Source organism: Mustela putorius, unplaced genomic scaffold (assembly GCF_011764305.1).
Source record: "Mustela putorius furo isolate JIRA1106 unplaced genomic scaffold, ASM1176430v1.1 tig00003846_pilon_pilon_pilon, whole genome shotgun sequence".
NCBI classification, from domain to species: Eukaryota; Metazoa; Chordata; class Mammalia; order Carnivora; family Mustelidae; genus Mustela; species Mustela putorius.
In genome coordinates this window covers 7,172,014-7,282,775 of record NW_025421999.1, presented here as the reverse complement: position 1 = coordinate 7,282,775, position 110,762 = coordinate 7,172,014, and the positions used below count along the sequence as shown (strand labels likewise).

The window sequence follows — 110,762 nt, the reverse complement described above, 5'->3', positions numbered from 1 at the left end:
AGTCCTCAAAGGAAGTAAACATCCACAAGGCGAGGTAATTATAATTACCTACAGCCCATGTCTGTAATATGTTTACAAGAAAGACGACTACAAACTTAATGTTCACATCATGCATGTGGGGAAATAAGCATCTCCAGCTAGCAGTCACATCTGGAACACACACAGTTAAGTAGGGACTGCACAAAAGGGAGAATAATGGGGTCCGAGGATTTGTTCCCAGAAATAAAAGGTCTCAACTGTGAGTGAGGAAATGCCAAGAACCAGTGTAAGACCTGGTGAATCAGACCCCTGGGAAGTCAAAAGGAAGAGACAAAGTGCACACAATCAGACTCTTAGGAATGTGCAGCATCTTGGCAGAGGGAGCTAGCTATCCCTTAGTTTATAAGGGGAGAAAAGGGAAGATAATCGCTCTATAAATTAGGACCCAGCAACTGCACTCCTGGGTGTTAATATAACCTGTACCTAGTGTTCACAGGAGTCAAAGACTGGAAACAACCTAAATGACCAGTGAATGGCTAAGTGAGTACATTTATACCATGAAATATAATCAGCAGTATAATGGAATCAACTGACTATATGCAGATGGATTTCAAAGAAATCACATCAAATGAAAAAGGCAGTTCTCAAAAGGTCACATAATCTGATTCCGTTTATATAACAGTATTGAAATTAGTGGTTGCCAGGATTAGGGATGGTGGTAAGGAGGAAAAGTAGTGGATGGATGTGACCATAAAGGGCTAGCAGTAGGGATTTACACAATTTGGTGGAACAGTTCTATGTCTTGATTGTAGCCTCAGTTGTAAAAAAAAAACAAAACAAAACACACACATACTGACAAAATTACATAGAACACATACACAAGTGAGGGCATTTAGAAGTAAAATCTGAGTAAGATTTATGGGCTATACTAATTACCTGATTTTCAACTTGGAGGCAGAAGTTTATCTCTGGGACCACTCTATTTCCCCACTCCCAAACTTCCTATGAATCTATAATGATTACAAAACAATACAATTTTTTAAAAAGCATCATAAAATATCAGAAGACAGACCCTACCCATAAAAGGCTTTATTACTGAAAGATACTCATTTCACAAAAACTCCTTCATAGACCTTGTTCTTGAACAAACAAAATCCTTCACCTCCCATTTGATACTTGGTATTGCAGGTAACACAAAACACACACACACACCACCAGAAAATACTGAAAGTCACTCTAGTGAAAAGGAAAAAATTTCAGATGAAGATACTCAAAACAGAAAAAAACATTCTTTAACACAATATACTAATGAATTAAATGTAAGTAACTATCAAAACTAAATCAAATTAAAAATTAAAAAACTCAGAACTGGACAAACTACATGCAAATGTGAAATGCCTGCTGATTGAAATCAGGGGAAATAATGGAAGAAAAAGACAAACATCTCAAGTGAAGACCAAAGGTATCTGAGGAAGAAAACAATAGAGACATGGAAGACAGAAATTCAAAGAGCCAAGGAAATGAAACGGAAAGAGGTAAAAAATCAGAGAAGTGATAAAAAATTAGGCAAAGAAGATCAAATTACATAAAGTTAATCAGAGTCACTGAAAAGATGAAACAGTGGTTCCCAAAGTGGGGTATGGCAAATCTGGAATGAGAGAGACTCTAAGATGACTGGCCTGTTCAAAAAAAAAGTCAATGAATGGTGGGATTAAAAAAAAAATGGGAGAATTCTTCTAGATTTTTAAAAACTAAGGCCGAAAATCAAATACAATATATGGTTGATTGGATCCTGGTTTTTAAAATTGGTAAGACATTCCTGGGACATTTGAGAAAATACAAATATGGCTGGTATCAGAATATGGTTTTAAAGAATTACTGTTAACTTTTTGTTGTGCTAATGGGTTTTTGTTTGTTTAGAAGGATGTCATTCTGAGACTGCATGCTTAAATACTTAGGGATGAAGTATATTGTCTACAATTTCAAAAGTTTAGAAATATACACACACACACACAAAACAGTAAAATATAGCTGAAGATTAGCAATTGGAGATGGGTATATAGAGTCCAGGACTTTCATTTTCCTTTTTGTTCGAAAAATATGCATGACAACACAAACAGCCCACACCCTCACGGTTCACTGTTAACTTTACAATATCCAACTCCCTTGGGGGAATACCTACCTATGCATGCATTCTTGATTTATCTAAGTGATTCTATAGGATTCAAGATAATCCTTTTTATAAAACAGTTCTGCAGCCTCAAGTAATATGGTCCTGCCTATGTAAAACATCTTCATTTCTATTTCACACTTGAGTTCTATGTTCCTTTCACCACATTAGGGAAGAGAACCTGGGTTTGTCAAGTAACAAAATCAATCTTTCACTTGTAAGACCATGTCACATTTAAAAAAAAAAAAACACAAAACACTCCATTTTCTGTCCTCTCCTGACTTAAAGTTTTTTCCTTAACACAGGTTGGTTCCAAGATCCACCATTTAATTACTTTATACCAAGAACCCTCAACATCCTAACCTCATTTTCACTGCACCTTCTCTGCAAGATCTCAACTTTGCATCAGTCCAATTTGGCAATGCACACCCCCCAATGAAGCCTCTGACACAAAGCTTTTTTTCTTGATCTCCCATTCTGATGTGATCCATCCTCCTCAGAAATCTATACCACTTTGTATTGCTAGTGCCTAAATGTGCAATAATCTCTGCCTCTGAGCCAGGGAGAAGTCTCTACCAATTTTTTGGTAATTATTTCTTTTGCCTTATTGTCTGTGAAGAAACTTAGAATTTTGCTCATTTACTTTGTTAATGGTCACATTAAAGGAACCGAGAAAACAGCCATAGAACAGTTACAGTTCACATATTATCTTTGTAATTTCATGAAAAGGCAATGTTTCTTAGATACTTCGTTGGCTTTCTTCTCTGAAAAATTCTCAATTCTTGTCACTGAAACCTGTAAGCAACTGAGCAGCTTCTGTCTGTATCTAAAATGGAAAAATATGTGTTATAAATAAAGAGTACGGCACAGATACCAACTTGCAAAACCTAATAAGTTCATAAAGCAGACTGTGGTTTCTAAGTGTTCCCACCAGGAGATAGCTCATTATGAGAATAAAACTGAACAGGAACTGGGTGAGACTCTTAAGAGAATTCGTCCACATTAATACACATCACGTGCCTTTTATTGTAGAAATCTTATTTGATCTGTCACGTATGTCAAACAGGAATAAGGCAGCAACTAATTTATAATCTCTATGAGAGAAAACAATATATAGAAGTTGACAGAAATGCTAATGAATTCAAAACGAACAGTTTTTAACAAGATACATTTAGACCAAAATTATATTTTTAAAGAAGTTCTTAATTTACCTTTACTTAATAGTCCCTCAGCAGAAACCTATCTGCCTTTATTTATTTATTTTATTTATTTATTTTATTTTTTTATTTTTTTTTTAAGATTTTATTTATTTATTTGACAGAGAGATCACAGGTAGGTAGAGAGGCTGGCAGAGAGAGAGAGAGAGAGAGAGAGAAGCAGGCTCCCCGCCAAGCAGAAAGCCCGATGCGGGACTCGATCCCAGGACCCTGAGATCATGACCTGAGCCGAAGGCAGCGGCTTAACCCACTGAGCCACCCAGGCGCCCCATGCCTTTATTTATTTATTTTAAAGATTTTATTTATTTGACAGAGATCACAAAGGCAGAGAGGCAGGCCCAATGTGGGGCTCGATCCCAGGACCCTGAGATCATGACCTGAGCAGAAGGCAGAGGCTTTAACCCACTGAGCCACCCAGGTGCCCCTGCCTTAATTTATTGGAGATACTTTACCTGTTTATCCTCCTCTGTGTGTGCCGGATAGTCCTTGGCTTTCATTAGCCAGAAGGCAGCAAGCTTTTTATTGTGTAACTTCAAATACGTCTTTCCTAAAAGTAGCAAGTTTTTGCTGTAGAAATTTGGATCCACTATACATAAGAAAGAAAAATTTATCTCAGATGAATAGAGTTGTTAATTTCTTAAGTCTAAATTCCAATAATATATTTGTGTGGTCATACAAGATTAGGCTAACTAGAATTCTCTTGTTCAACTATTCCAATCTCAAATATTAGTTAAGTACCATTTATTCAATGTCTCTTAATGTGCTAGGCATTCTATTACATTTCTCATTTTTATACAATTTTATAAAGTAGATACTGAGAAACTGAAGTACCTGACAGAATGTATCTTCTATAAACAGACAGGGGTTTTCTTTTAATGTCTTTTATCACCTGCTGCATCCTAATTACCTAGGACATAACATGGACCCAATACATACTTGCTGTATGAGGAAATGAAATCATGACATATATGCAGTTGACCCTTGAACAATGCAGTTTTGAATTATGCACGTCCAAATATATGCAGGGTTTTTTTCCCCATAAATACAGTAAAGTGCTGCAACTGTATTTTCTCTTACTTTTAACATTCAATTTTCTCTAGCTTACTATACTAGAATACAGTCTATAATACATGGAACATACAAAATACATTTTAAACAACTGTTAAAGTTCTGGTCAATGGTAGAATATTTAAGGAGTTAGCTTTGAGGGGAGCCAAAAGTTAGTTATATGCAGATTTTCAACTACGCAGGCGGCCATGTACCACTTACCCATTGTTTAAGGGTCAGGTGTATATACATACATTTGATTAATATTTACTAAATGTGGGTTATACTTAAATACAGATTTAACAAAGACTCTGTTCTTTTGAAATCCATCATGAAGAGGAGAGACAAAAGAGGATTAAAATGTAACAGAAAAATGAAAGAGATGCTTTGACAGATGTAAACATTTTAAAGTGCTATGAGAAACCAATGAGAAACTAACTCTCTAAGAAGTTACATCTGGGCTGCCTGGGCAGCTGAACAGGATTTTAACAGAAAAACAGAACATTCTTGGCCCAGGGAAAGCTGAACAAAAAGCCTATGAAAGCATGGGACAGTCTCACTAACTTCATTAATTCTTTATACAAATTCCTCTTATCAACTGGGACCTGCTATATTTAATGCATACTTTCCCCTGGATATAATTTATAGTTAACTCCATTTGCTCCTTAACCCAAAATTGTTTTACTTCTTTAATCTGAACGTATTTATGAGGTGTTGTGTAGGTTTCCTTAGGGTTCATCCATTCATCTGTTTAATATTGTCATTCAGCAAATTTAATAGCATTATACTAAGCACTGAGGAAAACTGAGCAAAACAACAAAGTCCGCATCATCCCCATATTTAGTCTTCGACATGTAAACAATACGACGCACATACTCATACTGCGGTGTGATAAGGGCTATGATGGGAGAAGTAACAGATACTTAAGAGCCTAGGAGGAGCTTCTGAACCAGATATGGTCCATAAAAAAAGACCACCTGGAAGAACTGACCTACAGTGTTAAAACCTCAAGGATGACTGGAGTTACTGACCATGTTTTTCTTAACACCCCAAACCCTTAATTCACTAAGGCTCTATTTCTACTTTGCAGTTATGCTTTTAAATCCCTTTGAGGACATTTTATTCCCAGATTCATATTCATGATATAAAAACTACGATCATAAGAGGTTATCAGCAAAAGGCAGTAACCGAACAATATATTACTAACATGGTTTAACATTCAGATACCACTCTTCAGAAGAAATTAAGAAAATAAATGCTTTGCTATCCTAAAAGCATCTGAACAAGTCCATATGAGTAGGCTCTCTAATATACAGGCTTTAATTTTCTTCTAGTTTTACAGAAATAGAATTGCAGTGGTTTTTCTGGTGTATTTGGTAACATATGCTTATGTCCTTTACTCTTCTAGTTTGTGCTACTAATATTAAAAAGGATGAACTTAGGATGGCTGATGTCAGTTTTGTACACTGGCCATTTCTTCAAAGCCACAGTGACATGAAACTCCATAAAAGACGACAATATTTGCAACGAAGCAAAAACTGGCTTGGTTTAAAAACAAGATTTCTCATCTAAATGCTCTTTAAAGAGAAAGGGTAAATCTTAGAAAAAAAAAATTAAACTTTTTGTAATGTGACAGATATTAACTAGACTTTATTTTATAATTTACAACATGTGCAATTATTGAATCCTTACGCTGTACACCTGAAACTAATGTTAATTGTCAATTAAACCTCAAAAAAATTTTTTAACTAAACATTTAAATAAATTAATGATTTTAAATGGCTGTATAATCTTGAATAACACAGTTAACTTGTCAGAGCCTCCTCTCAGAAAGCTGAATCATAATAAAGGACCATTTCAGAACTGTAGTTCTAAACTCAGTAGCAATCTATTTCTTACTCTGGTGATCTTTATAAAATAAAGACTAAAAACTGATAATATTTAGTGCAAAGAGAAGTATATTAGATTAAGTAACATTTTTGTCTTAAAAATGCCTATTATAAAGCACTCATACAATTTTAACTATATTAGTAGATGAAATAGAAAAATGTTACCTTGCTCTGCCCTGTGAAAGTAGCCTAATGCCTGTTAAAAACATGAAGAGTCCAAACATAATGAAAACAGAATCAATATATAAAAAAACATTTCTTCAAAAGTCAGGAAGTAAATTAAAACATATTAAAATAAAGGTCAACTTATCAACAGTGAAAGTTAACACAGCAAAACTGAACGTTTTTAAATCATCAGAGCACAGATTACAGGAGATGGACAACTTCTAGTAATAACTTGATTGCTGTTTAGAACTTGAACCAAACCAGCATCAAGTGAAGAGAAGAAAGAACATTACCATATGCAACTCAGCTATTTTGATCCTTCTTAAGTCTTAACAGTCACTACCTGTAAAAACTTAGTAAAATCAAAAGCTAAATTTACTCAGTGATACATAGGTTGTACCAATAAACTTTTAAAAGTCTTTATTATTGAAATTCAAACATAAAATGTTATTGAGTCTGAAACTTCCCTTTTTTGTCCCATTTAAGCTGTTTTATAAATTATGATTTCCTAGAAACATAACTGTTTTATTATAGTAGAGCCAACTGTATCTTTTTTCCTTAGAATACATTATCTTTAATAATACATATTCCCAGCTGTGTTCTGATTATTCAGTTAATATTTTTTAAATTTTTTTATTTATTAAGGATTTTATTTATTTATTTGACAGACATCACAAGTAGGCAGAGAGAGAGGGGAGGAAGCAGGCTCCCTGCTGAGCAGACAGCCCAATGTGGCATCCCAGAACCCTGGGATCATGACCCGAGCCAAAGGCAGAGGCTTTAACCCACTGAGCCACCCCAGCGCCCATCAACTAAATATTTTAATATCAAATTCTACACCATAGCCTGCCAGAAGAAAAAATAGCTCCTTGTCATGATACAAGTACTAGGAAAGATCTTTCGTGGCCTTATTTCCTTACTCTGAACATTTTAGTGGTGTAAGTTAGTGTTTTCCCAGAAATCCCTTTCAAATTTTATTTTCAACAAGAAAAACAAAAGGCCTTAAAAATATGAGTGTAGGGACGCCTGGGTGGCTCAGTTGGTTAAGCAGCTGCCTTCGGCTCAGGTCATGATCCCAGCGTCCTGGGATCGAGTCCCACATCGGGCTCCTTGCTCGACAGGGAGTCTGCTTCTCCCTCTGTCTCTGCCTGCCATTCTGTCTGCCTGTGCTTGCTCTCCCCATCTCTCTCTCTGATAAATAAAAAAAAAAAAAAAAATATGAGTGTATATATCAGTGACACTGATGAGAATAAACTAAACGCCTTTGTACCCCCCCCCCAAAAAATTAGCGTATAAGCCTTGCAACCCTGCTTTCTAAAAAAGTTATAAATTACTCTTCCTTTATCTATACAAATACACGATTTCCTAGGTAAATTACTGTTCATGTGTAAAACATATCTAAAACTCGTGCTGAGTAACAGCTGCTGAATTTATTCTATTTTATGACTTTTATATGGTGTAGATTTCAAATAGAAAACAATAGTAGATTTTTGCATGAGCTATTACAGCTGACATTATACCAGAATCATTAGCCACTCACCTAAATTAAAAAAAAAAACACTCACCAGTCATAGATTATAAGTATTAAGCCTTTGTGATAAGATTGCTGCACTGGATGGTTAGAAACATGCTCAAAGGCCTCACGGCTCAGAGCTGCAGATCTGGACACTGTAGAATGGCACTGTAGTTAAGAAATCAGTACTAACTTAACAAAGGACAGCACACTACCTCCTCATAGGTGGAACTAGGAGGAGTTGCGAACAGCACTTTAGCAATTCTTCTCTGATACCACGGCATTTCAGCAAATGTATAACACCTACAGAGAAAAAACAGACATCTCAGTTGCATCTTTTTTCCTCTTACAGAAAAACTAAGCATCTTAACAGATATAAAAGATAGTTTCTTCTGTTGGTATGTTTAAACAATTTGCACTTTACATAACATCCATTAGGTTAATATTCCCAGTGAATTACCCAGAGACTGATTTATATTGATCCATCAATTAGGATGTGTTCGTGATTAAATGTAAGTAAGCAACAGTACTAGTAATGAAAACATAGTATTTGTCGTTCATCACTAAGTGCTGACTCTGTTCTAGGTGCTCGGTGATTATCTCTCATTTACTCTTAGGATCATTACCCCTATTTTTTTAGATAAGAAAAACTAACTCAGAGTAGTTAAAACAAAAACAAAAACAAAAACTAAACATGGTATGTATAAATAACAATGGCAAGAACCAATTTAAGTCTGCCTACTGAAAAGAGTGAGGCAAATGATTAACATCCAAAGATCTTGGCAACTTTCTGATACAGGTAGGGAAAAAAGTACTGCATCTTTGACTAAGGGTCCGAACTCCTAAGGGAACAACTGTATCTCATTCATGGTTCCTCCCTAGAACTGTCTAGCCATTATCATTAGTTAGTTTAATATTGCCCTTTGTCCTGAAGGATATTTAACTCCTTTTTAAGAATCCTTTTAAGAATCAGATACAGGGGGCCGCTGGGTGGCTCAGTGGGTTAAGCCTCTGCCTTTGGCTCAGGTCATGATCTCAGGGTCCTGGAATCAAGCTCTGCACCTGGCTCTCTGCTCAGCAGGGAACCTGCTTCCTCCTCTATCTCTCTGTCTGCCTCTCTGCCTACTTATGATCCTTCTCTTCCTGTCAAATAAATAAATAAAATCTTAAAAAAAAAAAAAAAAGAATCAGATACGGGAGGGCGCCTGGGTGGCTCAGTGGGTTAAGCCTCTGCCTTCAGCTCAGGTCATGATCCCAGGGTCCTGGGATCGAGCCCCGCATCAGGCTCTCCACTTAGCAGGGAGCCTGCTTCCTCCTCTCTCTCTCTGCCTGCCTCTCTGCCTACTTGTGATCTGTCTGTCAAATAAATAAATAAAATCTTAAAAAAAAAAATCAGATACAGGGCTGTCTACACCATTTATTTATAAGACAATAAAATACTCAGGTCTGTGAACTACACCCAAAGAAAACAGCGGCAAACCTGTCTCAAGTTTGCTGCTCATACCAGCAAAATAATGCTGTACACTAGACAAATGGAAAGATACTGAAAGTCAGATTATTTTATTCCTCAGATGAATCAGACTGTATTTGACAGACCTTGAAGATGCGAAGACCCTCTTCGGGCATCGAACTGTGTTGCTATATAGTTAGATCAATCCAATTTCATTTAGCCTTGTAAGTAAAAACAGTCTCTCCTAACAAAAGGAATTTCAAAGTCTAGCAAAAATTTTAATGCCTTTTTCATTTTAACATATATTTCTAAATGAGTTACAATGGTTAACATGATCACAATCAAACTTAGTGATACATCACAACTACTAGTTAATGAACTGAACTAGTTAATGAACATTATTACTACTAGTAATAATGAACCGAACACTCATGAATGCCAAATACTTTTAAATACTTTACAGCTTGGTATTATATACTACAAAATAAGATCATAGTAACTACCACTGAAATATTTATTTAAAGAAATGTTCTTACCAAATACCCATAAGGTGAATTGAGGTAGCATCTTTTGGGTTCAGTTCAATTGCTTTCTAACAAGAAATGAGAAAGTCAATCATATTTGTTTTCTAAACACAAATGAGTATTATGTTTGCTGAAAAAGTCATGATAAAAAAATTTTTTTGGCAACCCTACATTTTGATTCTTCTATGATAATACCAATTTTTTCCCCTCTTCATTCAATGTGATTAAATTCATTTCAATACACCGTTAGTGACTTGTATTAAAGGTAACTCTTACAAAGCTCAGCAACTAACAGGATTTATCAGTATGAGAAAAAACATGAAATTTTTAAATGAATCCGATTTTGAAAACCAATCTATAGTTCTCAATGTTTCTTCTAGATTAGAGGAAAAATAATTTAATTTTGCAAGTTCTGCATGAATACTGGACTAAATGGTATTCTTAAAGGAGAATAAAGTACTTAATACTTTTACAAAGTTTCTTCCTTTATGTACGTTTTGTTCAACTTCATCTATACTCAACAAAGGAAAAATAAATACTACTTATTTACAGAATTTATTAGTAAAATATATACAATGTAATACACTGATAGTCTTCCTAATTTCAGTTTACTATATGAAAGTCCTATGTGAATTAATGTGAAGCATAAACTATGGAACAAGTTTAAAGCAACTGTTTCTCCTTTTATCCACTATTTTGTTGAAAGTCTTTGAGAAACATGTCAGATTAATGTAAATCCTATTAAAAATAAGAGATTCTTGGGGCGCCTGGGTGGCTCAGTGGGTTGAACCGCTGCCTTCGGCTCAGGTCATGATCTCAGCGTCCTGGGATCAAGTCCTGCATCGGGCTCTCTGCTCGGCAGGGAGCCTGCTTCCCTCTCTCTCTCTCTCTGCTTGCCTCTCCATCTACTTGTGATTTCTTTCTGTCAAATAAATAAATAAAATCTTTAAAAAAAAAAAAATAAGAGATCCTTCTAAAAAAAAAAAAAAAACTGAGACCTCCTATCTTGTGTTTTTCTGTAAACCCATGTTTTCATTTCAGTCAGTAATGTGTGAGATACACCATTTTGAAGTATTTGTATTGGTTACCAGTAGGGTCTCTGAAGCCAGACTACCAGGGTTCAGATCACAGCTCCAAGTTTTCACCTTGGCAAGTTCTCTCTTCTTGCCATGCCGGAGTTTGCTGTTTTATAGAACTGATAGAGTAATATACCTACATTATAGAGTTGTGCTAAATATTAAATGAGCAACTAACAGGAGGTACTTAACGTAGTAATATCTTCTATAACCAGCATAAATTTACTTTTAAAAAGTACCACTTAATTTATTACTGATGCTAATGAATGGTATCAGTAGTAGAGGTAATAGCTAGAATAAGGCTAATAACCAGGTATGACTTAGCAGAAATCTTGCTTCATTAATATGAATAAAGAATCAGCACTGACTTTATTTTACTTTTCCATTAAACAGTGATATGACTCATAGCAAAATATGTCTTAAAATATACACAACTCATACACTAAGAAACCTTTCCTAATCAGAGTTCCACTAGAAAATTAAACCCTACAAAAAATTGTATGAATAACTGTTTTCTCCAATCTACCAAGAATGGTATAGAGCTAGTCCCATTCTAGATGCAAGGAAGAGAAGTTAATTCAGAACATGCAGTGGATGCCTGGGGGAATTTAATTTTTTTATGGGATGGGTTGAGAAGGACTACTCTCAAGCAAACACTTTCTTTTTTAATTCTTGCCATTAGTTTGTTTTCAAAACAATCCAAAGATAGGGGCACCTAGCTGGCTCAGAGGACCATGCTTGAGCCCCATGTTGGATGTAGAGATTACTTAAAATCTTAAAAAAACAACAAAAATAACCTAAAAATAATAATTCCTTATGGTTTTAAATATAATAATGGAATTAGGAATAATAGTATAAATGATCTTTTTAGTATGTAAATACTAAATACTATCATTTTAAAAATATACTTAATCGGACACCTGGGTGGCTCAGTTGGTTGGACGACTGCCTTCGGCTCAGGTCATGATCCCGGAGTCCTGGGATCGAGTCCCACATCGGTCTCCCAGCTCCATGGGGAGTCTGCTTCTCCCTCTGACCTTCTCCTCGCTCATGCTCTCTCTCACTGTCTCTCTCTCTCAAATAAATAAATAAAATCTTTAAAAAAAATAAAATAAAATAAAAATATACTTAATACATATTTGAGATCTGCAAAACAGATTTTTTTTTTAAGATTTTATTCTTTATTGACAGAGGGAGAAGCAGACTCCCCACTGAGCAGAGAGCCCAATGTGGATTTCAATCCCGGGACCCTAGCTCATGAACTGAGCTGAAGGCAGATGCTTAACCAACTGAGCCACCCAGGGGCCCCAAAATACTGGTTTTTAAAGAAACAATCTATAGTCTCTGTTTCCACTAATATATTTTTGGCAATTTTTTCATGATTTATATTGGAAGATATTTGTCATATATTCTACACACTATGGCACAATAACTCATGTGATTTATTTAATGCCACTGAGCAAATTATGACATTTCACAGAATCTAAGATACCATGAAAATTACTACATATCATTTTTTATCTATCACTAAAAAGAAAAAAGCACTGCCTATTAAAAGATACCACTGATTATAATGCACTGTGATTTCAAAGGTCTTACAATGTGAAAAAGTTGCATATTATTAAACTGAAATATATGTATGTATATGCATACACACATGTACACATATGTCTGTGTATACATACTACTGATGCCAGAATAAAAGCTAGATCTCCTGACTCCCAGTCTAATGTTCTTTTCTGTTACCCACTGTGTAAAACAGGAACTGAGACTATTACCATAAAATTCAGAAAAGCTATTAGCTTATCTGCGGTTCTTCCTATTAATGTTTCCATCATATTCTCTTCCTTTGTATATTTTAATTTATAGAAAATTTATTTTTATAATTTCAAAACCGAGTACTTAATTCTTTTGGCTTGGAACATCATAATTTAAGGGGAAAACTATTATGGCTGTACTTTGTTGTTATACACATTTATGATAATTTCAGCTTTTAATCTTTTTATATTTCTTTTCAGCGTAACAGTATTCATTGTTTTTGCACCACACCCAGTGTTCCATGCAATATGTGCCCTCCCTAATACCCACCACCTGGTTCCCCCAACCTCCCAGCCCCACCCCCCCGCCCCTTCAAAACCCTCAGGTTGTTTTTCAGAGTCCACAGTCTCTCATGGCTCATCTCCCCCTCCAATTTCCCTCAACTCCCGTCTACTCTCCATCTCCCCATGTCCTCCATGTCATTTGTTATGCTCCACAAATTAGTGAAACCTTATAATAATTGACTCTCTCTGCTTGACTTAGTTCACTCAGCATCATCTCTTCCAGTCCCATCCATGTCGCTATAAAAGTTGGGTATTCATCCTTTCTGATGGAGGCAAAATACTCCACAGTGTTCAGGGATCACATCTTCCTTATCCATTCGTCCATTGAAGGGCATCTTGGTTCTTTCCACAGTTTGGTGACCATGGATATTGCTGCTATAAACACTGGGGTACAAATGGCCCTTCTTTTCACTATATCTGTATCTTTGGGGTAAATACCCAGTAGTGCAATTGCAGGGTCATAGGGAAGCTCTATTTTTAATTTCTTGAGGAATCTCTACACTGTTCTCCAAAATGGCTGCACCAATGTGCATTCCCACCAAGAGTGTAAGAAGGTTCCCCTTTCTCCACATCCTCTCCAACACGTTGTTTCCTGTCTTGCTAATTTTGGCTGTTCTAACTGGTGTAAGGTGGTATCTCAATGTGGTTTTAATCTGAATCTGCCTATGACAGGAGCCACCTTTGATGGCTAGTGATGATGAACATTTTTTCATGTGTCTGATAGCCATTTGTATGTCCTCATTGGAAAAATGTCTGTTCATATCTTCTGCCCATTTTTTTATATGATTATCTGTTTTGCGTGTGTTGAACTTGAGGAGTTCTTTATAGATCCTGGATATCAACCTTTTGTCTGTACTGTCATTTGCAAATATCTTCTCCCATTCCATGGGTTGCCTCTTTGTTTTGTTGACTGTTTCCTTTGCTGTGCAGAAGCTTTTAATCTTGATGAAGTCCCAAAAGTTCATCTTCGCTTTTATTTCATTTGCCTTTGGAGACATATCTTGAAAGAAGTTGCTGTGGCTGGTATCGAAGAGGTTACTGCCTATGTTCTCCTCTAGGATTCTGATGGATTCCTGTCTCAAGTTGAGGTCTTTTATCCATTTTGAGTTTATCTTTGTGTATGGTGTAAGAGAATGGTCGAGTTTCAGTCTTCCGCATATAGCTGTCCAGTTTTCCCAGCACCATTTATTGAAGAGACTTTTTTCCACTGTATATTTTTTCCTGTTTTGTCGAAGATTATTTGACCACAGAGTTGAGAGTCCATATCTGGGCTCTCTACTCTGTTCCACTGGGCTATGTGTCCGTTTTTATGCCAATACCATGCTGTCCTGGAGATCACAGCTTTGTGGTAAAGCTTGAAATCAGGTAACGTGATGCCACCAGTTTTGTTTTTGTTTTTCAACATTTCCTTAGCGATTTGGGGTCTCTCCTGATTCCATGCAAATTTTAGGATTATTTGCTCCAGCTCCTTGAAAAATACCAGTGGAATTTTGATTGGAATGGCATTAAAAGTACAGATTGCTCTAGGCAGTATAGACATTTTAACAATGTTTATTCTTGGGGCGCCTGGGTGGCTCAGTGGGTTAAAGCCTCTGCCTTCAGCTCAGGTCATGATCCCAGGGTCCTGGGATCAAGCCCCGCATCGGGCTCTCTGCTTGTCAGGGAGCCTGCTTCCCCTCCTCTCTCTCTGCCTGCCTCTCTGCCTACTTGTGATCTCTGTCTGTTAAATAAATAAAAATAAAAAAAATTTTAAAAAAAAAACAATGTTTATTCTTCCAATCCAAGAGCATGGAATGGTCTTCCATCTTTTTGTGTCTTCTTCAATTTCTTTCATGAGTGTTCTGTAGTTCCTTGAGTACTCCCAGGCATCTTATGGTTCTTGGTGCTACAGTAAATGGAATCGATTCTCTAATTTCCCTTTCTGTATTTTCATTGTTAGTGTATTAGAAAACACTGATTTCTGTACATTGACTTTGTATCCTGCCACGTTACTGAATTGCTGTATGAGTTCTAATAGTTTGGGGGTCAAGTCTTTTGGGTTTTCCATATAAAGAATCATGTCATCTGTGAAGAGAGAGAGTTTGACTTCTTCATTGCTAATTTGGATACCTTTTATTCTCTTTGTTGTCTGATTGCTGTTGCTAGGACTTCTAATACTATGTTGAACAAGAGTGGTGAGAGTGGGCATCCTTGTCGTGTTCCTGATCTCAACGGGAAGGCTGCAAGCTTTTTCCCATTGAGGATGATATTTGCTGTGGGTCTTTTATAGATAGGTTTTATGAAGTTCAGGAATGTACCCTCTATTCCTATACTTGGAAGCGTTTTAATCAGGAACGGATGCTGGATTTTGTCAAATGCTTTTTCTGCATCAATTGAGAGGACCATGTGTTTCTTCTCTCTTTTCTTACTGATTTGTTCTATCACATTGATTGATTTGCAAATGTTGAACCATCCTTATAACCCAGGGATGAATCCTACCTGGTCATGGTGGATAATCTTTTTAATGTGCTGTTGGATCCTGTTTGCTAGGATCTTGTGGAGAATCTTTGTATCCATATTCATCAGTGATATTGGTCTGAAATTCTCCTTTTTGGTAGGGCCTTTGCCTGGTTTGGGGATCAGGGTAATGCTGGCTTCATAAAAAGAGTCTGGAAGTTTTCCTTCTGCTTCAATTTTCTGAAACAGCTTCAGGAGAATAGGTGTTATTTCTTCTTTGAAAATTTGACAGAATTCCCCCAGGGAATCCGTCAGGTCCTGGGTTCTTGTTTTTTTGGGAGGTTTTTGATCACTGCTTCAATCCTGTTACTAGATATCGGTCTATTCAGGTGGTCAATTTCTTCCTGGTTCAATTTTGGGAGTTTATAGTTTTCCAGGAATGCATCCATTTCATCTAGGTTGCTTAGCTTATTGGCATATAACTGTTGATAATAACTTCTGATGATTGTTTCTACTTCCTTGGTGTTAGTTGTGATCTCTCCCTTTTCATTCATAATTTTACTAATTTGGGCTTTCTCTCTTTTCTTTTGGATTAGCGTGGCCAATGGTTTATCGATCTTATTAATTCTTTCAAAAAAACAGCTTCTAGTTTCATTGATACGTTCTACTGTATCTCTGGTTTCTATCTCATCGATCTCTGCTCTAATCTTGATGATTTCCCTTCTTATGTGTGGAGTTGGTTTGATTTGTTGTTGATTCTCCAGTTCTTTAAGGTGTAGAGACAGCTGGTGTATTCTGGACTTTTCAATTTTTTTGACAGAGGCTTGGATGGCTATGTACTTCCCCCTTAGAACTGCCTTTGCTGTATCCCATAGGTTTTGGACCAAAGTGTCTTCATTCTCATTGGTTTCCATGAATTGTTTCAGTTCTTCTTTGATCACCTGGTTTGATTCAAGCATTCTTAAGCAAGGTGGTCTCTAGCTTCCCGCTGTTTGAGTTCCTTCTGCACTTTTCCTTGTGATTGAGCTCCAGTTTCAAAGCACTGTGATCTGAGAATATGCAGGGAATAATGTCAGTCTTTTGGTATCAGTTGAGTCCTGATTTGTGACCCAGTATGTGGTCTGTTCTGAAGAAGGTTCCAGATACACTTGAGAAGAATGAGTATTCTGTTGTTTTAGGGTGGAATGTTCTGTATATATCTGTGAGGTCCATCTGCTAATGTGTCATTCAAGGCCCTTGTTTCTTTACTGATTTTCTGCTTCAATGATCTATTACTGAGAGAGGCGTGTTAAGATCTCCTACTATTAATGTATTCATATCAGTATGACTCTTTATCTTGATTAATAGTTTTCTTATGTAATTGGCTGCTCCCATATTGGGGGCACAGATATTTACAATTGTTAGATCATCTTGGTGGATAGTCCCTTTAAGAATTATGTAATGTCCTTCTATATCTCTGACTATAGTCTTTAGTTTAAAATCTAATTTATCTGATATGAGAATCACTACCCCGGCCTTCTTTTGAGGCCCATTGGCATGAAAGATGCTTCTCCATCCCTTCACTTTCAGTCTGGGTGTATCTTTAGGTTCAAAATGGGTCTCTTGTAGACAACATATGGATGGGTCCTGTCGTTTTATCCATCTGCAACCCTGTGTTGTTTTATGGGTGCATTTAGGCCATTCACATTGAGAGTGATTATTGATAGATACGTTTTTATTGACATCGTGTTACCTTTGAAGTCTTTCTTTCTATAGACTGTCTCTATATTTCTGTTCAATTATATTTTTAGGATTTTTTCTCTTTTATAGAACCCCCCCTTAATATTTCCTGCAGTGTCGGCTTGGTGGTTGCATTGTCTTTTAAGCCTTGCCGGTCTTGGACATTCTTTATCTCTCCATCCATTTTGAATGTCAGTCTTGCTGGATAAAGTATTCTTGGCTGCATGCTCTTCTCATTTAGTGCCTTGAATATATCTTGCCAGCCCTTTCTGGCTTGCCAGGTCTCTGTGGACAGGTCTGATGTTATTCTGATGGGCTTTCCTCTGTATGTAAGGAGCTTCTTTGTCCTAGCCGCTTTCAAGAGGGTCTGCCTACAATTATAATTCTTCATTCTTACTATTAGATATCTCGAGGACTTTCAAGAATCTATAATCTTGGGGGAAAACCGTTCTGCCTCTAGTACATGAACACTGGTTCCATTCGTGAGATTGGGAAAATTTTCATGGACAACTTGTTCCACTAGATCTTCTAGACTTCTTTCTTTCTCCTCCCCTTAAGGGATTCCAGTAATTCTGACGTTGGAACGTTTCATGGCATCATTTATTTCCCTGATTCTGTTTTTGTGGCTTCTAAGCTGTTTCAGGCTTCCTCCTGATCCTTTCTATCTGTTTGTCCTCCAGATCACTAATTCTATCTTCTGTCTCAGTTACCCTAGCTTTTAGAGAATTTAGATTAGATTGGAACTCATTGAGAGCATTTTGAACATCATCCCTGGTGGTTTTCAGTTCTGCCCTAATCAATTTTGTTTGGTCATCCATGGCTTTCTCCAACCTAGCTAATGCCTGGACAATTGTTAGCCTGAATTCCCTTTCCGATATATTGTCTATGTTGATAGCCATTAGCTCTGTTGTAGAAGGCCCATCCTCTGTATTTTTCTTCTGTTGGGAATTCCTCCTCCTAGTCATTTTGGTGAGAGATGACTGATAGGATGTAGCTGGATGTATCGACAGTGGTGCAGTCAAGGCGCACCCTGGAATGCTTTTGAGCAATCAGGATTCCCCACCCAAATGAGAGAAAAAGGAAAAGAAAAAGAAAAAAAAGACAGTGAGACAGGAAAAAAAGGGAAGATAAGAGAGAAGGCTCAGCCCAAATGGGCCCCAAGGTAAGATTTATGAAGTATACAAACAAAAACAAACAAAAAGACTGATAAAAGTATATGACAAGAGAAAAAAGTATATATATATAAAAGCAAAAAAAGGAAGAACCTCGTCAAAAAGATCCCCAAGTATAAGATTTATATACTATCAGGAGAAACACAAATACACAGAAACACTGGCGGAAGAAAAAGATGGGAGAGTGGTTATAAATTCTCAGTGTGGGCGAGGAAGGTTATTTTGATTCTTCCTAGATGTATCTTGATATCTTTGTTAAAGGACTGAACTTTCCTTAGCTAAAGGGGGATTAAGAATTTGTATATGTATAGGGGTAGCACTGATTGGGGAAAGGGGATTACCTTGAAGTTTAACTCTATATGAATATTAGAAAATAAAAATAAAAAAAGAATAGACTAAACTAAAAAAAAAAAAAAAAATGGAACATTTCACGAATTTGTGTGTCATCCTTGTGCAGGAGCCATCCTATCCTCTATATCATTCCAATTTTAGTATATGTGCTCCCAAGCGAGCACTCTTCCTTTGTATTTTTGAAGTGGTCTAATATATCAAAAGAGAAATAAATAAGCTGAATTTTTAGTGGCAGTTTTTCCAGAGTTTTTGTTTAGTTTTGTTTAGGACAATGAGGTAGTGTATATGGCACATCATGAAATACACAAACTCCTGGAGAATATGTGACATCTAAGGATGAACTTACTATAAAGAAGTAACTTCAGGGGAAATATTAAAACATAAAATAGGGGCGTCTGGGTGGCTCAGTGGTTTAAAGCCTCTGCTTTTGGCTCAGGTCATGATCTCAGTGTCCTGGGATCAAGCCCCACAACGGGCTCTCTGCTCAGCGGGGAGCCTGCTTCCTCCTCTCTCTCTGCCTACTTGTGATCTCTTAAAAAAAAACAAAAAACGTAAAATACACAGAGATAATTATCGTAAACAGTACTACTACTATTGGGAGTGGTTTGTCAGTTGGGTTTGATTTTATACCAGACCACACCTTGGGGTATTCACGACCTCATATAGTTCCCTCCCATATAATCTGGTCTTGGCCACATGACTTGTTTAGGTTCACAGGATATTACCAAGTGTGATGCAAAACAGAAGCTTGATAAAAGTTTGCACATTGGAATTTTATCTTGGAATGCTCATTCTTGGAAGCCAGCTACCATGCTGTAACGAAGCTGAGGCTAGACTACTAAATAATGCAATGGAAAATGGAGAGAGAGAACCCATGATATAAGAGACCATCTCGTACATTCTGTCCAGCTGAAGACTGAGGTGAAGGCAGCCGTCTGAATGACCTCAGCTACACCAAACAGACCAGAAGTACCACTAAAGAGTTAACACACAAAATATTGAGAAATAAGCTGTCACTGCATTAGACCTCTAAGTTTTAGGTGGTTTGCTATTCAGCAATAGATAAGTAAAACAATTTTATTTAAAAAGCTAATTACTTTTAAAATTCATCAGTACCTCAAAATGCTCCTTGATAATGTAGGCATTTGCAATTTTAGCCTTGATGCCTTCATAATCTCCAACATCACTAATACAGATTGCATACCACTAAAAAAAGAAGAAAAAAACATGTAAGAATAATATAAGAATATAATATAATAATATTAGATAAAATAAATTCTGATGCTACTATAAAAGCTAGGTCTCCTGATAATAAAAAATAAAATAAAATAGATAAAATTATAAGAATATAATCTACTAATATTCCATTCAATACAAGGTAAAACTGAATAGTTATTCCTCAGTAGTCATTCTCATTAAGCAAAAACTTACAACCTTGAGATCAAGGTTGGGAATATATTAGGCTGTAAAAAAGTCTCAAGTTTTAAAAGATAGAAACCAGAGTATGTTCTCTGACCACAGTGAAACGAAAATATTTTAATAAAAGAAGGAAATCTGTATAATTCACAATTATGTGGAAATTTAAAAATTCCTACGATAGCTTAGTTGGTTAAGTGTCCTACCCTTGGTTTCGGCTCAGGTCATGATAACCGGGTCCTGAGACCAGATGAAGCCCTGCGTCCGGCTCTGTGCTCAACAGGGAGTCTGCTAGAGAGTCTCTCTCTCCCTCACCCTTTGCCCCTTCCCTATCTCTCTCACTCGCTCTCTAATAAACAAATCTTAAAAAAAAAAAAAAAAAACCCACATTCCTAAATAACCAATGAGTCAAATAAGTCACAAAAAAATTTTTTAAATCCCTTGAAAAGAACACAAAAAAATACGACATAACAAAACTTAAAGGATTCAGCAAAGTTGTATTCAGAAGGAAACTTATGGCTATAAGCTACCTTAAAGAAAGTTATCAGTCAATAACTTCACCTTAAGAAACTAGGAAAAGGGGCCACCTGGGTGGCTCAGTGGGTTAAGCCTCTGCCTTCAGCTCAGGTCATGATCTCAGGGTCCTGGGGATCAAGCCCTGCATCAGGCTCTCTGCTCAGTGGGGAGCCTGCTTTCCCCTCTCTTTCTGCCTGCTTCTCTGCCTACTTGTGATCTCTCTGTCAGATAAATAAAATCTTAAAAAAAAAAAAAAAACTCAGAAAAGAGCAAACTAACCCAAAGTAAGCAGAAAGAATGGAATAATAAAGATAGAGTGGAAATAAATAAAATATGGGGAAAATGGGGAAAGGAGCAAAACCAAATTAATTCTCCAAAAGGATCAACAAAATTTACAAGCCTTTAGCTAAACATAAAAAGAAAAAAGAAAAATTAATAAAATGAGGACTCAAAGAATACATCTATTATTACTAACCTCAGTAATAAATCTAGGGATAAAAAAGATTAAAAGGGAGTAGTAGCAACAACTGTACGGGAACACATTAAGTGATCCACTAAACATGAAAAAATTCCTAGAAACAAGATACAATCCAACTGACTTAGAATAAACAAAAAATCTGACAAATAATAAGTACTACTACAGAGTTAGTAATCAAACGAATTTCCAACAAAGCAAACACCAGGATCAAATGGCTTCACTAACAAATTCTACCAAACATTTAAAGAAAATTAACACCAAGCTCCTCTAAACTCTTCCAAAAAATAGGAAATCAATGAACATTTCTTAAGTATTCTCTGACACCAGTGCTACTGAAACCAAAACCATCACAATAAAAGAAAACAGAGTTGCAAAAACTCTCAATAAAATACTAATAAATTGAACTCAGCAGAACATTAAAAAAATCACTCACCACAATGAAGTGGGATTTATCCCTGGAATGCAAGAATAATTCAACATACACAAACCAATCAATGTGATCCATCACAATAATAGAAAAAAAAATCTTATGATCATTTTGATACAGAAAAAACATTAAGACAAAACTTGACATCCATACATGGTAGGAACTCCCAGTAAGTTGAATTAGAAACAGAAGGAACATATCTAAACAAAATAAAGACCTGAAATTATGAAACTCCTGGAAGAAGACAGGAATAAAGCCTCTTGACATGGGTCTTGGTAATGATTTTTTGGATATGTCATCTAAAGCACAGGCAACCAAATAAAAAACAAGTGGGACTACATCAAGCTAAAAAGCTTCAGTAAGGGAAAAGAAACCATCAACAAAATGAAAAGGCCTATCTAATGGGAGAAAATATTTGCAAACAATATATCTAATACAGGTTTAATACCTGAATTATAATTCATACAATTACATACAATTCAATACCAAAAAACCAACAATTTAAAAATGGGCAGAGAAATGTCCTAATAGACATTTCCCCAAAAAAGATATTAGAAAGGCCAACAGAAGATACACAACATCAATAGTCATTAAGGAAATGCAAATTAAAATAGCAATGAGGTATCACCTCACCCCTATTAGAATGTCCACCATCAAGAGATAAATGCTGGCGTGGATGTGGATAAAGGGGAACCCTTATGCACTGTTCGGATTCTAAACTGGGATACTCAATCCTCAAAAATTAAAAATACAATTACCATATGATCTAGCAATTCTACTTGGAATTTATAAAAAACAAAAAATGAAAACACCTACTTGAAAAAATATCTGCATCTCTATGTTCATAGCTCGTTTGCAACAGCTAAAATGGAAACAACTTAAGTTCAGATCAACAAAATGGATAAATTAGTTGTGCTGTATGTATACACACACATACACACACAATGAAATATTATTCAACCATAAAAAGTAAGGAAATCCTGCCATTTGCAACAACATGGAGGGACTCTGAAGGCATTATACTAAGTGAAATAAAAATACTGTATGATCTCATTTACATGTAGAATCTTAAAAAAAAAAAATCGTAAGACTTGTGGTTACCAGAGGTAGAGAGCTGGGGGAGGAGGAATTGGAGGAAGGTGGTCAAGAGGTACAAACTTCCAGTTATAAGATAAATACAGTTGAACAACACAAATTTAAACCATGCAAGAGCCACTTATACACAGATTTCTTGTGAGAAATATAGTAATGTAAATCTATGGTCCTTTTCATTTCTTTTGGAGTAGTCTCTTTTTTGTAACTTTATTGTAAGAATACAGTATGTAAGACATACAAAATATGTACTGATTATTTGTTATAAAAGCTTCCAGTCAACAGGTTATTATAGTTGTGTTTTTGGGGAGTCAAAAGTTCTCTGTGGATTTTCAACTGCACAGGAATCAGCGCCCTTCTCCCCATGTTGTTCAAGGGTGAATGGTATTATGGATGTAATGTACAATGTGAAAACTACAGCTATGCTGAAATATGATATAATAGGAAAGTTCATAAGAGAATAAACCCTAAGAGTTCTCATCATAAGGGAAAAAAATTTTTCTTTCTTTCCTTTTTATCACATCTATATTAGAAGATAGGCATCAGCTGAGCCTACTGTAGTAATCATTTCACAATATGTGCAAAACAAACCATCATGCTCTATGCCTTAAACTTACAATAATGTATGCCTATTCTTTCCCAATAAAATCAGAGGGAAAAAAAAAGAACTGAAGAGTAGTATCTCTTATGATGCAGAATTCAACAAAATAATGGCAAGTTGAATTCAGCAGCAAATGAAAAGGATTACACAACATGACCACATGGGATTTATCCCAAAATACAAGGGTGGATTACCATATGAAAATTAATTAATGCAAGATACCACATTAATAGAATGAAGGGGGGAAAAACCAACATGATCATCTCAGCAAACACAGAAAAAAGCATCTGACAAAAATCCAACACCCTTTCATGATAAAAACACTCAACAACTACGAATAAAAGGGAACTTTCTCAATGGATAAAGAGCATTTATGGAAAACCCACAGCTAACATCATAGCAAATGGTGAAAGCCTAATAGCTACCCTCCTATAATCAGGGACAAGACAAAGATATTCACTCTTGTCACTTCTACTCAACACTGTACTGAAGTTCTAGCCAGGGAAATTCAGCAAGGTAAAGAAATATCAGGTGTCCAGGTTGGAAAAGAAAAAAACTATGGATAATTTATAAACATGTTGATAATATAGAAAAAAACTAAATCTACATAACAACCAATAGAACCAATAAAGGAGTTAAGCAAAGCTATAGGACATAAAATTAATATACATTAATATACAAGTATTAGTTATACTTCTATATGCTAGCAATAAATAATCTGAAAATGAAATCAAGAATTCCAATAGCATCAAAAAGAATACTTAAAGAATAAATTTAAATCCAAAGACATACAAGACTTGAAGACTGAAAATTACAAAACAGTGTTGAAAGAAGAAAAAGATCTAAATAAATGAACAGATTCAAATGAACAGATTTATTTAGATCTTTAAATAAAAGGTCTAAATAAATGTCTTCACACAATGCTGTTAGGATGGCAATACTCCTCAAACTAACCTACAGATTCAATAAAATCCCTATCAAAAACCCAACTGGCTTCTCTGCAGAAATTTACAAGCTGATCCTAAAATACGTATGGAAACTGAAGGAACTCAGAATGGCCAAAACAATCTTGAAAAAGAAGAGCTAGAAGACTCACAGTTCCTTATTTCAAAACTTACCACAAAGCTATAGTAATCAAGACACTGTGATACTGGCACAAAGACAAACAGGTCTATACTCAGACAAATGAAATTGAATTGAGAATTCAAAAATAAACAATACATTTATATTCAACTGATTTTTTCTTTTTTTTTTTTTTTTAAGATTTTATTTATTTGACAGAGAGAGACACAGCGAGAGAGGGAACAGAAGCAGTGGGAGAGGGAAAACAGGCTTCCTGCCAAGCAGGGAACCCGATGTGGGGCTCAATCCCAGGATCCTGGAATCACGACCTGAGCCGAAGGCAGATGCTTAGCAACTGAGCCACCCAGGTGCCCCTGTTCAACTGATTTTCATCAAAGATGAAAATGGAGAAGGAACAGTCTTTTCAACAAATGGAGCTAGGACAACTATATATTTATATGCAAAAAAATGAATTTGAACTCCTATCTCAACCATGTATAAAAGCTAACTCTTTTAAGGATCAAAGATCTTAATGTAAGAGCTAAAAAAATACAGAACTCAGAAACAGACATAGATGAAAATCTGTGTTTTTTAGATATGACACCAAAAGCACAAGCAATCAAAGAAAACTAAACTGAACTTCCTCAAAATTAAAAAGAACTTGTGCAACAAAACTTATCATCAAGAAAGTAAAAAGACAATCCATGGAATGGCAGAAAATATGTGCAAATCGTGTATCTAACTAGAGACTAAATGTCAGAAAATATTCTTAAAACTCAACAAAAGACAAACTTAGTTGAAAAAAACCTAATTGAAAAAAAAAACCAAAGAATTTGAATAGACATTTCTTCAAAGAAGATATACCAATGTCCAATAAGCACATGAAAAGATGCTCAATATAATTACTCATTAGGAAAACACAAATCAAAACCATACACTTCCCACCCACTAGTTTTAACTTTTTTTAATGGATCATTACAAGTGTGACCAAGAATGTGGAGAAACTGGAACCCTCACACATTGTTAGTGGCAATGTAAAATGATATAGGTCCTTTGAAGAACAATTTGACAGTTCTTCTGAAAGAATTACATAGGGGCACCTGGGTGGCTCAGTTGGTTAAGCATCTGAGCTGAGCGCCTTTAGTTCAGGTCGTGATCTCAAGGTCGTGCAACTGAGCCCTGCATCAAGCTCCCTGTGCATTCAGCAGGGAGTCTGCTCACTTCTCTCTCTTTCTGCCCCCTAAAATAAATAAATCTTAAAAAAAAAAAAATAGAATTACATATGACCCAGCAAATCCATTCCTAGACACATACTCAAAAGAACTGAAAACAGGGGGACGCCTGGGTGGCTCAGTGGGTTAAAGCCTCTGCCTTCGGCTCAGGTCATGATCCCAGAGTCCTGGGATCAAGCCCCACATCGGGCTCTCTGCTCAGTGGGGAGCCTGCTTCCTCCTCTTTCTCTCTCTCTGCCTGCCTCTCAGCCTACTTGTGATCTCTGTCTGTCAAATAAATAAATAAAATCTTAAAAAAAAAAAAACTGAAAACAGGTATTTAAAAAAATACTTATACATGGATGTATATTCATACTATAAACAATAGCCAAAAGTGTGGAAATAACCCAAATGTCCATCAACTAATCAATGGGTTAACAGAATATGGTATATCCATACAAAGGAATGTTATTCTTCCATAAAAAAGAATGAAATATTGATGCATGCTATAATGTGGATGGACCTCAAAAACATGGTAAGTGAAAGATGTCTAAACACAAACGATCCCATACTGTATGATGCCATTTCTATGAAATATCCTGAGTAGGTAAAGCCATAGACACAACAAGCAGATTAGTGATTGTCAGGGTAATAAGAGGGAACAGAGAGTGACTATTTAATTGGACTTACTGGGTTTCCTTCTGGGGTGATAAAAATGTTCTGGAACTAGAGGTAATGGTTGTACAACACTATAAATGTATTAAATGTCACTGTATTGTGCACTTATAAAATGGGTGATTTTATGCTATGTGAATTTGCCTCCATAAGAAAAAAAGTAAAAGCAAATGCTCACACAAAAACTTGTATACAAGTTATACACAATTGTATGTAACAGCCAAAAAGTGGAAATACCCCAAATGTTCACCAACTGATGGATAAACAAAACTGGTATATCCATACGATGGAATATGCAGTACTGTCACATGCTCAATATGGATGAACCCTGACAATATTATGCAAAGGGAAGGAAGTCAGACCATACATGCCACCTATTGTAATTCCATTTATATGAAATGTCTAGAATAGGAAAATTCATTGGGACATAAAGGAGATTAGTGCTTACCAGGGAATAGGTGCAGGGGAGAATTGGCAGAAGGTACAGGGTTTGTTTTGGGGATAACAGAAATATGGAATTAATTAGTGCTGATGGTTGCACAACACAGGGAAAATGTGAAAAAACCATTTAAGTATATGCATTACAATGATGAATTTTTTTTTTTTTAAAGATTTTATTTATTTATTTGACAGAGAAAGATCACAAGTAGGCAGAGAGGCAGAGAGAGAGAGAGGGAAGCAGGCTCCCTGCTGAGCAGAGAGCCCGATGCGGGACTCGATCCCAGGACCCTGAGATCATGACCTGAGCCGAAGGCAGCGGCCCAACCCACTGAGCCACCCAGGCGCCCCACAATGATGAATTTTATATAATGTGAAGTACATAAGTAAAACTAAAAGCAAGACTTCATCACCTGTTTACACGGACATGTTAAAGACAGTTAAAAGTAAAAGGACAGAGAAGGATATAACACGCTAACAATAAGCAAAAGAAAACAAGAGTTGCTATGTTAGTATCAAAGTGGAAGATAAAACTAAGTATTTCAAAAAATAAGGGGGATCATTTTACAGTAATAAAGAGATTAATGCATCAGGAAAATATAATAATCCTAAATGTTTATATTCCCAATAGAAACTTTAAATTGCATGCTGCAAAAATTAATAAAACTGCAAACAAACAGGGGCACCTGGGTGGTTCACTGAGTCAGGCCTCTGCCTTCAGCTCAGTTCATGATCTCAGGGTCCTGGGATCCAGCCCTGCATCCTGCTCTCTGCTCAGCAGGGAGCCTGCTTCCCCCTCTCTGTCTGCCTCTCTGCCTACCTGTGATCTCTCTGTCAAAGAAATAAATAAAAATCAAAAAAAAAAAAACTGCAAATTAAACAGACAAACTTACAATTATACTTGGACATTTCAATGTGTCTCTAAATAATTTACAGAACAAGTAGATAGAAAATCATAAAGGTTACAAAAGGATACAAATGGTACAAAAGAACAACACCATTAACGAAACTGACCTGAATGAGATTTATAAAATACTCCCAACAATAGCTGAATAAACATTCCTTTCATGTGTACAAAGAACACTTAACAAGATGGACCATATTCTGGGCCATAAAACAAATCTCAACAAATTTAAGGAATCCATATCTATTTTATTTTTAATAAAAACCAGTATTAGTGGGGTGTTGAGGGAGACTGGCCCCTAAAGGGAGCATTTGGAAATGGGTGGAGATGAAATTTGCTTGTCACAATGACTTGGTAGTTATACTGAGGACAGTCCAACATCATAAAGTGATGTCCTAATAACAAAATACCAATAATGTCCCATGTGTCTCCAGAGTGCCAATTGAAAAGCATCATTCTAAGTCAGTTAGGAAATTCAAGAACTAGCAGAGTTACATGTGAAAGTTATACCAGCTCTTAGCTGTCCAACTGCTCTATTCTCACCTCTACATAAAAATATAATGTACTATATAATGTAATAAAATAGCGTGCATTTTATTTAAAACCAAACAAGCACTGATAAAAATATGTATCACTGCAGCTGTGATTCCACATCAAAGCTTGACAGTAAGAACTGGGCACTGAATTCATTCTTCACATGTGCTGGGCCTGGCAGAGGATGCCCACCTCCACCAGAGCCCCAGAGGAAGAATGAAACCCCTGGTGGAGAGGGCTCAGGTGACAGGCACCCTGCCTGTCTTGGAGCTTGGGAGGGGAAGGGGCCACGTGTGCAGCTCTGGTTTGTCTGCCTGAACTCCCCCTGGGCCACTGGAGTGAGCGGTTCCTGAGTGGCAGTGAGTGGAGGAAGAAGGGTGGAGAACTGTCTAGAGCGGTGCAGACAAGAGTCCCCCTCCTTCCTCCTTCAGTGTCTCTGAAATCCCCACAGGGGATCTGATGGCCACTGCAGGGTCCTACTTGCAGCCACAAACCTATGAAGCAGTCACCTTTTGCTCTGGCTAAAGGGAAATCAAGGTTCCGAGAGGGACAACTCTCCTCTTGACACACTGTATATTTGTATATAAAATATACAAAATATATAATGTAAGGAAATATATAATGTAAGGAAAATGAGTAAACATTTGTCAAATCCTTATAGTACTAGGAATAAAGACATAGGCAATTCATGAAACAACTAACACTTTCATTTAAAAATAAGCATTCACAAAAGTAATTTATCAACACACTAATGAAGATATAATAAATGTTCAAGAATACAAAGAAAAAAAACTAGATCCTTTTGAAAAAATGTTATAAAGATAAATTTCTTTAAAATAGACAGATTTTCTTTCTTCTGTAAATTAGGAATAATAAGTAAGTATAGACCAATGTACCTACCTCTCACATGGTAATAGTTGCATTACTTTAAGCCCCTCACCTTATGAGCTGCAAAACTGGATTCATTTTTTTCTAGTGCTCTTTTTGCATACTCTAGGGCTTCATAAATCAGGAGTTTTTTCTCCTCTTCTGAGGTTCCACTAAGCTGAGCTATATCACGTGATGCCCGTGCCAATCGCCACAGTAACTCTGCATCTTCACTAATTTGAAATAAATATAAAATAACCATTTTAGCTCATATTTAAAAACTGTTAGAAATCACATCACTAATGAATACATGTAACGGTCTTTCAGGTCAGTGAAGATATAAGCAGTATCAAAAGCCATTATTCATAATGTTGTATTTTCACATAAAAACTTTATTTGCTAAAATTTCCTACAAAATATCCAGTATTATACATAAATATTAACTCTCCTATATCATCTAAAATACTAACTTCCTGGGGCACCTGAGTGGCTCAGTCAGTTAAACATCTGCCTTCAGCTCAGATCATAATCCCAGGGTCCTGGGATGCAGGCTCCCTGCTTCTCCCTCTTCTGCTGATGCTCCCCAACCCCTGCTTATGCTCTCTCACTCTCTCTCAAATGAATAAATAAAATCTCTAAATAAATAAATAAAATATTAACTTCCTTAGAATGAATTCTTTAAATATTTGCACTACAAAATCATCATATAACTTAAGGCTTGAGACACTGCAGACAACTCACTAACTGGCTCAGATAGTACCATAAAATCCACAAACTTTGGAGAGCAGGTCATGTTCTACAAAACAAAACTGCTATATCCCTAGCCCCAAATATAGTAACTGGCACATAATAGGTGTATGGTAATTATGTGTTAATAAATAAATGATTGAATATAACAGAATCTCAAAATAAATCTTATATTTGAATGTGTCATTCATGCCATGATGCATGGAAGTATTTGAAGGGCACTAGACTCCTTGAAGAATTTCCATAGGAATATACTTATATAAGAAATGGTTAATAAATAAAATAGTAATCACAATTAAGAGTTAGAAATATTTTTTAAAACATTAAAACTCCTTTTTATCCTTTTTATTAAATGTTTGCCTTTAAGCCCATTATATATTTAACAAAAAACGGTATTCACATAAAATTTTGAAACTAAAGGTAGCAATAGTGTATTTATAATTAAATAAAGATGGAGTAACTATCTTATAACTTACTTTTCAAGTAATTACTGAATTGTCTATAAAATGCCAAACATGACACTACAAGTAACTAAGGGGAAAATGGAGAAGAAAAAGTGGATCTATAGACATTTAAGAAGCAAAATTGATGGGTCATGAAGAGAGAACTGATCTTAAGAATCTAAGAAAGGTAGCTGAAAATGACAACATTTTTAGTTTAGGATTAGGTAGATTTGTGGCCTGGAAATGCCAATTTAGCCTTATTAAACCTATTTTATTGGGCAGAATCTCCTTCCACCTACATTTTCCCAAAAACTGACTGCACACTGATACTCTGGACTAATGTAATCTATATATAAATCTATATACCATGTAATCTAATACTAAAAACAGAAAAAGAAGGTATTTTTAGTTTCTCTAAAAACCTGCTTATAAAGTGATACACACATACAATGATGCCATACAAACATCCTAATTCATTTACATCTTATGTCAATAAGAAATTCACTTAAAAAATGAGAAATATACAATATAGATAACCATATATTCAACAACTACCTCATATGATCCAAAGCAAAATAACAAAATGGAAAAAATGAGTAAGGAGAGTCACTTTTCCTAAATCGATGAGATACATGTGGCACTTGTGAATCATTTACTGTAAGAAACATACTATAAATTAAACTCTAAAAACTCTGCAGTAAAAACTTCAAAAATTATAAAAATTTCAAGCATCAGGAATCATTTTAATTGTTAAATAACATAGATTTTGAGGAAACTGCAAGCCCAGGCTTATCATACATTGCCTACCTTTCCTTGTATTGGGTCAGCAACTGATAAAGTTTTTCTGTTTCTCCACTCTCATATAGGTAGTCTGCTTGCTCAAGAATTTCTTCAACTCTGAAGACTAAAAATGAAACAAAGACATAATAAAGTAGGCTTTCCCAAGCCAAACGGCAACAAATCTAAGAAACATTTTCATATATAAGCAAAAGAAATTAGATATAAAAATTACCTAAAAATAAGGATCAGAAATTCTGAAGAATCTAGATGTAAGTGTAGCAGAGATAAAGATGAAGCTGTCACAACAAGTGACTTATTGAAACCACAAAAATTAAAAAAATTAGAAAACTTATTGTGGAACAAACCAAATATAATATGTTTTCAAAAATGAAGATGCAATTTCTTGTGAGGAATTTATGGTACCCTTACCCTCCACACAACCTCTTTGTTGTTGTTGCTAAGTGTCCTCCATTGCAGAAAATAACGAGATATAACATCCATTTCCAGCACTGAAAATTATTAATTTGCAGGGACCGCACCATACTATTTCACTAGATTTCTCTTTATGACCTAACTTATCAGTATTATGGAAAAAGAGTCAAATTTATCATTGAGGGGTGCCTGCGTGGTTCAGTTGGTTAAGTGGCTGCCTTTGGCTCAGGTCATGATCTCAGGGTCCTGGGATCAGGCCCCATGTTGTCATGGTTGGGCTCTCTGCTCAGTGGGGAGTCTGCTTCTCCCCTCTCCCTCAATTCCCTTCCCCCCTCCCCACTCATGCAGGCACTCTCCCACTCTCTCACTTAAATAAGTAAAATCTTTAAAGAAAAATTTGTCATCAAAAACTTAGATTAATTTAATTACACAGACTATCTGAAATTACCTCACTAGCACTCTGCTCCAACCAACTCATTAATTTATTTATACATTACTACAAAATATATAAAACATTTTTTTAAGACAATGTAATGCTCTAACAGCATATTTCAGGTTGAATTTAATTTTTGAAAAATTAAAGCTAGATCAGAAAAACAATCTTCTGAATTTTAAACAACTATGTAAAATGAAGTACTTTTTACTAAGTTAACATCATAATGTAATTATAAAACTAGTTTAAAAAAATTAAATGACAGGGCGCCTGGATGGCTGTCAGTTAGGCATCTGCCTTCGGCTCAGGTCATGATCCCAGGGTCCTAAGCATTGGGCTTCCTGATCTGCAGGGAGTCTGCTTCTCCCTCCACCTCTCTTTCTCTCATGAATAAATAAATAAAATCTTTAAAAAATAAAAATAAAATGACAACAGCAAATTCTTCTTTAATCCTACTTCAATCTGGTTAGGTGTCATAGTTCAATATTCATATGGCTGGTTGATTTTCTTAGGTTTGCTTCCATTTCATTTTACATTTTTATCAGTGGCTTATTCTCCAAATTAAGGTTATAACAACCCAAAGTTTTTTTGTTTTTTTTTTTAAGATTTTATTTTTTTAAGTTATCTCTACACTCAACCTGGGGCCAAACTTACAACCCAGAGATCAAGAGTTGCATGCTCTACACCAACTGAACCAGCCAGATGCCCCATAAATCCAAAGATTCTTAAAAAGAGAAAACAGTAATCTTAGCATTCTTCATCAGTATTTGTGGTAGGTGGAATAATGGCCCTAAAATGTCTACATCTTAACCCCTAGAACCTGTGAAAGCATACAGGTTACATGGGCAAGGGGAATTAAGTTTGTAACTAGAATTAAGGCTATTCAACCTTAAAACAGGAAATGATCCTGGATTAGCCAGGGGGCCTAATATAATCACAAGAGGCCTTCAAAGTGGAAGAGGAAGGCAGAAGAAGGAAGTCAGAGGAGGTATAACAATGAAAACAAGGCCAGAGTGAAATGATTACTGGCCTGGAATATGGAGGAAATGGGTCTTCAGCTAAGGAATGTGGAAAACCTCTAGAAACTGAAAACAAGGAAAAAGATTCTCCCCTACAGCCTGCAACACAGCCTTGCCAACTTGTAGATTTTAATCCAGTGGGACCAACTTTGGACTTCTGAACTATAGAACTGTAAAATAATAAATTTATGTTGTTCTAAGTTATTAAGTTTGTGGTAATTTATGACAGCTGCTGTGACAGAAAGCTTATACAATATTAAATATATTGATGTGGCATATTTGAATGTATACAAGGTATGTGTAAATAACAAAGTTACATTTAATTCTATTCATTGACTCTTCTCAGACTTTCTGAGAAGAGTGATAGAGATTATGGTCCTTAACATGATCTAAGAATGCCGCATCTCATCACCCACGTAATTAAAAGAAAAATATAGAAATTAAGTGAATAATTTAAAATAGTTTAAATCCTTTTCGTGTATACTATTCCTTCTTAACATCTTAAATCACTTATCTATTTTTTATTATACAGCATAGTACCATAAGCTGTCATATCTACGCTTTAAATATATGGTTTTTTTCCTTGATTCTTAAATAGAAATTTCAAAAACCATACAGTGTGCAACTTACCAGGAAAAAATGCACTTGCTCTGATACTACAAACTCACATAGGTACTAGATGGGAGCATGTAGACCACTCATATCTGCAAATCAGCTGTATGGGGTTTTTTTACTTGTTTAATGCTCTGTACTTTTCCTGAAAATATTTAAAAATAAGCTATGTTACTGACATAAAGAGACCATATTGTTAAAATGGACTAAACTTTTAAAATAAATGTAATAATGAATATCCCAAGATGAACTGAGACATTAATTCATCTGTACAAAATCTAAATTTAGCCTAAAATGAATATGCCCAAGATCGTAATTATCAGAATTTTTTAAAATGTCATTGATAGGACATAAGTTAGTAAACTTTGGTCTACTTGTTTTCTTGCTCTGTGTACTCTCAGCCATGTGAGATGTATCTGGACAAAAAAAAATATTCCTCAAAGTAAGCAAAATTGTTCTACTTCTGGAAATTTCTCCCTATAGGAATTATAAAGTAGAAAATGAGCATCTAGATTCTTCAGATACTTAAGGATTTTTCTCTGATGCTAGAAGGCTCTAAGTAGCAACAACATAATCAAAATTTACGGCAAATTTTCAGACCAACAATACTGTATCACAGGAGCACTGGAAGCAGCACCTCTTGACACACCCTGTAGTAGTTATAAAGGAATACAGAAGGAGCACTCACCCCAGGTCTGTAGACTGATCAAAGCGGAATCAATGAAAGCGTAAGAAAAGAGCCAACTGAAGTGATTATATGAAGACCTTTACTTAAGGTGGGCCACTTGATTTATCTTTTAGGCATTTTACAAGTGAACTTTCACACACACACACAAGTACTGTGACTGTAGGGGCATACCTTGAAGTGCTTTGAATTTTGTCTATTTTAAAGAAATAATGAAAAACTTCCTACTGGAGTTTTTCAATTATGGCTGATAAGTAGGTATATGCCCTATCCTTTGTAAATATAGACGTTACCATTTTAAAAGAGTCCCACAACCCCAACCAATTGAAATGTCAAAACATACATATGTCCTTGAGGCACCTGCGTGGCTCAGTCAGTTAAGTGGGTGCCTTTGGCTCAGGTCATGATCTCTGGGTCCTGGGATGGAGCCCCACACCGGCTCCCTGCTCAGCAGGAGAGTCTGCTTCTCCCCTCCTCTCCTTCTGCCTGCCACTCCCCCTACTTGTGTTCAGTCTATCAAATAAAAAAATGATTACCCCCCCCCCCAAAAAATTCCTAAACATAGTTTGTCTTGAATCCAGCAACCTTGCTGAACTTAGCTAAAAATAAAAATATGTATATGCCCGGGGCACCTGGGTGGCTCAGTGGGTTAAGCCTCTGCCTTCAGCCCAGGTCCTGATCTCAGGGTCCTGGGAGGGAGCTGCACATGGGGGCTCTCTGCTCTGAGGGGAGCCTGCTTCTTCCTCTCTCTCTCTGCCTGCCTCTCTGCCTACTTGTGATCTCTGTCAAATAAATAAATAAAATCTTTTTTTAAAAAAATGTATTTGCCCTTAATTGTTAAAAATGATTCAGAATGATTGTATCCCAATAAATGAAGAAGGAAAAAATGTTTTAATTGGCCTCAATGAGAATGAAACAGCCCTAAAGAGAAGTAAGCAGTTTTTTGTTTTTCAATTTTTTTTTTTTATTTTTTTTTCAGGATCATGACCTGAGCCGAAGGCAGAGGCTTCAATCCACTGAGCCACTCAGGCGCCCCGAAAAGTAAGCAGTTTTGATGAGCGAAATTATCTGAAGACCATTTTCTAAAAAATATGAAAAATAAAGATCATAGTATAGCAAATAGGAGACAAGATATATGCCAAAGTAAAACTTGTAAGGACTGATGAAATTATAGTTTTATAAACATGGATCATTTTCCAAGTTTAAAAAAATCTGATCTCTATATTATATCAATAACTAATGTTTTTTCAAGGGCTTTGGCCTAGTCGCACAAATTATAATGGACACGCCCATCAACTAATTATAAAGTGACATTTTATTTAAGAAAACAAAGCTAAAGAAAAATCAAAGCAAGATAAATCAAAATCCATACTCTGTTCTTTGTATCTATTTTCTAAGTGCTCAAAATATGCTTGAAAACACAGGAAGGATTCTGTAATATAAGACAATTTTCCTTAAAATCTTTAATAAAGCCAGTTTAGTTTTCAGAATAAGTTATACCTTGGAATATTAAAATGTTATTTTTTTAAGGTCAAATCACGTTTTCATCTGGAGTTAGGACTGGAACTAAAATTTAGAATTGTTTGTATAAACTTTTATTTTTACATTTGTAGAGGAAATTGTAACTTTTTTTTAAAACATATAAATGAATATATATATGCCAGCCAGAATGAAAGAATTAGCATATACTGGCTGAAAAGAACCAGAATTTCTGTAACACACTAAACATATACATCATTCTTCTAGACCAAATAGCAACCACACACACACACACACACACACACACACACACGAATTCAAGTTTATTCAGAAGTTTGATATATAGGGGCGCTTGGGTGACTCAGTGGGTTGAAGCCTCTGCCTTCAGCTCAGGTCATGATCTCAGGGTCCTGGGGATCAAGCCCCACATTGGGCTTTCTGCTAAGCAGGGAGTCTGCTCCCCGCCCCCCCCCACCTGCCTCTCTGCTTACTTGTCAAATCAATCAATCAATCAATCAATCAAAAGTTTGATATACAATCCTACAACCACTATCTCTACTTTAATAACGTCAGGATGGTTCTAAATAACTTTAAAGCTTGTTCTCTTTCTAAATTTCCCAAAGTTTTTCTGCACTCTTTCTCAAACAGATTCCTCTTCAGGGGTCAGCTTTATCTTAATATGGTTTGCAATACCATTCCCTCCTAGGATACAAGGAACACTAACAAACACTTCTTCATTTATTTCATAGAGGCCTTTCGTTATAGTGGAAACTGTATGCACTCTCCTAAGATTCTTCAAAATGTTTCCTGTTAAGTCAGCTACAGAGAGGCAAACAGCCCAATTAGTATAACCTTTCATTTTAATCATCTCACAATCACAGGTTATCACTTCTCTGTGGACATTTTCCCAGTCATCAGGATCTTTATCTGTTCCTATATCTGAATTCAGATCCTTCAAGGGGATACCAGCAATGTTCACTCCATTCCACACATGTACACCCGAGTCTCCATGTTTTCCAAGGATTCATGCTTTCAGAGTGGAAACTAAGTCTTTGCCCAATAAAGAAATGGAAATGGACAATGTCCAGATTACGGCCACTTCCAATAACATGGTTTTAGGGAATTGCACTCAATTTCCAAGATACATAAGTTAAGATATCCACTGGATTGGAAAAAACTATCATTTTGCACTGGGGACTAAACCAGGTAATGTTAAAAATCATTAATTTAAAGATGGACACATTTCTCTTAACTACATCAAAGCATGTTTCTCCTTTTCCTGGGTGTGCACCTGCTGTCATAATCACTAGGTTGGAGTTTGCAGTGACATGGTAATCTGTGCTGCAAACAATATATGGCATTTTCATGAAAGAGCTGCCATGTTGAAGATCCACTGTCTCACCCTTCGTTTTTCCTTCATCAGCATCCACAAAGGCAAGTTCATCACTCAAACCTTTTAATAAGATGCTGATAGCACATGCTATGCCAACTGATCCAGTTCCTATAGTAGAGATCTTACTGTGATAAATGGTCTCCTCTGAAGTTAAATTCTTAGTTAATTCACACCTGACAGTTCCCATTTTGGAGACAGGGATGAAGGACCTACTTTCCCTTAGGAGGGTGCATGCCACCTGGCAGGGATGCAAAACCATCCCGAGGCAAAAGACATTCGCTCCTACAGGGTCTAGTCTCCAGCTTGCCCGCAGGACTCTCCCAGCCCAGCTCATAGCAGCTGGCTCAAGAGGTGAAGGAAGGGAATGGAGGAAAGCCACAACAAAGTTCTCTGAAGTGCAAAGTAAGAAAACAGCTGAAAGCTTAACGCACTACCTCCCCACCCCAGCTCGGACTGCTGCAGCCAGCGCAAATGCCACTGTGGGATCACACCCAGTTCTCAAGCCCACTCCCAGTTCGTGGAGTCCTCCCCCAAGGGTCCAGCACCTTAAAATGTTTTTTTAACTTACTGAAACTGCAGTGATTTTAAATAAAAGCACTTTTGAAAAAAGGACTATCACCATTAAAAGCTAAAGTTAATTTCAGCTTTGCTTTTCAAAGTGCCATATTTTACATCTTTGCACTCATTTCTGTACGGAAAGGGTGCTAAAGCACACTGAAACTAAATGTGCAGACCAAAAAAAAAGATTAGAGTACTAATCTCTGCTCTGACACTTTGACTTTGAAGAAGTTAAACTGCGAACTTCTTTTTCAAAAGTTAATACTATAGGGGCACCTGGGTGGCTCAATGGGTTAAGCCTCTGCCTTCAGTTCAGGTCATGGTCTCAGGGTGTTCGGATCAAGCTCCGCATCAGGCTCTCTGCTCACTGGGGAGCCTCCTTCCCCCCCTCTCTCTCCCTGCCTCTCTGCCTACTTGTGATCTCTCTGTCAAATAAATAAATAAAATCTTAAAAAAAAATTATTAAAAAAAAAGTTAATACTATAATGCGTGGAACCTGGCTAGCTCAGTCAGTAGAGGTCCTGACTCTTGAGGTCCTGAGTTCCAGCCCATGTTGGGTACAGAATTAATAAAAAAATTAAAAAATTAAAAAATTAAAAACAGACAGAAAAACAAAAATAAAACAAATCAAAAACACCTAAGATGGAACACACACAAGCACAATGAGAAAAATAATCTAACAGCAACCACTGGGCACATCTCTCAGGGATACATTTTAAAAAATTATTATCACGTCATAATACAGTTTGTCCCTACTATTTTACAAGGTTGCTGTGAGAACTGAAGTTAGGTGAAAACTCCAAGGAACCAAGTCCTCTACTTTATCCATCATAAAAATTTTATGTTAAAAAAAAAAGGAAAGATAAAACAAAAACAATTGTTAATTATCTGCTTTTTTTTTTTTTTAAGATATTATTTTATGAGAAACAGAAAGAGGCAGAGGGAGAAGTAGGCTCTCTGCAGAGCAAGGAGCCTGATACAGAACTTGATCTGGGATCATGACCTAAACTAAAGGCAGTCACTTAACCGAATGAGCCATCTAAGCACCCCTTATCTGCTCTTTTTTTTTTTTTTTTAAAGATTTTATTTATTTATTTGAGAGAGAGACAGTGAGAGAGAACATGAGCGAGGAGAAGGTCAGAGGGAGAAGCAGACTCCCCATGGAGCTGGGAGCCCGATGTGGGACTCGATCCCGGGACTCCAGGATCATGACCTGAGCCGAAGGCAGTCGTCCAACCAACTGAGCCACCCAGGCGCCCCCTTATCTGCTCTTTTAAAGACAAGAATAATCATGAGAAATTGAAATCAATGACTAGCAGTTTTTACCTAATATTTTCATATTCATCTATTACAACTTTAATAAGAACATCTATTCAAAATAAAATCTCTACTTCTTTCCCCAATCACTTCTTAATGACTAAAAGGTGGGGACTATAAAAAACAAAAAAAGCTTGACACATAAATTAAAAATTTTTCTCTAATACACTAAAATTTTGCCTCTGTCAGACACAACTGGTTTAGTTAATGTCTTTTAAATATGGCAAGTCTTGTTATGTACTTACCTAAAGTATATCAAATAAGAAATCAGAGTTTTTCTATTTTAAAATCAGTTACTTGATATTTAATACTAAACTGCATTTTGTTTGTAAAAAAAATAAAATAAAATAAGAATACTAGAAAATACTTTTACCTCAAAGTAACTGGGCGTTTCTTAACTATATCAAGAAGAGTGTAATACCTTGGAATTAAGGAAACAAAAGAATTATTGTGTCATAAGGGCCAGATATAGATATAATCTGTGTTATATACCTCTCTCCCAATCCCTCAACCCCTTATAAATATAAAAAACATTCTTAGTCCAAAGGTCCCATAAAACTACAAAGTATTAATAGAGTATTTCTGGGGCGCCAGGGTGGCTCAGTCGTTAAGCGTCTGCCTTCGGCTCAGGTCATGACCCCAGGGTCCGGGGAGCCAGGCCTGCATCGGGCTCCCTCTCCCACTCCCGCTGCTTCTGTTCCCTCTCTTGCTGTCTCTCTCTCTGTCAAATAAATAAAATCTTTAAAAATAAATAAATAAATAAATAAAAGAGTATTTCCCACTGAAGGAGCTATAGTTGCTGGAAGAAATTACAAATACACACACATATATATATTCACTCAGAGATATACAGATATAATATATATAATACATATATATAAAATCAGACTCAATGATGAATAGAGAGAAAAGCAGAAATATTAGAACAAAGTTTCATTATTCAAAAATAACTCAAAGTTACTAACAAAATATAACAAACATAATTATCTCTAAGTAGTACACATACTTAGCTTAGGCTTACCTTTGGCTGTGGCATGAACCATAGCAGCCTGGGAAAATACTTGGTATGCTTCAAAACCCAAATAAGGTAAGGCTGACAATAAAAGGCTTCTTTTGAAAGCTCCTAGATTTCCCATTACCTGTGAAAACAATTATGGTCAGAAATAAATCAACAGCAAAATATTGAAGGAATAGCTACCCTAAGCAAAAATTACATCAATTAAAAAAAAAATTACAACTTCTGCCCCTAAAGCAATCAATCCTAAATAGAATATTGGAAGCTCAAAATGTACTTAATCAAATTCTTCAGTAAAACTATTTCACGGGGGCACCTGGGTGGCTCAGTGGGTTAAAGCCTCTGCCTTCCGCTCAGGTCATGATCCCAGGGTCTTGGGATTGAGCCCCACATCGGGCTCTCTGCTCTGCGGAGAGCCTGCTTCCTCCTCTCTCTCTGCCTGCCTACTTGTGATCTCTCTCTTTGTCAAATAAATAAATAAAATCTTAAAAAAAAAAATTCTTTAAAAAAAAAACTATTTCACGAATCTTGCCATTTGCAACGATGTGGATGGAACTAGAGGGTATTATGCTGAGTGAATTAAGTCAATCAGAGAAAAACAATTATCATATGATCTCTCTGATAAGAGGAATTTGAGAGGCAGGGTGGGAGGTTGTGGGGGGTAGGGAAGGAGAAAATGAAATAAGATGGGATCAGGAGGGAGACAAACCATAAGAGACTCTTAATCTCACAAAACAAACTGAGGGTTGCTGGGGGGAGGGGGGTATGGAGAGGGTAGTTGGGTTATGGACATTGGGGAGGGTATGTGCTATGGTGAGTGCTGTGAAGTGTGTAAGCCTGATGATTCACAAACCTGTACCCCTGAGGCAAATAATACATTATATATAATAAAAATAATATAAAAAACAAAAAAACTATTTCACATAGTTACATTAGAGGGAGAGCATACTCTTAAGAAAAGATTCTTAACAATGGCTAAGGCTAACAATAGTAATTTATCTAAAAATAAGTCATGCTAAGTGCTGGACTATAAGATCTACGTTTTATTTGAGGAGGCATGGATATTATAACTATGAAATAAAATATGAGATACTAATATACAATAAGTACCAATCCTAAGACTAGACAAGATGAAAAATATCAAATATGGTGATTACTACATATAAAAATGTACATGGATTTAAAGGTATCTTCAAAAGTGATCCACAAAACCCACAGTTTTGAAATAAACAATGAATAAAATAAAGAGCATACCCAAACAGATTCGTAAATTAATTTTCAGTATTATGGCCAGAATTCTCAAGACCAATGGCAAAAGAGTATACAGATATCACTCTACCAATTCTTTCCTACAACAGTTGGTTCTCTTTCACAAGATAGTAACCTTTTCTCCCTTTCTGATGATTCATTCCCACTGATATAAAAACAAGCTATACTATCTTCATAAGTCATTATTTCTCCCTTAAAAACAAAGAGCTTCCTCTTGAATTCACTTCTCCCTTTAGTCTCATGTCTAACTTCTCTTTTCAGCAAAACTTTTAAAAAGTTATCAGTACTCTGTCTCCACTTTCTCTCTTGGACTCACACAAATCACTTTTATCCCCACAACACCCACTCATGGTATTCCAGTTAAGGTAATCAAGGACTCCTATAGTCAATTCTGAATTTTCAGCTTCCTTGACCTATCAACAGTATTTGACAGCTAATCACTTCCTTTCTTTTTTTTTTTAAGTTTTGAATGGAAGTTTAATTTTTTTTAAGATTTTATTTACTTATGTGAGAGACAGTAAGAGAGAGCATGAACAGGGGAAGGGACAGAGGGAGATGCTGGAAGCATGATAAACAGCTCCATGCGTGGACTCCAGGATCATGACCTGAAGGCAGTTGCTTAATTGACTGAGCCACCAAATCGCCCCTGGATGTTTAATTTTTTTAAAACATCTTTTATGGAGGGGCACCTGGGTGGCTGTCGGTTAAGCCTCTGCCTTTGACTCAGGTCATGATCCCAGGGTGCTGGGATCCAGCACTGCATTGGACTCCCTGCTCAGCAGGGGTGTCTGCTTCCCCCATGCCCTCTGCCCCTCCCCCCACCTGTGCACCCCTCTCTCTCTTTTTCAAATAAAATAAAATCTTTTAAAAAAATAAAACAGTTTTATTGACATATAATGACATACTATAAATTGTATATACATAACATGTACAATTCATTAAAGCATGCATATAAACCCATGAAACCATCATTATCACCGCAATCAAGATAAAAGGTATTCGTAAACCCCTCCCCGCTCATCCTCAAGCTTTTCTGTAATACATCCAGCCCCTTTCCTCAGCACCTGCTGGTTGTCTCACTTTTGAAACACTATTCACTTGGCTTTTGGAACACTACTATCATTCATTTTCTCTGGTTTCAACAGCTGCTGCTTTTCTTCGGTTGGTTCCTCCCTAGCCAGGTGTATTTTGGGCTTTGTCCCCAGACCTTCTTCTACTTCTATCATTTTGGTGATTTTGTCTTTAAATAGCATCAATGTGCCAAAAACTGACAAATGTAATATGAAGCCTGGGTGACTCCTCTAAACTTCAGAATCATATATCCAGCAGCTTAATCAACATCTATCTCCACATGAAGCACAACAAGTATCCCACATTTATTAGCCAAAACAAGTACTATTTCCCTCAACTTTACCCACCTCACAACTCTCCCATGTTAAAAAGAAACTCTTTCCTCTCTTAGGTTAAAAAAACAAAGAAGCAAACCAAAAATCTTGTAGCCATTCTTGACTCTCTTGCAGGACTTATATCTGACCCATATTTTAACTTCTCATAAGGATCGAGGATAGGAACGAGGAAACCAACATATTCCAATTTGCTGAGTGCGTTACTTTCTTGCGTATGAATATTCAAGATATTACACACAACTGGATTCAAAACAAATCAACAGCAAATAGGAAAACTGAATTTGACATAATCACAATTTTAACATTTAATTTTTTGAGTTTATTCATATTTACCAAAGAGAAGCAAGATGGGTTTAGGAGCAGAGGGTTTGGGGATGTGGATCTATGGAGTTGGTACATAAAAGAAAAAGACTAAAAATGTCATCAGTAAGTTTCCTGATTCCCTACTTTTTTTAAAGATTTTATTTATTTATTTGACAGAGGGAGAGAGATCACAAGTAGGCAGAGCAGCAGACAGAGAGAGGAGGAAGCAGGCTCCCTGCTGAGCAGAGAATGATGAGGGCTTAATCCCAGGACCTTGAGATCCCATGACCTGGGCTAAAGGCAGAGGCTTAACCCACTGAGCCACCCAGATGCCCCTGGTTCCCTATTTTTATGGCAGGTATATCACATGTATGAAAAGTTTACATAGACTATTATAGCTTGAGAAAACTACACATTCATGGTGTTCAACTCCCTTGCTGGTATCATGCTCAACAATATTGTGGCTCTCTCAGAGTGGAGAAAATTCACTGTTGGGCAGCTGACATTTGTATTTCTTACTGTAAATTAATAAAGTGACAGTTTTCCAGTGGAGCTCTGACTAATTTAGTTATGTAAAGCAGCTTTCTGCTCATCTGTGAGAAAATAGATAAAGATCATGTTTCGGAACTAAAAAACCAATTAAAATAATCAGGATTCAGTGACCCCTGAAGATACTAACAACTTGTGAAACTGTCTGAGACAGCTTGAATGTGCCATTTTACTTTGTACCTTCAATACCTGACAATGCCTTTCACATAAAAATTCTCAAAAAATATTTGTTAAACCAAAGAGGCTATCTCTTAGATAAGACTTTTCTTCAACACCAATTATACTAAGTTCAAGTTAGAAGGAATTCCAAAATACAAACTCATCACTAGATGAAAAGGAATGTGTCCCTACCATCTCCCAGTTTTCCTCCTAATTTCTGTCAGCTCCTCCTTCTCTTAAATATTGGAATTCTCCCATGGTAGGTACTTGGCCTTCTTCTAGTCTTACTATAAAGTACTTTTAACATCTACCATGTTCTCATTCACAACCATATGTTAATGCCCCCTGAATCTGGATCTCCAGCTCAGACCTCAGAAGGTAAACACCAGACCTATCCAACGACTATCTATGCTACATGTCAACTTAGTTATCTTGTCGGTCACTATAACTAGACCAAAACATAGCCTAAAACATCTCATCTCCCTCTTTGCCACCCCACTCCAACTGCTTCTATAGCCCTATTCCAGTAAAGAGCATCACCATCTATCCTACTGCTCTAGCCAGAAACTTGAGATTTTCCTTGACTCTTTCCTTTGAACTCCCACATCAAAGCTATTTTTTAGGTCCACTAAGCTTACATCCTTAATGTACTTTGAATGCATCCACTTATTTCCATTTCCATGATAACCATTAAAGTTCAAAACACCAGATTTCTCACTATACTATATTAATCATCGCTTATCTGGTCTATAGCATCCACTCTAACCCATCCATTCTCGACCCTAGATAAAGTTATTTTTTAACATCATTTTGATCAATTGATTTCCCTGTTTAAAACTTTTTCGTGGTTTCCTGTAACCTTTAGAATAGAAATCAGAAATACTTAACATTGTTTATAAGGTTTTCTGAATCTGGTTCAAGTAAGCAGACTTTAAAATGGCCCGTAATGGGTTTGGTTCAAGACGGCAATGTAGGAGGATCCTGAACATCCATCCTCTCATGGAGACACCAAATTACAGCTACATGCCAAACAATTTCCTCTGAAAGAAACCCCCCAAAAGACAAGCCAAAACACGCATCTTTCTGGAACACACACACACATACACACAAAATCTGGAAAAAAGTACGAATACATGAAGGTTAAATAATGTGCTACTGAACAATGAATGAGTCAACCAGGGAATCAAAGAAGAAATAAAAAAATACATGGGGACAAATGAAAATGAAAACACAACAGTTCAAAATCTTTGGGATGCAGCAAAAGCAATTTTAAGAGGGAAGTTTATAGCAATACCGACCTACCTCAAAAAACAAGAAAAATCTCAAGTAAACAACCTAATCTTACAACTAAAGGAGCTAAAAAAACAAGAAACAACAAAACCCAAATCCAGCAGAAGGAAGGAAATAGTAAACATTAAAGCAGAAATAAATTATATAGAAACTAAAAAAACAATTGAACAGATCAATGAAACCAGGAGCTGGTTCTCTGAAAGATCAACAAAACTGATAAACTTGTAGATTTGTTGAGAGAGAGCAGGGAGTCAAATAAAATCAGAAACTAAAGAGGAGAAATAACAACTGACATCTCAGAAATACAAAGGGTTATAAGAGAGTATTATGAAAAATCATGCCAACAAACTGGACAACCCAGAAGAAATGCATATAATCTCCCAAAACTGATTGGGATGAAACAGAAAGTCTGAAGACGGATTACCAGCAATGGAACTGAATCACTAATCAAAAAACTCCCCAAATAAGAAGTCCAAGACCAGATGCTTCATTGGTGAATTCTAATCAACATTTAGAAGCGTTAATTCCTATTCTTCTCAAACTTTTCCAAAAAACGGAAGAGAAAGGAAAGCTTCTAATTCATTCTATGAAGCCAGCATTATTCCCCTGATACCAAACCAGATAAAGACACTACCAAAGAGTACTCCAGGGTAATACCTTTTTAACATAGATGCAAAAATCCTCAACAAAATATTAGCAATCCAGGGGTGCCTGGGTGGCTCAGTCGTTGGGCGTCTGCCTTTGTCTCAGATCATGATCACAGGGTCCTGGGATCGAGCCCCACATTGGGCTCCCTACTGCAGAAGCCTGCTTCTGCTTCTCCCTCTCCCATTCCCCCTGCTTGTGTTCCCTCTCTCATTTTGTCTCTCTCTGTCAAATAAATAAATAAATTCTTTAAAAAAAATTTTTTTTAATTAGCAATCTAAATCCAAAATACTTTAAAAATAATCATTCACCACAATCAAGTAAAATTCATGCAGGGATGCAAAGGTGATTCAATATTCACAAATCAACCAACATGATAATCACATCAATAAGAGGAAGGATAAAAACTATGATCATTTCAACAGGATGCAGAAAAAAAGCATCTGACAAGTATAACATTCATTCATGATAAAAGCCCTCAACAAAGTAGGTATAGAGGGAACATACCTCAACATAATAAAGGCCATATATTGCACAGCTAATATCATTAGTCAATGGATCAAAATTGAGAGCTTGTCCACTAAGATCAGAAACAAGAAAAGGATGTCCACTCTTACCACATTTATTCAGTATAGTACTGGAAGTCCTAGCCACACCGATCAGAAAAAAGAAAGGAATAAAAGACATCCAAATCAACAAGGAAGAAGTAAAACTTACTCATTGCAGGTAACAGACTACTATATGTAGCAAACCCTAAAGCTGCCAACAAAAAAGCTACCAGAAATGATACGTGAATTCAGTAAAGTCACAAGATACAAAATCAATGTATAGAAATCTGTTGCTCTTTTACACACTAAAAATGAAGCAGCAGAGAGAGAAAGGAAGAAAACACTCCCATTTACAATTGCACCAAAAATAAATACCTAGAAATAAACTTAACCAATAAGGTAAAAGACCTGTACTCTGAAAACCATAAAACACTGATGAAAGAAACTGAAGAAAACACAAACAAATGGAAAGATATTCCATGCTCATGGACTGAAAGATATATTGTTAAAATGCCCATACTACTGCAAGCAAGCTATAGATTTAATGCAATCCCTAACAAAAATATCAATAGTATTCTTCCCAGAACTAGAAAAAAAATCCTAAATTTTTTTTAAGACTTTATTTATTTATCAGAGAGAGAGAGAGCACAAGCAGCGAAAGTAGAAGAGGGAGAAGCAGACTCTCCACTGAGCAGGAAGCCTGGTGTGGGACTTGCTCCTAGGGCCTTCATATCATAACCTGAGCAGAAGGCAGTCACTTAACTGACTGAGACACCCAGGCGCCCCAAAACAATCCTAAAATTTGAATGGAACCACAAAAGACCCCAGATAGCCAAAGCAATCTTGAAAACAAAACAAAACTGGAGGTATCACAATTCAAGATTTCAAAATTTGTGACAATGTTGTAGTAAATAAAAGACTATGGTACTGGCAGAAAAAGAGACACATATGTCAATGGAACAGAATAGAGAACCCAAAAATAAACCACAATTACATGGTTAATTAACCTATGACAAAGGAGGCAAGAATAAGCAATGGGAAAAAGACAGTCATCTTCAACAAAATGATACTGGGAAAACTGGAAAGCTACATGCAAAAGAATGAAACCCGACCATTTTTTTACACCATACCGGAAACAAACAAACAAACAAATAAAAAAACCCCCAAAAACAAAAAACAAAAAAAAACAAAAACAAAAAAACCCACCTCAAAATGGACTGAGGACCTAATGTGAGACCTGAAACCATAAAAATCTTAGAGGACAGCACAGGCAGTGATTTCTCTGACATTGGTTGTAACAATGTTTTTCTTGATATGTCTCCTGAAGCAAGGGAAACAAAAGCAAAAATAAACTGTTCGCACTACATCAAAAGAAAAACTTTTGCACAGCAAAGGAAACCACTGACAAAACTAAAAAACAACCTATTGAATGGGAGAAGATATTTTCCAATGACACATCTGATAAAGGATTAGTATCCAAAATATATGAACAAGTTATATAACTCAACACCCAAAAAACAAATAATCCAATTTAAAAACGGACATAAGACATGAAGACACTTCTCCAAAGAAAACATACAAGATGGCCAACATGAAAAGATGCTCAACATCACACAGCATCAGGAAAATGCAAATCAAAAACATAATGAGATACCACTGCACATCTATCAGAATGGCTAAAATAAAAACCACAAGCAGCTACAGGTCTTGGCAAGGATGTGGAGAAAAAGGAACTCTCATGCACTCCTGGTGGGAATGTAAACTGGCACAACCACTGTGAAAAACAGTATGGGTTTCCTCCCCCCGCCAAAAAAATTATTTTTTAGATTTTATTTATTTATTTGTCAGAAAGAGAGCACAAGCAGGGGAAGTGGCAGGCAGAGGAAGAGGGAGAAGCAGGCTCCCTGGAGAGCAGGGAGCCAGATGCGGACTCGATCACAGCATCCTGAGATCATGACTTGAGCCGAAGGCAGATGCTTAACCAACTGAACCACCCAAGTGCCCCCCCTCAAAAATTTTTAAATGGAATTACCCTAGGATCCAGCTACAACATTACTGGGTACTTACCCAAAGAATATGAAAACACTAATTCAAAAGAATAAATGCACATGTATGTTTACTGCAGCATTATTTACAATAGCCAAAATAAGGAAGCAACCCAAGAGCCCATTCATAGACAAACAAATAACAAAGATGCGGTATATAGACACAATGTAGTATTATTTAGCCATAAAAAATATTGAAGTCTTAAAATTTAAAACAACATGAATGGATCTAGAGAGTATAATGGTAAAGCAAAATAAGTCAAAGAAACACAAATACCATATGATTCCACTCATACATGGAAACAACACAAATGAACAACAACAAAAAAACAGATGGTTTTCCTCAACAGAGGAGAGGTGGCTGGAGGGATGGGTGAAATAGGTGAAGGGGATTAAGGGTACACTTAATCTCGCTAAGCACTTAATAATACACGAAATTGCTGAATCACTGTATTGTACACCTGAAATGAATATAACACTATATGTTAACTACACTAGAATTAAATTTTTTAAGAATCCACTGAGGGGTGCCTGGGTGGCTCAGTTGTTAAGTGTCTGCCTTCAGCTCAGGTCATGATCCCTGGGTCCTGCGATGGAGCCCCAGATCGGGCTCCCTGCCACATGGGAAGCCTGTTTCTTCTACTCCCCCTGCTTGTGTTCCCTCTCACTGTGTCTCTGTCAAATACATAGATAAAATCTTAAAAAAAAAAAATCCATTAAAAATACCATACATCACAATCAAGTAGGATTTATTCAAAGGTTCTGCGAGGATGATTCAAAAATCTGCAAGCCAATCAAGGTGACACAAGAAAATGAAGGCCCCAAATCACATGACCATCTCAATAGATACAGAAAAAAAACACCTGACAAAAATTCAATATCCATTCATGATAAAATTCTCAATAAAGTGGATACAGAGGGAACATATCTCAACAAAATATGGGATGAGCCCTGTATCCTGCATATGGCTCCTGGCTTAGTGGGGAGCCTGCTTCTCTCTCTCCCTCTGCCTGCCACTACTCTCTGCTTATGTGTGCACTCTGTCTAAAGAATAAATAAAAACTTTTTTTAAAAATATGTGGGTATCTCTTTTAAGATTTTATTTATTTATTTAACAGAGAGAGAGACAGAGTGAGAGAGAGAACAGGAGCAGGGGGAGTGTGGGAAGCAGGCAGGCTTCCTGCTAAGTGGGGAGCCCAATGCGGGGCTGGATCCCAGGATCTTGGGATCATGACCTGAGCTGAAGGCAGATACTTAATGACTGAGCCACCCAGACACCCCAGGAATAAATAAAATCTTTAAATAAATAAATAAATAAATAAATAAGGCAATACATGACAAGTCCACACGCAGTATCATACTCAGTGGTGAAAAGCAAAAAGTTTTTCCTCTAAGGGGTGCCTGGGTGGCTCAGTGGGTTAAAGCCTCTGCCTTCGTCTCAGGTCATGATCCCAGCGTCCTGGGATCGAGTTCCACATCGGGCTCCTTGCTCAGCAGGGAGCCTGCTTCTCCCTCTGCCTCTGCCTGCCTCTCTGTCTGCCTGTGCTCACTCGCTTGCTCTCTGTCTCTGGCAAATAAATAAAATCTTTAAAAAAAAAAAAAAACAGTCCAATTAAAAAATGGGCAGAGTACCAGAAGAGACATTTTTCCAAGACATAGAGATAGCCAACAGGTACATGAAAAGGTTCTCATTAGGTAAATGCAAATCAAAACCAGAATGAGATGTATCACCTCACACTTGATAGAATGGTACTGTCAAAAAGACAAGAAGTAAGTGTTGGTGAGAATGTAGAAAAGATAAACTCATGTGCACTGTGGGTAGGAATGTAAACTGGTGCAGCCACTACAGAAAACAGCATGGAGGTTAATCAAAAAGCAAAAAAAGAACTACCATATGGCCCAGTAATTCAACTGGGTGTTTATCCAAAGGCAACAAAAACACTAACTCAAAAAGATATATGCACCCCCACGTTCAATGCAGCATTATTTATAGTTGCCAAGGCATGGAAGCAAAATAAGTGTCCATCTAGGAATGCATAAAACAAATATGAGATATATAGATACACACACACACACACACACGAATATTTTTCAGCCATAAAAAGAATGAAATCGGGTGCCTGAGTGGCTCAGTGGGTTAAGCCTCTGCCTTCGACTCAAGTCATGGTCTCAGGGTCCTGGGATCGAGTTCGGCTCTCTGCTTAGCAGGGGGCCTGCTTCTGTTTCTCTCTCTCTCTGCCTACTTGTGATCTCTCTGTCAAGTAAATTAATAAAATAAAATAAAATTTAAAAAAAGAATGAAATCTTGCAATCTGTGACAACATGAAAGGACCCTGAGGGCATTACGCTAAGTGAAATATGTCAGACAAGAAAGACAAATGCAGTATGAGCTTATGGTGGAATCTAAAACAAAATCCAAACTTATAAACAAAGAACAGATTGATGGCTGCCAGAGGGGGAGTATAGAAGGGGGCTGGTTAAATGGGTTAAGGTGACCAAGAAGTTTAAACTTCCAGTTATAAAATAAATCCTAGGATATAATGTATAGGATGGTAAATACAGTTAATAATACTATATGTATTTTTGGAATTTGCTAAGAGAGTAAATCTTTTTTTTTTTTTTAAGATTTAATTATTTATTTGACAGAGAGAGATCACAAGTAAGCAGAAAGGCAGGCAGAGAGAGGAGGAAGCAGGCTCCTGAGCAGAGCAGAGAGCCTGATGCGGGGCTCGATCCCAGGACCCTGGGATCATGACTGAGCCGAAGGCAGAGGCATTAACCCACTGAGCCACCCAGGCGCCCCTAGAGAGTAAATCTTAAGTTTTCTTCAAGAGAAAAAAACTTGCAGAGACAGATGTTAACTTTACTTACTGTGGGGATCATCTGGCAATCTGTACAAATGTTGTATCATTGTGTCATACACCTGAAACTTAATGTTACATGTCAATTATATCTCAAATTAAAAATATACAGAAATATTAATTAAAATGGCCCCAAAATATTCCTGCCTTTTGTCAGGGCCCAGGGTAGGCTACCCCAAAATGTACCACAATGGTATACTGATTATTCCTAATTGAAGCTAGTTGGGAAACTGCTGGTCCAAGGACACTGAGACCGTCCTCTGATCCCCTGAAAAAGGAAATAAATCTCCCATATGAAAAATACCCTCCTGGTACTAAGAAGTAAAAAGTCACCCTCATCATCAGAGATAGGTACATTAAAACCTAGAAAGCAGGGGCGCCTGGGTGGCTCAGTGGGTTAAAGCCTCTGCCTTCAGCTCGGGTCATGATCCCAGGGTCCTGGGATGGAGCCCCGCATCGGGCTCTCTGCTTGGCAGGGAGCCTGCTTCCTCCTCTCTCTCTCTGCCTACTTGTGATCTCTGTCTGTCAAATAAATAAATAAAGTCTTTAAAAAAAAAAAAAAAAACCTAGAAAGCAGTAGAAACAAGCCATGTTACAAATCTACTACCTCAACCTAAATTCTGCTTAAAATTCCTTACTGATTAAAGCTCCCAAACATCTGTTTTCTTTATTCTGCCAATTACTCACAAATTTATTAAGTCTAAGATGTATAAACACTGCCTGCCTTGGTCATTTCTTTGGGTCTCAATTTCACTACTGGACCTCCATAATAAAACTTTGGTTTTTGTTCCTTTTGTCCCACATCAATGTAATTCTGAAACCAGCTGGAAGAATCCTGGGAAGAAAGATTTCTCCCTTCTGTACTTCTAATATTCACTCCTTTCTGTAATTCCCTTCCCTTAAATGTAGGCTGGACTTACTGGCTCTCTTTAAAGAAACAGAATATGCAAAGTGAGGGGATATTACTTCAAGATTAGGTTATAAAAAAACTGCAACTTCCATCTTTGACACTCATTCTCTCCTGTTTTCTTTGATTGCTTGCCTGCGTGGGGGAAGCTGCTGTGTCTTAAGGCAGCCCTTTCGAGAAGCCTTCCAAGTGAGTACAAAGGCATGCCTACAACTACATGAGTGAGGTCACAGGCACAACTTTCCCTCTACCTCTAAATTGAGCCCTCAAATGAAACCTCAGCAGCTGAACACTGATTCAATCCTTCACTGAGAAACCTTCCGCCAGAGGCACCCAGCTAAGCCTCACCTGGATTTGATAACAAAAGAAACCGTGAGATTATGTTTGCTGTTTTAAACCCTTAAGCTGTGCAATAATTTGCTATGCAGTAATAGATAACTAATAAACTGGCACTCGCCTGACTTTTCAGCCTCGGTTTTTATCTGTTTATTCTCCTATTTCAGGTTCCAGTCCTAATTTCTGGTCCTCAAAAATACCACTTTTTCTTACCTCAGGGCCTATATCACGCTACTCTCTCCACTGGAATATTCTTTTCTCCTCATCTTCCATTACTCATTAATCTCCAATCATTCTTTAGAGCTCATCTCTAATTGTTCACACTTTCCCCCTCCCTCCCTTCAAGATCAGGTTAAATATAACTTTGCTTCTCTTTTCCAAACACTTTGCACTAATTACATTTACTCAACTACCTTTCCTTCTAACCTGTAAGATCAATGAGGAAAGGTGTTTCTGTTTTTCATGTTCACTGTATCTCCAGAGCTTAGAACAGAGCCTTATTCATAGTAAGCACTCAGTCAAGTCTGCTGAAAAATAAACGTTCAGAGAAGTGTTTTGTAACACAGATCACATACAGAAAAGAACAGAAAAATTAAATCTCAGCGACTCAGCATTACCTCCCAATCTCAACAAAGTCCTGGAACATATCGCCAACTCAACTTATTAACATTATGCTGAGAGAAAGATTTAGGAAAAAGAAAAAACAAATGAAAAGGGCTCCAAAAACTCACGATAAACTAGAAAGCTGTAATATGAGTTTCAACTCCCCCAAAGTTCAATTTATTTAGGGAAGAATGGTTTTTGTTTGTTTGTTTTTTAGATTTTATTTATTTATTTGACAGACAGAGATCACAAGTAGGCAGAGAGGGAGGAGGAAGCAGGCTCCCTGCTGAGCAGAGAGCCCGGATGCGGACTGGATCCCTGGGATCATGACCCCAGCGGGAATGCAGAGGCTTTAACCCACTGAGCCACCCTGGTGCCCCATGGAAGAATGTTTTTTTATTGCCTTTGGCTTAGAGTGGAGTTTTATTACTTAAAAATTTTTCTAATCTCTCTTGATTTTTTTCTATCCTTTTCTATCTTCTCTAGTTGTTTTTTTGTTGTTTTTTTTTTTTTGTTTTTTGTTTTTAGCACAGTGACTATATGCAATACATGTAGATATCTTACCAGCCATCAAATCCAAGATATTTCTAGCTGTTTGACTTGGATACATCATTTAACCTGACTTCAGTTTCCTCTTCTAAAAAGTGGTTAAAATAACACTTCTCACTGACAGGATGACAATAACCCGACATCCTTTCCATAACATTATGCAGATAAAACAAAAGACTCAAACGAAAAATTTTAAACCTAAATTGTACAAAATCTCTTCTTCTAAGTCGTAGTAATTTTCAAAATCACACCACAAACTTTTCAAAGTCTGGGAGACTAAGAGCCTTAGGCGCTGTAGAGCATCGCCAAAAGTAAACATTTTCACGGCGGTCAAGTTCCACCCCCGCCCCCCGCCCCCCGCCCCCCGCCAAGTTCTCTGTTTTCACTCAGGGAAGACCAGGAGGATTCCCGGACTGTCGGGGAAGAAGGGGCTGGAGGCCTCATTCCTCCTCCGACCCCAGTTTTCAGAGAAGTAGCCTTGCGAAAGAGAGAGGACCTGTCCGTCGCAGTCACCTGGGGAGCTCCAGGAACACCTGGCCCTGAGTACTACCTTCCTCAGCTCACCACATTCCCCATGGCGATACGGCGCAGCCAGGCTGAACAAGAGAGTGCCGGAGCCCAGCCAGTAGCGAGGGGAGCGGGAGGGCGGCGGGGATACCTCAGAGCCGCGGAGTCGCCTAGTACAGCACAGCCCGCGGCTGCCAGCAACACCCCTCGAGAGCCAAGGTCCTGGAAAGACGCGACGTCCCCAAGGCAGAAAGCGCCAGAGGCGAGCGGCCAGCGCCATGACCTACAACTCGTTGACTGACCCTTCAACCCTTTCGGCCGCTGTGGAGCGCAGCGGAGAGTAATTCTCCCCAGTCCTCCCAGAGAAAACGCGACTTCCCCTTTCCAGGCCGCCTCTTCCGCTAAACGATTTCCGGTCCACAGGTTCACGGGGAGGGGAATACCGGATTGGGTGGGACTTTGCCGCCCTTTCGCGCCTGCGCCCTGAGGACCGTTCCTTTTTGCATGCTATAGGGTTTCTGCCCATACTCTGTGGGACTTGTCATGGCTTTGGAATAGGATTAACACCAGAAGAGAATTGAAAATTCTCTGGTAGACCCGATAATTTAAGTATGCAAGGAAAAAAAACCGATCTATTATTTATAATTTTCTGCTGCCTTCAAAGATAGAGTAATAGGCGGTCCTTTTTGGAAATAAATTCTTGGAAGAATTAAACTGTTCCACATAACGAAGGCGAAGAAGAGATTGACAGTTAGGAGGAGGAGTTCTTGAGGAGATAGAGAAGCCAGAGAAGATAAAGAATGTGAAGTCCAAGCTGGTCTTAGTAGAAAACGATGTGGAGAACAGAGGGAAAAGAAAAAAAAATTAAATGTTCATACAACTTACAGCCCATTGACAAGTACCTCCCTCAAGGAGCTTAGCTACCTCAGGCAACCTTTGACATTAGCCTAACCTCTAAGACACTATAAAAATCCCTTTGGAAACTTCCTTTATCTATACCTTCCCCCTCCCCCAAGATAAATGTATATATGTTAGCAATCATCCTCAAAACATGCAGCACACTAATATACATCTGAAGGGTCTCATGACTAAGGTTTTATTAGACAGTATTAAATGACCTTTTCCTAACAGCTAGCCCTTCAAGGTCCTGGAAAATTTGCTTCCAAATTCCTTGGAGACTTACCCTATCCCTAAACACCCCCCAACTTGAAAGTATGTAATCCAGCCTCTCCTTACAACCCCAGAGAGCTTTGTCTGCCCATAGGTCCTGTCCATGTGCTTTAGTAAAACCACCCTTTTTGCACTGAAGTCGTCTCAATAATTCTTTCTTGACTGCTCCCAAACCACAACATTTCACATCAGAAAAGACTAGGGAGAGGAGGCCTCTTGAGAGAAAGTTGATGACCTTGTTTGCTGTGGGATGTGTGGTGCAACCCCTTGGTTTCTCCTCAAAATATTTAGCAAGATTAATATGTCTCGGGCGCCTGGGTGGCTCAGTGGATTGGGCCTCTGCCTGCTTCCCCCCCTCTCTCTGCCTGCTTCTCTGCCTACTTGTGATCTCTGTGTGTGTGTGTGTCAAATAAATAAATAAATAAAAATCTTAAAAAAAAGATTAATATCTCTCACCAGGGTGGAATATTTTGGGAAGGATCAAAGAGTTTTGAATCTTACTTCAAGACTGATGTGGGTGAAAACATGAGCTGCAAATGGAGTACATACTATCCGGATTACGTGTTTTTTTCTTTTTTTATGGGCAATAAGGGAAGATGTAGTATGTTATTGTACTATGTAGTATTACATAGTACAATAACACATACTTATTTCATTTGTTCTTTCCAACTACCTTGTGAAACAATGGGTATGTCAAATTAATTAACAAAAGAACTATAGCTCAAATAAATTAACCAAGGATACATAGGTAATAGATGTTGTTGGAAGACTAGAAGACTATAATCCATGTCTTTGAACTCCAGGTCCAATGCTTTTATATGATTGCTGCCTCCATGTCTTCCCATTAAATCTCCCACATTTCTTTATGATTGCATTAGTAATATCCTTATTTTCTTTGTTTTTAAAGTATATTTTAAAAAAACATATAGAGTCTCTTCTTAACTTTTTTCTGAACCTTAGTCTTTTTATCCAGAGGGAACCATTTTTACATATTTCTACCGATAGTTACCTCAATATTCCTAAATAATATGTTCATATAACTGGATGCCATGAGAATCCTGAAATTGAGTTTCTGATATCTTAGCCAGAGTAAATTTTTTCAAAGATTTTATTTTTAAATAATCTCTACACCTAACATGGGGCTCAAACATAAAACCCTGAGATCAAGAGTCACATGCTCTACCTACTGTGCCAGCCAGCCATCCCAACAGAGTGAAATGTTAATGAAATTTTCTATTTTGAAAAAAAATTTAGATCCTTAGGAAAATCGCATGAACTCACATTTCTTCACCTAGATTCAGCCATTGTTAACATTTTGTCAAATTTTATTTATCTCCCTTTATATATATTACATGTAACATTTATATTATGTTCCAATTATTATTTTTTGTTGCTGAATCTTTTGAGAGTAGATTATAGATATCATGATGCTTTGTGCCTAGAAACAAAGATATTCTCTTATTTAGTCCCAGTACAACTATCAAATTCAGGAAATTGAAATTGACCGAATACTATTAAAGAAATAAATTTTGTTTATTGCCCCCAAGCAGTCCTCGATAGCAATCACTTTTTCCCCAAATAAGATCAAATCCTGATTATATGTTTATGTGCTGCATTTAATTGTCATGTTTCTTTAGTTTCTGTAAGTCTGTGATATTTCTCTCTTGACTCCAGGCATACTATTTTTTCTTTTCTACAATGAGCTTCAGACCTCCCTACATGATATTCTCTCTGTCAGGATTCCTTCCCATTACACTGGTCACCCTCCCCCTTGTTCCCATCCACTCTACTCTTTCTTACTTCGTTAATTTTTATTCATCTTTCTTTTCTTTATTTTATTTTTTCAATGATTTTATTTATTTATTTGAGAGAGAAAGAGAGTGTGTGAGAATGGAGGGAGGGGCAAAGGGAGATGGAGAAGGAGACTCCCCACTAAGCAAAGAGCCCCAACATGGGACTCCATCTCAAGACCCTGAGATCATGACCTGAGCTGAAGCCATAGTGGGTACTAAAACTATAAAAATATAAAAAAATGTAAAACCACTCTCGTCTCTACTTCTTTCCCTATTTTAGTAGAGCCAAAAGTCAGAAAGTTTAGGTATGGATATGGATATGTATTTTTGAAATTTTGAAACTTTCACCTAAATTTCACCTAAAAATCTGAGGACTTTCACTTAAATGTAAAATCGGAACCAAAAGTTAAACAAATTTGTCTTTATAACGTTCAGTAAAAACAAAATAAAGCAATTCTCTTCCTTTTCCCTACTGTCCTCCAACCACGAAAGTCTTGTTTCTGTCCCTGCAACTGGCTAAGTCTTTTTCTGTCTTTGTCTATCATTCCTCTGATCTCAGATCTTTGAATGACTTGCTCTTTCTTGTTTTTCAGGTTTCAATCAAATATCACTGCCTCAGAGAGACTTTCCCTCATACTCAATCCAAAAAGTTCCCATTTGAGGCACCTACTTGGCTCAGTCATTAGAGCACGTGACTTTTGATTTGCAGGCTGTGAGTTCGAGCCTCATGGTGAGAATAGAGATTACTTAAAAATAAAATCTTCAAAACAAAACAAAACAAAAACCTTCCATTATCCCCAATGTCCTCCCTATCACATCACCCTCTATTACTTTCCTCATGGTACTTATGACTATCTGAAATCATCTCATTTGTTTTTAATAACTTACTTGTTCTTCTAGTATAGAAAATTCTGATGTCACTAATCACAAGTCTAGAACAATGCTTGGCCTGTAGTAGGCACCCAATAGGTGTTCAATAAATAAATGAATGAATCTTCACTTGCAATGATATAATTATTTAAAAGTGTTTTTTTGTGTTTTTTGGATTAAAAGTCTTTTTTTTTTTTTTTTACTTAGGAAAGTCCTCATTTGTTTCATTTTCCATAGTCTTCTGCAATTTATCTTTTTAATATTTTATTTATTTATTTGAGAGAGATTGAGAGTGACAGAAAGCAGGAGCAGGGGGGAAAGGGAGAAGCATGTTTCCTGCTGTGGAGCAGGACCGCAGGATCAGGACCAGGAAATTAACCCCAGGATCAGGACCTGATCCAAAGGCAAACACTTGAGGGACCAAGCTACTCAGGTGCCCCTGTCTTCTGCAGTTACAAAAAATATATCTTTTGCTCATTTTTCTATTTTTTAAGAAGATTTTATTTATTTATTTGTCAGAAAGAGAAAATGAGAGTGTGAGCACAAGCAGGGAGAACAGCAGGCAGACGAAGAAGCAGGCTCCCTCCTGAGCAAGGAGACCAAAGCAGGACTTGATCCCAAGACCCTGGGATCATGATCTGAGGCAGATGCTTTCTGAGCCACCCTATTTTTCTATTTTTTTTAAATCAATTCATACTTTACATACTAATCCTTCCTTTAATATCAGGTTTGTAACAAATATTTTTCTCATGTGTTTGCTGAATGATTTTGTCCCTGTTTTCCTTGGGCAGACGCTCTCAATTTCTAGTAGTCAGATGTAGCAGTATTTTCCATGGTAGTTTGTTTAGTTGTAGGCAGCATCAAGTAGCAGTAAAGCAGGATGCTTTGAAATTAGTTTACTTAGAATCTGTGACTTCAGGCGAGTAAACCAATTACTCAGCTATCGTATTTCAAGTTACTCAATCACAGTTTTCTCATTTGCGAAATGGGGTTAATGGCACTAAGTAGGTCACAAAATTGTGAGAATTAAATGAGATTCAGATGCAAAATGACTCGGGTAGTGCGTTCATTGAAAAGTTGTAAATAAGAATGTTTAGGAGTTCGCATTTCTGATTTTTTCCTTGTTTTTCAGATAGTAGTATAAATTTTTCAAATATTTTAATTTGCGGGGCGCCTGGGTGGCTCAGTGGGTTAAGCCGCTGCCTTCGGCTCAGGTCATGATCTCAGGGTCCTGGGATCGAGTCCCGCATCGGGCTCTCTGCTGGGCAGGGAGCCTGCTTCCCTCTCTCTCTCTCTCTCTGCCTGCCTCTCCATCTACTTGTGATTTCTCTCTGTCAAATAAATAAATAAAATCTTTAAAAAAATATATTAAAAAATATTTTAATTTGCTTATCCTTCTGAAAAAATTTTTTTGTGCACCAAGCAACTCATTTTTGTGTCTAAAATCAGCTGGGACCTTCCATAAGCAAGCCATCTTCTAAAAGATGTGGAAGCCCGGGTCTACTCCCCAGGTGCAGGTAAGAGTCAGTACTGGGCGGTCCGAGGCCACAGTGGGCGGAGCTTCGCCTTAGCCACTCCCCGCCCCGCCCCGCCCCTCTGTCCATTCGGCCTCGGGTTCCTGTGAATCCTTGCGCCCCGGATACCTAGTGGATTCTGCCTGCCTGGTCTCCACCCCTGCCTGATTTACCCCACTGAGAGCCGGATGTGAGTGCGGGCCTCTGTCTGCTTCGGGGCTGGTGTAGCGGGGCCCCAACAACCCACAGATCCCCTAGGGGAGAAAGAGAGCCCGCTTGGGGAGAAACCGGGCCCGCAGACTCCGCGCGGTGGGGCCCACACGGCCCTCGCGCTGGAAGTGCACCCTGGGCTCGGTGCGGCGAGGGATCGGCCGGAGCGCGCAGGGGACTCTCGAGCCTCAGCGTACGAGCCTGGGGAGGCTTGGGGCTGGCTAACGCCTTCCGGAGAAGCCAGAGTTCGGGGCTAAGCTGTGGGCCGCGAGAAGCCTCCTGGGCCTGGCTTTCGTGCACCTGGGCGGGCGGTGTCCAGCTCGCCAGCTTATCCCAGCAGGGAGGGTCGGGCCTGAGGCCCAGGGGAGGTGACACGCTTGAAAAAATCCGCAGCGCCCAGTGGGGCGAGGGGCTGGGTCAGGGCTCCTCGCTTAGAATCAAATGCTCGGAGGAACAGGCACGCTTCGCAGCCCCTGAGGGTTCCAGGAGAAGCAGCTAGGTGGGGCGGGAAGAGGTAACTCTTTGATTTCATAGCGGAGCAGAAGGTTGTGAGACAGAGTTTCCTAAGAGCTCCTGTTCCGGCTCTGGCTCCCACATTCTTCTGTCTAGGGCTTTGGACTCACTACAACCAGGGACGTGGAGGAAATGCAGTTGCTTTGGTTTTGCAATGCCTCTGGGAGACAGAGGATACAGACCATTAACGTTGCACTTGGTTGATGACCCACAGTTTCTGCTTAATCTTTTTGTGGCAGGCTCAATAAATCAAATAGAGAAACAGAAGGTATACGGGGTTGAATATAGCGATTTTTGGTTAGTGACCCATAAACACTAGAAAATATTTGTATTTGTTAGTTCATTTAATGGTCACAGACTTAGGTGGTATTGTTACTCTGTTTCATACTCGGGACTCGGATTAAATAATTTACCAAACTACAAAAGTGCTAAACAGTACGACTAGGGCTGGATTTCAGGTCTCTGTATGATTTCAGGGCACAGGCCTAATGGCTTAATGTAAAGAACATTTCTGCTTGGGATAAGACAGTTAGTTAGCTGGGTTTCAAGCATATGCTTTGACGTTTGTTAGCTGTGTGACCTTGGGCAGGTTACTTAACCTTTTAGGGCCTGTTTCTGCGCTTGTAAAATAGAGATAAAATACATCCTATGTCATACGGATTTTTAAGTGAATTAAATAAAATCGTATTTGTAATACACTTAACAAAACACTTGCCACATATATAGCTACATGTACCTTGCTGTTGTCATTAACTTGGGGTCTGCAAACTCCAGTTCTGAGTGCTGCCTGCCAGAGCCAAACAAAACTTATGTGGGCATAGAGCATGGGTAGAGAGAAGCAAGGAAGGATAAGAAAGGAGAACTAAGAACAGATGACATATATGACGGCAATTCTAGTGAGACCAGTAGATTAATCTTTGGTACCCGGGGCCACTTTTTTGCCTTTCTGAGATATTTTTTTAAAGGCAGTTGCTTTTGGCTGATGGTTTGGAAAAATGCATCCCAGTCTGGGCTGAAAATATTCAAATAAAGCAAGTTTTGGGGACTGGACCATGTTGAAACTCGCTGGATGTAAAGGGGAGCTGAATTTCAGCACTCCCCAGAATTTCTGGCATGATGACACGATGAAGTGTGCAGTTGGTTCTCCTTCCTTCAGGATTTCTTCTGTCAGATCTAGCTCCTGGAGAATGGAGAGGGAGAGGAGTTTTCAGGATGGGGGAAACAAAAGGAATCTTTGTCTTTTTAGGGCTGTGTAATGACTGGACACCTCTCCTACTTTCACTTCTAACTCTAAACACTTTATAGACAGTGGTCTTGATTTCCACATAAATTTAAGGCACCCTAAGTTTACACATATTCAGATATTTTTTGTATACTCTTTCCAGTGCTATTACTGTAGTCCTGAATATTTCCTTTGCAGCATCTGTTCAGATAACCAGTTCACACTGTATCCTACCTCCTAGCAATTCTTGGTATAGCTTTTGACATAGTTTTCCTCATCCTCCTTCTCTCTCAGTACTATTGCAGTGCTTTTTTCCCTACAATTGTTAGAGTTTTCTTTTCTCCTTTTTCATTTTTTTTTTTTTCAGTCAGTGAGTTATTATGTGAGAAGGTATGCCTGTCAGCAAAACTGAGAAAGTTAGTGTTGGATATGAAATACAACTCAATGACATTTGACCTTCAAAGATCTGTAATGAGCCACCACTGATCACCAAAAACATAATCTCTGAGGTGGATCTTTTAGTAAGGATCAATGACACCATCTGTTGGTGGTACTCAACAAGTTTGAGGACCCCAGACTTGGACATTCCTTTAATGAACCCACTATTACCTTTACCTTACAGGTTAGCTTCCTTCCTTCCCACCAATGTTTTTCCTTCGTGTTCTTACATACATTATAAGGATCCCTAGGCAGGTTAAAGGCCAACAATTAGGTAGAATATGTGGTTGAAGATTTGTTGAAAGATAAGACTGAGAAGGTGGTTTAAATGAGCCCCTATAAGTATCATATATTTTATTTAACTACATTACTTGAGTGTCTGATGTAATCAAAGCCAGTTGCTATATATACTTTGGTAAGATGATGATAACTACATTTAGGTTGATTATGTTGGCTTACATTTGAAGAGGCTAGTGGAAGAATCTTGGGATTCTTTTGAAGAAGGTGTATTCTTTTAGTGTTTAACAGCTTATCAGTGGGCAATCATTGGTTTTCCAATCATATTTTTAAAAAAATTTAAAATCAGTATATTACTGATCAAATTTACCAACATAAGTTAGATGGATAGCATATTAATACAGTTTTCCCATGAAAAGTAGAAGGAAATACTACTCATTTTAGCAAATCATTTTGAAATGTCCTGTTGCCAGGGGATGTATTATTTCTGGTTCCTGTGAAAATTACCAAAGCACAGCATGGTTGCAATACGCATTTTCATCAGGCTACTTCAGGTTTCTGAGCTTTAGCTCCCTGTTCCTCTAACATGGTAGTACACATTAAATTTGATATCTGCAAATGTAAAGCGGAACTTGTGGGTCACATTTTCATCTGTTTAGGGATCAGGATTATTTGAAAAGAAGTGAAAATCAGAACAAGTATTTCCCAATTGTGTTGTCAAGTTAAGGTTATAAAATATCTAGAGTTGTACCCCGCCTTCAGTACTTCTTAGTCCTCCCCTGCTTTGTTTTTTCTTTAGCACTTTAACACCAGGCATACTGTATATTTTACTAACTTATCTTTTTAAAACATTTTTAGTGATATATTTTATTTAACCAAATGTATTTAAAAATCATTTCAATATGTGATTAATCTAAAAAGTTATTGAGAGTTCTCACATTTTTTTTTTTTTATTTCAGTCTTTGAAATCATGTTCCATCATGTCAGAGGCACCACATTTCAAATGCTCAGTAGCCTCATGTCACTAGTGGCTACCATACTGGTCAACTAAGGGCTAGAACTTGACTCATGTCCAGACCATCTACATGATTCTAACATGTAAGGACTGAAGCTCTATACTTCTAACACTCTGAGGCTCGAGGGTGACTTTCTAGAATCCTGTGATTCAGATAGTAACTAATGCTGTAGGACCCTTGGGTCAAATGGCCTGATTCCAATGTTCTAAGAGTCTGTGATTCCAACATTTCAGAGTTTTTGACTTAAGGATCAGCAAATTCCAGCCTGTGGGCCAAATCAAGGCCATGGCTTGTTTTTGTAAATAAAGTTTTATTGGAATACAGCTATGCCTGTTCAGTCTGTGGCCACTTTCATTCTACCAGGGCAGATTGAGTAGTTGTGACAGAGACCATGAGTGACCTCTTGACCAGCCAAAACTACAATATTTACTTTTTGTTCCTTTACTGAAAAAGTTTACTGGCCCTTGATGTAGAGATGCAAAGACTCTAAGATGGGTAGTGGTTTTACAGATGTTTATTTGACTGTTACACTTTATAACCACACATATGTTACATAAACTCTTTCTGTGAATCAAATATCACATAACATATGTTGTTCAGAAGAGATTGGTTTCCCCATTTTAGGTATTCACTATTTCAGGCTTATATAATTCCATTAGGTTGATTATTTACCTTTTTTTTTTTTTTTGAGAAGTAGTTCCACGCCTAACATGGGGCTTGAACTCATGACCCTGAGGTCAAGAGTCCGGTGCTTTACTGACTGATCCAGCCAGGTGTCCCTCCTCCACCCTCTTTTACTTATCTTTTTTATCGTCTTTCTCCCTATAGTGTAACCTCAGGAGGGCAGGTTACTTGTTTTGTTCATTGTTCTCCCAACACCTCAGAACATGACCTGATCCACAGTAGATACTCTATATAAATATGCGTTGAGTGATTGAATAGTATTATTAAACTGTTCATGTTTGGGAAATAGAAAGAGGGTTGCCAGAACGTTAAAACCAGTTGACATTTATGTGCCAAGTAACCATAAACGGAATATTCTTGAAATCAGGAAATATATAAACATTTCAACAGTCCTTGCTCAACATTCAAAACTTTATTATTTTTTAAAAATATTTTATTTTTAGGTAATTTCTGTAACTAAGATGGGGCTTGAACTTACAACCCCAAGATCAAGAGTCCCATGCTCTACCAACTAAGCCTGCCAGGTTCCGCTGTTCAATGTTTAAACTTAAATCTTAAGAATGAAGTAGTGGTAGTTGTTCCAGCTTTAAACTGAAAGAATTATTTTGTGTCATTGTTCACCATAAACTGGAAAGAAGCACAAAGTGACAAAATGTGAAATGCCTGTCTTGCCCAGTTAAATATTGTATGGCCCAGCTAGGAAGAGAAGGAAGGGAGCTGAGTTTTAGGAAGCGTGCTTTTAGAGTTGGGCATAGTTGGATTGTAGGGACAGGTGAGAAGTTCTGATGGCTGGCCCAACATCTAGGAGATTCCAGAAGGTGGGGAGTTCTTAAATAGCAAGGGACATCAATCTCAGCAGGTCGATGTGCCTTTTTATAGTATCCAAACTGCCAGCAGCTTTACTGAGCCCTTAGAATTTTAACATGTTCAACGGAGCATCCTGGAATTTCTGCTAGGTGATATAGCTCTGATTTTTATCAATGCCATTTTTGGTAAAAGATGATTCACTTTGTAGATACTTACTTTGTAGCTAATTTTGCCAAGATGCCTGCTTCCTAAAGTGAGGCAACATTGTGATGTTGCAACTGCTTCTAACTTTTATTAACAGTGCATATACTATGAACTTTTCATTAGATAAGCTTGACAATATAATCAGTGACATTTCTAAAGTGTGTATAAAGCAGCCGTTGGGATTAGTAAAGCAGTCTAACCAGAAAATGCATGTGAAATAAACTCTATAGCCTGCTATGAGTCATAGAACAGATCAGTATAATCTTAGGAATTTTCTAGAGAAATCAAGGAAGGGGCCTTAATTAATTGCTCACTTTGTAACAGTAAGGACAGGGTAAAACTGCACATGCTTTCTGTGTTTAAAGTAAGCGTAAGGGACACCTGGGTGGCTCAGTTGGTTAAGCATCTGCTTTCTGCTCAGGTCATGATCCCAGGATCCTGGGATTGAGTCCTGCACTTGCTCAGCGGGGGCCTGCTTTCCCTTTGCCTGCTGCTCCCCCTGCTTGTGCGCTCTCTCCCTCTCTGACATATAAATAAAATCTTTTTTAAAAAAATAATAAAATAAGAGTAATATAAAACTATATCTTTTCCCAATTCTGCATGTTCAGATATCAGCAATAGCATTGCTATCCAGATTTTATTCAGGATTATTCAAGAATCTGGAAATTCATTTTAAAAATGGTGGTCAAATGCTGGTTCCTTCTGCTGCTGTAATACGAGCTGGGAGTTTAATAATGTGAGATTCCATAGATGGTAGTAAAACTCACTTCCTCATTATGCTGCATGTACCTAATAGATTGGGGCTGGTGTTTTGTTTTGGTATACTATACTTTTTCAAGTCATCCAGGGATAGAGAATTTAAGAATTTCAAGCAAAGGTACCTAATTGGTGGGCAAGTATCTAAATATATATTTTTTCAGGTATAGCTTTTTTGGTGGTGGGAAATAGAAGCTGAATTTGGGAAATGTTATTTTTTTCCTTACATTTCTCTTTTTGGTTCTTATAAATTTTCTGCTATTTTCTACTTTTTAAATTTTTCTACTCTTTTAGTACCACTTCCTAAACAAGTTTATATTCACTGTAATTAGTCATGGAATAGTAACTAGAAGAGGCTTTAAAGTTACTTAAAGTGATTGACTCAACTCTTAGAATTGACAGTTGAAAAACCAGAGTCCTAGAGCAGTTATAGCCCTTGGGGCACATGTGGTAGGGCTGATGGAGAACTATACTCCTTTTTTTCCCCGCACTCCTGGTCCAGTGACCCTTCCCGTTGGTCCCTTTTTAACATTTAAAAAGAAAACTTGCCCTTTTCACTGTTTAGGTGCTTTAATGCTTGGCGTAATTTTAATTCTGTATCCCTATGGCTAGTATTCCATTGCAGGTATTTTTAAAAAATGTGGGCATCTCTTTCCTCCTTCCTTCCTTCCTTCCTTCCTTTGTTTCTTTTTTCCTTCCTTCCTTCCTTCCTTCCTTCCTTTCTTCCTTTCTTTCAGATTTTATTTATTTTATGACAGAGAGAGTGAGAGAGCACAAGGAGGGGGAGCGGCAGCAGGAGTGGCAGAGGGAGAAGAGGCAGGCTCCCTGCTCAGGAAGCTAGATGCAGGGCTAAATCCCAGGACCCCCAAGACAGACACAGACACTTAACCACCTGAGCCACCCACGTGTCCCTGGGCATTTCTTTCTTTCTTTCTTTCTTTCTTTCTTTCTTTCTTTTCTTTCTTTCTTTAAATTTATTTGACAGACAGATCACAAGTAGGCAGAGAGGCAGGCAGGCTCCCTGCTGAGCAGAGAGCCCGCTGCAGGGCTCGATCCCAGGAATCTGGGATCATGACCTGAGCCGAAAGTAGAGGCTTTAACCCACTGAGCCACCCAGGCGCCCCTGGGCATCACTTTCTTAATAAATGAAGGGCAGGCTCACTGTACATTCCTTTAATGTAAGTTTTTCTCTGGCTATTAAGTGTGGTATATTCCTGAGAATTAATGTTGCTGCCTTCAGAAAGCACGGAGATTCTGTGTCCCCCATGTAGATCTGTGTTTGTAGAGACTCGAGCAAGAAGAAAATGCTTTCTTAGCCCTAAGTAATTCACAGTGTAATGTGCTGTCTTGAGGAGAAACTGCTGTGATGTAAATGCACACCATTCCAGTTCTTCCATTGTTTGGCCATTACTGTTTGTTTATTCTGGTTATTTTTGTTTAAGAAAGATAATCATAATTGTAGCCTAAAAATTAATGTTCTAATTTTGTAAGATCGTATTCGTTAATTTGTGTCAGGCTGAATATTTACATTTGATATACTAACTAGAAAGCTATAGGGAAATTAATTAGAGAATATTGCTGTTAGACTAAGTAATGATTAATTATAGTCCTTAGTGCTCTCAGGGCATTCTGGCATGATAGGAAACAAATCTGGGTTCTTGTTATGGCCCTGCTACTTGTTAGCTTGTTTTTCTTGGGCAAGTAATTTAAATGTTTGGGCAAATTATTCTTATTTTTCTAATAGAAACGATGTGTTGTTTTAAAAGTTAACAATTATTATTATGAATATTATTAACATTCTGGGACAATCCAGATATTATAGCCTTAGCTCTGGTGTATTGATCTCTTGCTGTATAGTACTTATTCCTTGTCTTGCCCAATGTACTAGGGTTTTTTTGTTTGGTTTTTTTGGGTTTTTTTTTTTTTTTTTGTAAAGTTCAGAAGATAATATATTATTTGGAAGCATTTTGATAATTTTGTAGAAAACAAAAACCAGAAATTATCCAGCCACATGTGTTTACTAACTCTTTACATTTTCCCCTCTCCCACTCTCTATTTTTAAGGGAAAAAAATGATCCAGTAGCAAGTGGCAAGTGGCAAGAATATAAATTATTTTATAATGGAGTGTAGTTTTAATCCTCAGTAAAAATAGAAATCTATAGATTTCTTCTCCAGCTCTGAGGACACTTTGATTGCTTCCTCTCTGCACCACACTGTTTTATATTGTTTGTGTTATTTCTGTGTATATGTGGATAGCTAGATATTTTGCTTTTGCTTTGCATTCTTTCCCCACCCCATGCCGGAACACGAAGATACTCAGTAAATAATTGTTGAATGAATGGAACTCCCCAATAGAATTATAATGAGTTCCAAGGTCTTCTGTTGCTGTATCAGGTCCCCACTGTCCTTAGCATGATAATGGGTACACAATAATCTCTCTCTTTTTTAAAAGATTTTACCTATTTATTTGACAGAGAGAAGCACAGTGAGAGAGAGGGAGCACAAGGGGGAGGATATGGGAGAGGGAGAAGCAGGCCTTCCACTGAGTAGGGAGCCCAACAACGGCAATGGGGCTTGACCTGAGCCACCCAGGTGTTCCACACAGTAACCTCTTAATATAAACACTTGTTGGTTTGACTGAGACCTCCAAGTAGTGGCGGCTTTTAAACTGACTGCCATATTACCCTTCCCCCACTTTTTTAGGGAGGTTGAGGAGGACACTTTTACTGTTCTGAGCCACACAATTTGAGAAACACTGCATGGGGTGTGTCCTGCTGATGTTGCTGGGCCCCATTCCAGCTGCCCCAAGGTTACCCTGCTGGCTTTCAGTGGAGGTCATGCAGGATGCAGTATGGATAGCAGTTAGTGAATCATGGTATTAGAACCAGAAGGAACCTTTGAGAACTTTGTAATGTTGCCAGCCTCCTCATTTAGTAGCTAAAGAGTGAAATTTCCTAGAGACATTTGTGGCTGGGCACTGACTTCTTCCTCCCAATTGTTCTACAACAAATAATGAGTCACTGACACTGGCTCTGTCCCCCCTCCCCCATGCACCAACCGGAGGTAGCTCAGGTAAGCAAACTCTTCTGAGAGGATTTAGGAAAATTAGCACTTATCTATAAGAAAGGCTGCCTGCCTGGCAAATTAATTTTGTGTAAATCCCAGGCATTCTTTTATTATTTTTCTAAGAAGTTCTTTATAAACAAGGATGAGAAAGTTTCATTATGTCTTACTATTGAATAACAAGCCATTGATGGCTAGACTATTAGTTAAAGTATTTGAATAGTTTATAAAATAATAATTGCAACAATTCATAGAATATCTAAAAATGTGAGTGCCCTATAAACCTACAGTTGTCAGGCAATTTTTTTATCCCCATTTATAGATGCGGAAACTGAGGTTCTGACAGACAATTTGGTAAAGCTGACACACCCAAATAAATGATGGGAAGGAAATTTGAACCAAGCCTACTGACTCCAAAGTCACTGGTATTTCAGCCATGAAAACCCTGTGTCAAACATCAGACAGCATGCTTCAGGATGCAGAGGAAGCAGTAAAAAACAGGTCCTTGTCCTCAGCACACAGATAGAGTGTGGGCCATGCATACAAGTAACAATAGTGGTAAGAAAATAGCATCAGTACCATAACTGCCCTACAGGGGAATCAGCAACAGCTTGATGGAGAAAATGTCATTTGAAATGGATCTTGACGAGTTTAGATGACAGGCTGGGGGCAGATGTAGACAGAGCCATGAATTACAGATGTACCTAATTGGACTAGGGTAGACTCTGGATAGCCAGTAATGATTATTTTTAATTTATTATTTTTTTAAGATTTTATTTATTTATTTATTTGAGAGAGAGCACAAGCGGGGTGGGCAGGGGTGGAGAGGCGCAGAAGGAGTGGGAGAAGGAGACTCCTTGCTGAGCAGGGAGCCTAATGCAGGGCTTGATCCTAGACCCCAGGATCACGACCTGAGTGAAAGGCAGATGCTTAACCACTGAGCCACCCAGGCATCAGATTTTTTTTTTTTTTTTTAAATCAGAAGTGATAAAATCATGATATGAATGGAAAGAGGATGGCAGTGGGAGTGCCTGTCTGGAGACCGTTAAGTGGGCAGGTAGAGCTACAGAAGACCTGAAGAGGGGCACCTGGGTGGCTCAGTGGGTTAAAACCTCTGCCTTTGGCTCAGGTCATGATCCCGGGAGTCTGGGATCGAGCCCCACATTGGGGCTGCCGATCTCTGCCTGCCTCTCTGCCTACTTGTGATCTCTGTCTGTCAAATAAATAAAATCTTTAAAAAAAAAAAAAAAGACCTGAAGAAGTTGTGACCATAGGCATAGGGAAGGTTCTGCACCTCCATAGTTGAGAGAGATTTGAAATTGTTCTAGGCAGGGGTGCCTGGGTGGCTCAGTGGGTTAAGCCGCGCTGCCTTCGGCTCAGGTCATGATCTCAGGGTCCTGGGATCGAGTCCCACATCGGGCTCTCTGCTCAGCAGGGAGCCTGCTTCCCTCTCTCTCTCTCTGCCTGCCTCTCCATCTACTTGTGATTTCTCTCTGTCAAATAAATAAATAAAATCTTAAAAAAAAAAAAAAAAGAAATTGTTCTAGGCAGAATCTGCTTTACTGAGTAGACCTAAGGAGTACCTCTAAGGAAAGATGGGAAAAGAGAAAGCACATAAGACCCAAGAATTTTCAGCTAGACCTCAGAAATTTCAGGCATAGGAGTGACCATATGCTTTAAATTTCATACATCCAGCCCAAATTCAATTATTAGGTCTTATTTTTAATTCCTTTGAACTGTCTTGTTATAACGTTGACTCAGGAAAATTAGGGTTACCGGGAGAATGGCTGATAGGGTTAGTATTTCCAGATGTTATTTGCATTTTAGAAACTAGACAATTCTCCAGTGAGTAATCTGTGTTGTAAGAAGCTATTGTCCACTCCTGGAGGAGGTTCTTTCTGTCTTTTCTATCATCCTGCATTTTGGGTAGTAAAACACATAGAATCACTCTTTAGTTATAGACACACATTCGTCTGCCTGGTCACTTATCCCAGCCAAATCTCCTATTCTCCATACTCAAAGGCTACAAAACATTTGCCTTATTTTCCTCCATCATAAAAGAATGCCCTATTGCTTTTTTAAAAAATTGTGTATCATGTGCTGGTTGATGACACTGAAAGGAACTGAGAAAAGCATCATCAGGGATGTTGCTTTTAACAAGGTTCCAGACCTGATTGTTTATGTAATTTCTTCCATTTGTCATTCAGCCCTAATGAATTTCTAGAAAAAAATGAGGCTGCATTCAGAGTCATTTTCATGGGGGAATGCTGTTAATAGAGGAAATTTGTGTCCTAACAGCAATATAGTAATGCAATATCAACGATTTACTAAATAATCAGGTGTGTCTGGCATATTGTTTTTGTGGCTCTTGTATAATCATTGTTAGGGGGTGGAAATGTTCCTCTGATGTATCTTTTTGCTATGAGGCTGACTTTACACATAGATACAATACATTTTCTGTTGAATTCTCTCCATTTTTGGAATTTGAGGGCTTTCTGTTTGCTGGTAGACAATTCTTTACATGTTCTTCAGGAGCTTTAGAAATCCTTACTCATTCTAAATCTGTCCACAGGGTACTGCATTGTCCTGGGTATAGATGACATACAATTTATAAGACTTAAACTACCTTAAGAAAAAAATTATACAACTAAACATTTATTCCATAGATTCTATGTTAGATATGAAAGCGAGATTCACAGCACATTCCCGATTTGTAAGTTTACTTACGTATCTCCATTTTCACTGATGAGAAAATCTAGGCTCAAAAAGTAATTTATTTGAGGTCACACAGGTCTCACCAGATGCAGGATTTCACCCAAGTATTACTCTAAATGTACTCCAGATTTGATCTTGTTCCTATACTGTAGTTATCTGTTACTATTGCAGCAGGAATTCAAATGACTTGATGTAGTTTGGAATCATTAGAGAAATCATCATGGAGTAGACTAGTTTAAAAAAAAAAAAAGAAAAGAAAAGAAACATGGGATATATGGGAGAAGATCAAGTAGTCCTAAAATAACATAATAGTAATAAACAACTTTGGAACACTTACCATGTACTAGGCACTATTTAAATATATTCACTCATTTAATCCTTGCAACAACTGTATGAGAAATATTATTTTCATTTTGCAGATGAGGAAAACGAGGGGTTATAAGGAGGTAGAGACTCTCACCTGAGGTGACACATTAAGTCAGTGTGGGATCCAAATGAGAACTCATCTGTCTGATTCCAGAGCTTATCATACAGGGTGATGAAGAGGAAGGAGCAAAGACCTGAGCTGAGGTTGAGAGTCGGACCCTTAGCTAACTGAGCCACCTAGGCTCAGTTACATTTAAAAATAAATGTAAATGACACAAGTTACATTTAAAAATAAACCATTTCGGGCGCCTGGGTGGCTCAGTGGGTTAAGCCGCTGCCTTCGGCTCAGGTCATGATCTCAGGGTTCTGGGATCGAGTCCCGCATCGGGCTCTCTGCTGGGCAGGGAGCCTGCTTCCCTCTCTCTCTCTCTCTCTGCCTGCCTCTCCATCTACTTGTGATTTCTCTCTGTCAAATAAATAAATAAAATCTTTAAAAAAATATATTAAAAAATATTTTAAAAAATATTTTAATTTGCTTATCCTTCTGTTTCCTCCTCTCTCTCTCTCTGCCTGCCTCTCTGCCTACTTGTGATCTCTCTCTGTCAAATAAATAAATAAAATCTTTAAAAAAAAAACACCATTTCATTCTATTATCCTCAATGTGAGAACTTTCAGTTGTACCTCCTAACCACCCCTCCACCCCAGTACTTCAGCCTAGCTCTCAGGACATCAAACTTGACCCTCTTCTTGTCCAGCTTGGTTTCCCCCAACATGGATGCTTACTTCTGTGACACGTGACGATGAGGTGTCCTCACTGTGCCTTCTAATGTCTTGATTCTTTTCTACTCTGTGCTGTCTCTCTCTTCACCTAATGGAATCCTTCAAAGCCCAGGGAATGTCAGTCTGACCCACACTCTTGGCACTGTCAGTTATTCTCGGTCTGCTTCAGTGACTTCTTTATATCTTTGGCACATATTGTCAGCACTGTATATTTTGGCACTTAATAATTTTGACAATGTAAGATGACAAAATAAAGAAATCTGAATTTAGATTTAGATTTAGTTTTACAAAATACCTGGGTTGGGTATTTAGTAGGCAAATTGGGAATCTGTGAATTTTGTTTCTTATTAAGGAATATTTCTGCCTTTTTTTTTTTTAAGATTTTATTTATTTATTTGACAGAGACACAGCAAGAGAGGGAACACAAATGGGGATGGTGGTGGGAGATGGAGAAGCAGGCTTCCCTCTGAGCAGAGCGCCCCATGCGGGGTTCAATCCCAGGACCCTGAGATCATGACCTGAGCCGAAGGCAGAGGCTTAACCCACAGAGACACCCTGGTGCCCCACATATTAACAGTCTTATTCCAGAGAGTTTACTCCGGGATCCTATTTTGACAGCTTTTCCTAAGAATTCAGCTGTTTCATTGGGAATGCATGGACTTATTATTAAAGGCACCATTTCATTAGCATCCTGTTTCTTTGGTTTTCTCACAGTTCAAGATGGCTGCCCAATGCGTTACGAAGGTGGAGCTGAATGTTTCCTGTGACAATCTTTTGGATATGGATGTAGGGTCAAAGTCGGACCCTTTATGTGTGTTATTTTTAAATACGAGTGGTCAACAGTGGTATGAGGTAATGTTAAATACTGTAGGGGAAAAGGATTCTGAATTGCTCTTTTGATAATGTGAAGTGCTTATTACAACTGTTAAAAATAATGAAAACAGCTCATATGTTAATGCAGTTTTTTGGGGGCAGGTTTGTCCTTGATTGTGGAATTTTTCATCTACATATGGAAACTTTCTTTAGCTATCTGTTGTGCTTATATTTAGTTACCTGTAGTACATAAAGATGCTAAAATGTAAGTGCATTTTAATCTGACGAAACTTTTTGTTTTGGGGTGAGTATAGGTTGATCGCACAGAAAGGATTAAGAATTGCTTGAATCCCACATTTTCCAAGACATTTGTTATTGATTACTACTTTGAAGTGGTTCAAAAATTGAAATTTGGGATTTATGACATTGACAACAAAACCATCCAGCTGAATGATGATGACTTCTTAGGAGAATTTGAATGTACCCTTGGACAAGTGAGTATAATTAGCTACTGCAATATATTGTGTCTAAATTTTAACCAGAGAATTGGGCGTTTTTATGTGTTCATTAGTTTAATTTTTAGAGTTGAGACATATGTAATCACTTTACAGATTTTTTCAAAGACGTATGTAATCACTTTACAGATGTTTCAAATATTAGTATGTTTGGTTTGAACATTATAGAATTTATCTTATTTTTCATAAGGGCAGGGACTATGTGTTTTTGGCAAAACCCATTAATTCTTTTGAGTTGGGGTGTTTCGTTTAACATTGCAGTAAATAATACCATTGCTCTAGCTGCTTTGTGTACTATTGGTTTTTCTTTTAAAAAATTTTTTTTTAAAGATTTTATTTATTTACTTTTTTGAGAAAGGGTGTCAGAAGGGGCAGATGTGGAGGGAGAGGGACAAGCAGATTTTGCACTGAGCACATGAGATTCTGAGATCATGGCCTGAGGTTAAACCGAGTCAGAGGCTTAACAGACTGAGCCACCCAAGCACCCCTACAATTTTGTTCTTATGCTTAAGTCATAAATGTTTTCAAAGTAATAGCACTGTCCCTTTACCTGGCCTGATCTTCTTCAACCTTAGGTGTACTAGTGTAAGCCTTCCTCTCCAATAAGCCTCCTCTGATCCCCTTGAGTAGTTTGGCGCGCCACCCTGTGCTCACCCCAATACTCTCTACTGCTTCTACCCGATCATCAACTCTCCATCCATAGTTACTTAATTATCTGTCTTTCCTATGTGACAGATTTGATCAGGGTAGAGGTATGCCTGTAGGCTCACCGTTTTGTTTCTTTCTCAGAGTCTGAGTTCTAAAGAGAAATCAGGGCGCCTGAGTGGCCTAGTGGGTTGTAAAACTCTTAATTTCAGCTCAGGTTGTGATCTCAGGGTCTTGATATCCCGCTCAGCAGGGAATCTGCTTGTCCCTCTCTGTGTGCTTACCCTCCCCCTGTCCCCGCCCTTCCACAGGCTCTTCTCTCAAATAAATAAATAATTAAACAAAATCTTAAAAAAAAAAAAAAAAAAAGAGAGATCTTGACTATTTGTAATAGAGCTGGGAAGGGCCCAGGAGGGAAGACTCATTGTTTTTCAGTAGGTGACATTATTGCCTAGATTTGTTTATTTTTCCATGTATTGTTTGGGGATCTTGGTATTTCCTATGTCTCAAGGACAGTATGAAACTGAAGTTGATCAGTTTTCTAAAACTTTGATGAAGAGTGTTAACGAGAAAATCAACGTATTGATTTTTTTGGAAAAAAACCACATTGTAGCTAAATTTTAATGAATTTGATAGATGCATCTATTTGAGAGTACCTAGGTCTACTATATTATTTTATTATTATTTTTTAAAGATTTTATCTATTTATTTGACAGAGAGAGAGATCACAAATAGGCAGAGAGACAGACAGAGAGAGAGATGAGGAGAAGCAGGCTCCCCGCTGAAAAGAGAGCCCAATGTGGGACTCGATCCCAGGCCCCTGGGATCATGACCCGAGCCGAAGGGAGAGGCTCAACCCACTGAGCCACCCAGGCGTCCCTTTTATTATTTTTTTTAAGTTTTTTTTTTTTTTTTTTTTTTTTGTTGACAGAGATCACAAGTAGGCAGAGAGGCAGGCAGAGAGAGAGGAGAAAGCAATCTCCCTGCAGAGCAGAGAGCCCGATGTGGGGCTCAATCCCAGGGCCCTGGGATCATGACCTGAGCCAAAGGCAGAGGCTTTAGCCCACTGAGCCACCCAAGCACCTCTACTATATTATTTTAATCAAAAATGATATTTTGTGGGGGTTATATATTCAAGTTATGCATCAGTTGAAAAGTTGAATCTCATTTATTGAGTGTTCTGAGGCCCCCCTCTCATCTATAGGGTTTTCAGCTCAGTGATTAGTATATATGAAGAGAACCCATTCCTCTTTTTCCATTACAGGGAGGACATTAAACTTTGAAGTAATTGATAAAGAAACTAGTGGTTGGGGAGATCGTATCTGCCAGGACTGGCTCCTTGGAAATCTTTTCCAGTTGGTTTTAAATATGTAGATGTGTTTTATAATCTCTAAATCTTTAAGGCATGGACTTAATGTTTCCATTTCTAATGACTTAAGTTGACTTAACTTTATACTCAACTTTTTTTGAAATCATTCAGTTTAAAAATTCACATACTGAAGTGAAATAGCTCTTTGTATCACTTTCCAATTTTACCAGATTGTTTCCAGTAAGAAGCTAACTCGACCCCTGGTGCTTAAAAATGGCAGACCTGCAGGGAAAGGGAGCATTACGGTAAAAATAAGATATTTGTCTTTTGCCTGAAAAGATTTAACATGATAGGACATGCTGAAACTGTACATATCAGACAAATACTCTATAGCCTTGCTTTATCATTTCATCCCGAATGTTGTCCTTCATCCTTACTTGCCTTACAGTGATCAAAAATGGGAAATACGTTGGGTCAAAAAGAAGGAGAAAATGCAGTACGGGAATTCCTTCTTTGAGTCTTTTAAGTTGCTCATGGAATCAGATGTAGCTTGGTGATGCTTGTCTCTCCCTCATGGAAGTATAAATCTCCAAGTTAGAGAGAAATGACTTAATCATCTGAATGGATTAATTTGACCCTCTACAAAGTTCCCCCAATAGGACAGAAACTGTATAATGGATTTAATTCAAAATGGATCTTATATTATGCCGTGACCATTGAACCTCTCAACCCCCTTTTTTAAAAGTTTTTATTTCATTATTTAAGTAGCCTCTGTACCCAGCATGGGGCTTGAACTCATGATGCTGAGATCAAGAGTCACATGCTCTTCTGAGTAAGCCAGTCAGGCACCTGAGCCTCTCAACTCTTAACCATCTTTTCTGTGCTCGTGCTCTCCTGCCCATCCTCCCACTCAGATTTTTCTGTTGCTAATTACTGGTCCTAGGCAAATGAATATATACTTTATACTGTTTTATATTTCAAATTACATAATGCCACACTTTAAATAAGTATCTTTAAATAACAGGATAAAATAATTACCTTCTAGAGTTTCTGTCCAGGTTATCACTGCCTGGAGCAATATTTTCTAACTTTAGCTCTGAGAATGGAGGGCTGGCTCCCGCCTGTTTGAGGGTTGTTGTCATTATGAGGGCATTTCCCTAAGCAACTGTTTTGCCCTAGTTTAAATCTCCTGAGGCATAAGAATTTTAAGTGTCTTTGGGATGTTGACTTTTGTGAGACAGAACATTACAGTAGTTAGCTCTATTGCTCTTGGGGTTATGATAGCCTGGAATTTGTTTTTAACTAGAATAAGTTTTTCAATGACATTGGATGAAAAACCTTGATCTGATACTTCAACTTAAAGTGTCTTCTAGGTATGATTTGCTCATACTTTAGATAGGGTCATGCAGTTTTTCAGGGCTTTGATTTTTCTTCTACTTTTTAAAAATTTTATTTATTTATTTGAGAGAGAGGGAGAGAGCAAGCACAAGTGGGGTGGTGGGGGCAGAAGGGAAGACAGAGAAGCAGAGTCCGCGAGTGGGGAGCCGGACATGGGGCTTGATCCCAGGACTCTGAGATCATGACATAAGCTGAAGGCAGATGCTTAACCTACTGAGCCACCCAGGTGCCCCAGGGGCTTTGATTTTTCACTGGAATGGGGAAGATCTAGTTTGGGCAACAGCATTTGAAAAATAAGTTGTGTAATACAGATTTGGCATATTTGGGGAAAATATTTTATACACATTAAAGAAATAATGATCAATCTTTCTGAATGGTACTTTTTCTTATAAAAGATTTAAAAATTCATTTATATTAGTAGAGATTATATCTATTATCAGATAACAGAATAAATCAGTACTTCTAAGTTTATCAGAATCCCTAAAACATATTGTCTTTCACTTACCATATCTCCTCATAGATTTCAGCTGAAGAAATAAAGGATAACAGAGTGGTATTGTTTGAAATCGAGGCAAGAAAACTGGACAATAAGGTGGGTAGTTGATGCACATTTCTACAAGGATATCATGTTTTGCCTCACATTGATTCCTTTTTGAAAAAAAAATAATGCAATTAGTATTATGAACTCTATCATCTGAGCATCACTTAGAGTATTTAGTTACTTCTAGATTCTGCTTTCCTATGTATGTTTAAGCAGAAGCCATTTTCTTTTACCTCTTTCTTCTAGGTGTTATCAAAGGGCTTGTCTAGCTTAAAAGAAGAGTTATTAAAAGCATTAAGGTTATTGTAAAAGTCATTTGAGACAATGTTGTTGGATTACCTTAAGGAAAGAAATAGAAATTCCATGCTCTATTGGATTTTTCTCTTTGTTTCCAAAAGTCAATGTTTATTTTTAATGAAGAATGAGTGCAGTACATAATAACACAACAATTTAGTATATAGCATGAATTAGAATAATTCTTCGAGTGATTTTTTAAAAATTTTTTTAAAAGATTTTATTTATTTATTTGACAGACAGAGATCACAAGCAGGCAGAGAGAGAGAGGAGGAAGCAGGCTCCCTGCTGAGTAGAGAGCCCAATGCGGGGCTCAATCCCAGGACCCTGGGATCATGACCTGAGCTGAAGGCAGAGGCTTTAACCCACTGAGCCACCCAGGTGCCCCTCTTCGAGTGATTTTATACTGAATCACATAAACCAATCAATTTAAAAAAAATCATTTTTATTTGCCTTACAATTTAGTTTGCAAACATCTTAGACTAGTAGCCAGGGACAACTTTTATTTTGGAAAAATTTAAATAGAACAGTCTTTAAAAACCCTGCATGTCCCCATCATCCATCTTCAACACTTATAACTCATGGCCAGTTTTGTTTCCTATCTACCTTCTCTCCTCTCAGACATCATGTCATTTCATCCCTATAAATATTCTGGAGTATCTCCAAAGATTCTTTTAACAGTATAATTAGTTGGTATGTTTCCAGTCTTTTTTCTTTTTTTAAAGATTTTATTTATTTGACAGAGATCACAAGTAGGCAGAGAAAGGAAGGCAGAGAGAGAGAGAAGGGAATCAGGCTCCCTGCTGAGCAGAGAACCTGATGTGGGGCTCGATCCCAGGACCCTGAGATCATGACCTGAGCTGAAAGCAAAGGCTTAACCCACTGAGTCACTCAGGCCCCAGTCTCCAGTCTTTTTTAATCCATAAATTTCCCCCTTTCTTTTACTTTCTTCCTACATCTCTCTTTCCTTTATTCCCTCTCATTTTCTTCCTTCATCCCATCCATCCATCTGTCCATCATGGAACTTACTCAATAAAGAAATGGACTCCTCTGTCCTATAGAAGTTGTAACACTGCTTATAACTGATTAAATGCTTATGGTGTCATTTAACATGTTCTTCTCTCCACCTTTATTTCTTGGTTTCTGTAAGCTGGTAACTGAATCTAGAGGAATGATCTGATGGTATTTTGAATTGTCAGTAGGGCAGCTTTATAGGTGGTGACATGTGATTTAATCAGGAGGCTCCCATTGTTGAGTCCTGTCTTTTTGGGACATCTGAACATTGATGGTAATTATACTGCCTAGATATATTATTTTATTAAGAGCCTGTTAAATAGTGAGATTCTCATGCTATCATTGATTCTTCATTTATTAATGAGGATACTTCTATAGAGAAAAGTATTCTTATCCATGTTACATATTTATTTATTCTGAAATACGATTGTACAGGAAGCAAATTAAAATGTTTGATTTTCTTCCCTCATATATACCATTTCACAGATTAAGTTGGTTCCCTATCATCCTCTAAATGTGACAATGAGGGTTTTGTCTTTGTTTTGTTTGTTGTTTTTTATTTTTAGTATTGCTATGAACTCTTTACCAGTGAACTCCTATAGATGCTTAAATTATCTTAACTTTGGCCTGTGAAAACCTCTTGAAGTTTGTTCCTGAAATCAGTTGGCACATCTCCAGGAGTCTTTGGATAGCTTCCTTGCTGTGTGGCGTGACAAGATGTTCCAGGCTTATTTTTATCTAATTTCCACCCCAGACTGCAGATTAAAAAGAGCCTGATTATATTTTAGTGGAAATTGTTATTTAGAGACCAGTCTGGTACTAGGGATGCTTATTGTCAATTATTGCTACTTACTGTTTCTAAGGCTTTTTAGTAGACAATTAGAGGAAAGACTGTTTTGTTTTTTAAAGAAAAACTAAATCATAAATTTATACAAATATTTCCAGTTCAGATATAGAATTACAGGGCCTTACTTCTTTAATTCTATATTTGTGCCTGCCTTCTCTTATGCTGAAAATCTCAGTTCCTAAGGATGTTAACATAATTGCTTCTGTTTGCCTTTTATAATATCTAATACTTTCAGAATAAAAATATCCATATTATAATTAACAATATTTTTACTAAAAACAGATTGAGCTTTTTTTGAAATTCTTTTTTTTTTTAACTTTATTTGTTCATTTATGTTATCTCTACACCCAGTGTGGAGTTTGAACTCACTACCCTGAAATCAAGAGTCATGTGCTCTGCTGACTGAGCAAACTAGGCACTCCTCTTTGAAATTCTTTTTGTCTTTAGAGTTATATATTCTATGTGGACTGTATATTCAAATTCTTGTGTTTTAAAGAAATCTTTTAGTTATTGTTCTGTCACAATGACACATTTGAATTTTGCTTTTGATATTTAGGGATTGTTTTCAATTTTTAAAAATTTAACTTTGTTTTATAATTATATAAGAGATTTGTATGGTTCCAAAGCCAAATCTATAAAACAAGATATTTTCAAGTAATTTAGCTTCTTTCCCTGTCTGCTATGTTTTTTCTTCCTTTGTTCCTGTAGTAATAATGTTTTAAAATTTATATTTAATGATTTAATTTTTCAATTTCCTAAAAGAAAACTAAGGCTTTTTTGTGTGTGTATGTGTTTGTATGCCTCTGTATATATACATATATGTATATATGTATGTATATTGATATGTTTATGTAAATAGATATGTATGTGTGTGTATTTATGTATTTATATTTATATTCTCTACCCTCAGCCCTTGGGTAGCTGTAGCATACTACATACATATACCATTTTTTCTTTTAGTGAGGTAGAGAGAGTGAGAGCATGTGTATGTGTGCACATGTGAGTTGGGGATGGGGAGTAGACAGGGTAGGTGCAGAAGATTCTTTTTTTTTTTTTTTAAGATTTTATTTATTTATTTGACAGAAATCACAAGTAGGCAGAGAGGCAGGCAGGGGGTGGCGGGGGAGCAACTCCCCACAGAGCAGAGAGCCCGACTAGGGGCTCAATCCCAAGACTCTGAGATCATGACCTGAGCCGAAGGCAGAGGCTTAACCCATTGAGCCACCCAGGCGCCCCGGTGCAGAAGAGTCTAAGGAGAATCTTAGACAGGCTCCACTCAATGGGGATATTGACTTGGAGCTCCATCTCACAACTCTGACATCATGACCTGAGCCGAAGGCGACAGTCTGTCACTTAACCAATTAAGCCACCCACGTTCCCCCATACTTGTGCATTCAGACACACATATGAATATATATTCTCTAGATATGCATATATACACTTTTCTCCACCTTGCTTTTTTTCACTTAACAAGTTCTGGAAATCTGAGTCAGGAACTGTTAATTCTTACTTTCGTTCTACTACTGACATCTTAATGAACTTTCAAAGGTTTGTTGTCTGACTTTCAAAATGGTAATAATGATATTCTGCCTTTCTCTTTGGTTTATTTCTAAGGTAGGTCAGACAAGGTACATTAATGTGTTTTTAGAAAGTTAACTTCTCTGTGTATAGTGCTGCTATTAATTTTATTTAATGGTTTACAGAGAGGCTAATTACATTGATTCTTAAGATTCTTATTAGATAAGGTTAAATTTTAAAAGTTCTGGGGTGCTTGGATGGCTCTGTCAGTTAAGTGTCTGCCTTTGGCTCAGGTCATAATCTCAGGGTCCTGGGATCAAGCCCTGAGTTGGGCTCTCTGCTTAGTGGGGAGTCGGCTTCTCCCTCTCCTGAGCTGTCTCTCCCTCTCAAATAAATAAATAAAATCTTAATTTTTTTTTGGAGGTCTGGATAACCTTTGTTTGTGTGTGTGTGTATATGTATCTATATTTATATCTATATTTTAAAAGTTTACTTACTTAAGTAATAACCTTCCACACCCAAATGGGGCTCAAACTCATGATTTAAGTAAGAACAAGAGTCACATCTTCTTCTGACTAAGCCAACCAGTACCCCCTGTGTTTATATATATTTTTAAATATTTTATTTATTTATTTTTGAGAGAGAGCATGAGAAGGGTGAAAGACACAGGGAGAAGGAGAAGCAGACTTCCTGCTGAGTAGGGAACCCGACATGGGGCTCAGTCCCAAGATCCTGAGATCATGAGTCAGACCCTTAACCAACTGAGCCTCCCAGGTCCTTCCTGTCCCCCCACCCAGCCCCGTGTTTATATTTTTGACTGTACCATATATATTACTTGCTTGACATTGAACTGCTGAGGAAGGAAATAATATTTTCTTAGTTCTGAATTTAATACTGAGTTTAATTTAGGACTCAAGAAATCTTCAATTCAGGGACATAGCTGCATATATTACTGTAGAATTAACAGGTGTCCTTTCATTTTAACAAATAATAAGTTGTATACTCTAAAGAGTATGGCAATGGTAATATAAAGGCAAACAAAAATGAGAAAACAAAATAATTTATAATCTTACTTGAGTTTGACCTCTGAAAGTGATTTGGTCAGTCTTCCAGAATTTTATCTCTGTGTATGTGTGTGTATGTGTATTTGTGTGTGTGTATGTGTGTGTTTGTATTGAGGCTAGTGATAACGGTATTTTTGAGTACTCACTGTGCTTCAGCATTATACAGGGGTTCTGTGGTGAATTACAGAGGGAAAAGAAGATGTACGTTGTACCATTGGAATAATTCCATTATGCACTTCACATATTTACTTCTGCTCCCTTCTGTGTGTAAAGAAATGTGTGGAATTGGTGGAAGAGTATTGGAAATAGAAGAATAAGATATAAAGTCAAGACTCAGATCCATGAATTTACTAGATGTATGATCTTGCCAAAGTCATTTAACCCTTGTGAATCCATTTTATTGCTGATAACTGCTGTCCTTCATGGTGTCAGTATGGCTAATGTTTGGGATGTCATTTATATAAAACTATTCAGTGCTATGTGAATGAATACTCTTACTAATGAAAACAAGCCCCGAACATATCTTACTGATTATGGGTCTTATTGTTCACCATATTTTAAAGCCATGTTCTCATGTTTTTTTTGAGAAGTGAAGGTGTGAGACACAGGATTATGAGCATTTATCACAAATGCCTTAGTAGTTCTCCTTGTAGGCATCAACAGGTTGCTAAGTTCGTGAGAAAGACTGGGATTTGTATTTATTACTGTACTGTACTGTATATATCTATACTGTGGAGTTAGACTTCAGGTACTGCTAACATGTAACATGTATAAAGTGTGGTTTCACATGGTTTCAGTGGAGAATAATTGACTTTTTTTAAATGTAGGATCTATTTGGAAAGTCAGATCCATACCTGGAATTCCACAAGCAGACATCTGATGGAAACTGGCTCATGGTTCATCGAACAGAGGTGAATATCTGAATTTGAAAAAGTAGAGTTGAGGTTTCTATTGGAATTGTAGTAATCTAAATTTTTAAAAATTATGTATTTTAAAAATATCAATCTGAGTTCAGACATCTAGACAGGGATACAAGATCAACATACTCATTTCTTTTCTTTTTCTTTCTTTTTTTTTTCATGTGGAGGTACTACCATGCTGAACTGTCAGTAAAATTTTTATCTTAAAAAATTTAAGACCCTGTAAAAAGCACTAAAATGTATACCTGTGTATCCTTCACTTTGATTTGCCACCTGGTCATATCTGCATGTGTGTTCTTTCTCATTCACTCACTTACTTTCACACACAGACACACATATACATATACACAGACATGCACACATATAATTCCCATTCGCAGAACCATTTTAATGCAGGCTACAGACATCACCTTATTACCACAGCAGGCTTTTATTGAGAAGAAGGGCATTCTCCTATACAATCACACCTGGAAGTTTAGGACTCAAAATTTAAAATTTATAACATCAGCGTATCATATAACTTTGAGTTTCTGCAGTTGATTAATACACACACACACACACACACACACGCACGGAGGTATATATATATATCTACATATATACCTCCACATATTTTTGTCTAGGATTGATTAAAGGTTCACATTTTGCATCTCACATTTTGCATTTGGTTCTTATGTTCCCAGTATATAAGATTCTTCTCCATCTCTGTCTTAGGTCTTAATGCCTTTGAATCTCCTGAATAATCAAGACCAGTGTGTCCAACATTCCAAGTCTTCTGTTTCCTTACAGTTATATCCAAATCAAACAAATCGATCTGGAACATTATTTATGTATACCTTGCTCTGTATCATCAGAGGACTCATGGTCTCAAGCTGTCCAGTATTGATGTTGCCAACCTTGTCTACTTGATTAAGCTAGTGACCACCAGATCTTGCCATGATAAAGTCCCATTTTTTCCCTTTTGTAATTAATAAGTGATCTGTGGTGTGACACTTTGAGAATGCATGATTAAACTGTTCTTTTGCATATCATCCATCTACTGATGATCCATACCTAAGGATGGGTTATATTAGGGGTTATAAAATAGTGATTTTTTTCTAAAATTTTCATCCCTTTACATATACTAGCAGATACACCTCTTTCATCTCTCCTCTCTCTTCCTTTTTTATTTTTGGTATCATTGTAGACTCATGACTGTTATAACGCGGTGTATTCATTATATTATAATTCATTACTGTCATTTTAGCTGTTCCAATTAATCCAGATTTGACCAGGGAGAGTGATGTTGAAAGGCGTTTGGGTTCCTTTAATATAACCCCATTAGTCTTTAAGTATTCTTTTATTTAGTTGTTTATTTATTTATTTAATTATTTGTTTTTTAAAGTAATCTCTACACCAAATCTGGGGCTCGAATTCACCACCCCGAGATCAAGAGTCTTATGTTCCTCTGACTGAGCCAGCCAGGTGCCCTGCATTCTCTTACTTTACATTAAACTTTTTTCTCAGGTCACATTATGCTCACTCTCTCCCAGGTCTGGAATGAGCCCTTTCTCTTGGAACCCTATTCCTTTAATGAGAGTAGTCTTAGATGTACTCATTGCTACTGAGATGTCATTTCACTTATGCCTTTTCAAAGGACATAGCTGGGAAACATGTGTATTTGTATATATGTTTATTATGTGTATGTATATTTACAAAACATTTTTTTTTAAAGATTTTATTTATTTATCAGAGAGAGAGAGGGGGAGAGAGTGAGCACAGGCAGACAGAATGGCAGGCAGAGGCAGAGGGAGAAGCAGGCTTCCTGCTGAGCAAGGAGCCCGATGTGGGACTCGATCCCAGGACGCTGGGATCATGACCTGAGCCGAAGGCAGCTGCTCAACCAACTGAGCCACCCAGGCGTCCTTATTTACAAAAATTTTAAATCATGAATTTAGACTATTTCTTCAATTCAAGCCCAACACAGCATGGTTCTTTCTCATCCTTGCTTATTCCAAATTTGAATCTTTTGTGTCCTGCAATGAAAACCCTGGTTTCCCACAAAATCAATAATCTTTCTAAGCATACATCGTGATGGGTGAAATATATTTTTTAAGTAGTTTCTCTTCTTTTCTCAGAATGTATCTATCATGTTTTTCTTCTAACACTTGTATAATATTGTCCTAGATAGTTTTTCATTGAAAAAATTGCCTGGGTGAAAAGATGGAGAATGATTAGTGAGAGTGTAGCAAGAACTGAATGTTTTTCTAACTAGTCTTTGTATCTTCATTTTATAGGTTATTAAAAATAACTTGAATCCTGTTTGGAGGCCTTTTAAAATCTCTCTTAACTCCCTGTGCTATGGAGATATGGACAAAACGATCAAGGTAATTTAAAGTTATATGTATATATATAACTTTATATTATATATATTTTTATATTATATTATATTATATTTATATTATATATATTATATACAATTTTTATTTTAAATATATAATTTTAATTATATAATTTATATTATATATATATATTATATATATATATGTTATGTATACACACACAGTAGTTGATTAGATAGTATTTAATAGAAGTAAGTGATCTAATAGATACCTGTAAGGATTCTATTTTATTTGTATTTAGGAATAATAAAATAGAAATGTCTCTGATAAGTAAATTGGAAGGGTAGATACGTTTGACTGATCTGTTGGCCTAAGGCTTAATCAAAAATTGTGATTTTCATTTTACTCTTCATTTAAAAAAAATAAAATGTCCAATTGAAATTTAAATCTTTCCTCCTTTTAATAAGATTCCTTTTTTCTGCAAATAGGAAACTTTAACTGCCTTCTTTGCCTTTGGCATGTGCCTTTCAAATAGAAGCAGATGTTACTTTGACTAAAAACCCAGAGCTTCCCTTCTGCCATTAGCAGCAGAGGAGAATAGTGGTGGCATTTTCCATTGCTTATTTTCAGAGCAAGATATTCATTGAAAACTTCTAGATGGCTTTACTATAAAGTACTAGAAAAGCAGAGTGGGACCAGGAAGTATCAGGCATCTAAGAATTTTTTTAATGTTTTAATTTATAGCCATTTATTAGAAAATATTTATTATTTTTAAGACACATTTAAGACACATTATCCTGGAGTCTCATAAGAGTCCAGATAGAAGCCTCTTCTTGTGTTTAGTTGTCAGCAAACCAAAGTGGAATTTGTTGTTTTTGTTTTAGTTTTTTTTCCTTTGGTAATAAATATGGTAAAAACAGGAAAAGTGATGACACGGAGCATAAGATTTCGTCTCAGGCTATAGTCCAAGTCTTGACTTAGGCCTTCAACCAGATAAGGGATCTTGGGCAGGTCATCTAACTTCTTCACTTACCCAATAGAGAAAATAATGTCTATATTACAAAAAAGGGAAGGATTAAATTAATGAAAATGTAAGTTTTCTAAACCATTATATAAAGCACAGATGCTGTTACATTAAAATGACTTAATTCCTTAGATCCAAAAAAATTTGTCCTCAGAGAACTTGGCAGAGAACTTTAAAAATCAATATAAGTAGAATTTATTTGTTATTTCAAATAGCAGTGAAAATTAAGTAAAAAAAAATAGTAGAACAGTAGTTTTAAAAATTACTTTCTATAATTATACTACCTCTCTAACTTTTGCTTTCACATTAAAAATAATAAGCTAAAACTTTATTAGACCTGAGAAACAGGGAAAGGCTGGGGAAAAGAAATGCCTAAACCATAACTGATTGCTTGCAATAATATGTTATCAATGAAACAATGTTTTTTAAACTTTTTTTTCACACAGTGGCATGCTTACAGGGCTATTTTATTATAGTAAGTAAACTGATTTTCTGAGTTTTCTCTGATGAATGTCTTCTGTTCTTAAAACTTCCTCAGTTTGTGTTAACTTTACACAATTTGGTTTCCCATATCATGACTGTCTTTACATTCTTTAGTGCTGTATTTCTTTGCAATATTATGAAATCATTCATCTGTGAGTCTCTTGGTGTTTGGAAATCGTTTAGAGGTGTGGTAAACGGTTTTAGAGCAGAGGATGGAGTCAGAATCATCCATAGTTTCTTTGCTGCTGTGTGAATGTGCCAGTGTTCACTCCAGCATGTATTATTATTCTCATGAGATCAAGTGAATAAAAGAAATAATCCTGCATGCTGCCCTCCTGCCTAAAATGGGAATGCCTTAGTGAATGTAGTATTTTGTGGTGCGTGCATTCTCTTACATATATACATAGGTGCATATGTATATATGCATGTATTTCAATGTCACAAGCACTGCTAATACTGTATCAGTATTTGAAACAGCCAGTAGTACTCATTTTTGAATTTTTGAGAAGAGAAATTAAAAGATACAAATCATTACATCATTTATCTGAAATTATATCTGAACATAGGCCTGCATTATAAATGTCACATCTTTCTTTAGCACCAAATATTTGCCTTCAATGGGGAAACAGTGAATTTTTCCTGTATCGTTTTCCTATGTAGGTATTATAGTGAGCTCTCAGAAATTCCAGCTTACAAATCTTTTTACATTCCCTGAAGTCTCAGGCTTATGAAGAGTTTTAGGTGTTCTTTCTTTAAAAATAAAATTGAAAAAAAAAAAATTGGCCTTATCAAGGCTTGATCTTAACATAGATAGAAGTTGGAGTTTCCTGAATGCAAATCTAAAATGCAAAGTTCTGGGGCACCTGGCTGGCTCAGTCAGTAGAGCATGCTACTCTTGATCCCAGAGTGGTGAGTTCAAGCCCCACATGGGGTATAGAGCTTACTTAGGAAAAAAAAAAATCAAGTTCTACTTTCCATATATAAAAAAAAATCTATTACAAAGTAAAATCGTGGTAATACTAAGATTGCTTTTGTCTTTATCTTAATTTTACTTTCTCTGGAAAAAAATTAGTAAGACCATTCATTTTCTTTTCCCCTCACAGTTTAAATAAAGAGTCAGATAAAGGGACTTCAGTTTAAAAATTACATATCTGATATTTGTAAGGCAAGAATCAAACTCTCATAATTGGTAAGAGACCAAACTGTTTACAACAAATAAAAATCCTTTACAGTTAATCAAAATTGCAATTCTATTTTTTTTAAGAGTTTATTTATTTATTTGTCAGAGAGAGAGATGAGCAAGAGCAAGCACAGGCAGACAGAATGGCAGGCAGAGGCAGAGGGAGAAGCAGGCTCCCTGCTGAGCAAGGAGCCAGATGTGGGACTTGATCCCAGAACGCTGGGATCATGACCTGAGCTGAAAGCAGCCGCTTAACCAACTGAGCCACCCAGGCGTCCCAAGAATTGCAATTCTAGACCTTGTCTTTATTGATTGATTTATAGTCTCCCTGGAATAATAATCAAAATATTAGTAAGGAAGGAAACACTTCCTGTTATAATAGGCAGACAGTTCACTTTTCATAGAACTGAGAAGAAAATAATTCACTTTTCTGGGTAAACACATAAATCCTAAGCATTTTAACTTGGTAATTAATAAAACTTTGTAAAGGATACTCTCTTGGCAAGTACTCTCAGTTACAGGCTTTTATTTTAAATCTCTAGAAAAATTCAGAAGTGTCCTTAGCACAGCTTCATATTACCTATGTCGGTTACCAAATAAAACATATCATCTTCTAACACTATTTAATTCCTCTGCCTACTTCACAAGCCTGTGTAGATAATGTGTGCAGTGCACATAATAAATGCAGAAATGAGATAATCTGTTCTGAAATTACAAAGCACTATAGAAAATCGGTTATTCCATGATCACAATGAACACCTCTGTTTGCTAGCAGTTCACACCTTCTTAATATTCTCATTGCAATGAGTAATCAGGTATTCTTGTGAATATTTACCCTCTGGTTATGCTGTCAGCTTGGCACAAAGCTGCATGCACATCAGGTACTCTGAGTTCTCTTCCATCTGCTTTAAGAAAGAACATGCATTTGGTGAGAGCCGTAGAATTCACCCTGTTTTACATGTAAGTAAGAGTTAACATGACCCAGTCTAGATACTTCCTCAGTGGTTAACGTACTCTTTTCCTTGAATTCTCTTTTTCATTCTAAGAATTGTGATTTTCAGAAGGATGCAAATCTGACTTCATCATGTCTAACTCTGAATACAACCCTAGCCTTTACCAGATTGCAGCTAATGAAATATATTTGCCATATTTCTAAATCACCTAGGATTTAATTATACAAGTTTTAGTTGTCTAGGATACTGACTTCCTTTCCTCCTGCAGTTGATGGCTTTAGTCACTGTGTAGTGATAACTAAGTGAAGAAGTGGATGTGAAAGAAGGTGTAATTCCATTTTGATTTTATCAGCTCTTATAAAGGGCATGGTAGGTGAACTGGAAACTGTTTAATGTGGAATTTAGACAGTATCTGTATTTTTCATCTGCCTATGATCTTTCCTAGATCCCCATTGCAAGAATAGCTGGGGTTTGAAAGTGGTTCACTAACTTCCTCCAGGAAGTTAGTTCCTATTTCTCCTATTAAACATTTTCACTTTTTTACATCAATAGGACACTTCTTGGTAAGTCCCGTTTATTGCAGGCAATCCTTTTAAACAAAATGAGGTTGATTTTTATTCATGTTTGTTATACTTAATTCTAGGTAGAGTGTTATGATTATGATAATGATGGGTCACATGATCTCATTGGAACATTTCATACCACCATGACAAAACTGAAAGAAGCCTCCAGAAATTCACCTGTAAGTTGCATCTTTGTTACTTGAATGTACTTTACTGTTTGACCATGTATTTATTATTTCATTTTTTTCCTTGGTATGGCAAACTGTTTGCCATGTTTTTGCTGTGTTCTAAAATGTTCTGAAATCTGTGGATTTTATTTGTGTAGTAATTGGATGATCCAAGATCCATACTTGGGAGTATAAGTTTATATTTATAGTTAGAGGTTTGGTTTCCTTTAGCTTCAGACAATATATTTGGTTTGATTGAAAATCCCTAGTTTTATTTATTTATTTTTAAAGATTTTATTTATTTGACAGAGGTCAGAAGTAGGCAAAGAGGCAGGCAGACAGAGAGGGGAAACAGGCTCCCTGCTGAGCAGAGAGCCTGATGCAGGGCTCGGTCCCAGGACCCTGAGATCATGACCTGAGCCAAAGGCAAAGGCTTAACCCACTGAGCCACCCAGGTGCCCCTGTAAATACCTATTCAAATAATCTTTTTTTAAAAGCAGAACTAATGGAAAATGCTAAAAGTCTGAACAGTTCAAATAAAACAAGCTACCTAAAAGAACTAAAGAGGAGTGGTCTGGATTGTTGTTTTAGTAATTTCACTTTGTCTCTATCTTGCAGAATCAGTAAATGACCTAATTTTAGAAGATAATGAACAACTAACTCTATAATACTTTATGGGTCATGTAAAGTTTTTCTAAATCTAGCTATCTTGATCCTTCCCTTCTCCACGACAGAATGAAGCTTTTAATATTGCTGCAATGACAACGTCTACCGCTCTTGTTTTTCAAAGGCAGAGCCATATCTTATCATCTGTGTTTTCAGTGCCTAGAATAGTACCTGCCACTTGGTAGACATTCTGTCAAAGTGGGAATAAATGAAATGAAGTAACACAGTTTTTAACCAATGAAAATTCTCTTTAGGGCTTTCCCACATCTCAAATATTCAACAGTTAATAATCATGATGACTGAGAAGTCTGGCAGGATCCTGAACTGTGAAAGAATTTATTTAACATAATTTTGTTTTTTATTGTTGTATCTACTGTACCTTTTAATATTTGATTCCTAGAAAATTAGCAATGACTCTGTCATACAAGTATATAAGTTACTTTCTATTCATCAGAAAAGGTGACTCATCAAGTGTTCATTGAGTTGATCAAGATAGAGAAAATTTGAAGGTATAATTTGGAGGTGATTATACCCTGGATATGAAACAAAATTAATGAAAATTAATTGAAATGAAAAATTAATGAAATGAAACAATTAAGAATAACACAAAGTATGTAACTAAATTTTATAGGGTTGTAGAAGTTTATAGAGATGCTTACAGAGATGAATGGAGATGGAAAACTGGAATAGGAGTTGATGTTATAGAGGAGGGCAGCTTGAGCCAAGCCTTATGGATGGATAGGTGGCTAGAAGGTGGAAAAGAAGATCCTTCTGTTTGGGGAAAGGAGCTACACCAGAAAGAAGATGTAAGATATTAGTTCTATCCCTAAAAGTATCCCCAGGGGAAAAAGATGATCTTTGCATATTTTACCATACAGTTAGGCTCCATATATTTCTGTTTTCTGATGGTAGGTTTTTTCCCTTCTTTTTCTAAGCAGCATATTTTTCTTCTTTCTGAAAATAATGGGTCAAAGTAATAGTTTATTTCCCTTATTTTAAAAAATAAAGAATGTTAATTGAAGCATGTGCAAGGAAATCATCTATAGAGGCAAAATTTATACTAAGGAACCATTTTATATTTATTTATTTTTTCCCTTAGGAACCATTTTAAAAGGTATACAATCTTGGGAATGCCTTTTACAAATTTCAGTTAAAAATATTTCACATATTTTATTATGTAATTATTTCAAAATTGTATTTTGCAGCAGACCTATATCAGCAGATGGTTCAATTCCAAGCAAAAAAAAGCCATTCATTTAAATTCACATTGGCATTTTAAAAAACATTTTATTTATTTATTTCAGAGAGACAGAGAGTGCACGGTGGGGGCACACACATGCAAGAATGAACAGGGGGAGGGCCAGAGGGAGAAGCAGGCTCCATCTCAGAACCCTGGGATCATAACCTGAGCGGAAGGCAGACCCTTAACTGACTGAGCCACGCAGGCGCCCCAACTTTGGCATTTTTTTTTAAAGATTTTATTTATTTATTTGTTAGAGAGAGAGAGCGAGTGAGCACAGGCAGACAGAGTGGGAGGCAGAGGCAGAGGGAGAAGCAGGCTCCCCGCCAAGCAAGGAGCCCGATGTGGGACTTGATCCCAGGACGCTGGGATCACGACCTGAACCGAAGGCAGCCGCTTAACCAACTGAGCCACCCAGGCGTCCCAACATTAGCATTTTTATATCACTAGTAAGAACTACTAATATTTTGTCTTTTCTTCCTACAGGTGGAATTTGAATGCATAAATGAAAAAAAGAGGCAAAAGAAGAAAAGCTACAAGAATTCAGGTGTTATCAGTGTGAAACAGTGTGAGGTTAGTTGATGTTTACCATTTATAGTATAATGAGATCACATTTCAAGTTCTTTTTTCAATATGGTGTATATTAAACCAGACAAAGAGTATTAAAATTTTTCTTTATCTTAGGAAATGTGAATTGAATTTTGGGCAATTGAAAATCATATGATCATCTGGACACCCTTAGGGAAAAGAAGAGAGTAGGAAATAATATAGAAATCTTTCAAATAACTTTGTTTCTAAGGTCTGATAACTTTTTGGCAAAAGGCAAAGAATATTGAAGGTTTTCTTTTCCTTATTTAATTTTTTTTTTAAAGATTTTATTTATTTGACAGAGATCACAAGCAGGCAGAGAGAGAGAGCAGGAAGCAGGCTCCCTGCTGAGCAGAGAGCCCAATGTGGGGCTCGATCCCAGGACCCTGAGATCATGACCTGAGCCGAAGGCAGAGGCTTTAACCCGCTGAGCCACCCAGGCACCCCTTTTTTCCTTATTATTAGGAAATGTGAAACATCACGGTATTTTTCCAGGGTATTAGTAGAAATGATCTAACCCAGTGCATCTATCCTGGTCATAATTTCAAGTTGAGATATTATAAATAGAGTGAAAAATTCACGAGATTTCTTGCAATAAACAAATGGTTTTTTTGTTTTTTTTTTTTAAGTCTTGATTATTATCAAGCTCTCAACATATTAGACTCATTACTAGTTTCTTAAAACTTGAAGTGAGTGTATTTCATCTTTGGCCATTAATATTCTAATCTTAGATGCATCTGGGTGGTTCATTTGGTTCAGTGTTGGACTCTTGATTTTAGCTCAGGTCATGATATCAGGGTCGTGAGATTGAGCCCCAATTTGGGTTCCCGTTTCAGCAGGGAGTCTGCTTCTCTCTGTCCCTAATACCCCCAACACCCCCTCCCGCTCATGCTCTCTATCTCTTTCTCTAAAATAAATAAATCTTAAAAAAAAAATCTAATCTTAACATTGCCTTAATTATCTCAAAGTAAGATCTTACAGATTTATGACAAGCAGGGACAGGGATACTTAAACTCAAATACCAGTGTGGATTCCATCTGCTCATATCATGGTTCTGTTCAGTTTCTAAACTGTTAAAAATATATGCCAGAGAGCTCTTTGTATCTCTTATATAGTAAGAGATTTTTTAAATTAAAGATATATTTATTTATTTTTATGGGGGGTCGTGGGACAGAAGGAAAGGAAAAGAGAATCCCAAGCAGACGCTTTGCTGAGTGCAGAGCCTGTTGTGGAGCTAGATCCCATGATCCAGATATCATGACCTGAGCCAAAACCAAGCATTGGATGCTCGATTAATTCAGCCCCCCAGGAACTCCAGTAAGAGATTTTTGATTTTGAGAGTTTGCTCTTTGTTTTTAGATGACAGTGGAGTGCACATTCCTTGACTATATCATGGGAGGATGTCAGCTGAATTTTACTGTAAGTAACACTGACTTGCTCAAAGTAGGCTGAAACATGTTACTTCTTCCTACAGTTTTGCACTATTCTTTTATTTTCTTGTAAAAACGACTTTGGAATTTACCCAAGCCTTTTAGTATGGTCTCCTCAGACAGGTTGTCTAAGTTTATCAGGAAGCCTTCAACTTTGTTGATAAGATCTGTTCCTTCTGATGTAATTTAAATTACAGAAAGCGTTAGTGAAACAACCTACAAAATAAGCCCTATGTCTAAACTCCTGGGTATAACAATTCATGGATTTGAGTTATCTGGAAAAAATATGAATAGCAGGTTGTTTCAGGCTGAAGCTTTAATTGTTTAATTGTCTGTGGAAATACTGGTAGGCCCAGGCATTTGTTAGGAGATGGCAGTAGCAGGCTCTGGGACGAATGTCTGTCTGTCTCCTGGACATTGAACATACGGCTTCTCCTTAGTAAGGGCTGTGATTGTTATTTGGCAGGTGGGAGTGGACTTCACTGGCTCTAATGGTGACCCAAGGTCTCCTGACTCCCTTCATTACATTAGCCCCAATGGTGTTAATGAGTATTTGACTGCTATCTGGTCTGTGGGACTGGTCATTCAAGATTATGATACGTGAGTATGACTAAAATACTTGTTTTCATAGCTCTCCAGAAAGGGCAGTTTCTTTTTCATCTGCTAGTACTTTGATATAATTGGTGGCGATAGGGCTGCTGGCGTTGACTGGGGGTAGGAAAGGGGGTGTGGTGGGAATAACTTTCTCCCTAAAATCTTTTGTGTTCTCTTTTCTAGTTTTCTCTTTGTGACAGTCTTAGGGTTTACTTTGGACCTCTTCTCTCTAGCTGTGATCAGTTATAATGTACTATATATAGCTTATTTATTTAACAGCTGACTAGAGTCAACTGTTTCCTTGGGGTTTATTTATTAAGGATAAGTTATCTGTGTAATTGAAGTCCAGATGACATATTTTGTAAACATTTATAGACACTGTTTATTAACATGTCTATTTTTTGGCAGTCACTGTCAAATTATTTTCCTTTTTCTTTTTTTTTTAGTTTTATTTATCTGAGAGAGAGACAGCATGCAAGTGGGGGAAAGGGGCAGAAGGAGAGGGAGAGAATCCTAAGCAGACGCCCTGCTGAGTGCAGAGCACCACTTGGGACTGGATCTCATGACCCTGAGATCATGACCTGAACCAAAACCAAGAGTCGGATGCTTAACTAACTAAGCCACCCAGGAGCCCCTCAAATTATTTTCTTAATGGCAACTTTGAACAAGTGCCAAAAGAAAACTTGACCTGATTGCTCTAAAAATTTGAATAGATTCTCAATGTATAGATTTTTGAATAGATTGAATAGGCCCTCTTGAAGGTTTACCAAACAATAGAAAAGAAAGTCCCCCTTAATAGTTTTTTGTTCTGGATCTCTTAGGGCACTGTATAAATTTTCACTTACCTTCACCTATTATTTTATGATTAAAGCCCTTACATATATTGATGGAGCTTTTCATTAATCTGCTATGATATTTAAAGAAGTAAATTTTCAGGCAAATGCAAACAAATCTAAAGCAAAAGTGACAATTCTGATATCAGCCTAGTAGAATTTAAGACAAAAGTCATTAAATATAATAAAAAAACTATTTTATAGAAAACTTCATTACATAATCCAAAATAAAAATATAACCATGGACATGTTTGTTAAGAGTATCAAAGTATTTCAACTGAAAGTAGTTAGAAGTACAATAAAAATTTTAAGGTAACATAATTCTAGTGGTGGTTATATAAAAAATAAAAAGTTTACGGAGTTCCTTTATCAGACTGCCACCTAGAAGTTAATAACAAAAGGATAACTAAAATAAAATTTACCATATGGAAATAAAAAAAAATCTTAACAAGTTCTTAGATCAAAGAGGAAACGGAGGGCACCTGGGTCGTTCAGTTGGTTGAGCGACTGCCTTCCTGTCAGGTCATGATCCTGGAGTCCGGGGCTCGAGTCCTAAGGGCTCCCTGCTCAGCAGCGGCTCTGCTTCTCCCTCTGACTTTACCCCTCTCATGCACACTCTCTCTCATTTTCTCTCTCTCAAATAAATAAAATCTTTAAAAACAAAAACAAAGAGGAAACTGAAGTATAAAAACAGACTATCCTAGAAATAGGGGCACCAAGAAGACTATACATAGTCCTATCTTTTTTTTTAATATTTTTTCCAAAGACTTTATTTATTTACTTGACAGAGAGAAGCTGGGATCACGACCTGAGCTGAAGGCAGACGCTTAATGACTGAGCCACCCAGGAGCACCCCCCGCTTTTTTTTTAAATTTAAGTTTTAGGTAGTTAACATACAGTGTGGTCCTGTCTTTACAGAGGAAAATTTCTGGCTTTACATGATTTTATTTTTAAACAAGAAAAATTGAATATAAATGAACTAGGATTTCAATGAAATAAAATTAAAGAATAGGAGAAAAAATAAAGATTAACAATAATAGCAGATTCTCTCTATAAATTAGCTATGACGTGTCAAGCACAATTTAATATTGTTTCTACATGATACTCACCTAATCCTCATACTTTGCTGTGACATAGGTACTATTATCATCCATTATCATCTACAGTGTACAGATGAGAAAACTGAGGCATAAGAGGTTAACTTGTCCAAAGTCACTCAACGGTAACTGGCAGAGATAGAATTGAGCCTGGGCTGTCTGCTCCAGAGACATGCTTTCCAAACTGTATATTATGTACTGTGATGTATTTCTTCTAAGCACTGAAAGTAAAGACTTGGAAAGTTAAAAACAAAACAAAACAAAACAAAAAAAAACCCTCACTAAATGAATAAATTAAATGAAGAGATGATTCTTTGCAAGTTCAACAAAACTAAGGCAAATCTGCCTACGCTGACCCCCAAGAAAGAGAAAACGTGCATAGAATATTAATGAGACAGAGAGTATAAGCATAAATTCAAGAAAAAAACATTAAAAATTAGAAGTTAATACTATATAAAACTTTGTTATTACATTGGAAAATCTGGATTAAAGGATTTTACGGGGATGGGGGAGGGGGAGAAAAGCTTTAAATTACCAAAGTTGATTTAAAGGGCCTGAGTAGACCTGGAATCATGGAAGGAATGGGATAGTTGGTCACAGAGCCACTCCTCACAAGGGCACAAGGCCAAGACAATTTCATACATAAATTCTAGCAAACCTGTAAGGAATGAATTTAAACCTAAAATAATCAAGTAAAAAAAAATATTAGAAAGTAGAGAGAGTTCAGAAAGGTAGTCAGATATAACGTAAAATTTAAAAACCAGCACTAGCCAACTCAAGAGATTATAGCAGATACAAGATCACAATTCATAATGCAATAAAAAATAAGAATGAATTCAGTACGAGGTCTAGGATCTTTAGTGAGGGAAAACTACAAAGTTGTACTAAAGGACAAAGAAGTAAACTTGTTTAAATGGAGAGATACACTGTGATTCTAGATAGCAGACGTCATAATGATGTAAGAGATAAAATTTCTCCCAGAATTAATCAGTTCTAATCAAAATTGCAGTCGAACCATGCTAAAATGATTTTTAAAACTTTCTGGAGGGAAAAATGATTCACAATAGCCAAGAAATTTTTTAGGGAAAAAAAAATGAGGGGAGTTTGTTTTAGCAGATATTTAAACTCATTTTAGGGGGCACCTGGGTGGTTCAGTCGGTTAAGCGCCTGTCTTCGGCTCAGGTCATGATCCCAGGGTCCTGGGATTGTATCCCGAATTGGGCTCCTTGCTCAGAGGGGAGCCTGCTTCTCCCTCTGCCTACTCTTCTCCCTGATTGTGCTCTCTCTCTCTCAGTCTGACAAATAAATAAGATCTTTAAAGAAACCCTCATGTTAAAAGCTATATTATTAATATTACAGAACTAGTACATGACCAGTGGAACAAAGGTAGAAGTCTTGAAATAGATCCTAGTGTGTATGTGAACTTAGTATGTGACAGAGATGATGTTTTAGGGGAAAGGAGTTGTCACAGCAGCTAAACTAGACAAGAATGAATTTAGATTCCTAACTCATACTGGTATATGTTAAGGTACCTTTTTTTTTTTTAAGGATTTTATGTTTAACTAATCTCTACACCCAATATGCGGTTCCAGCTCACAACTCGGAGATCAAGAGTCACATGTTCTACCAACTGAGCTAGCCAGGTGCCCCTGTTAGGATACTATTTGGTATAGACAAACTGCTAGAGTGGACACCCCCAAAACAAAGTGCATTCACCCAAACAGAAGTTTATTTCCCTTTCATGTTGCGAGTCTAGCGATAGTATAGGATCGATAGGGCAGTTCTACCATTGTTAAGTCCTAGATTCTACCCCTGGGTCCAAGGCAGCTGCTGTGCTTCTAATCTTGTCTAGTCAGTGGGAGGAGGAGATGGGCAACTGGGAGTGAGTACAGGTGACTTCCCTCCTGGGGCATCCTGATTCAGAAGTAACTGATGACCACTTCTACTCATATTTTCTTTTCTTTTCTTTTTTTTTTTTTAAAGATTTTATTTATTTATTTGACAGAGAGATCACAAGTAGGCAGAGAGGCAGGCAGAGAGAGAGGAAGGGAAGCAGGACCCAGGCGGGACTCGATCCCAGGACCCTGAGATCATGACCTGAGCCGAAGGCAGCGGCTTAACTCACTGAGCCACCCAGCTGCCCCTACTCATATTTTCTTAACTAGAATCTATCCACCACCTGGCCACATGCAGCCCAGAGAAGCTGCAGAAGAGCTAGTGTAGTCTCTAGCACAGGTGTTCCATTATTAAGAAGGGAGAGAATGGATACAGATAGAGAGTGGCAGTTTCTGTTTCATATCCTACCCCATAAGACTTTCTGGGTGAATTAGAAGTTTAATATCAAAATCAAACCTTGGACATTCTAGGAATAAATATGTGTGAATTGTTTATAATTTTGCAGTGAGGAAGGCTAAGCAAGACAGCAGAGGCAGAAATCATGAATGAAATTTTATTTGTTCACATTAATATTGAAAACTATAAAAGGAAGTATATTTTAAACAAAGTTAAAGGCAGACTACAAACTGGGAAAAATACTCCTGATGTGTCTGACTCAGGTTCTATCCTCAACACAAAAAGAACCATTCATTAAAAACTAATTTAAAAGGAGTATCCTAGCTGGGACGCCTGGGAGGCTCAGTCGGTGAAGTGCCTGCCTTCGGCTCGGGTCATGATCCCAGAATCCTGGGATCATGTCACATCAGGATCCTTGCTCAGCAGGGATCCTGCTTCTCCCTCTGCCTGCTACTCCCCCTGCTTGTGTTTTCTCTCTGTGACACATAAATAAATAAAATCTTAAAAAAATATATCCTTTTGGGACGTCAGTCAGGCATCTGCCTTTGGCTCAGGTCATGATCCTAGGGTCCTGGGATTCAGTCCCACATTGGGATCCTTGCTCAGCAGGGAGGCTGCTTCTCCCTCAGCTTGCTTGTCCTTCTGCTTGTGTGCTTTCTCTCTCTCCGATGAGTAAATTAAAATATATATTCATATGTATTTTACTGAGTGAATATACCATAATGAACATAATGAGCATACTAATTTTTCTGCTAGGAGATATAAATATATATATATATCTCCTCAGGAGATATAAATATATATATATATGCCACCCCTCAGTGGCAGGTAAGAGGAAATCTTAAGTATTTGCCTCCCACAAAAGCATATATATATATATATATATATATATATATATATATGAGATAATATACATTTATATCCTAGCAGAAAGATTAGTGTGTTCATTACAGTGTTTTGTGATAGCAAAACATTGGATCTTTATTAGTTGGGGGAGAATATCCATAAAGTGGTGGAATACATGGCAGCCATTCACATGATGTTATATATTCAGGTGCATAATCCCTTATCCCTAAACAATTGGGACCAAATATTCATACATTTTGCTACAAAAAATGTGAGAATTTTATATGTGGCATTTGCACCATGTTTCTGTGGCCAAATGTATGAATATTCATAATCAGTGGCATGAATAAAAGCTATAAATAATCTCGTGTCAGTTGATGTCAGGTTTTGCTGCCAAATGCATTTGCTATAAGTCAATGAACTTGTGGTTTTCAGAGCTTTATGGATTTATCTACATATTTATTCAGCAAAATGATATATAGTATTTAAGTAGAAAATAGCATGTTATAAAATGAATACAAACTCCATTTTTATAAATATATAGAGAGAAACATTTTTCTCCTTCAGTGCACAGAAAAATACTTAGAATGATTGTTGCCAGATGTTAACATTGGTTCTTTCTGGTGGTTACTATGGGTTTAATCTTTATATTTTCCTAAGATTTTGAATTAAAAAAATAAAAAACTATTGGTTTTATTAAGAGTAAAGATAAAATTTTCTATTTTGAAAAAAATGATCTTTTAGTTTTTTACGAATTTTCTTTTTAGTGATAAAATGTTTCCAGCTTTTGGTTTTGGAGCTCAGATACCTCCTCAGTGGCAGGTAAGAGGAAATCTTATTTTAAGTATTTGCCTCCCACAAAAGCAAAACAGGTTTTATCAATCCTTTCCTCTTTTGGCAGGTTTCACATGAATTTCCAATGAACTTTAATCCATCCAATCCTTATTGCAACGGTAAGCTAAAAAACAGGAAGATTTTATACTGAATACCTTAATAGTTTGTTACTTGTTTTTTTCTTACTTGTCTTTTTGTTACTTGTCTTGTTCCTTGTCTTTTTTCTTCAAACTTGTTACTAGTTTGTTACTTGTGATTTACTTAAATTCCCTACCTAGTTTTCTTTTTGTGACTCTTTCTCTCTCTCCCTGACCAATAAATAAAATCTTAAAAAAAAACCAAACAAACCCTAATACAAATTATTCCAACAAAATGTTCCTTTAATTGCAAGGAAGGATTTTGGCATAACTTAATTTTAGTGGAGGAACTGAGGCAATTGATATTTGTAAAGAAATTTAATTAATAGTTTATGTATCTTCAGATTGAAAAGCAAGCTGAGATGATAAAAATGAAAGAGTATTATTGCTCTGGGTACCCAAATTTTCTGCAGTACATATCATTGTGGTAAGATCCTACTGCTGGCCTATGTTAATACTATTTTTGTTAGTACTGGACTGACTTCTTCCTAAGTTCAAAGTGACTTAGAGGAGTGAATTAGAACTCTTAAATGTTAAGAGAGTTGGTCTTGTGAAAGTTTTAAGTCAAGTATCTACTTCTTTTCCTTCTTGATCTCTGCTCTGTTGGGGATCTTTTAAGCAACAGACCTGTTTTGGTTTGCATTAAAAATCTTTTTTTTTTTTCTGTAATGTTTATTTTTTATTTTTTAAAAGATTTTATTTATTTGACAGACAGAGATCACAAGCAGGCAGAGCAGCAGGCAGAGAGAGAGGGGAAGCAGGCTCCCTGCTGAGCAGAGAGCCCGATGTGGGGCTCTATCCCAGGACCCTGGGATCATGATCCGAGCCGAAGGCAGAGGCTTAACCCACTGAGCCACCCAGGTGCCCCTACATTAAAAATCTTTTTAGGCAGATTTCCTTGATGATCTCAACAAGTATGGGGGAAGTTCTTGAGGATTTCTGGTATCTTACCTGCATCCTGGACACTCTGACATAAGGGCTGGATTCCACAGGCGTGTATGTTGCATTTAAGCTTCACTAGCAGTGCTTTTACCAGGAATGCCACTTAGCTTCCACTAAGTTGTGCTGTTGTAATAAACAATCTAACCCTCAGTGATTTATAATAGCAATGGTTTCTATTTCTATTTCTGTTTATAATAGCAATAGTTTATTTTATAAAGCATGTGTTAGCTTTATTATAAAACTTATTTTCATTCTAGATTTAAATGACCCAAAAGATAGTTACAATTTTATGTATGTAATATTTTACCAACCTCTAAAAATGTTTATCAGAAATGAGAGAATTGAGAGAAAGAGTCTGCCCCCAAATAGTTTATTTATATATAAATAAACTAGTTTATTTATATAAACTAAATAAGCTAGTTTATTTATATATCTCTTTGCATGTAGCTAGTCTGCTCTATGTTTCTTCTTACTCTGGACTCAGGACTGTATCTGGGATGTGTTACTCCCTTTGTGGAGGGAAAGAGCCAGATCGCTGGTGAAAACAGGCAGTGGCTCTTAAAATGTCTACTTAGACATGAATGGCATGTCCATTTACATGCTTGGTTAAAGCTAGTTAAATGGCCCTGCCAAATCTTCACTATACAGCATCCCAGCAGGCCCAGGAAGTACAGCATAAACAAACACATTGGTATTTCTGCAGCAAAATGTAATACATAACCTCGAAATGAATTTTTATGACTATACAATTTCCCATATCATGCTTAACATTTAAGTTATTGACTACTAACTCTTTTTTTTTAAAGATTTATCAATTTATTTGACAGAGATCACAAGCAGGCAGAGAGAGAAGAAGGGAAGCAGGCTCCCCGCTGAGCAGAGAGCCCCATGTGGGGCTCGATCCCACAACCTGGGATCATGACCTGAGCCAAAGGCAGAGGCTTTAACCTACTGAGCCACCCAGGCGCCCCGACTACTAACTCTTGACTACAATTAGCAGTTAGGTTTATAACCATCCAACTTTGCAGAATCTTTGGCCTCATGTGCAAAAGTTTTTCCATTTATTCAATACGTTTTTCTTACCTCTTGTTGTCAGTTGTGAGATGCAGCAACTTTTTCATGATTCTTTTCCCATTAAAGTCTTATTCCTAAAATACAAAAATTATGCAATATAACAATCCCACTGTAGATTAATGAATAATTTGGCTGAGATGAAAATAAATCTCTTTTATTGGAGGACGGTAATGTTTATAGGTTTTTGCAATGGAGCATAGCTATGAAGTTTTATAATACATGGTTTAAGAGGAACTTCTGAATATAGTTTTTAACTAAAGCAATAGATATTTACACACACACACACTCACACATATAAAATTAAATTAGCCAGTATGGTAAACAATGAACAATTAAATTGTGTTTGAGAATTTTTAATTCTGCTTTTTTTTTGCTTAGGAATCCAAGGCATTGTAGAGGCATATCGGGCCTGCCTTCCTCAGATAAAACTCTATGGACCAACTAATTTTTCTCCAATCATAAACCATGTGGCTAGGTTTGCTGCTGCAGCCACCCAACAACAGACAGCTTCTGTAAGTGCTATAGTACCAGGGGACAAGGAGAATTTGGATTGGTAGTTGCTTCTGATGCCTTTTTTCCATTTATTTGGCCCATTGATATACAAAGAATGAAGTAATAACATATGGCTATCCTTGGTTTGGGAGTAACAACTGTTGTTATATTAGTGATCATTAAGTACAAGACAACAAAAAAATAACTCTTATACTCGTGAATCTTTTCTCTGCCATTTAAATTAATTTTTGTAAATAGGTTTTACTAAAAAGAAATTACTAAAATCTGCCTTTTCAAAGGTAGACTTAACAAATTAACAAATTGAGAAAATTTATAATTTCAGTTGCTGATGAAAAATCACTAACTGTATTCAAAGGGTTTGGATTAGATAACCATTATCTGTTGGACCTGGATACCAAATCTCTCTTAGCTTCATAACTTTTTATATCTAAAAGTAGGGTAGAGATAACTACCTCATATGACTGCTGAAATGTGAACTAAGATAATTCCTATAAAGTGCACAGTGCCTGGGGCAGAGTAAACACCCAGCTTGTGTTAGCTTTATTATAAAACTTATTTCCATTCTAGATTTAAATGACCCAAAAGGTGGAGTTACAATTTTATGTAATATTTACCAACCTCTAAAAATGTTTATCAGAAATGAGAGAATTGAGAGAAAGATTCCGCTCCCAGACCTATTCGTTTTTTTTTTAATGCACTTTAGTTTGATAAACAATTCTACTTCCATACTTGACCTTTTAGAAACAGAGTTACCACTTACTCCTTGATCAGTACTTTAACATATTTAACACTTATGTTAACGTATTTATTCCTATGCTCATTAAAAGTTTAATCTTTGACATTTAGATGTCTTACTTCTTTATATTTATGCTAACCCTATTTTGTGGTCTGTTTCATTTTTAATAAACCTATAATTTTTGTATGAATACATTTCCTTGTCATTAGAGAATGTTAGAATATTTTATGTAGCTGGTATCCTGGGTAGAGACTGGCAAGGAAAATGAGCAAGAAAGAGACTTGAATGACTCATCAAGCTGGAGACGTTTTTAACCATTGCTTTTATTATTTGGGAGCTCAACCCGCTCAGTGGATATAATTTTCTTTCTGGCAGCAATATTATGTGCTCTTAATCATTACTGATGGTGTGATAACAGACCTTGATGAGACCAGACAAGCTATAGTTAATGCTGCCAAGCTGCCTATGTCCATCATCATTGTCGGAGTAGGAGGTGCTGACTTCAGTGCCATGGAGTTTCTGGATGGTGATGGTGGAAGTCTCCGCTCCCCATCAGGCGAGGTAGCCATCCGAGATATCGTCCAGTTTGTGCCTTTCAGACAATTCCAGAACGTGAGTACCACTCCTCCTTATTCTTCATGCACAGTAAGGAGTTTGAACACAGACCTTCACCAGTCCATCACCACGTAGTGAAATAGGTGTCTGGGGTTAGAGGATGTATGGAGTTTGGGTTTAAAGAGCCCTGATTTGATTTTGCAGTTTTGCTTTAAGTTGTATACTTGCACACCTCTTGCCGTCTATATGATGAATTGTTATATAAGTGGTGTTGCTGCAAATGTTTTAAAATGTATTTTATCTTTACCTATGTATGTAACTACAGAAAAACCCTATACAAGTATATGATGAATTTGCCAGACTGGAAGTTAATCTGATGAAAATCTCTCAGGACTTTGTTTTACCCAGTTCACTCCAGTGGTAACATCTTGTAAAACTACAGCACGGAATCTATGACCAGGGTATACACATTGATAAACAATGAAGGTCCATCCTCTCAAGACTCCTCAAGTTGCTCTTTTATAGCCATACCCACTTCTCTTGCACCTCCACCCCCCTGTAACCCCTGGCAACCACTAATCTGTTCTCCACTTCGATAATTTTGTCATTTCAAAAATGTTATAGAAATGTTAGGATTGGCTTTTTTTTTTTCCCCCACTCAGCAAGATTTTCTGCAGGGTTGTTTCTGCATATGTTCCTTTTAATTGCTGAGGAATATTCACGGTGTAGGTATTAACCATTCATCCACTGAAGGACATCTTTAATTGTTTTCAGTTTCTGTCTGTTATATGCAAAGCTGCTATAAACATTCATATACAGGTTTTTGTGTGGGCATAACTTTTTATTTCTCTATTATACCCAGAAGTGCAGTTTCTGGGTCGTATGATTATTGCCTGTTTAATTATTAAAGAAAATGTTGAACTTTTCCAGAATGGTTATGCTTTTTTACGTTCCCAGGAGCCAGTGTATGAGTGTGGGGGAAGGTGATTAAAAGTGTTAATGTTAGGGATCCTTGTGATGATGAAACCGTTCTATATCTTGATTGTGGTGATGGTTATACAGATCTATCCAGGTGATAAACTTATATAGAATACTACATCCACACATGCAAATAAGTGCATGTAAAATAAAACTGGTAAAATCTGAATAAGGCCCATGAACTGTACCATTGTCAGTGTTTTTGGTTTTGATATTCTGCTATAGTTATAAAAGATACTACCTTTGAAAGGTAGTATCTTCACTGGGTGAATATTGTTTTTGCAACTTCCTATGAATCTGTAATTATTTCAAAATAAAAAGTTAAATTAATACCAGGTGAATAAAAAAACCCACCTTTAAAGTTAAAGAAAAAAGTAATTATCAAATGCCAAAATGCTGGCACCAAAAAAGGACTTGATAAATATTACTGGGTAATATAGCATTCCTAAGTAACATTGGTTACTTAGCTCATTCTGTGTTTCACAGACTGTTCCTAAGACAGGATATAAGCCTAGGAATTGGGAATTACTGCTTTTTACTGACAGGTGAGCTATTCCTAGTCTGTTATCAAAATGCCAGTAAGAATTTGGTTACTAATAAAGTCACTCTGATTTTGTTTTTTTATAAGGCTCCGAAAGAAGCGCTTGCTCAGTGTGTCTTGGCAGAGATCCCCCAGCAGGTGGTGGGCTACTTCAACACATATAAACTCCTTCCTCCCAAGAACCCAGCTAAGAAATGAAAAGAGCTATGGCTGCCTGAGCAGAATTCTTTTGTGCTGTGTGGAGCAATGGATTCTTCTCCCACCCCGAATCATGAATCTATTATTTTACATGCTTTTCATCGCCAGCATTTATGATGTAAAAAGCATTCTTTTTATACTTTTTTTTTTGGAGGGAAGTGCTAAGTTAATCTTCGCTCAATAATGCAGTGATTGCTAGTGACTTGCAGTGACACTGTGGGGATTAGAAACTTGTTTGAGAAAAGTTGATTTGGTGGTTGTGGTTGTTTACTTTCATATGGTGAAAATACGGTTTCTGAATGTTTGTCAATAGAAAGAATGAAAATTGCTGGGTTGTGATTTGCAGATTGGTGTACTTTGTTCTAGGCAATATATGTTTCACAAACCAACATAACCATACCTGATGACAAGAACTTCTTAAATTAGATGATACTGAATTTGTTCCTATAACTGTATTCAGTGCTTTTCCATGGGATAAAACTACATTCACTTTGCCTGAATTTTGCTGCAGTTTTGACAATGCAGTTTACAAAACAGTATGCATTCACCTTAGGACTTCTTAAAAAATACTGGATGAGAAGGGAAGGCATATATCCAATTCTTAAAATGTACAATCAACAAATAAAAAGAACCTCATGTAAGTAAGCCATTTTTATTTGCCTTCCTAGATTTTTTATTTTCGTTGTAGAATACTGTAAACATAGTCAGATTTGACCTTTTCATTTACTGTATGTGACATTCAGAATTTTATATCTGTGTAGATGATAGGTTAGCTTAGATTAAACATTATTAGAGTATTTTAATTGGAGTTTATTAAAATGGTTAGGACTGCTTTATCCAGGAAAGCTATGAGGACCAAATATATAACGGAAAATTCAGAATTCCATTTCCTAATGAAATACTTATTAAAAAAAGACAATTTTTATATTTTCCTTGCTAAGCTTTCACACATTGATTTGTACATTTGTGCAGATTCATTTAGACATTTTCTCCCTTTTATTAGTAACATTTTTAGTCTGATTTTTAAACTCATGATAGTGGTTTTATATTAATCAAAATCAAATTTTGCTTTTTAATTATGTTATTTCCCAAGCCCAAAATGTATGTATTAAGCCTAAAAACCTGTTATAACTTAAAAAAAAAAAAATTCCCCACTGCTACGTTAGGATAGAGTGGACTTTACATCCTTTTTTTTTTTCTTTTTAGAGCAGAATTTTTTTCCTGATTTTTACCCTTTAGAACATATTACTTAGCAAACATGACATTTTCAGAATAGATTTAGTAACATTTTATTAAAGGACCTATGTGCCAAGTACTATGCATATTCGTAGGTTGGCCAATCATCTCTAACAATTTAATGTTAAAATTTATGTGTTTATCCTCTGTCCTTAAGTGGATGCACCAGTGCCTTGCTGACATGCCTTTCAGTCTTATTGAAAACTTGTACCACAGCTCGTACAGCTTGTTCTCTGAAATGTCTAAAGGAGATGAGCTCTCAGCCATCAAGAATTTTGGCTTCTCAGAAACAGCTTGTTGCCAAGGTCAGGCCAAAGAGGAGACCTGCTTGTTGTTGTGATTGTCTAGCTCATGTGAGCAGTTCCTCCTTTCCCACTTAGCTAGCTTGCCTCTGCATATGTGCTATTAGCTGAAGGTACCTAATGAGTAGTCTGTTACCCTGTGACATATCTCAGTTGACAAGTCACTTTAACATTAGTTAAGTCAGAAGAAAACTGATCATTCTTCCAGAATTTTAGAGCCTTTTTGTCTCATATGTCCTGATTTCAATTCTCTTTGTGTGCTGGGGAATAGCATATATATATTGCTGTGGTTTTCAGGATTTTTTTTTTTTAACAAATTGAAGCCTTAAAATATATATATACACACACACATTCTCATTGTACAGTAAAACAGAGAAGTAGAGCTTCTCTAGGTCCAGAGCAGGTCCAGAGCCCTACTCTCGGGGCCTCCTTCTCAGTCTACTTAACTAGCTCCTGGTTGTAGCCAAGTCACTCCAAAACCACTGGTCAGGAGCATTCGTTGTTTTCGTGAGCCAAATAACCTCCAAATACTTCTGCCACCACTGTCAAATGGATTTGGTCTTCATAATTTTGTATTCTGGTCTTAACAAGAATTATTCCAATTTTAATTTTTTATTTTTCATTCTCATTTTTAAATTTTTTTTTTACTCATTCTTGATCAGGTTCATTAGTAGATGTTATTATTCATAAGAACTGTGATTCCAGCAAATGAGAATAATTGATTCCTTTTTTTGCAGTTCTGAATGAAAGCATTTAAGGTTCTAAATTACCATTTTGTAAAATTCTTACAATCTCACCAATTCACCTCATCACATGCTGATTTAGTATTGTTTTATGTAAAAATAGTCCTTTTCCCTATTGTGCCACCATTCATTCAAGTGTCATTAGTTCTTAAAATGCATTAAAAGAATAACCAAGTTGATTTTCATTATCTTATATAAACACCTGTATTACAAACACATATTGGGGTAACAGTGACCTGGACAGACATAATATTTTTCAAATATGCCTTTACTGAGAAAATAACATACCAATTAGTATGGTTATGTCATCTTGTGCTTCAAACTGAAATTTTTAAGATCATAACATTTCAAAGTCAGATCAGGGATTTACAACTGTTTTTTTGGTAGTGCCTTAGGCAGCCTTTCCAGAGTAAATTCTGGGCCCCATTGCTGTTTATGCTTTATTTGACTTACTTTGTCTTTCATTTTACGAATCTCCAGGAAAACCATCTACAATAAATTTTCCCTAGTCTCTTTATGTGAGTGGTTGGTAGTCATGGGAGTGACACATAAGGGAGACCAGAAGTTTGGTTGGGATTGCAAGAGACTATTTTGTGCTTTAATGATGTCATACTTAATAATAAGTATATAAGTTACTAATATATGAGTTGATGTTAAATATATCTTCCATTTGAATTCTCGCTGGATAAAATTATTTCTTGATGTGATACAGTAGTGCCTTGTTTTCATTTATTCTTTCTCTAAATGTTATCAAAACCAGTAGAAAAATTAGAAATAAAGTGAATATAGTATTTTAGGTGGCCTGTATTCTCTTTTATTGAACTGAACATTTGGGTTTTTTTAAAAAAATTATTTTATGGGATTTATTCATTTAAAAGATACTGAATGTATTCAAGATACATTTCTTTTTTACTTGTTAAAAAAGACAGTTAGTGGTGGTCACCTTATGGTAGAGACCCAGCTGTTTGGTCACATACTTGTAAAGTGTCTGATTCTAGGTCAGTTTCTGAATTCTCTGCTTTTCCTGCCACAACCCTGTCTCCACATCAAATCATCCGTTAGGCCCATATCTTATCAACTCCTTAGTAGTTCAGAGGCTGGCTTGTACCTCATGGTGATGTAGATGTCTAGGATTGTCAGATCCTTTATTTATTTATTTATTTTTTAAAAAGATTTTATTTATTTATTTGACAGACAGAGATCACAAGTAGTCAGAGAGGCAGGAAGAGAGAGAGGAAAGGAAGCAGGCTCCCTGCTGAGCAGAGAGCCTGATGCGGGGCTCGATCCCAGGACCCTGAGATCATGTCCTGAGCTGAAGGCAGCGGCTTAACCCACTGAGCCACCCAGGCACCCTGTCAGATCCTTTCTTGTAAGAAGACCATGACATTTATCATTTGTCACCAAGCATGGCCATGTGAGGACTGGCTACATTCCCCAGAAAACTCACAACAGGTTGTAGTGTCCTTGGAGAATTTTACTCTGGCTTGGCTTTTGATTCTCTCCTCCTGAAGAAGAAGTGACCAGTGAGGGAAGCTTGGATGGCTCAGCTGGTTAAGCATCTGCCTTTGGCCCAGGTCATGATCCCTGGGTCCTGGGATCAAGTCCTGTGTTGGGCTCTCTGCTCAATAGGGAGCCTGCTTTTGTCTGCTGCTCCCCTTGCTCTGTGCACACTCTCTGTCAAATAAATAAATAGACATATTAAAAAAAAAAAAAAAGAAGTGATCAGTGAGAGAAATACCATTATAAGCAGAATTTTTACTTCTTACCATAGGGAAAGGGAGGCCTTGATATCTTTGGCCTTTTCACAAGCAGACTGGGCACAACAGGTTTTGTAACAGCACCTGTCTTCTAGGACTAGACTCAGAAGAATATCAGGAATTGGGGAGCCCTAGAGAGTTCTTAGAAGAGTGAGTAGGAAATACTTTGACTTTTTCAACCAGTCCTTCCATCCAGTAAGAAGTATGACTTGTTTTTGAGCATATATTTATTGAGTAGCTTAGTACTGGCAATCAATAAGCAACATCAAGATGAGTAAAATTTCTTAGTCACTTCAAAGAGCTTATGATCTAATATGGAAAAGGAGACAGTATGTGATGCTAAAGTAAAAGAAGAATAAGCAAGGTGAGGTGGCCCCTTGTGCTTCAAGTAAGACTGTTTCTTATGCCTTTAGGCATCCATTGTCAAGACTACAGAGGAGACTTCTGGCTGGCCAGATGCTCCTCCCTCCCCTCCTCCCAGCACTTGTTTCTCTCCTGCTGTCCTAGGACTGTTAGGACTGATCCTGCCAGTCCTCACAAGAAGCTCAGATCATAAATTCCTCACTCCAGCCCATCTCAGGCTCCTCTGTACAATCCACATCTGTACAACCCAATGCCCTGCAACTGCTCAAACTCTGCTGCTCTGCCCTTAGGAACGGCCATTCATTAGCATAATCCCTTCTATCAGTGCTTTTTCTGAACAATCCCTTCGTGTTTTTACTCTAATTAAAACCTATTGCTCTTGAAGAACCTAACTTCCTCTGCAGTCTTCTCAAGTAGTT

At 37.0% G+C, this 110,762-nt stretch overlaps 2 protein-coding genes, 1 non-coding gene and 1 pseudogene across 6 annotated transcripts; 1 reads left to right on the top strand and 3 right to left on the bottom strand.

Moving 5' to 3' along the window:
- Positions 1–623: 623 nt before the first annotated feature.
- RMDN1 (regulator of microtubule dynamics 1) lies at positions 624–54,333 on the bottom strand. 4 transcript variants are annotated; one of them, XM_045063151.1, is made up of 11 exons: positions 54,073–54,135; positions 51,030–51,087; positions 39,951–40,068; positions 31,029–31,125; positions 29,105–29,264; positions 19,927–20,016; positions 9,967–10,022; positions 8,196–8,283; positions 6,468–6,498; positions 3,819–3,952; positions 624–2,975 (listed from the first exon to the last, which is right to left on the bottom strand). In XM_045063151.1, exons 2-11 carry the CDS (start codon positions 51,039–51,041, stop codon positions 2,925–2,927), a joined length of 837 nt encoding a protein of 278 aa, XP_044919086.1. In that variant the 5' UTR covers positions 51,042–51,087; positions 54,073–54,135; the 3' UTR covers positions 624–2,924. The 4 variants fall into 4 exon arrangements, 3 of the variants coding, with proteins under 3 accessions (XP_044919086.1, XP_044919085.1, XP_044919084.1); XM_045063150.1 differs by lacking the exon at positions 51,030–51,087 and having other exon boundaries at positions 624–3,243; positions 54,073–54,333; XM_045063149.1 differs by lacking the exon at positions 51,030–51,087 and having other exon boundaries at positions 54,073–54,332.
- LOC123387201 lies at positions 18,872–18,974 on the bottom strand. The gene has a single exon (XR_006601528.1). It is a non-coding gene; the product is annotated as a U6 spliceosomal RNA (small nuclear RNA).
- LOC101681871 lies at positions 36,122–37,913 on the bottom strand (annotated as a pseudogene).
- A 5,011-nt stretch (positions 54,334–59,344) lies between the features above and the next one.
- On the top strand, positions 59,345–109,019 carry CPNE3 (copine 3). Its single transcript, XM_004766969.3, has 16 exons — positions 59,345–59,458; positions 72,994–73,131; positions 73,407–73,586; positions 75,792–75,866; positions 77,480–77,551; positions 83,065–83,148; positions 85,434–85,523; positions 89,762–89,860; positions 92,241–92,327; positions 93,702–93,761; positions 94,239–94,372; positions 100,202–100,256; positions 100,336–100,387; positions 102,800–102,933; positions 104,046–104,282; positions 105,832–109,019. The coding sequence occupies exons 2-16, from the start codon at positions 73,000–73,002 to the stop codon at positions 105,940–105,942; spliced, it is 1,602 nt and encodes a 533-aa protein (XP_004767026.1). The 5' UTR covers positions 59,345–59,458; positions 72,994–72,999; the 3' UTR covers positions 105,943–109,019.
- Positions 109,020–110,762: the final 1,743 nt, after the last annotated feature.

Coding starts and splice junctions, on each gene's coding strand:
- RMDN1 (XM_045063149.1), bottom strand. CDS start 54,201: ATGGCGCTGGCCGCTCGCCTCTGGCGCTTTCTGCCTTGGGGACGTCGC. Junction 31,126..39,950: donor GGTTCATGCCACAGCCAAAG/GTAAGCCTAAGC, acceptor TTTCATTTTTAG/TCTTCAGAGTTGAAGAAATT. Junction 29,265..31,028: donor CTGACCCAATACAAGGAAAG/GTAGGCAATGTA, acceptor ATTTCAAATTAG/TGAAGATGCAGAGTTACTGT.
- CPNE3 (XM_004766969.3), top strand. CDS start 73,000: ATGGCTGCCCAATGCGTTACGAAGGTGGAGCTGAATGTTTCCTGTGAC. Junction 73,587..75,791: donor TTGAATGTACCCTTGGACAA/GTGAGTATAATT, acceptor CAATTTTACCAG/ATTGTTTCCAGTAAGAAGCT. Junction 83,149..85,433: donor TCATGGTTCATCGAACAGAG/GTGAATATCTGA, acceptor TTCATTTTATAG/GTTATTAAAAATAACTTGAA.